Source organism: Pezoporus flaviventris, unplaced genomic scaffold (genome assembly GCF_033815535.1).
Source record: "Pezoporus flaviventris isolate CSIRO_AGI_PZ_B2104156 unplaced genomic scaffold, CSIRO_AGI_Pfla_v1 ptg000166l, whole genome shotgun sequence".
Lineage (NCBI taxonomy): Eukaryota > Metazoa > Chordata > Aves > Psittaciformes > Psittacidae > Pezoporus > Pezoporus flaviventris.
In genome coordinates this window covers 288,310-432,488 of record NW_026892714.1, presented here as the reverse complement: position 1 = coordinate 432,488, position 144,179 = coordinate 288,310, and the positions used below count along the sequence as shown (strand labels likewise).

At 43.6% G+C, this 144,179-nt stretch overlaps 1 protein-coding gene and 1 pseudogene across 1 annotated transcript; both read right to left on the bottom strand.

Moving 5' to 3' along the window:
• Nucleotides 1-32,331: 32,331 nt before the first annotated feature.
• LOC133283352 (unconventional prefoldin RPB5 interactor-like) lies at nt 32,332-97,269 on the bottom strand. The gene is made up of 12 exons (XM_061480043.1): nt 97,204-97,269; nt 95,606-95,791; nt 95,350-95,540; nt 57,233-57,311; nt 54,765-54,900; nt 43,822-43,910; nt 43,544-43,604; nt 40,819-40,994; nt 39,968-40,234; nt 39,259-39,401; nt 37,335-37,596; nt 32,332-33,014 (listed from the first exon to the last, which is right to left on the bottom strand). Exons 1-12 carry the CDS (start codon nt 97,267-97,269, stop codon nt 32,826-32,828), a joined length of 1,845 nt encoding a protein of 614 aa, XP_061336027.1. The 3' UTR covers nt 32,332-32,825.
• Nucleotides 97,270-102,376: 5,107 nt separating this feature from the next.
• LOC133283351 (G1/S-specific cyclin-E1-like) lies at nt 102,377-117,980 on the bottom strand (annotated as a pseudogene).
• Between the last annotated feature and the right edge of the window lie 26,199 nt (nt 117,981-144,179).

The window sequence follows — 144,179 nt, the reverse complement described above, 5'->3', positions numbered from 1 at the left end:
ATGAGCCATTATTGTTGCTAGCGATCAATAAGATTAAGTATGTGCTTAACTGAGATCACATAAATAAGCCCACTACTGAATCTGGGCAGCATTATTCATCACTAGGCAGAACTGAGTCCTGGGAATTTAATATTGCAGTGTCGAGGGGTTGTGTAGTGACTGTCTGGAGATTCCTGCAAAGCATTGATACAGTGGGATGAATTGTACCATCATTTATGCCTGTAAAATCCCTCATCATAATGGACAGGGCTCACTGGCATAACAATCAGGTATTCTTGGAGTGACAGTGAAATTGAAACTATGGTAAACCCCAGGAGTTGCTTAAATACTATTTTCCATGGAGCCAGAATGCCAGTGATGCCAGTAGGTCAGTACAAAATTTGTTTATTGGATCATTTAGATGTGAATCTTCAGAGCAATGTCTTGGAATTAGATAACCATTATATTTCAGTGAAAATTTTGGCCTAATTACTCCAGATTTGATTGAAAACTTTAGTCTGATGCTTTAGACATGTAAAGTTCAATGACTCCACTTCTGATACAGGTGATGATGAATAAGAATTAAAAAAAAAAAAGAAAAAAGTTGTGCAATGCTGAATCTGCCTAGAATTCTTGTTATAAGTTTATAAAATAAACCCTGATGGCTCTTTGGATTGATTATGTTGTAGTCTGTCTGCATATATTAAGATTGCTATGATAGCATATGGCCTTTATAATAAAAGCATGCAAATTAACATTAGAAATCTGCAGGACTTTGCATGTTTTCATAGAATCATAGAATAGTTAGGGTTGGAAAGGACCTTAAGATCATCTAGTTCCAACCCTCCTGACATGGGCAGGGACACCTCCCACTAGACCATGTCAACCACGACTCTGTCCAACCTGGCCTTGAACACCAAGAGGGATGGAGCATTTCTCATTTCTTTGGGCAACCCATTCCAGTGCCTCACCACCCTTACAGTAAAGAACTTCTTCCTTATATCTAATCTAAACTTCCCCTGTTTAAGCTTGAGCCCGTTACCCCTTGTCCTATCACAACAGTCCCTGATGAAGAGTCCCTCCCCAGCGTCCTTATAGGCCCCCTTCAGATGCTGGAAGGCTTCTATAAGGTCTCCATGCAGCCTTCTCTTCTCCAGGCTGAACAGCCTCAACTTTCGCAGCTTTATTGTCATATGGGAAGAGTTGTGGTCAATGGCTCAATGTTCTGCTGCAGACCAGTAATGAGTGGTGTCCCTCAGGGATTGGTGTTGGGACCGGTCTTGTTTGACATCTTTGTCGCTGAAATGGACAATGGGATTGAGTGCGCCCTCAGCAAGTCTGCCGATGACACCAAGCTGTGCAGTAAGCTCAGCACTCTAATAAACATTAATAGCTCTGCCAAATCCCTCCTGCCCTAAATAGCCAACTCTTCTTTTACAGCATCTGCTGTCTGAAAGGGCTTTCATTTGTTTTTACCAATATGAATAGTCAATAATTCAGTACCGCATGAATGGGAAGCTTCTATAAAACCTAAATGTCCTTCATTGCACCTTGATGCGTTGTTATAAAATATACAAATATGCTAGAAAAATCTAACTTTATTGTGATTAACCCCCATGAACAGGGTTGAACAGGAATATTCTCCATGCTGAAGAAAATGTCTATTGACATACTGGCTAAAAAAGCTGGAGTTTTCAAAAGGACCACTGACTCTCAATGTAAATTTAGCTGGTGAACATAAAGAAGGACTACAGAGCCCTGGGAGAGGTGGTTAGGGGCTTTGGAGCTCAGATAGTCTTTTCGTCAACTCTCCAGGATACAGGGGAGGACCTTAAAAAGCTAGGAGGATTGGCCAGGTTAATAAATGGTTAAAAGGGTGGTATCATTGTCAGGGGTTTGGGTGTCTTGAACATGGGACCCAAGTTTGTAGGCCAGGTCTTCTGGGGGCTGGTGGAGCTGGTCTGATAAAGGGAAAAGTGGTTTTGGTAGGAGGCTTGCCGGACTGGTCAAGAAAGATTTAAACTAGATGTGTTGGGGGACGGGGGGAATCTTTCTATCCCAACATACCCAGTCAGTTGCCAGCACCTTAAATAAATGCTCAAGCAATGCAGAGATATTCCAGTTGCTCCAGCCAATGAGCCGGCTTCATTTGGAGCTCAGCTCATATGCCTCTATACAAACACCCGTAGCATAGGGAAGAAACAAGAGGTATTAGAGATGTGTGCACGTCCATGGGGATATGATATAATAGGCATCGCAGAAACATGGTGGGATGACTCCTATGACTGGAAAGTTGGAATGGAAGGTTACAGCCTCTTTAGAAAAGGCAGGCCTGGCAGGTGGGGAGGGGAAGATGCTATTTATGTTAGGGATAGGCTGGAGAGTATGGAACTCTGTCTGGGGACAGGTGATCACTTAACAGAGAGTTTGTGAGCCAGAGTTAAAGGGAAAACAGCTATGGGGGACATTACTGTGGGGATCTGTTACAGACCGCCTTATCCAGAGGAACCTGCAGATGAAGCATTCTACACATAGGAAAAGCCTCATGCTCAAAGGCCGTTGTTCTCATGGGTAACTGCAACCACCCTGACACCTGTTGGAGTGACGGTATGGCCCAGCACAAGCAATCCAAGAGGTTCCTCATTGTGTGGAAGACAACTTCTTTTTGCAAGTAATAGAGGAGCCGACACGGAGAGGTGCCATGCTTGACCTCATGCTCACCAACAGGGAAGGGCTCGTTGGAAATGTGATGGTCCAGGGCAGCCTTGGATGCAGCATTCATGAGATGGTCGAAATCGAGATCCTCAGGACAGTGAGAAGAGCATGCAGCAAGCTCACTGCCCTGGACTTCAAGAGAGCAGACTAGCCTCTTCAGGAACCTGCTTAGTAAGGTTCCAAGGGATATAGCCCTAGAGGGCAGGGGGGGCCGAGGTTGATATTCAAGGATCACCTGCCACAAGCTCAGGAATGTTGCATCGCTACGAGAAGGAAGTGCAGCAGGAGGGCCAGGAGACCTCCTTGGATGGATAAGGATCTGCTGAGGAAAATTCGGTGGAAAAAAGAGGCTTATAAAAGGTGGAAGCAAGGACAGGCGGCCTGGGAAGAATACAGGGATGTTGTCTGGGAAGCTTGGGACCAGGTCAGGAAAGCTAAGGCCCAGTTAGAATTAAACTTGGCTAGGGACGTTAAGGATAACAGGAAGAGATTCTATAGGTACGTAACGAATAAAAAACAGGCTAGGGACAACATAGGTCCCCTCCGGAAGCTCTCGGGAGAACTGGCTACACAGGATTTGGAGAAGGCTGAGGTTCTGAATGTCTTCTTTGCCTCGGTCTTCCCTGGCAAAGGCTCTGACTGCTCAACCCGAGTCTTGGAAGGCAGCTGCAGGGACTGTGAGAATGAAGACCTTAGGTCCACTGTAGGAGAGGAACTGGTTCGAGACCGTCTTAAAAACCTGAATGTACACAAGTCCATGGGACCTGATGAAATCCTTCTGCAGGTCCTGAAGGAGCTGGCGAATGAAGTTGCTAAGCCACTGTTTGGGCAGTGACTAAATCACCCGGTAACATGCGCAATGACTACAGATGAAAAGTTCAGGGAAGACTCGTTTACGTCATCTGGAGACCCTCGCTAGGACCACCAGAAGACCCTACGCAAGCAAGGACCTTTTACCTCATTATGATATGAAGTGGGGATAGGTCATGAATATGTATAGGTGTGTTGTGTAACGTCATGAATGTGTAATAGTTTAGAGGATAAATATGAAGGAGAACAATGTTGAGATGCACATGCCTTTGGAGGAGCGAACCCCATGCACCTCAGCACTGAATAAATCATACCTACTTTACAACTTTAAAGAGTTGCGGAGTCTCCCTGTATATCAATTTCCCAAGCCAGCCGGGAGACGTCTGTTCGGCTGCAGGATCGGCTGAGGGGTGGACATCCTATGCATCCCAGGTCGTTTGCCTGGAGGACCTCCATTTCTCGTCTCCTCACTGCGGGGGCAGACAACAACCTGTGCCAGCTGAGGAAAAGGTATGCTTGCAATTTAGAGGGCCTATAAGCCGTACGCTTGGCCGGGGCTGCTGTTAAGCTGTGCAGAGATGTCTGGCGCACAGCGTAGTCTCCGTACTTGGACGTAGGTTGGGGACTTGTTGACCGATAAAGCGGCCTCTAGCGATCCTGAGGGTGAAGAGGGTGAGTCCAAGGACTCGTCAGCTGATAGAGCAGCCGTGGACCAGGCAAGTCTGGGGTTGGGGAGTCGTTGACCGATAGAACAGCCTCTAGCAATCCTGGGGGTGGATCAGGTGAGTGCAAGGACTCATCAGCCTATAGAGAGCAGCTGTGGACCAGGCGAGTCCGGGGTCTCTGCTGCTTCCCAGGTTTTGGGAGCCAGGACGGACCTGCTAATTACTGTGTAGGAAGCAGGAGAAGGGTAAGCAGAACCACTGTGTGGATTGTGTCTGTGGGATCCCGTGTGGGTGTGAAAGTGTTTGGTGTGACTGAGCCGTGGCATAGCTACGAAGCGAGTGTGGAGTCCTGATCCATGGATCTGTGTTCTCTGTGAGGAGAGTGGCCAGAGATGGACAAAGGGTATTTGTTTTGTGTTGCGTCTAAGTGTTTTGTGTGATTGAGGCATGGCATAGCTACGAAGGGTATCTGTCTTGTGTTGTGTCTATTTGTTCTTGTGTATATGCCTGCCGTTAGTGTTAAAGATCACAGTGTTTAAGTGGTGGGGGAGGAGTCGATGAAAGTAAACCGTAGCTAATTGGGGGGGGGGGGGGTAAGAAGAGCTCCCTCTCTGCACCCCAGTGTCTGTATAAGAGAAGTATAACCTCTAATATTTGTGGTCCTATTCTTGAGACCTGGACTTTACACTCAGAGAATTATTGCCTCACATATGGGTGCATAATAACTTTTGAACTGTGGAACCTGCTGTGGAAACTAGGACAGTGTAGATTTTGTTGGTACCGAAACTATTATCTAACAGCAGAGGAGTTGATCTGCAGAACCCAGAGATATTATTTTACTGAACCCCCTGAGAATATCATAAAACTTGTGTGTAGGTGCTCTCACGTTTTTATAAGTGCATTTGCAGAGCACTGGGAGAGAGAAGCTATAGAGATTTGTAAAAGATTGTTTGAAATGGGAGCCAGACAAAGCAAGGAAATTCTGAAGAAAAGCCCACTGGGTTGCATTTTGGCACATTGGAAGGAAATTGCAGGAACTGGGAGGACAGAAAATAAAAGTACCCTTGTTAAATATTGCAATCAATGGTGGCCACTATATAAGTTGGAGGAGCGGGCGAAATGGCAACTTAATGTTGTTCTTAAGGAAAGAAGGAAAATGGGATGAAGTAATGTATGCAGATATGTTTTTCACTTTAAGAAACCACCCGGAGTGACAGATGCAATGCAAAATTAATATAGCTCCACCAGATCCCTTAAATTTGGCTGTGGAAAAGGACAGGGAAAACCAGAAAGTTAAGATGCAGAGATGTTGTTCAGGTTGCGATATTGGGGGAATGATGTTTAAAGTTAAAAAACAGTAATCAGGAAGATAGGTTGGAAAATGATGTATCACAAGTACCTCCGAGAGGAGCACTCTCTGTGCTGCATCTGTCCTATCAGATATTGATAAGGAGGAGGAGATTGCTGTCACTGGCAATAAGTGGCAGATTCGCATTCAGAGTTAAGAAAGGGTTAAACCATAAGTGCTATTGCAGAGGCAGGCATCTGCAGCCCCTGCAGAGCTAACTGAGCAACTGTGAGGAAAAAAAAAAGGAAAACCGAGAGGGAAAGGAGGGGAGCTCATGCAGCTCCTGTGTTTGAGCGTGGGATGACTGCTGGGGCAGGCAAACAGGTGGGAACAGACATGTTGACAGACGGGACTGAGGGGTTGTTGAATAAATGTGGACATGAGTGAAGGAGGAAGCATGGAGAGCGTATAGGAATCGGGAACAGGGAGAAAAGAAAAAGCTGGGTCGTGCTATAGCCACGGCTGTGGTGGTTGCTTTGAAACTGGTGGAGGAGGAATGTCGGGCAGAGGTGGGGGAGTGGGCTCTTCTTCTGTGGAACAGGATCCGTGTGCATGCTATGGGGAGTTTGGATGCTGGAAGTGAGACTGCCCTTGGGGGGGGAGTGCCATGGGGTGGCTCCGGTGACTGAATTGGAACTAGACTGATGGGGACAGGGGGGATCTTCCCTAGCAGATCCACTGGTTATAATGAAGCTAGGGGACAAAGAAAAGGAAGTGGAATTTTTAGGTGATACGGGCGCAACGTATTCAGTTTTAAGCAAAGCTTTAATGCCTTTGGGGGATGATTATATTATGGTAAAAGGGGCAACTGGCCAAAGTCAATTGGGAAAACAGTGGGGCATCCATATGTTTTTGTATATGCCTAACTCCCCAAAAGCCCTTTTGGGAAGAGATTTGTTAGAACATTTGGGAGCAACTATTACTTTCAAAAGAGGCGAGATCACTTCAGAAGTAAACGACCAACAGTATATAGAGATGTTAAGTTTAGTTTTAATCACTAATCATGCTGAGGAAGAAGTCAGGGAAGATATACTGGATCAGGTATTCCCAGGAGTATGGGCCACGAATGTACCTGGAAAAGCAAAAATGCACCCCCGATAAAGATTAAGCTCAAGGAGGGAAAACAGCCAGTCGGGATTAAACAATACCCACTGAAAAAGGTAGATAGGGAAGGTATTTGCCCAATGATTGAAAATTCCCTACAGCTAGGACTGCTAAAAGATTGCCAATCTGATTTTAACACCCATATTTTACCTGTTCGTAAACCTGATGGGTCATACCAGGTGGTACAGGACTTATGGGCTGTTAACAAAATAACTGAGGATCATTACCCAATAGTAGCAAATCCATACACTTTGCTAACATGCGTAACACCAGAGCTAACTTGATTTACCATTCTAGATTTGAAGGATGCTTTCTTTTGCCTCCCTCTCCATGAAGCCAGCCAGAAAATCTTTGCATTTGAATGGGAAAGCCCTAAAGAGTGGGCGCAAAACCCAGCTCACGTGGATGGTGTTGCCTCAGGGATTTAAGAACAGTCCCACACTCTTTGGAGAACAACTTTCAAAAGACTTAGAGTCCTGGGAAGCCCCACTGGAAGAAGGGAAGTTATTGCAGTATGTAGATGACATCCTAATAGCTACCCAGACAGAAGAGGCCTGTGTGGCCTGTATGGTATGACAGGATGGTGTAGATTGTGGATCTGCAATCATGGACTAATTGTTAAGCCTCTATATGCACTAATCGTAAAAGACAACAAGAATCTTCAGTGGACAAAGGAAGCCACTCCAGCCTTCCACCAAAAATGCCTTGATGTCGGCACCAGCCTTAGGACTCCCAGATGTGAGTAAACCATTCTTTCTGTTCTCCCATGAGAAAGAGGGGATTGCCCTGGGAATACTAGCACAGGACTTGGGTCCATACCGACAAGCAGTTGCTTATTTTTGTAAGCAGTTAGACACAGCAGCCAAAGGATGGCCTGGAAGCTTCAAGGCCGTCACAGCAGTCATGCTAAATATCCAAGAAGCATGCAAATTCACCTTGGGCCAGAAAATGACTGTACTAGTGTCACACACAGCGTCCACAGTACTGGAGGTGAAAGGCAGGGACTGACTTTCCTCGCGGAAGTTCCTGAAATATTAAGCCATCATGATGGAACAAGATGATATAGTGGTAACTAACACTGTCAACCCAGCCTCTTTCCTCAGTGAGAATAAAGGAGAAACTATACACCACGATTGCCTGGAAACCATTGAGGCCATGTACTGCAGTCATCCAGATCTGAAAGATACCCCTTTAGGCGACGCGGAAACCTGGTTTACTGATGGGAGCAGCTATGTCATCAGTGGAAAAGGGCATGCTGGATATGCAGTTATCACCTGCAGAGAGGTAATAGAATCTGGACCTTTGCCAATAAACCCCTCTGCACAAAAGGCGGAGCTGATTGATCTGACTAGAGCCTTAGAAATAGCAAAAGGGAAGAATATAAACATCTATACAGCTCAAGATATGCATTTGTGGTCGTACATGCACATGGAGCCATTTGGAAAGAAAGAGGACTGTTGAACTTGCAAGGGAAAAACATCAAACATGCACAAGAAATAGTGAGGTTGTTGGAAGCGGTCCAACTTCCTGAGAAGGTAGCAATTATGCACATCAAGGCACACCAGAAGGGGAGCTCAGAATTAGAAGAAGGAAATGAACTGGAGGATAGAGAGGCAAAAGAAGCAGCAAAAGTTGAGATAACAATTGAAGGAGCTTTAATTCCTGATGGGAAAATTTCCCTGGAAGGTAAGCCAAATTACAACAAAGATGACCAAAAATTAATCACAGACCAAGAAGGAATATTCAATGAGGAGGGGTGGGCCAGCACAGCACAGGGAAGAATAATTGTCCCCTCCTCTCTGTTATGGTCACTAATAAGGAATGAGCATCAAAAAACGCACTGGGGGGTCGATGCCTTATATAAATATTTGACAAGCAAAATTATGTTACTATCCAACAGGTAACCCAGCAATGTGATCTCTGACTCCAAACAAACCCAAAAAATAATCCTAAACCCAAAATGGGTCAAACTGGGAGGGGCAATGGAGCAGGACAACAGTGGCAGATCGACTTTACAGAACTCCCAAGAAAAGGGGGGTATAGATATTTGTTGGTATTAACAGATACCTTTTCAGGTTGGCCAGAAGCCTTTCCGACTAGAACTGTGAAAGCTCGAGAAGAAACACAATCAATGCTAAGGACATATGCCTCGATACAGAACAAGGCATTTGTCATTTTGAAATCCATCCAGACATTACTCAAAGGACTGTACTTGTATGTATTGGCCAAGGCTGTGTGTGCTTAAGAACTGCTTATGCTTTTGTGAAGATAGATAATGATAATGAAATCGTGACTGTTAAGAACCATTCTAATTTTTTGTATTTGTATTTTTACTAAAATCACTAGGTGTGACTTTACATATTTAGCACCAGTTGTATCCCACCAATTGATAAAGTCAAATTACACAATGTACCACAAATTATAACCTACACCCATTGGTGTATGGACTCGGTCAGAGATCAATATGATCAGACCAAAGCCGTTTATTGCAAAGTCTTAACTCCTTATATACTATTGCTTACATGCACTTACAGTGATTTGGCATATTATGATTGGATACATGTCTTGAAGACCCTTAGTGACTAACATATAATTGGTTAAGCACAGGTGTGAGAACTTGACCTCGAAAGCTTGCCAACAGTCCACAGTTCTCATAACTCAGTGAATTCCAGCTTCTTATCTTGCTTGCTTAAGCTTCCTCGGGCCTCTCATGGCCTTGCTGTATCTTTTGGGATTGTTCGGAGTTCATGTACCAATTATCCATTCTCCCATGAGAACACTGTCTCCACAGTTTGGATACCGAATAACCAGTCCCAGAAAGCTTAATAATTCTGGACACATTCTTCCTTTGTTTCTGTAGCTATTAATAGGTCATCCACATATTGTAACAGAGTCCTCATCTGAGTGGGTGGCTTCCATGATTCTAGTTCTCTTGCTAACTGATTTCTAAAAATCTTTGGACTGTTTTTAAACCCTTGAGGGCATACCATCCAAATTAGTTGAGTTTTCCTTCCTGTGTCAGGATTTTCCCATTTGAAAGCAAATAATTTTGGCTTTCTCAGGCCACTGGTAAGCAAAAGAAAGCGTCCTTTAAATCCAGGATGGCAAACCATTTCTGATTTAATTTTAGTTTCGTCAATAAAGCATATGGATAAGCCACTACAGGGTGAATGTCCTTTACTATTTTATTTATTGCTCTTACGTCTTGAGCTAGCCTATAGCTTTTCCCATCTGCTTTCTTTACTGGTAAAATGTGGGTATTATATTCCTATTCGCATTCCACTTATAAACCGTATTTTAGAAACCTATACATTATTTCTTTAATTCCCCTTCTATCTTCTATCCTTAAAGGATGCTGTTTTATTCGGACCGGGAAGGCCCCCCTTTTTATTCCGATTATAATAGGCAAAGCATTCTTCGTCTTACCTAGAATTTCTGATGCCCAAACTCCTGGATATACTTGATTGAGGATTTCTTCTTCTTCGGGTGAATTGGACTTCCTGATTTCCTGTTGAATTAATGACACACTCAAAGCTTCAGTTAGTTGATCCTCTTTTAGTTCTATTTCACCTCCTTTTAAAGTTATGGTTGCCTCTAAATGTTCTAATAAATCTCTTCCCAATAATGATTTGGGTGAATTTGGCATATATAGAAATTTACGTACCCCAATTTGTTTTCCTATCTTATATTTTAAAGGTTTTAGAAAGGATGCTTTTTTCCTGACGGCCAGTAGCTCCCACAACCATTACAGACTCTTTTCCTTTTAATGTTAGATCTTGGTTTAGGACCAAATAAGTTGCCCCAATATTTATGAGAAATTCCACTTCTTTTTCTGTGGCCCCTAGCTTAATTTTAACCAGTGGACCCAGGTACCCGTCAATCTAATTCTAGTTCAGTAGTCAGTTGAGTTTGTTGTTTTCCTTGTGGACATTTCTTTCTCCAGTGTCCAAACCCTTTACAGTTTGCACATTGATATGGACCAAGGGAAGTCCTTCTATAACCCCCCCTCTACCTCTCATCACCATTCCACAGCCATGACCTCTACCTCTCATTCCACTATATCCCTCATTCACTTGCTCCAATGCTGTAACTGTGGCCGTTGTCAAAACCTTTCCTAATTTCCTTTCTTTTACTTGTTCTCTATTCCTGTATACTTTCCAAGCCACTTCCAATAACTTTTCTATATCTCTTATTTCAGTTACGGATAATTACAATGACTGCCCCCCAAAGGAATTTACAAGCTGTAATTTGCCTTCCTCTGAGGAAGGATCCATTGTGGCACATTTCTGCATAGTTTCTCTGAGCTTGTCCAGAAACACCTTTGACCCCCATCTTATTTCAAACAGCACCGACCAATTTACTGATTTAGGTATAGCATTTTCAAGCCCATATTTAATCCAATTTTGATATGTCTTTAGAGATGCATAATCTCCAGCATCATTCTAATCCCAATTTGGAGCTGTAAGGGGAATATGATCTTCAACCCTCCCCTCTATTGCCCCTGCAGTAATCTGAGCATTTACCTGAGTACAAGCAGTTTTTATAACCAATTGTTTTTCTGTTTCTTTTAATGCATCCAGGATTACATCTACATCTTTCCAATCAGGATCCTGACTTTTTACCAGTATCTCAAATCTCTTAGCTACCCCTATAGGATCTTTTCGATAACTTTTTGCAATCTCCTTCCAATTACCCAAATCTCCTAAAGGGAAATTCACTTTTATCCCGGTACGTCCCTCTGGTTCCATTGCTTCCCTCAGAGGGGCTTGCAGGACAGTCTTAGTTTTACTGTGGACATGGATGGCAACAGGAGTGGAGGGAATTTTCTTCACACTTTGTTCTTGCTCTTCATCTGAATCAGAGGATTCCTCCCAAATTGGAGGTGGTCTCTGATCTGATACCTTTGGGGAAACATAATCCTGCATTCTATCCTCAACCATGTTATCCTCAGCTCTTTTCCTAAGTTTCAATCACATTTCCCCAATATCACAACCAGAACAACATCTTTCCAATCTATTTCCAGCCTGCTTCCTTTCTTTTTCTAAAGCTAAAATTAAAGGATCCGAAGGTGCAGCTGGTGCAGTGCTGTGTTTTCAACTTTAGCCTGAGAACAACACTGATAACACACCAATGGTTTTAGTTGTTGCTAAGCAATGTTTACTCTGATCATGGATTTTTCAGTCTCATGCTCTGCCAGTGAGGAGGGGCATGAGAAGCTAGGAGGAAGCCGAGTCAGGACACCTGACCCAAACTAGCCAAAGGGGCATTCCATACCTCAGCACGTAATGCCCAGTATATAAATTGGGGGGAGTCACCCGGAAGGCCCAGATTGCTGCTTGAGGCAGTCTGGGTATTATGGCGGGTGGTGAGCAATTGTATTCTCTCCCCTTGTTATTTCCTTTATCATTATTATTGGTGGTAGCAGTAGTAGCAGTTTTGTATTGTACCTTAGTTACTGGACTGTTCTTATATCAACCCACTGGGTTTACATTCTTTTGATTCTCCTCCCCATCCCTCTGGGAAAGAAGGGGGAGAGAGTGAGAGAGTGGCTGAGTGGTTCTGAGTTACCAGCTGGGCTTAAACTACGACAGGGAGTTTGTGGCAAATTCAATTATTTTAAATGTTGTTTGAAAATTTATGATTATGGCAAAATATATAAAACAGATCACATCCAAAATTCAAAAATTGGCTCATGTTCCTGTCCAAACCTGGAAAGGATAGGAGTTTGACCCTTTTTCCTGGTTGCCTGGAAGCCCATGGGCTAACAAATTTTATGTGGGCAGAGATCCTTTGTGGTAAGATGTTGAACTATAAAGAGACAGACAGAATTTCCTGCTCTATACATCATCAGACTAAGGAAAGCTGATAATTTCATAGAATCATAGAACAGTTTGGGTTGGAAAGGAACTTCAAAGATCATCTAGACCACCCTCCTGCAATGAGCAGGGACATCTTCAACAAGATCAGGTTGCCCAGAACCACATCCAGCCTTGCCTTGAATGTCGCCAAGGTTGGCACATCTACCACCTCTCTGGGCAACCTGTGGCAGTATTTTACCATCCTCACTGTAAAACATTTCTTCCTGATGTCTAGTCTGAATCTCCCATTTTAGTTTAAAACCATCACTCCTCATCCTATCACAACAGGCTCTGCTAAATAGTCTCTATCCACTATATAGAATCCACAGGTGTGCACAAATATATCTGTAGGCCCATGCTCATGAAGGTCACGTAGGTATTTGCATCACATATTTATACAACTATTTCCTCCTAAAAATAGGCATTACAAGGCCTATGACATGCTTAAAACAAGACAGATTCAAGAAACACGAAGTTAAACACTTAACAAACTTGGAAGCCATTAATTGCCTGTCATCAACCATACCTCAGAAACACTTATGAAGGGCAGCCTTTCATCGAGCATATATCCCCTTAAGGTCACCAAGAGGGTTGCTCATTGAAGAGTTGCAGAACTTCACATGAAGTTATCAATTCACATGTTTGTGGGGTCTGTTTCCACAGCAGAGGCTTGCCCACAGGGGTCCCACTCCCCAGCCTCAAGACCACAAAATCATCTTTCTCTGCCTTCCTATCAGCACACAAATGAAACAGCAGAACTTTTACTTGCCCATGCAGAATAGTTGGAGTTAAGGTACGAAACATGCAAAAATAAGCCACTTGGAATATTTATTAAAATCTGTTTGATTAAATATGATTTGCTGAGGTGAGTAGCTCCAGAGAGGACACTTCAGCACCAGAGTATGGGGAAAACACAGCATCCAGGAGTCTCAATCCTGATCAGCCAGAGCCACCAAAAGAGCCTCAAGTCCATGTCAGGACTTGCCCAGGAGCCAGCAGCTCTGCTGACATGAGCAGCTGACTCATAGTGGCCGATGCCAGGAGGGATGGCACCACCCCTGAGAGGATAAAACACCACACTGGGGATCAGGCAAACAGGGTGTGGTGCAGCAGTCAGGGCGTCTGACAAAGAAGGGGAAGAGCTTCTTCGGTAGGAGACTTGCCAGGCTGGACAAGGCAGCTTTAAACTAGATGTGTTGAGGGAAGGGGGCACTGATGAATCCCAAAACTACCAGTCAGATGCCAGCACCTGTAATGAATGCTCAGAGTGATGCAGAGCCACTTCAACTGCTCCAGCCAATGAGTTGGCTTTATACAGAGCTTGGCTCAGATGCCTCTATACAAATGCCCGTAGTATGGGAAATAAACGAGAGGAATTAGAGATGTGTACATGTCTACTGGAGTGTTGAAATGGAAGGTTATAGGCTCTTTAGAAAAGACAGCCCGGGCAGACAGGGAGGGGATGTAGCTATCCATCCAAGAGGAGGATACTCTAATCAAACCTACGACCTGAGGACTTCGCTGTCACCGTCCAAGCTCGCTAGGCCTTGGCAGATAAACCTCAGGTGTAAAGGGTGGGGCCAGCTCTGCGCACACTGTGCCTTGCCTAAAAAAATCCACAGCGCAGGCCCAAAGTGTTTACCCACACTTGCAAAGCCCTGTAGCGACAGGCAAGGGACGAAAAGGCAGGTGATAAGGTGCACTGGAAGTTGCAGACCCAACCCTGCATGCAGGCGGTTCAGGACATTGGTCGCTCGAGACTGACCCAGGAGATGACAGTCTTGTTCGGCAACATCCTGAATGACCAAGCAGCCTTTTTTCAAGGAGAGTACTGCTTGCTCCATATGGAGAGAGGCCTAGGAAAGGTGGCCTAACCAAAGCTCATCTCCCCCTCCACGGGGTTGGGTAGCCGTGGCCAAGGGGCATCTTCTGTTGTGGTCGATTAAAGACAAAGAGCCAAAGGCATAGACCTGCCTCCAAAGGTGTGTCCAGATTGACACTCGCATGTTGGAACATCAGAACCATGCTTAATACAGCGAACAGCGAGCATTCTGAGCGCCATTCTGCGCTAATTGCCCATGAATTGTCACAAATTAACACTGATATTGCTGCTCTCAGTGAAGTTCGCCTTCATGAGTGTCCTGGGTTCAGCAGTAGCAGTCGTGTTTTTCCTTTGTGGTAGCTGGTGCAGTGCTGTGTTTTGACTTCCAGCCTGGGAACAGTGTTGGTGAAACCGATGTTTTCGGTTCTTGCTAAGTGATGTTTACCCTGACCAAGGACTTTGTGAGGCTCATCCGGTATGATGATTAGGCTGTCTCCCAAGTTCCTCAAAATGATTATTCTGTTACATGAGGATCAGCAAGGACAAGTCAGATATGGCGATGCACTCTCTGAGCCCTTCCCAATAACCAGTGGTGTGAAACAAGGTTGCATTCTTGCACCAACTTTATTCACAATCTTCTTCAGCATGACGCTCCAAAGGGCTACAGTAGACCTTGACGAACAAAATGGCATTTATATTCGATATCGTACTGATGGTAGCCTATACAGTCTAAGGCGACTGAAGGCCCACACTAAGACCCTAAATCATCTTGTCTGTGACCTGCTTTTTGCTGACGATGGCGCCCTTGTTGCCCACACAGAAGCAGCTCTGCATTGTTTAACATCTTGCTTTCTGGAGGCGTCTGAGCATTTTGGGCTGGAAGTCAGCTTGAAGAAGATAGCAGTTCTCTACCAATCTGTACCTCAAGAAGATTATCTTCATCCCCACAGTACACAGTGAGTCAGAGCTTAAGTCAGGTCAGCAGTTCAGCTATCTGGGAAGCATTATTTCCTCAGATGACACGATAGGCAAAGAGATAGAGAACAGAATAGCAAAGGCATATAGAGCCTTTGGAAAACTCCAGAAAAGAGTCTGGTGCAATAAACACCTGAAGAAAAGTACAAAGATTAGTGTCTATAGAGCCATTGTACTGTCTACTCTTTTATATGGGTCTGAATCATGGGTTATCTACCACCATCACCTGCAACTCCTCCAACGCTTTCATTAGCGCTGCCTCCATACAATTCTAAACATTCATTGGACTGACTATGTGTCAAATGTTACTGTCCTTGAACAGGCAGGTGTCACCAGTATCGAGGCCTTATTGCGGAAATCCCAGCTGCACTGGGCAGGGCACATCTCTGGGATGAAGGATCACTGCCTCCCTAAGATTGTGTTTTACGGCGAACTCGCCACTGCTTGCCGCAAGAAAAGTGCCCCAAAAAAGAAGAGATATAAGGACTCCCTGAAACAATATCTCAGCCTTGGCCGTATTGACTGCCATCAGTGGTCCACCTTGGCCTCCAATTGGGAGTCATCTACCTGGACTTGTGCAAAGTGTTCAACACTGTCCCACATGACATCCTTGTCTCTAAATTGGAGAGACATAAATTTGATGGATGGACCACTCTGCGGATAAAGAATTGGCTAGATGGCCACATGCAGAGATTTTATGGTCAACGGCTCAATGTACAACTAGAGACAGGTAACAAGTGGTGATCCCCAGGGGTTGGTGTTGGGATTGATCCTGTTCAACATCTTTGTTGGTGACTTGGACAGTGGGATTGAGTGAGCCCTCATCAAGTTTGACAACAACACTAAGCTATGTGGTTTGGTTGATACGATGGAGGGAAGGGCTGCCATCCAGAGGGACCTTGACATGCTTTGTGAGATGGGTCAATGCCAACCTCATGAAGTTCAAACAAGTGAAGTGCAAGTTCCTACACCTAGGTCAGGGCAATTCCAATCACAGCTACAGGTTGGGGGGAGAAATGATTCATAACAGCCCTGCAGAGAAGGACTTGGGAGTGTTGGTCAATGAAAACCTGAACAGGAGCTGGCTTCAGTGTGCGCTCGCAGCCCAGAAAGCCAACTGGGCTGCATCAAAAGGAGTGTGACCAGCAGGTCGAAGGAGGTGATCCTGCCCATCTACTCTCTTCTCTGTGAGACCTCCTCACTTGGAGTATTGTGTGCAGTTCTGGTGTCCTCAACATAAAAAGGACATGGAACTGTTGGAACAAGTCCAGAGAAGGGTCACGAGGATGATCAGGGGACTGGAGCACCTCATGTGTGAAGACAGGCTGAGAAAGTTGGGGTTGTTCAGCCTGGAGAAGAGAAGGCTACGTAGAGACCTCATATCAGCCTTCCAGTATCTGAAGAGGGCCTACAAGGATGCTGGAAAGTCACTCTTCATCAGGATTGTAGTGATAGGATATGAGGTGATGGGTTTAAACTTCAACGGGGAAGTTCAGGTTAGCTACAAGGAAGAATTTCTTTACTGTGAGCGTGTTGAGGCACTGGAACATATTACCCAAAGAAGTGGTAAATGCTCCATCCCTGGCAGTGTTCAAGGCCAGGTTGAACAGAACCCTGGGCAACATGGTCTAGTGTGAGGTGTCCCTGCCCATGGAACTGGATGATCTTAAGGTCCTTTCCAACCCTAACCATTTTATGATTCTAAATTTACCAAAATGTACCACAAGCTTCAAAGGAAAAAAATTCTCAACTTTTGAATGTAAAAAAGATGTAAAACTGGTAAAACTGACCTTTGTGTGATATACAAAATGACTGTAGTCTTCTGTTTCAATGATATTCTTCCTTGAAAAATATCTGTTGTTATGGTATTTTATTGACTAATTAGAAATATCAGACGTTATGCTTCAGCTATACAAAACAATGTTATTTCTTTTAATATATGAATGTGCCAAAATGTTCATATATAAAGAACAGTGATAGAGTTCCTGGAGCTGTTCTCTGCTTCTTATTGCTGCAAACAATAATTTGAGGAAAGGAGAAAAAAAATCCTGCAAAGAAGGATTTCAGCTAAACATAAGCAATACACCTCCTGCACATTTTTCCTTTTATTCAGCTTTGTTTCAGTGATTTGAGCATGTGCTGTGGTTTAAGCCCTGCTGGGAACTCAGAACCATGCAGATGCTTGCTCACTCGCCCCGTTCTTCCAACCCCCACTCCCGGAGAAGAACTGAAAGAATGTAACTTTCATGGGTTGGGATAAGAACAATCCAGTAACTAAAGTATAATACAAAACTACTACTACTGCTACCACCAATAATAATAATGACAAGGAAAATAGAAGGGAAGAGAATACAACCGCTCAAACCTGCCAACTGATACCCAGCCTGACCCAAGCACCTATCTAGCCCTTCCAGGTAACTGCCCCCAGTTTATATAGTGGGCATGATATGCTGTGGTATGGAATACCCCTTTGGCTAGTTTGGGTCAGGTGTCCTGTCTCTGCTTTCTCCCAGATTCCCCTCCTCCCTGGCAGAGCATGAGACACAAAAAGTCCTTGGTCAGAGTAAACTTTACTTAGCAACAACTAAAAACGTCTGTTATCAGCGTTGTTCCCAGGCTGAAAGTCAAAAACACAGCACTGCACCAGGTACTAAGAAGGAGAAAAATGACTGCTACTGCTGAACCCAGTCATTCAAGCCATCTGACTTTCACTGCTCTATACAAACAAAGCCTAATTTAGTCTGAGATGTTTTAAGTCATAACAATGACAGATGGCCAAGGTTCAGGTGTGCCAGAATATTTAAATACCTAGTCTATATTTTCCTAATGTAAAGACAGGCAGGTTTTTGTACTATGATTAATTATGATTTTGTGTCTGAAAAAAATAGGTCTTCCTATTCTACATTATTAATTGGTTATTTTATTAGGGATTCTGCTAGCATCAGATGTTGAGAAGCTAAAATTGTGCTGTGGTTGGGTTAGACTATCTCCATACTGTTGCCTTTTTGTATGGAATCATAGAATAGTTAGGATTGGAAAGTACCTTAAGATCATCTAGTTCCAACCCCCCTGCCATGGGCAGGGACACCTCATACTAAACCATATCACCCAAGGCTTCGTACAACCTGGTCTTGAACACTCCTGTTCTCCCTAGTCTGTTTTTTATTTGCTATGTACCTGTAGAATCCCTTCCTGTTATCCTTAATATCCCTAGCCAGATTTAATTCTAAATGGGCCTTAGCTTTTTTTTTTTTTCATTTGCCAGCCCAGGGAGTGGGGGGTGACGGATCAGGCCCTGGCAACTTTGTTGCCTCCGCCAAAGAAGGGCTGAGGGAATACTGGCTCTCTCCATGTAGCTCGAGGGGAAAGGGGATGAATGTGTAAAGGGCTATTGTGAATATAGGCTTAAATATGATCCTCTTGCATCAGCCAATTTCTCTGACAAGATATTGCAAGGGTTGTTCTTTCTTAGTCAATAATGATTTTATTGCATCTCTTTAATGAATTGATAAAGTAAATTATCTGCATCTATAAAATTACTGAGGATAAGCAGAGTGGTTTTAGTAATTTATACCAGAGACATGCATTATAAAAATAGGAAAATTATTTCCTTTGTTAAATTGTGCAGAAGTCCTTTCCTGAGGAACACCAGACACATTAATCTGCAGAGATCCACTCACTTGTATTTAAGCTGCTTAACTGTTCACTGTTTTTGTTTTCTTTGGAACGGTTGAAAAAAACATTTTGTGAGCCAGAATTGACACTGTGGGTATTGTTCCTGCTCACACAAGTTATTAAAATAATTACTAAGCTATTTCAAGGTAATTTGAAGCTGTCTTTAAAACTTAAAGCCAGATATGAAGGAATTAGTGTAAATTATTTTCATTGATGCAAACTGAAGTGTTGCAGGTGGCTCATATGGGCACCTCCTGGCAGTGCAGCCCCATCGCTCACCGCACCCAAAGGGCTCCGAGATGGCCATTGCTGGGTGTGGAGGCAGTGTTCTCTCAGGAGAATGGATAATTGGTACATAAACTCTGAAAATCCTGAAAGATACAGCAAGGCCATGAGAGGCTGGAGGAAGCCTAAACAAACAAGATAAGAAGAAGCTGGATTTCACTGAGGTAATGAGAACTGTGGACTGTTGGCAAGCTTTCGAGGTCAAGTTCCCACACCTGTGCTTAACCAATTATATGCTAGTTGCAAAGGGTCTTCAGGACATGTATCCAATCATAATATGCCAAATCACTGTAAGTGCATGTAAGAAATAGTATTTAAGGGGTTAAGGCTTTGTAATAAACGGCTTTTGTCTGATCATATTGATCTCTGACTGAGTCCATATATTTTCTGCGGCAATTGGTGCCCGAACAGGGACCCCCCTTATTTTTCATATTGAAGCTGAAAGAATTAAAAAGCACGTGGCACCAAAGAAAGTGGAAAACGCGGAGCCGCAGGGCCGTCGGCTGGGTTCGATCCGGCAGGACCAGGATCGGGAGGTAGTCGTCTCGGAATGGAGCCTTGTGAGCCCGGAAGACACTGCGCAGTGCAAATAAGGTAACAGCCGACGGGGTCTGGAAGAGGGTTAGGATGGGGAATCAATTAAGTAAAGAAGAAACGACCATCCTTAATCCCTTCCAGCATGTCCTCTCAGTGAGAGGGATAGAATATGATGATAATTTGTTAAAAAGGCAATTGCTCTGGAGTAAAGAAAAAGAGCTGATCAAGGGGATTAATGAAGCTCTTGATCTCGGGACCTGGGAAAAAATCGGGACATGTCTCTGGGATGAAGTTACTTGTGGGTCTAAGGAGGCAAAATCTCTTGCTGCCACCTGGCGACTAATGAAAGAGACTCTAGCCGCAATAAAGGCTGAGAGAGAGGCTGAAAAATCTGCTCTTAAAGCGCTCTTTGACTCGCCTTTGCAACAGCAGGGTGCGGCACCTGTATTAGATTCAGCACCCGGCGCTACAGCCATGGTGGTGTCGTCTGTTTCAGGCACAAAATATTCTGGTCAAAAACTGGCGCGCAGTAAGGTATGAATGTTTGAGGAAACCTGTGCCTTTCCCCTGCCCTATGTCGACAACGCCTTTATCGGCGGTAGCTCCAGCTGATACTCAGAAGCCGGTAGGGGTTACTGAGCAAACGAAACAAACTGATGTTAACCCTTTTCGTGCCGCTACTGCCCCTGAACTTAGTCACCAGGGATTTTTGCCGGGGTGGGAATCTCCTGAGGAGGAGAGTGTAACTCTGAATAAATACCCACCTCCGCCACATACGCCACCGCTTGCATCACTCCCACTGGAGCTGCAAAATGAGTGGAACTGGGGGCAGTGGACAAAATCCTTAGATAGGCAATTGCAGGACTTGCGGGACCGTCTGGATAAGTTGGGGGAGGAGAGGGAGCAAGCCTCAGAAAAACCGGAAAAAACAGAAAAACCGGAGAGCCCAGCTAAGATCAGTCCGTGTGATGTGCCGTTACCACCGACTCCTACATCTAATAAAGCTAATCCGAGTGCCATGAGATGGCGAGGCTGCATTCAGGATGCAATTATAGACGGTACTATTTTACCGATAGATGTTCCCGCTGCATTCCCTGTTATTATAAATCCTCAGGGACAGTCTGTCTGGACTCCTATGGACTGGAAAGCTATGAAAGAAATTAAGGGAGCAATTACTCAGTATGGGTTGTCTTCCTCATATACACAGCAAATGTTATCTGCTTTCTTTTCTAGTAATGTTTTAACTCCAAATGATTGTCTCAGAGTGGCTGCAATTTTATTAACTCCTTCCCAGCTCCTGCCTTTTAAAAGTGGGTTTGAGGAGCTTGCTGCAAGGGTCAGGGTGATCATGGGGGTACTGGAGGTACGAGATGTTATAATTGTGGACGGATGGGACATTTGAAAAGGCAATGTACTGTAAAGAAAATCAGTTCAGCAACCCGCCCCCCTCAGGGTGGTGTTACTGGTCTTGCAGACAAATGTATAAAATGTGAAAAATTTGGCCACAAGACAATTGAATGTCGTTCAAAGTTTAAAAAAGATGGGACACCGCTGGGAAACTCGAATGTGAGCGTGATGCCACCCCGCGCGACGACACAAAATCAGGGTGTCTGGACTGCATCCCCTCCGCCACCGCAGGGAGTGCCAGAGTGGACGTGGCAACAGCAATAGATTTTACCATAACTGATACTTCTGTTCACTGCATTCCATCTAAATTAAACGGGCTCCTTGGTCATGGGTTATGTGCTTTGCTACTGGGGCGATCATGAACATCAAGGAAAGGAATCTTTGTATTACCCGGTGTAATTGATGCTAACTATACTGGAAATATTGGGATCATGGTGCAAACATATGCTCCTCCGGTCAACATCCCTGAAAATTCGAAAATAGCTCAATTAATTCCATTTGAGGCAAAAGTCCCTCAGGTGGGGCCAAAAATTAGAGAAAATCAGGCCTGGGGTTCCACAGGAATACCACAAATTTTATTTGCTTTAGACATAGCAAGGCACAAACCTGAGGACCAAGTTTCTATAAGAGGTTGTAATAATCAGACAATTAAGTTGTTTATGTTAATCAATACAGGAGCTGATGTCACTATTATCCCATATTACCAATGGTCAAAGACCTGGCCTTTGGAACTTACCACAGCGGGAGTTGTGGGAATGGGGGAACGCAATCAACTCAAATCAGCAAAGAATTGGTGGATGTGTTTATGTCTGATGGAAGTCATGCCCAAATTAGACCATATGTTATGCCTTCTCCTATTGCATTGCTTGGACGAGATGCTCTCAGTCAAATGGGAATGAAACTGACCACAGAAAATTTTTAGTAGCGGCCATTGAGGGACGGCCGACCTATAAGTTGCAATGGCTTACTGAAGCGCCTGTCTGGGTTGATCAATGGCCACTGACAAAAGAAAAGCTGTCCCATATTCACCAATTGATTGACAAACAGTTGGAAGCAGGCCATATTGTGCCATCCACGAGTCTGTGGAATACTCCAATATTTACTATTCCTAAGAAAAATGGGAAATGGAGATTGTTACATGACCTCAGACCTATCAATGCAGTTATGAAGGACACGGGAGCTTTGCAACCCGGCTTGCCTAGCCCTTCAATGATACCTCAGGGCTGGGACTTAATAATAATTGATCTAAAAGACTGTTTTTTTACAATTCCTCTCCATCACAGTGATTCTGAGAAATTTGCCTTCTCTGTCCCAGCAATTAACAAAGGAGAGCCTGCTAAGAGATATGAATGGGTTGTTTTGCCTCAAGGTATGAAAAATTCTCCTGTTATTTGCCAACTGTATGTTGCCTGGGCATTGCAAGCGATCCGACAAAAACTGCAAATATGTGTTATCTATCACTATATGGATGATATCCTAATTGCAGGCAAGGACCTAAATAAGGACCGTCTGCTCTGCCTGCTGCAATCAGAATTAGCGAAAGCAGGACTGGTAATTGCACCAGACAAGGTGCAATGTGAAGCCCCTTGGCAATATTTGGGGTGGATCATTTCCGGGACTGAAATTAGGCCTCAAAAAATTAAAATTACCACACAGATAAAAACCTTGTCTGACGCTCAGAAATTGATGGGTGATATCCAATGGATCTGCCCTTTGTGTGGAATCACGAATGATGATCTGGCTGATCTCATGCCCCTTTTAAAGGGTGAACCAAAGGCCAAACAACAAAGAGTTTTATCAAAAGCTCAGTATGAGGCCTTGGATCGTATCATGACAAAAATTATTACCTCTTATGCTTCTCAATGGAATCCAGATTTACAGGTTATTCTGTTTATTGTTAACAGTGAGTATCATCCATTTAGTCTATTAGCACAGTGGGATCTTCAAAAAACTGATCCCTTATGCATTTTAGAGTAGATTTTCCTGCCTTATCGATTATGTAAAACAGTAACTACTCGGTTAGAAGCATTTGCTCTTCTGATTGTATGAGGTCATTCACGATGTCAGGAAATTATGGGCTGTGATCCATCACAAATTTGTTTGCCACTTACCAGGGTATGGTTAAACTGGGCACAACAATCTAGCTCTGCTTTTCAGTCTGCTCTGATAGGTTTTGTTGGTCCTCTTAATATACATTTTCCACCTCATAAGATGTTTACAATGCTAAACAATAATCAGTTTGAAGATGTTACCTTTTACTCCAGTAAACCTGTTGTAGGATTAACTGTCTTTACAGATGCAAGCAAAATCAATCACACAGCCGGATATGTTTGGCAAACAGGTGATGGCTGGAAAGAGCAGAAGATACCTGGTCATTTTTCCGATTCACTACAAACACCAGAGCTAAGTGCTGTTATTGCAGTGTTTCAGTGATGGCCTGACACCCCTCTTAATATCGTCTGTGATTCTTTATATGTTGTAGGCATTGTTCAACGTATAGAAAGGGCAATTTTACAAGAAGTCACTAATCACAGGCTGTGGATCTTGTTAAAAACCTTATTACATCTTGTGAATACTCGTAAATGTACCTATTTTATTATGCATATTCGCAGTCATTCAGGCCTTCCAGGAAGTCTTAGTGAAGGCAATAACAAAGTGGATAAATTAGTTGCCCCAGCATGGGCAGGACCCTCTGTAAATATTTTTCAACAAGCTCGAGCATCTCATGCCTTTTTTCATCAGTCAGCAAAAATGTTAGTTCGGCAATTTGGACTGTCCCTAACAGATGCCCGAGGCATTGTGCAGTCTTGCCCAGATTGTCAAGGCCAAGCAGTAGGTATAGGCCTTGGAGTCAGCCCTCGAGGCATTCAGCCTCTTCAGCTTTGGCAAATGGATGTGACTCATGTACCCTCTTTCGGGAAACTGAAATATGTCCATGTTACTATTGACACTTTTTCTCACTTTGTCTGGGCCACTCCCCTGACTGGTGAGACTGCATGCCATGTAATCATGCACCTACGTGGTTGTTTTGCAGCTATGGGAGTACCTTTACAACTAAAAACAGACAATGCATCTAGCTATACCTCTTCAATGCTTTCGAGATTTTTGAATACTTGGGGTATTTCTCATGTCACTGGTATTCCTCATTCTCCTACAGGACAAGCTATTATTGAACGAACACATCAAACTTTGAAACAACTGTTAGAAAAACAAGAAACGGGGGAAGAAGGACTTACACCGGTAGCAAGGATACAGAAAGCTGTATATGTTATGAATGTTAAACTGATGTTAACCCTTTTCGTGCCGCTACTGCCCCTGAACTTAGTCACCAGGGATTTTTGCCGGGGTGGGAATCTCCTGAGGAGGAGAGTGTAACTCTGAATAAATACCCATGACCTCAGACCTATCAATGCAGTTATGAAGGACACGGGAGCTTTGCAACCCGGCTTGCCTAGCCCTTCAATGATACCTCAGGGCTGGGACTTAATAATAATTGATCTAAAAGACTGTTTTTTTACAATTCCTCTCCATCACAGTGATTCTGAGAAATTTGCCTTCTCTGTCCCAGCAATTAACAAAGGCATCCAGTCTCTGAGGGAATCGGCCATCGTAGAGATGATCTATCACATCAAGCCGAATAACGGGGATACACCTATAGATCCAGATGAAGTTGAATGTACACGACCCATGTGGCGAAAACTTACACGGAATGCACCGTCATCATATGCCCATTCATTGGCAACAGTGACCTGGAATGACATAGTACCACTAACAGTGGATGAAATGGTTCATAAACTCCGAGAGTTCGAAGACAATCTCACTCCTTCCATCATCTCAGCTGTGAAAAAACTGTCCCAGGACCTCGACAAATTGAGGGACGATGTATCTGATTTATCCAGCTCCTCACGTGTACCAACACACGTCTCAGCTATTAACAAAAGGCGTCCTATTGTTCAAGAGAGGAGATACAGAAGGTATACGCCACGGGCTACCCTATGGTTTTACCTGCTGGATCACGGAGAAGACATGACGAAGTGGGATGGAAAACCTACTTCAGCTTTGGAGGAACGGGTGAGTGAACTGAAGAGGGGAGCAAGGGCCAAGACTGATCGTCCCATGAGAGCTACGGCTTCAGTCTCTGGTGAGCAGTTTCCCAGATGGAGTGGAAGAGCTGATTTTACTCCAGCTCCTGTGATAACGAAGAATAATCCCTTTCAACACGACTTAAGTGTCCAATGCTGTGACGACCATTAGAGGGGCCCTGCCTCCAGCCAGGTGGAGGTAGGGGACAATCGGATTTACTGGACTGTGTGGATCAGATGGCCTGACACATCAGTCCCACAGAAGTATAAGGCTCTAGTAGATACTGGTGCACAGTGTACCCTGATGCCATCAAGCTGTCAAGGGGTGGAACCCATCTATATTTCTGGAGTAACAGGAGGATCCCAAGAGTTGACTGTGCTGGAGGCTGAAATCAGCCTGACTGGGAGGGAGTGGCAAAAGCACCCTATTGTGACTGGTCCAGAGGCTCCATGCATCCTCGGCATAGACTACCTCAAGAGAGGGTACTTCAAAGACCCAAAAGGGTACCGGTGGGCTTTTGGTATTGCTGCTTTGGAGACTGAGGAAATTGAGCAGCTGTCCACCTTGCCTGGTCTCTCAGAAGATCCCTCTGCTGTGGGGTTGCTGAAAGTTGAAGAACAACAAGTGCCAATTGCGACCACAACAGTGCACCGGCGGCAATATCGCACCAACCGAGACTCCCTGATTCCCATCCATCAGCTGATCCGTAGACTGGAGAGTCAGGGGGTGATCAGCAGGACCCGCTCACCCTTCAATAGCCCCATATGGCCAGTGCGAAAGTCTAATGGAGAATGGAGACTAACAGTAGACTGTCGTGGCCTGAATGAAGTCACACCACCATTGAGTGCTGCCGTACCGGACATGCTAGAACTTCAGTATGAACTAGAGTCAAAGGCCGCCAAGTGGTATGCCACGATTGATATTGCCAATGCATTTTTCTCCATTCCTTTGGCAGCAGAGTGCAGGCCACAGTTTGCTTTTACTTGGAGGGGTGTCCAGTTCACTTGGAACCGACTGCCCCAGGGGTGGAAACACAGCCCTACCATTTGCCATGGACTGATCCAGACTGCACTGGAACAGGGGCAAGCTCCAGAACACCTGCAATACATTGATGACATTATTGTGTGGGGCGATACAGCGGAAGAAGTCTTTGAGAAAGGGAGGAAAATAATCCAAATCCTGCTGAAAGCCGGTTTTGCCATAAAACGGAGTAAGGTCAAGGGACCTGCACAGGAGATTCAATTTTTGGGAATAAAATGGCAAGATGGACGTAGACAGATCCCCACAGATGTGATCAACAAGATAACAGCAATGTCTCCACCAACTAATAAGAAAGAAACGCAAGCTTTCTTGGGTGCAGTGGGGTTCTGGAGAATGCACATCCCAAATTACAGTTCGATTGTAAGCCCTCTCTATCATGTGACCCAGAAGAAGAATGATTTTAAATGGGGCCCTGAGCAGCAACAAGCCTTTGAGCAAATTAAACGTGAGATAGTTCATGCAGTAGCCCTTGGACCAGTCTGGACCGGGCCAGATGTAAAAAATGTGCTGTACACTGCAGCTGGGGAGAACGGTCCTACCTGGAGCCTCTGGCAGAAAGCTCCAGGGGAGACTCGAGGTCGACCCCTCGGCTTTTGGAGTCGGGGATACAAAGGATCTGAGGCCAGCTATACCCCAACTGAGAAAGAGATACTGGCAGCCTATGAAGGGGTTCGAGCTGCTTCGGAAGTGATTGGCACTGAAGCACAGCTCCTCCTGGCACCCCGGCTGCCCGTGCTGGGCTGGATGTTCAAAGGCAGGGTCTCCTCTACACATCATGCAACTGATGCTACATGGAGTAAATGGGCTGCACTAATTACACAACGAACTCGAATAGGAAATCCCAGTTGTCCAGGCATTCTAGAAGTCATCATGGACTGGCCAGAGGGCAAAGATTTCGGAATGTCACCAGAGGAGGAGGTGGTGCGTGCTGAAGAGGCTCCACCATATAATAAACTGTCAGAAAGTGAAAAGCAGTATGCCTTGTTTACTGATGGCTCTTGCCGTATTGTGGGAAAGCATCGGAGATGGAAGGCAGCTGTATGGAGTCCTGGACGACAAGTTGCAGAAACTGCTGAAGGAGAAGGTGAATCGAGTCAATTTGCCGAGGTGAAAGCCATCCAGCTGGCCCTGGACATTGCTGAACGAGAAAAGTGGCCAGTACTTTATCTCTATACTGACTCATGGATGGTGGCAAATGCCCTGTGGGGGTGGTTGAAACAATGGAAGCAGAGCAACTGGCAACGCAGAGGTAAACCCATCTGGGCTGCTGCACTGTGGAAAGATATTGCTGCCAGGGTGCAGAACCTGGTGGTGAAGGTACGTCATGTAGATGCCCATGTACCCAAGAGTCGGGCCACTGAGGAACACCAGAACAACCAACAAGTGGATAAAGCGGCTAAGATTGAAGTGGCTCAGATGGACTTAGATTGGCAACATAAAGGTGAATTATTTTTGGCCCGGTGGGCCCATGACACTTCAGGCCATCAGGGAAACATACGCTGTACCCCATGCCACTGCCTGGAACACCATCCTGGGCCTTGAGAAACAGATTTTGTGGCGACACGGCACCCCAGAGAGAATTGAGTCAGACAATGGGACTCATTTCCGGAATAACCTTATAGATATTTGGGCCAAAGAGCATGGCATTGAGTGGGTATATCACATCCCCTACCATGCACCAGCCTCTGGGAAAATCGAACGGTACAATGGACTGTTAAAAACTACACTGAGAGCAATGGGTGGGGGAACTTTCAAGCATTGGGATACACATTTACCAAAGGCCACCTGGTTGGTCAACACCAGAGGATCTGCCAACAGGGCTGGCCCAGCCCAGTCAGAACTTTTACATATTGTAGAGGGGGACAAAGTTCCCGTGGTGCATATGAAGAATTTGCTGGGGAAGACAGTCTGGGTTATTCCTGCTTCAGGTAAAGGCAAACCCACTCGTGGGATTGCTTTTGCTCAGGGACCCGGATATACTTGGTGGGTAATGCGGGAAGATGGGGAAGTCCGATGTATACCTCAAGGGGATTTGATTTTAGGGGAAAACAGCCAGTGAACTCAATTGTATGCCGTTGCCTGCTGTGTAATGCTTTTATAGCCCATCAACTAGATGTCTCCAGGTCACCAGCGACTGGCCCTGACTTCCCTCCAGCCATCATCCCAACAGAGAATGAACTTGGAACATCATGGACCGAATGGACTCGGCAGCATTATAGGGATTGGTCCATGCACTAAGAAAATGATTTTTTCCTCTTGGTCTGTATGTATATGGATGTATATATGTGGGAGAGTGACGGTGTATTGAAAATGTGGGATCTGAGCACGACGTGAATGGTATGGAATAAGGGGTGGATAATGTCCTGGGTTCAGCAGTAGCAGTCATGTTTTTTCCTTTGTGTTAACTGGTGCAGTGCTGTGTTTTGACTTCTAGTTTGAGAACAGCGTTGGTGAAGCCGATGTTTTCGGTTGTTGCTAAGTGATGTTTACCCTGACCAAGGACTCTGTGAGGGTCATGCTCTGCCAGGGAGGAGGGGAAGCTGTGAGGAAGCAGAGACGGGGCGCCTGACCCGGGCTAGCCGGGGAGGTATTCCATACCACAGCACGTCATGCCCGGGGTGGGGGGTAACTGGGAGTTACCCGGAAGGACAGGGGCTTCCGGGTGGAACTCGCTTTCTTGGCCGGTGGTATCGTATTCTCTTCTCTTGTTATTTTCCCTTATCATTGTTTTAGCTGATAGTAGCGGTGGTGATTTGTTGCTGGACTGGACTGTTCTTGTCTCAACCCGTAGGAGTTGCACTCTCTTGATCCTCCTCCCCGTTCCTCCGGGAGCGGGGAAGGGGAGAGCCCCGGTGCGGGGGGGGGGGGGGGGGAGACGGACACGGACCTCGATTGTTGTCAGCTCGGCACCACTCACTGGGAGTGAGTGAACAAGTTACCTGACTGGGTTTAAACCACGACATGTGCTTAACCAGTTATATGCTAGTTGCAAAGGGTCTTCAGGACATGTATCCAATCATAATATGCCAAATCACTGTAAGTGCGTGTAAGAAATAGTATTTAAGGGGTTAAGGCTTTGTAATAAACGGCTTTTGTCTGATCATATTGATCTCTGACTGAGTCCATATATTTTCTGCGGCAGCTGGGTGAGTCAGAGTTTGGGGTGAAACTGCGAGATGACATGGGTTGGAGAAACCATTGCTCATGGGGGGCTGCAGAGGGGCTCATGCCAAACCCCAGAGCAGCACCCACAGCATCACCCTGAGCTGCAATGCTCAGCCCTGCTCATGATCCGGGGGGGAAGCAATTTCTGCTGCTCACCCTCATGAAAGTGAGCCCAAAACTATTTGGGATTTGTTGGCTGGGTGCAGACACCTGCTTCACTCGCTGCCATGGGGCTACTCTGGCAGGATCCTTACCTCCCATCCAGCCCAACAGAGCTGAACACCGGCTTTCCTCACCAGCTACCAACAGCCCATCATGGCCTGAAACTGGGGTTGGTCACCCAAGTTGGGGCAGGGCGAGTGATCAGTTTCCATGGATGCAACGCCAGAGGGGTGGACCATGTGCTGGTTAATTTTTCTGTATGCACAGAACAGGCAAGAACAGAGTTATGATGTATCAGGAGGTGCTTTTGGGGGTGGTGGTGATTTTTTGTTTGAGTATCACCACTAGCCTTCCAAAGAGACCAAACTGCACTGACCAGCTGGGACCCCCATGCACTGGGTCACCCCATTAACTCACAGCCCATCCTTCTGAGATGAGTGCATTGCCAGCAGATGTTCCTGATATAATCATGCTTATCATCTTACTTCAAAATTTCAATGGGTAAAAATTCCCCATCTTGGTATGAGATTGCAACATGAATTCCCTCTGCCACGTATGGAAGGGATGGAATAATACCACTTTTCAGCTTTGCACAATGCTTGATGTAAGTTTCCAAAAATAAGCACTCTAGTAAACCCAGAAGTGTAGAATAATGCAAATCGTTTATAGATCCCTGATAATAGATGTGGCTTCTGTTACTCCATTACCTGTTGACACGGGAGTCACGGACAACGCAGAGACGATCAATGTGATCAAGCAATTGCCAAATTTATTACAAAGCCTTAACTCCTTATATACTATTTCTTACATGCACTTACAGTGATTTGGCATATTATGATTGGATACATGTCTTGAAGACCCTTAGTGACTAACATATAATTGGTTAAGCACAGGTGTGAGAACTTGACCTCGAAAGCTTGCCAACAGTCCACAGTTCTCATTAATTCAGTGAATTCCAGCTGCTTCTTGCTTGCTTCAGCTTCTTCAGGCCTCTCATGGCCTTGCTGTATCTTTCAGGATTATTCAGAGTTTATGTGCTAATTATGCATTCTCCCATGAGAACACTGTCTCCACAATTACCATATCAAGGATTACTCCTGCTCCTTCAGGAAGGACACAGCACCCTCCTCCTCACAAACCATTACCATAAAGCAGGGTAAACAACAAATAACACCTTATCATTAGCTGCATGGAGCAGTTCCCATTGATTTATGATACTAAATACACTGCAAGGCTGGAGCAGGTTGCGAGCCCCTTTTCTGCAAATGGAATTTCCACAAGAGCATTGTAAAAAACAAGGAGCTACTTTACCTGGGCTGGGTTTTGGGTGGAATCACGTCATGCAACACTAGGGACACACACAGTGTCACGGCAGCGGTACGTCATGCACCTCGCATCATTGCATCATCATGTCATTAAATGGTTTGGGTTGGAAGGAACCTTAAAGTTCATCTAGTTCCACCCCCTGCCGTGGGCAGGGACACCTTCCACTAGACCAAGTTGCTCCAAACCCTGTCCAACCTGGCCTTGAACACTGCCAAGGATGGGGCAGCCACAGCTTCTCTGGGCAACCTGTGCCAGTGCCTCACCACTCTCACAGAGAAGAACCACAGCAAAGAATTACAGTTCGCCTCATTTGTTGCGCAGCATTGAAGGACTTCTGCTGACAGACTAGTTTGTTTAGAAATTAGAACACTCAGAGTGATTTACAGGATTTGATTTAAAAGACATAGCGGGAGTTGGCAAAATTCACATATCATGGGGTTAATGTGGGTTAGAATGGAGCTATTTGTAATATGGAGGGGATGGCAAGAAGACAGAGAAGGAGCTGCTGCACAGGGACTCCTGTCTCAGTCGTGGAAGGATACACAAGGATCCACGAAAATGTACCCAAGTGCTGCAGTGCTGACGCATTTTGAAATAAAGTTGAAGCATTAAGACATTTTTCCTTAGTGCTGACTCCTTCTGGAAATTCCCAAGACAATTACAATGTTTTCTGAGTATACAAAAGAACTAGGAGATTTGTAATCAGTTTATTCTTCTCTCCTTAAGAGCATTCAATTTCTAAGCACATTATTTAGCAGCAGGCTAAAACACAATGGCAGAAGAGAATGGACTGCTTTTATGCCCATGTGGTAGTAAACACTTCAAGCTAAAAAAGCAAGTTCAAAATGAAAACCTCTCTGTGTTCTTTCTAAATTAGTAGTAAAGCAACAAAAACCACACAACTTTCACAGCATTTTCACTGAAAATTTAATTTTACAAAATACCCTTTTCCATCAAAGAAACTTCCCTGCAATGTACATGAACCCAGCATTTTATAGATAGAATCATAGAATAGTTAGGGTTGGAAAGGACCTTAAGATCATCTAGTTCCAAACCCCCTGCCATGGGCAGGGACACCTTACGCTAAATCATATCACCCAAGGCCTCGTCCAACCTGGCCTTGAACACTGCCAGGGATGGAGCATTCACAACCTCCCTGGGCAACCTATTCCAGTGCCTCACCACCCTAACAGGAAAGAATTTCCTTCTTATATCCAACCTAAACTTCCCCTGTTTAAGTTTTAACCCATTACCCCTTGTCCTGTCACTACAGTCTCTAATGAAGAGTCCCTCCCCAGCATCCCTATAGGCCCCCTTCAGATACTGGAAGGCTGCTATGAGGTCTCCACGCAGCCTTCTCTTCTCCAGGAGATATCAGAGAGGTTTGAAAGAAGAAAAAAACTTTCATCAGACACCTAGTTGCAAAACCTACGGCAATGTGAATACAATGCTAAAGAAAGTAATGCAATATAACCGATGAATCTATTTGAAATGTGAAAATTTTCCTTAAAATGGTCCATATGGTATGTAGAACATCACATCTGGCACTAAACTGCCGGTATTTATGTTTAAATATGAAAACAGTGTATGCAAGGAACAGTTTTTTGAAAAAGAAACCAAGTGCTGCTCTTGTAAGGCGAACATACACAAAGGTGGTGACAGCACACAGGGAAACCCACCGAGATGAAAACTCAAGTGTTCAAACACTGAACCTTTTTTTTTTTTTTTAAACTTACCAATAAATGTTTCAAGGATAACCGATGCCAAATTAACAAGAGGACACTCTTTTAGGGAGCAAGGTGTCACACATACAGGTCTACATAGTTTCAACAAATACGCCCAGATATCTCTGGTTGGCTGGGCAGGACCTATCTGGGCTGCTGCATCCTGGCAGCTTTGAATTTTGAAATCCTCTTTGGAGTTTCTTCTGATGCTTTGGAGAAGACTTCCTCTGATTTCTGCTCCAGAATGGTAGGCAGGACAGGGTGAGTAATGACTGGGTGGGGAATTAAGGAGGGAGACAAAGGTTCTTTTTCTATAACAGTTCCAGAAAATGCCTACAACAGAGGAGAACATTCAAAATGAGCTAATAAAATGCAAATGTGAAGCTATGCCCATAAAGGTCATTACCCGATATTAGCCTGATTAGGATTGTTATTTCTCTTAACCAAAAGTTAAGAAATATCTTTAAATCAATGACTGTTCCTTGCATAAGTAACCAAACTGTAATTAACCTCAAAATATAGCTTGTTCAAAGATGACTGAATGAAAGACAGCATCTTAAAAGTACTACTTCATCTCATTCCTACCACATAAATGATCTAAAAATTTGCTTCCTCACTGACACATGCTCAAGAAATAAAACAGCTGATGTAATATACAGTTTCATTTTGGATAAAGAATGCAGACTTTGCAAAGTTGAAGCATGTAATCATTTCCATCATACATCATATTTTATGACTTAATATCTTCTAATTGCATCAAGCTGACACATTGCATACAAATTGGCAAGCACGTGTTTTGTTTGTTCTTTCCTACTTACCAAATATGATCAAAAAATGGTGAAAGAAATTTATACTTAAGAGAAAGGCAAACTTGCTTCCAACTATTTCTCTCTATAAAAGGTCTAATAAAAACATTTAATGATTAAAAATTATAATTTATATGCAGTTGATTATAGGACTTAATCCTTTTTAACTTAGCTAAGAAATTATTCTTGTAAAATATTGGGAAAAAAACAGCTCAGAAATATTTTTCATAAACATATTTAAGAAGAAATCACCCTGCTATGTATTAAAAACAGGCAATTCAAAATGCCTAAGGGCAAGGGGAAGCAGTTTACATCCAAGGTTTGATCCTCAGACTGGGCACAAAGGAACATGCACCAGATTTATTAACTATGTTTAGTTCTGCTTTTTCATAACTCAGTTACCAAGAAAAACAAAGCAAAACAAGCCAGCCATTCTTTCCTTGCAGGACCTGCAAAAAAGCAGTGGGGTTTTGTTTTCTGCTCCAGTAGCCAAAGTTCGCCTAAAGCTGTGCCTGCACACAACAGCCTTGTTCTAACAACATGCTGATTTTCAAAAACAGGTAAGCAGAATCGTGTTCAAATCAGAAGCAAAAAGAAAAAAGTTAGTGTTTTGCAAACATTTCAAACACCCAGAAAACCAACCAAAAACACAGCAACGGCATTTAAGAAGGCATATCTAACTGGAGTGTCTTGCTCTCTCTCCTTCAGTTACTTAAAAACACATTATACTGTAGAGAATAATCATGCCATATTCAGAAAATGGACTGAGTGTACTTAGATATTTTATAAAAATATAGCAAATATATTCCAGAAAATCTACAACATGAAGTGATAACTCTACAGATGGACCTTTCACCACCAATCACATCCTGCCTGGATTCATCTGTAGCTGTTTGTATGAAAAGTGATAATAAACAATAGCTTTTATGAGGAATTAATTTACTGTAGAAAGTATTTTTTCTAAAAATAGGGTTTTCATTGAACTTGCCCATTTCATTGGAAAATACTGAAAACTGTTTCATCTAGTTTGAAAAAAAAATAGTGTAAGTTCTTACATAATAAAAATTAAGAATACTTAAGAATGCTCTGAATTTCAGAGCAGCAGCTATATTTAATTTTTGTACTCACCTGGCTCCTAAGCAACTGTACATTTTCCCTTATGTTGTACAGTCTCCTTCCTTTATGATGAAGCCCTGAACTTTCCAAACATGTGAAAATAGATTTGTTTGGCATCACTAATGGCCCTAGACTGGAATTGGATGAGCAAAGGTGCAGTGATTTCTTCCATAGGTCAATTCCTCTGCCTTTGGCAAGTCCAAATGATAACTCAGTTGACATTTGTGTCTATTAAAACTTAAAAACACCACCCGGAAAGATGCCAGGCAGCTGTGCAACACAGGTTGCAGACAATCAACTCTTCCCTGTCATCAACCATGAAGCACAGATTTCTCTTTTTTTCTTTTTTTTTTAAAAATCCTGCTATATATCCTGCAGGGGCACTTTCAGGATGACACAGTAGACATGACGCTGGTTTCAGTCACACCAGCAAGCGACTAATTTGTCAAATCTCAGGTCCTGGGGAAGCCCCTGCCTTGTCTCCTCCCCTCTGCCCCCAGGATGCCTATGACAGAACTTGTCATAATGTCATAGAATCATAGAATAGAATAGTTAGGGTTGGAAAGGACCTTAAGATCATTAAGTTCCAAACCCCCTGCATGGGCAGGGACACCTCACACTAAACCATATCACCCAAAGCCTCGTCCAACCAGGTCTTGAACACTGCCAGGGATGGAGCATTCACAACTTCCCTGGGCAACATATTCCAGTGCCCAACCACCCTAACATGAAAGAATTTCTTCCTTACATCCAATCTAAACTTCCCCGTTTAAGTTTTAAACCATTAACCCTTGTCCTATCACTACAGTCCGTAATGAAGAGTCCCTCTCCAGCATCCCTATAGGCCCCCTTCAGATACAGAAAGGCTGCTATGAGGTCTCCACACAGCCTTCTCTTCTCCAGGCTGAACAGCCCCAACTTTCTCAGCCTATCTTCATATGGGAGGTGCTCCAGTCCCCTGATCATCCTCGTGGCCCTCCTCTGGACTTGTTCCAACAGTTCCATGTCCTTTTTATGTTGAGGACACAAAGAACTGCACACAATACACCAGGTGAGGACTCACAAGAGCAGAGTAGAGGGGTAGGATCACCTCCTGCGACCTGCTGGTCACACTCTTTTTGATGCAGCCCAGGATATGGTTGGCTTTCTGGGCTGCAAGCGCACACTGCCTGCTCATGTTCATTTTCTCATCGACCAGCACTCCCAAGTCCTTCTCCGCAGGGCTGCTCTGAATCTCTTCTTTGCCCAACCTGTAGCTGTGCCTGGGATTGCCCTGACCCAGGTGTAGGACCTTGCACTTGGCATGGTTAAACTTCATGAGGTTGGCATCAGCCCACCTCACAAGCATGTCCAAGTTCCTCTGGATGGCATTCCTTCCCTCCAGCATATCAACCGAACCACACAGCTTGGTGTCATCAGCAAACTTGCTGAGGGCATGCTCAATCCCACTGTCCATGTCAGCGATGAAGATGTTAAACAAGACCGGTCCCAACACCAATCCCTGAGGGACACCACTCGTTACTGGTCTCCAGCCAGACATTGAGCCATTCACCAAAACTCTGCGTGTGGCCATCCAGCCAGTTCTTTATCCACCAAGTGGTCCATCCATCAAATTGATGCCTCTCCAATTTAGAGACAAGGATGTCCTGCAGGACAGTGTCAAACGCTCTGCACAAGTTCAGGTACATGATGTCAACTGCTCTACCCCTGTCCATCAGTTCTGTAGCCACATCATAGAAGGCCACCAAATTGGTCAGGCAGGATTTCCCCTTAGTGAAGCCATGCTGGCTGTCACCAAGCACCCTGCTGATTTTCATGTTCCTTAGCATGCCTTCCAGGAGAATCTGCTCCAAGATTTTGCCAGGCACAGAGGTGAGACTGACTGGTCTGTAATTCCCTGGGTCATCCATTTTCCCCTTCTTGAAAATGGGGGTTATATTTCCCTTTTTCCAGTCGTCAGGAACTTTACCTGACTGCCATGATTTTTCAAATATGATGGCCAGCAGCTTAGCAACTTCATTTGCCAGCTCCTTCAGGACCCGCGGATGGATTTCATCAGGACCCATGGACTTGTGCACGTTCAGATTTTTAAGATGGTCTCGAACCAGTTCCTCTCCTACAGTGGGCCTAAGGTCTTCATTCTCACAGTCCCTGTGTCTGCCTTCCAAGACTTGGGTGGTGTGGTCAGAGCCTTTGCCAGAGATGACCGAGGCAAAGAAGTCATTCAGAACCTCAGCGTTCTCCAAATCCTGTGTAGCCAGTTCTCCTGAGAGCTTCCTGAGGGGGCCTACGTTCTCCCTAGTCTGTTTTTTATTTGCTATGTACCTGTAGAATCCCTTCTTGTTATCCTTAACATCCCTAGCCAAGTTTAACTCTAACTGGCCCTTAGCTTTCCTAACCTGGTCCCAAGCTTCCTGGAAAACATCCCTGTACTCTTCCCAGGCCGTCTGTCCTTGCTTCCACTTTTTATAAGCCTCTTTTTTCATTTCAATTTTCCTCAGGAGCTCCTTATCCATCCATGGAGATCTCCTGGCCCTCCTGCTGCACTTCCTTCTGGTTGGGATGCAACACTCCTGAGCTTGTAGCAGGTGATCCTTGTCCTCCTGAAGCAAACTAGGTAGGAGTTAGAAAATTATTTTAAAGAAAACAAACTGATGGTATAGGCAACTAAAGTCATTAGTTTTCTTGTTTTAATCCCTGCCAACAATCAATAATTGATTAAAAACTGTACCTTAGTTGTCCCTGAAAAGTGTGGAAGCTTTTTCGGTTGCTGCTGCTGCCCCTCCGGCTCCTCCTCCTCCTCCAGTATGCTTTCACTCTTGTCACTCTGAGTGGCTTCATCACGGCTAATACTCCTCTGAACTCCTCGTCTATCATCAAACTCAGCAGCACTGTTATCACCGGTATTGCTACAAACACTGTTCTCTCTGCTTCGAGACTTCAAAATTGATTTACGAGGGACATATTCTCCATTCACAACATCAACAAAGATTCTATAAATGAAATTGTTAATTTTAATAAATTATTTCAGAATCAGATGACAAATTTACAGTGATCTTGCTTTGTCTTTTGTACAAATTAATTATTATGTGCTTTTCTAACTTTTTTTGCTGCAGAATTACAATACTGTATCTTCAGAGGCATTTTATTTACCAATGTACAAGAATCAGTTCTGTAGAGCAAACACTGTTATGCCCTTTTTATTCAAGCATTAAGTTGATATACTCTTCTAGCAGAAAAAGTATATCTTTTTGAAAAGTGTTAGAAAACAGAATAGTGTAAGTTTCCAAAGTTAGAAAGAAGGTAAACTAGACAATTGTCAGAGTTGTTTCAGTGAAGCGAAACAGAAGATCACAATGATGGAAGGCTCTCTAGAATTAAGTCTTTGTCAAGTGTAGAATATAAAAACAAATACTTGAAACATTCACTGCACATGGAAAGGATGAATCTTGTTCCTGACAAGTGCCATAATCTCCTGCTTTCAGTCAAAAAAAAAAAAAAAAAGAGGGGGAAAAAATCAGCTTTTAAGATCAGATCATCATGGAGACTCTTTTCAAGTATTATCAATCAGATTGTAAACTGGTAAAGAACCCTCTTCCTACAGTTTGTACTCCATCTCCATGAGTTAAAGAAGTCAAGGGTGGGTGGAGGAGAAAAAGTCATGTTAGAGGACAGCGCCAACTTTATCAAACTCATGAAGGAGGAGCCCAATGACTGGATGAGTTTTAAGGGTATTACTTGTTTCTTAACAGCTTTATTCATCAGGCACTCCTGGGAACACCTGCATCTCTCTACAGAAGATGGGGTTCCTTTACAGAGCTCTGTGAGAACACCATGGAAGAATCCTTTACCTCATCTTCAGTCCCAGAGGATGTAATTACAGGATGGGTTTTAACTTTTCCCGCTTTGTGACACATTTTTTAAGATATTTAGGTGCCTGAATATACCGACATAAAAATGCAGTGTGATTTTCAGAAGCACTTAATTAACCAATATAATAGGTGTCTGTGTTCATCTTTACAAACCTAAATACTTAGTTTAACTCTCCCATCACCTTAGTTTTGTGTTTATAGAGTCCTCTATGCCCAAAAGCATTTTTCAAGCTCTCTGACTGTGAGTGTTCTACAGGTGAGCACTTATTTTTACAAAGAATAGAGAGAGTGACTAAAGTCAGGGAGAACAAATGCAAGACAAACTATGCCAACAGAGACCTGAGGATATTCTGAAGATACTGGAAGGAAGAGACAAAACCCAGCAATTAGTAAATCTTGGTAAAGAAGGAGTATTACAAAGGATAGATCTGGTCAGTTATGTTTGAAAACAAACACAGAAGCAAAAGACATGGAATTAACCAGAACATATAACATCACTGCTGTATCCCTTTATCCAGATGACATGTACTGGCAAATTTACCTCAATTTCAGAAGGTCTGAAAAAGTAGATGAATGATGAATTGCTAGTTGGAAAAGGAAATTTTAAGCTTAGAAATGTTTTGTGGATATGAAAGCGTGGCACCATGCAGAAGCCACAAACTTTCATTTTTAAGTAGTAAACTCATTTCCAGATATTTCTTTCAGGAAATAGTAGGCTCTGGTTCGTACTATAGGTGAACAGAAATGAAAATAGAAGGGCTGCTGAGGGGAAATCTCACACACCGGTAAATGTCTGCTGGGGTTTTGATGTTAGGCAGCTCTGGAGTTGCATGGCCATTGCCGCTGCTGTTCTTCCTTTTACGCTTGGCCTCTTCTTTCTTTTCACTGAATTTCAAAGTAGTATTTTTTCCTGTGTTTATTCTTACCTGAAAATTGAACACAAATGATGGTCTTGACCATCACAAATGATCAACAACCAGGCTGCAAACTGACTTTTGACATTCTCCTATCCAAGCAGTTGAGAATTACGAAGCATAGACAAGTTAAACGTATGAATGGTAACATTCACAGTGCGAGTTTTTTATTCTTTATCACTTGCATTAGGCTGAGGCATTTCTTTGCACTAATATGCACAGACTTTGCATATAATATATGAAAATCTGCTTATTCTAACTCTGCTCAACAGCTGAGCTGTTCAACAGTTAATTTCGAGTCCAGTAAAAAGTAATTTTAAAAACTCCTAGACAGGATACTACCTTTTGAAACAGCCAGAAGCCAGGACAACAAAGTATACATTTGAAGACCATTTTTTTAATACCGTATTTGAAACTGCAGATTTAAACAGTGGGTTTCAAACCCTTGAAAAAAAACCCAACATGTCACCTATAATTATTATTCTACATTATCTACATTATCTAAAATTTTCTATCTTAGATATGGTATATATGTTTTATCCAATCTCTTAAGAAGATAAAAATAATAAAGTACAAACCCTTTTAGGTTCAACAGTGTGAGAGAAAAAAATAGTTGGAACAGAGTTATCTCCAACATCTATGTCATCTTTATCATCACTGTGATAATAAGTAGAGCCATTAAATTGGCCACCAAACAAGTCTGAATTTGTTACTTCTTTATGGAAGTCGTCCTGAGTAATACAGTCTTCTGCTCTATACATCCCATTCAGATCTGTCCTCTTATCTTCTTTCTCTTCAGAGGAGCTTGTATCTTCTCCATTTGTCTCAACTGTATTAGGCATCCTATGAAATGAAAAATATCCAAGTGAACTGAGGCAATTCATACTCGAGAGACACAGATATAAAATAATGAACAAGCCTGTACGTAACTTTCTTTAGCCAGTTACTGTATTTTTAGCCAGATGGTGAAACCTTTTCTATACTCTATAAGAACGACTATGTCCTTCCCATGTCAACTGGAAATACCAAAACTGTGACATTCTGGCTAATGATATATGTATTGCTTTAGGATCAGAACAGATCTCAGGATACCATTAAATACTAAACGTGCTAACTCCTACATTGCAAACAATGGATTTTTCTAGCCTGTGGGAAATGGATTTTACTTCCCCCTTTTTTATAATCCTAAAGGAAAAATACTATACTGCTGGACTGCCATGGTTGTACAACAGAGGCAGGTTTTAGCACCTTTGGCCTTGCAGTGCATGTTTTATTCATGTTCCACCTTTCTTCCACCTATTATAATTTTAACTGCATCAGCCTAGTCAGCTATTTGCACTCACGGCAAGATCCTTTGTGTACAAACAGAATCACATGCATGTAGTCTTCTGAGCTCCAAACATGACACTGCTACTGCAGCACTGTATCTGTCGGGTTCACCAAGAAGCTCTTGTCTCTCAAGCTCTTCCAAGTGGGCCCACAGTTCCTCCTCTGACTGAAAATGGCCCATGGATTTTGTATCACTTCCATTCATTGGAATATCCACCTCAAAAACATTTGATAATTTTGGCTTTGAGTGAGGTTTGTGAGCAGTTCCATATTTTCCTGTGTAACAACAACAACAACAACAAAAAAAATGCAATTACTAAAGCAATTGACAAAAAAATACAAACCAAAACCAAAAAAGAAACAAACAAAAAAACCTAACAAAAACTATTGGGGTGTGGGGAAAACCCACAAGGGATTTAAAGGATATGGGCAGAACATTTTCCATTTCAAATTATTGTTTAACTGTTTAAGTGAAACTGTCAATGAACCAGAACACCAGCACAGGATAATACTCTAATAGTCTCTGGATAATATTTTCTCTGCATGCATATTACTTTCTAAGTGCTGTCTTTTATTTAGCTTTTGCTGAATTAATGTCTGACTGATTCGGTGATCTTTACAGTTAACCCATCAAACCAGTTAAGAAGATTAAATCAAAAGTTACCAGCCTACTTAGATTTACTGGTTTACTTGGCACATCAGCGAGCTAAAAATTACGTATTGCGCACACTGTATTAGCTTCTAATTTAGGAAGGTCATTTGAACACCAAAGAAATACTGAATTGTTTATTGATTTCTTGATTATTCAGTGTTGTGGTTACTTCCTTATGTTCCTGTATCTTGCTGTGTTTTGATTTTTTTTCCACTTGAAAGTTTAATAAATCAAAATTTGGTTTTGGTTTTAATCCAAAACAGAGCAATCTTAAGCCACACAAAGGTCAAGGCTGTGATCTAGAAATCTTGCTTGTCAAATACTTAATCTGTTAAATTCTAATTGCAGGAATGTTTCCTTATTCAAATAATTAACTTTAATTTTGAATATTTGTATAATGTGTGTGTGTGTGTGTAAATACATACACATATGTATGCATGCATATGTACCAGGACTCATCTCTATGACACAGGAATCAAAAGCAGTTGTGAGGCAAAACTTACAGTTTCACTCATGTATGAATCTGAAGGATTTGATCCTGATCAATGCTTTTTATGGAACATGCCTATGTAGTGATAGGTATTAAATAAGACAGGATGCTTTTCCCAAAGCATTTTCCTGCCCAAGTTTGACTTTATATTGCTGTGCGGTCTTACATTTCTTACACTACTAATGAACTAACTTTTCTGAAGAATCTTTTTGTGACATTGTTGAACAACTAGTCTATTATGAGACCTCACCTGGAGTACTGTGTGCAGTTCTGGTGTCCTCAACATAAAAGGACATGGAACTGTTGGAACAAGTCCAGAGGAGGGCCACAAGGATGATCAGGGGACTGGAGCACCTCCCATATGAAGACAGGCTGAGAAAGTTGGGGCTGTTCATCCTGGAGAAGAGAAGGCTGCGTGGAGAACTCATAGCAGCCTTACAGTATCTGAAGGGGGCCTACAAGGATTCTGGAAAGGGACTCTTCATTAGGGACTGTAGTGATAGGACAAGGGGTAATGGGTTAAAACTTAAACCGGGGAAGTTTAGATTGGATGTAAGGAAGAAATTCTTTACTGTAAGGGTGGTGAGGCACTGTAATGGGTTGCCCAAGGAAGTTGTGAGTGCTCCATCCCTGGCAGTGTTCAAGGCCAGGTTGGATAGAGCCTTGTGTGGCATGGTTTAGTGTGAGGTGCCCCTGCCCATGGCAGGGGGGTTGGAACTTAATGATCTTAAGGTCCTTTCCAACCCTAACTATTCTATGATTAAAAAGAAAACAGGTGACTGAAAGTAATGTTGGAATGCGTCCCCCCCTACTCTTCCACCGGATAGCATTTTTCATCATCTCACTAAGAAAAGGTTGAATATTTTTCATATAAATATATATATATATATAAAAATATTTAATATAAATTGAGGTAAGCCAAGCAATCAGAGCAGCTTGTGAGGATTTCATTTGGTATAATTACAAAATTAATAAATAAAATTTGGAAGGATTAGTTGACAATCTGTTTCAATTTGATTTTCAGATTACGTCCTCCCAATTTCTTTCTGCTACACTTCAGTGTTAACCATTGACTTGACTACCAAGGTATGCACGTGGCTTCCTGAACATCAGCAAGTGCTTTAACAAACCAGTTGTTTTCTCTCCTCATTCTAACAAAACTTCTGTCCGTTATGAAACCACATCAGATCTCGAAGACAACAGAGGATAACCACTTGCTGCTCCAATATCCACTGTGCTCACTCACTGCCACTACAAAGCACCGCCATTAACTTCATACACTAACAAAAAAAAAGGGAAATATTAAAATCCAGAAAAATGAAGTCAGCAATAAACTAATGAGATGCTCAGGATACTTGTCCCTGTCTTCCACAGAGATACAGACCATTTCCATGTGAACAAAACCAATTCCTATGCTGATGAAGCCCAGGGTGCCTCAAAATATTCGCTAAATTGTTGTTTTAGTTACTTCTCTTTCAATCTCAGTACAGATTGGTGCTGATAGAGAGTGCACATAATTCCCACTTCAGATGAATAATTTTTAAATTGAATAAAGCAATTTTTTAAATGTAAAGGATACAGTGAAATGATTTGGTCAATCCCACATAAGGAGTGTTAATCCTAGAAAAGAAATATTTTGCTTACAATTAAATTAAGACATGTGTTTATTAATAAATCATTTACCTTTTGTTTCAATACTATTATCTTCAATTTCTTCTCTTATGTCAACAAAATCACCTGCAGACTAATTATAAAGATGGAAAGTTAGGATTATTAAATGAACTGGTTTATGCTTATTAACAGCCTAGATATTTTTAAAATAATACATAGCAGCAAATGCAGTGATATGCAAGACAGGAATTACTACATTATTTATACCCTTTTATCAATCTGAATATACATAATTTTCCAGATTTTTACAAATATTACAGAATTGGGATGAAACAAAACAATTCACTTACATCACTCATTTTCTGCAGATCCGTGAATTCAGCTCGTGATTCAAAATTCTTCATGACTTTTTGCAAATCATCCAACACTTTTCTTACATCTGAAAAAGAAAATCACAATTGCTCTGCAAAACATGACATATGTACCCACAGCATTAACATTTTAACTGAAGTAATTTCATGCTGAAAATATGATTTATAATCCAGCTTTAAGGAAAATAAAAAGCTAAAAGTTCTCCTCATTCTATTTTGTTTTTTCCTTTTAAATGTACTGCTTTAAAACATGTTCTCTCACAATTTATCAGTGATGTACATATAGTGCATGTTACTTTGCAACTATTAAAATTTAGGACTACTGCTGTTTTTCTCAACACAGGGCATGTAACTAGGTTCCAGATGTTGCACGGTATTATCAAATTCCTATACAGCAATAGCTTAGTTTGTGTTATCATACATAAAGCAATATTTCACAGCAGTTTGCATAGATAATTTTAGTCCAGCTGGACAACAAGTGAATGGATAATGCATATAAAAAAAATTTGTCTGTTTCTTTCTTGGATATATTTCTGAGTTAGACTGAGATGTATTGAAAAATGCAGTTAGCTCCTAAGAGATATTGTTTCCTACGTTCTAATGAATCAAAAGCAGAGGTTCACCATGAAAAATAGAGGTATATCTCACACACAAATTCTCTCTTCTAGGAAACTATGTTGTATTTAGTTAAATCTCTAAAATTTCAATATTAAGTTTAAAATAGCTCATTATCTTTTTTTTTTAAATTAGACACAAGTGCAACAAGTTCAGGTTATTGATACAGAGTGGTAAAAAGTATCTCAGATACCTTCTGACCACGCTGGTTTTGAACACATATTTCTTACCAGTAGCAGTAAGTAAAGTAAGCTTTATTTCACTCTATTAAACAGAATATTGCTTGGGTCACATGCCAATAAAAGGAGAAAAATAGTGACACAACAGCCCCCACCCCCAAGACCTTCTCAGATTTCCTACTGTTTTATAGCAGGCACTCAGTAAGCAGATCAGAAGAGGTTTGAGGAGAGAAAGAGTAAAATCCCTTTTGCGATGACAGAAATGCCAAGTCTGTCAAAGGTCTAAGCAGCCAAAATATTTTTAAAAGAATGAAAAGTATGTAAGGGTGGCTGAAATTATGTATGACTGTGTTAATACGTTCCAAAATAGTGGCATATTTCCACTGAGCCATCTTTTAGAACATGCACTGCTATTTTAAATAAAAACAGCCACTTATGCTCTAGCCATGAATGGGTTACAAAAAAAGACTGCATTAACAAAATGGAAATTACAGTGTAAACAGTTCATAAAATCTCACAGCCCTGATGTTGCTCTAGATCATTAAATTTCTGCAACAATTAGACCTTTTCTCACAGCATCAAATTGGACTGGTTGCCATGGCAAATCTGAACCCTTAAGTCACATATCTTTGATTGCACAAAGGTCAGACTCAGACAGCCTAATAACTCAAGGATCTGTTTGACAGATTTCATCCGAGCATGGTCACGTAACAGCATAAAACTATGTCAACAGTTGTTAAAAGCATGGGGTCAGGGAAAAGGTTAAGGTTATGGAATGTTTTTGCTTCAGAAAACTCAGTCAGATAATGTGTCTAACCATCTTTAGATCTGAAGAACATTATTTTAGGTAGGAGGTCAAATCAATAACTTTTTTCAAGAAAACTGGAAAATATTAAAAATGGAAGCTAGGTAAGCTAAGTACATTTTTAAAACTGCCGACATATAAATACCATGAAACTAAAGTTGAAGCCTTGGCTTGTCAATGTGCTCACAATTGATTGTTCACTGATGTTTCCATCAGGAAGAGCTGTTACTTCTAAGGAAATTCATCACTGTCGTGGTTTAAACCCTAGCCAGACAGCTTGCTCACTCACTCCCAGTGAGTGTTGCCAGGCTGATAGCAATCGAGGCCCCCCCCCCCCGGGCCTCTCCCCTTCCCCGCTCCCGGAGGAACAGGGAGGAGGATCGAAAGAGTGCAACTCCCACAGGTTGAGACAAGAATAGGCCAGCAACCAATGGATAACACAAATCACCACCGCTACCATCAACGACAACAATGATAAAAGAAAATAACAAGGGAAGAGAATACAATACCACTGGCCAAGAAACGAGTCCAACCCAGAAGCCCCTGTCCTTCCAGGTAACTCCCAGTTACCCCCCCCCCCCCCCCAGGCATGACGTGCTGTGGTACGGAATACCTCTTTGGCTAGTCTGGGTCAGGTGTTCCCCTCCTCCCTGGCAGAGCATGAGCCTCACAAAGTCCTTGGTCAGGGTAAACATCACTTAGCAACAACCGAAAACATCGGTATCACCAGCACTGTTCCCAGGCTGGAAGTCAAAACACAGCACTGCACCAGCTACCAAGAAGGAGAAAAATGACTGCTACTGCTGAACCCAGGACAGTCACAAAGCAAGTATTACTTTAAACACAAAATTGTTCAATTTTCAGCCAGGTATGTGAGTGTTCAAGTATGAAAAAGCCATTCCAAACAGCTAAGCTCCCTCATCCATTTCTCTAAGTTGAATACCCAAGACTGTGTCATGAAATGGGTTCTGCATATGTTATCCTCATAGGGCTCATTTCAGTAGTTCAGTTCTCTAGAGCAGCTCGCAAAACAGTTGAATTCAGAGAGCTGCTGGTCACCCCAAGAACAGGGACCAGCAGGAAAAGAATGGGCTCTACACAAACATGTCCCACGAGAAAAAGCAGGACTGCCTGAAAAGCCAATGTTTTCTATTCAGTATGCATCATCTCACAAGACCAGGCCCTAAATCACTAGAACAAAGCCTTCTACTTATTTCATGAGATATTTGCACAATCAAAATGTTAACTTCTGAAACAAATCCCTAGATTTGGAAGGAAAACATCAAATCTCCTCACTCGTCCTTAGCTCACTAGTAACAAACTTTGAGTGGCATGCCATTACAAACCAGCATTAAAAACACTTGGGAGAAAAATTTCAAATGCCAGTAACCAAAATAAAACTGTTTCTCATGCCCTAGTATTTTTATTTTGCCATCAGATCTGACAGTAATACATCAGTAAAAAATATAGTATCATTTACCCATTCCTAATCCTTTAATAAAGGGATTATTTTAGGGCTATTATATTTATATGTCTTTTCTTTCAGTTTTTACTAAATCTGTCTGATCTCTACAATAGCACAAAAGACTCTACATCTCTATATTAACAATATTCCAAATGGTTTTAAATCTTAAAAACTATGCTGACAGCAAATAAATACTGCCAAGTGCAAATGGACAGTGAGAAATAAAAGGATATTTTTTCAAGATTGGGAAAACAAAATCACGTTTTCTTATCCCTCAACTGTTTATAGCATTTCACAGAAATTTATGGAAAAAATATCGAAAATTGTATAGGAGGCAGTATAAACAAGAAGACTAGTTATGCATGTATCAAAATGTACAATCAAGGGCTATTCTGTAGTGTTGTGGATTAAGCCCAGCCGGTAACTCAGAACCATGCACCTGCTTGCTCACTCCTCCTCCCCCCCCCCCCCCCCCCTTCCTCTTCCCTCTCCCAGAGGGACGGGGAGGAGAATTGAAAGAATGCAACTCCCACGGATTGAGATAAGAACAGTCCAGGAAGATATAACACAAAACCACTACTGCCACCACCAATAATAATAATGACAAGAATACAGACAAAGAGAATACAACTGCTCACCACCTGCCAACTGATACCCAGCCCAATCCGAACAGTGATCTAGCCCTTCCAGGTAACTGCCCTCAGTTTATATACTGGGCATGACGTGCTGTGGTATGGAATACCCCTTTGGCTAGTTTGGGTCAGGTGTCCTGTCTCTGTTTCCTCATGGCTTCCCCTCCTCCCTGGCAGAGCATGAAACTCAAAAAGTCCTTGGTCAGAGTAAACATTACTTAGCAACAACTAAAAACGTTGGTGTTATCAGCGTTGTTCCCAGGCTGAAAGTCAAAAATACAGCACTGCACCAGCTACTAAGAAGGAGAAAAATGACTGCTACTGCTGAACCCAGGATATGTAGCTAACAAACAGCATGAAGAAAAAGTAATCTTAAAAGCCAGTAGAGACAGGGATTACAATTTAAGGATACTGCGTGAATATAGATTACGGATTCAGCTTCACTTAAGCCCAAGAAAGACAGTTGTTAAAATTGGCAGGTTATGGTATGAAGAGACTCCTATGCTTGCAGATAACAACTGGACAGGTTGGTAATTACTTAAAACCAGAACGGAAAAAAAGACAAATTAACCATTTGATTCATTAAGAAGAAGTTGCAGATCTTTTGTCTGTAAATTTGAACACAAACGGTGAAACTACTCGCAGAAGAAACATGGGGTGAACCAGACACAGTGTCGTAGGAGTTAAGGAAACATATACATTGCAACTTAGTTTGGGTAACAATTCCTTTTAGCAGTGCTTATACATGGGAAGGAAGGTACATATGCTATCTTCTATTGGAACAGGCTGAACAAAGCAACATACAGTTACCTGTAATTTTCCCCAAAAGTTAATCAAGGAGATAAGTAAACCATTTAGCTCATGTTGCAAGCCAAAAAGCTGAATTTTCAGGTCAATACAAAAGTGAGCAAGAACTGCCTTTTTGAACAAAAGTCTTCTAAATACAAAAAAAAAAAACAACATCCCGGTGGAGTGTCTGTATGACAAAATTAAGACTGGAATTTGAAACATACTGCTAAAAATCCTTTGAAATTTCATTCCTGTTACTGTGTTCAAACATTTTGTTACAATGGACAAGTGAAATACACTGATGCCATAATAACTGTACTTTTAGCACACGGTAGAAAGCTCTTCTGGATGGGCAACTACCCTTTATTGCAATTTTGCAAACCTACTTTAAGAACTACCCAGCTCACAGACATAAGTACATTGGAGATATTGCTTTCTATATCCCCTCATCCAAATTAAATAATGAATCCTTTCAATAGCAATTTATAAATATAAATATAAATATAAAAGTTTCACTTTTACCTTAAAGTTGTCATAAAAACCAAATTAATTTGCAAAAGAAGAAGGTCATAAACGCCTGAAAAGGAAACACAGCTTTGCTAAGACTTAAGAATTGCGGGAAAGAGGGCACAATTAAAGTCTTATACTAATAATATTAATAGACTTACAATCTTTGTTCAACTCAAAACTAATACAAATGCAAATTTTCAGGAGGGAAGACTTACTACATAAATTAGTTTCAACAGAGGATCTGTAAGACCTTGCACCTACTGGTCCTATATATTCTGAAGGAACTAAAAGATTTTGTGAAGAAGTAAGCTGATTTTCTATTTTAAAATTCTTTTTTTGAATCATTAAAGCAATACAAGAAGAAGATGTCCCACACAATACTCTGAAGGAGGCAAAGAGATTCTCTCTACCATGGGATCAGCAAAGTCACACTCCAAGAAACTTTTTAAAGTATTAACTAACTTAATGGATCTAGCTAGCTCCTTCCTCAGCATTGCTTCTCTCTATTTATGATACTTAAAAGATCACCAGTACTGCAGCATATAAAAAGCCTCATACACCTTCAGTTACTGATTTTCACAACATACAAGTATGGTGGAGCATCCTGCTATTCCTATTTTACAGACAGGAACATAGAATGAGGGAAAACTTAACTGCAAAATATTTTAGTTGAATAACTATTTTCAAAAGTATTTTCTCAGCATTCTTACTTTTTTCTTTAACTCTCCTTTTGCCTGTGAACTTTAGTATTTGATTATGAAGACAGGCTGAGGAAGTTGGGGCTGTTCAGCCTGGAGAAGAGAAGGCTGCGTGGAGACCTCATAGCAGCCTTCCAGTATCTGAAGGGGGCCTATAGGGATGCTGGAGAGGGACTCTTCATTAGAGACTGTAGTGACATGACAAGGGGTAATGGGTTAAAACTTAAACAGGGGAAGTTTAGGTTGGATATAAGAAGGAAATTCTTTCCTGTTAGGGTGGTGAGGCACTGGAATAGGTTGCCCAGGGAGGTTGTGAATGCTCCAAGCCAGGTTGGACGAGGCCTTGGGTGATATGATTTAGCGTAAGGTGTCCCTGCCCACGGCAGGGAGGTTGGAACTAGATGATCTTAAGGTCCTTACCAACCCTAACGATTCTATGATTCTATGATTCTATAAGTACTTCTCTGGTCTAGAGGCTGATGCTAAAATGTCTTAAGTACATCCATAGCTACTCCCCATACAGTTTTCTGGATAGGGTATGCAGTTGTAAACGTTTCAGATTGCATTTATGATAACGATAGGCCTTTCAGATAAGGATGTGTGAAAACATATTAATAAACACAAAATGACTACAAAATGCACTAAGTAGACAAAATTAATTTGTAGGTGTACTGAGAAAATAAAACCTCCTTAGTGATTCAGACTTCTACAAACAAGTTCAGATCCTTCCTTCCCCTCAGCACATGCAGAAGAGGGAATTATGTATGAAGCAGTCAAAGCAAAACACAACTACCACCACGCATATGAGATTACTCTCATCCTAATTTGAACAGATTCAGTATTGTATGCTTTGTTCCCCTGCTGGTATTTCACAGTGCATCAACTACAATTACTTAAAAATATATTACTTGCAGTAAATAGTTCAGAAAGAAAATTATGCATTTTGGAAAAGACTACTCCAGCAAATGCCCGTTCTTTCCAAAAAGAAGCACAGAGAAACAGCTCAGACACTTGGGGTATTTCAAAAGCAGTAGACTTTAAATCAAACAACAACCTACGTTTCAAAAGTGCAGTCATGTCTATTAGTTAAGGTGCTTCTAAGAAATACTTTAAGATTCTCCCCTGAAAAATGCTCTGCATTTGCATTTCCTACTGGATAAAATACCATTCCCCAAAAATATTCGATGGCTTGAGAAGTGCCCACCCCAACTTCAGAAGACACAGCTCCTACCACGTGCAATCAGGGTACTCCTCCCCTGACACAAATCCTCCGTAAGTGTCATGGTTTAAGCACAGTCAGTAACTCAGAACCATGCAGCCGCTGGCTCACTATCCCCCTTCTTGCCCCCTGCTCCTGGAGGGATGGGGAGGAGAATCAAAAGAATGTAAACCCCACAGGCTGAGATAAGAACAGTCCAGTAATTAAGGTATGATACAAAAACCCTACTACTACCAACAGTAATAATAATGAGAAGGTAAATAAGAAGGGTAGAGAATATAAATATAAAACTAAAAGGGGAAAAGGAAGATAAAATATAAACACAAGTGATGCACAATACAATTGCTCACCAGCCGCCAACTGATACCCAGCTCGGCCCCAGCAACAATCTGGGCCTTTGGGGTAACCCCCCAGTTTCTATACTGGGCATGATGTGCTGTGGTATGGAATACCCCTTTGGCTAGTTTGGGTCAGGTCTCCAGTCCCGGCTTCCTCCCGGATTCCCATGACCCTCCTCACTGGCAGAACATGAGACTGAAAAGTCCTCGATCAGGGTAAGCATTATTTAGCAAAACCTAAAAACATTGGTGTGCTATCAGTGCTGTTCTCAGGCTAAAGTCAAAAACACAGCACTGCATTAGGTACTAAGAAGGAGAAAAATAACTGTTACAGCTGAACCCAGGACAATGAGCCATGTCATCCACCACTGGACATAGCAGTGACCACCTCTCACATGCACCTTTTATTCTTCACTTAATTCCCATCAATACAGAATCACAAAATCATAGAATAGTTAGGGTTGGAAAGGACCTTAAGATCATCTAGTTCCAACCCCCCAGCCATGGGAAGGAACACCTCACACTAAAACATGTCACCCAAGACTCTATCCAACCTGGCTTTGAACACTGCCAGGGATGGAGCACTCACAACTCCTTTGGGCAACCTATTCCAGTGCCTCACCACCCTAACAGTAAACTTCTTCCTTATGTCTGACCTAAACTTCCCCTGTTTAAATTTTAACCTGTTACCCCTTGTCCAATCACTACAGTCCCTAATGAAGAGTCCATCCCCAGCATCCTTATAGGCCCCCTTCAGATACTGGAAGGATGCTATGAGGTCTCCATGCAGCCTTCTCTTCTCCAGGATGAACAGCCCCAACTTTCTCAGCCTGTCTTCATACGGGAAGTGCTCCAGTCCCCTGATCATCCTCGTGGCCCTCCTCTGGACTTGTTCCAACAGTTCCATGTCCTTTTATGTTGAGGACACCAGAACTGCACACAATACTCCAGCTGAGGTCTCACAAGAGCAGAGTAGAGGGGCAGGATCACCTCCTTCGACCTGCTGGTCACACTTCTTTTGATGCAGCCCAGGATACAGTTGGCTTTCTGGGCTGTCAGAGCACACTGCCGGCTCATGTCAATTTTCTCATCAACTGACACCCCCAAGTCCTTCTCCACAGGGTTGCTCTGAATCTCTTCTCTGCCCAACCTGTAGCTGTGCCTGGGATTGTCCCAGCATCATCCACAGCTTTTTTTAGTGTTTGAGGCACCCTCCAAAGTTCAAATCAAAGAGTGGTGGTGATAGTTTTCATACAAAATGCTCTCATCTGTGCTTTCAGCTCTTCAAAGTAATCTCAATATATGTAAAAGTCTAGTGTGAGACCAATTTTTCTCAGGTTTTTATTTTACATTCATAGTAAATGTGATGCTCAGCTGTTTCTTAAACACCACAAATGTTTCATTAATTACCTGTACATCTAAATATTATTCCAGAGCCATCCACGTTACACCGCTTCTGAAACACCAGCTCACAGTGCTGCTCTCCAGACAGAAACGCACTGGTTTGCTCCATTAGTGTAAGGATACTCAGCAGTTATACACTGCGCTTTAATTTAAACTACTGTACAAGCATTAACTAATCTGCCCAGAGCCCTGCAGCGAGGCAAGTATTACTCTCTTGTTTTACAGATGAAGGAACAAATAGTTTAAGTTATTTGCCCTGGGTCACCCAGCACTGTCATTGGACAGCCGGGACTATGATGATGCTCTGTCTGCAGCCAGCCTGCCAGGTCACTCACGCCTGCCCTGCCCGCGGAAAGCAAAAGGAGAGAGACCTTCCTCCCATCGGCAGCAGGGGAGACCTTCCTCCCCATTGGCCAAAGGGGAGACCTTCCTCCTAGTCGGCTGTGTCGTGGTTTAAACCCAGCCAGACAGCTCATTCACTCACTCACCCTTTCCACCCTCTTTTTTTCCTTCCCCAAGGGGAAGGGATGGGGAGGAGAATCGAAAGAATGTAACTCCCACGGGTTGAGATAAGAACAGTCCAGTAACTAATGTATAACACTAATCACTACTGCTACCACCAATGATAATAATGATAAGAGAAAATAACAAGGGAAGAGAATACGATACCACCCGCCAAAACAAGCCCAACCCAGAAGAACCTGTGCCCTTCCGGGTAACTCCCAGTTACCTCCCTGGGCATGACGTGCTGTGGTATGGAATACCCCTTTGGCTAGCCTGGGTCAGGTGTCCTGTCTCTTCTTCCTCCCGGCTTCCCCTCCTCCTTGGCAGATCATGAGACTCACAAAGTCCTTAGTCAGAGTAAACGTTACCGAGCAGCAACTAAAAACATCGGTGTTATCAAGCACTGTTCCCAGGCTGAAAGTCAAAACACAATGCTGCACCAGCTACCAAGAAGGAGAAAAACTGACTGCTACTGCTATATCAGGGCAGGCTGAAGGACAGACCTTCCTGTGGCCAGGACCCCATGAGGAAAGGGTCACCTGGAAAAGGGCTCATTCACCTAACTGCAGGGGAAGCTCAGGGTTTTGTGTTTTCAACTTGCCACTGTGCATCATGAACACCTCCAGCGTCATTCACTGAATTTTAAAATGCACCATACAGAGCGAGAAACAATTCACTTTACAAACTAAAAAGTTTTTTTAATTCATTGAGACCCCCATAAAAAGGCTCCATAGTCTCCTTCTCTTACTACCCTGTGGTTTAAGCTTCTTAGAGACTTTTAAGACAGATTGAACCAGAGGCTGTTGTCCAACTTTGTCACATCCAATAATCTGAGAAAAGTCTGTGCTTTTCCTTCCTTAACGTTTACATCAAATATTTTAGGCCCTCATTCTTTCTAACATAAAGAGGTTTCAAAGTGCACCATGCACACTACTTACTGGTGTCCCTGGCTCTTCAAAGCCAAGATCTCATCAACAACTAAAAAGAGCTGAAAACAAAACCAGGAATTGTCTTGTCTGACTCTGTGATGTGCTGCTATGGAAGATAAATTTGGTGGTCACCAACAGCACGACATCTGGGGAGAAGCAGTGGATCGATAGGAACGCTGAGGGCAGGAGGCAGAAATGCAGCTGAGCAGCAAGTAAGAAAAAAAACCAAACCAACAAGCAGGAGTAAAGCATGTGCAGAGAAAGAAGAAAGCTGGAAAATTATATGGACAAAAACAAACAAACTAACAAAAAAAACTAAAACAGAGGAGAAGGCAGCAAAGAAAGACAAGAGAACAGAATACAGGTTTATAATAGATATGCAGAATATATAAACAGAATATAAGGTAACTAAGAGCAAAAGTACAATGTGATGTCTACTTTCTGGAAGAAAATACAGCATTTCTCACATTAAAGAAAAGTGAAAGGGGGTTTTAGTTTGGTTTGTTTTTTCTTTTCTTTTTTTACTTTTTCATATATCAAACATGAACAAATATTGACTGTTCTTGTATTCTAACATCTAACATCAAAACCTGAATTTTGGTAACTTAAGCTGATGCATCACTGAAAAAGAAAAAAGAAGCTCTGGCTAGATCCTTAAAAAAATTAGACATATCCAATAAAATATAAAGATGGAAAATAAGGTGCTAAACTGGTATTACATCTGAATAAGACTTCTGTTAGCAAGCTCATAAAATCACAGTGTATATGCTACTAATTTTATATATTAATACAAAAACAATTTTGACTATTAATTTATGTTCAGAAGCATACATACGTTTTTTTCTGTGCTCAACCAGCTCAACAGCCTGTTTTGCTGAGCATTTTGAAAACCAGTTCTCCCCAAGCAGAACAGTAACCTCATTACTGTGGACAAGTTTTCCTGGCATGAAGGCAAGAGGACCAAAAGGTACCTGTGAAAGGCAGAGAAGAAACTGCTGAAAATTACAAATGAAAATAAAGCCTAGACAGTCATTCATGCCTTAGTTTTTAGCAAAAAATAAAATACAGAGTTAAAGAAATAAAAATTCTACAGCAGTTATTTAATGACTAACCCCTCGTATCTATTCAAATGACCAGATCAATTTAAATTTAGTATTGTACTTACAAAATCTGAAAAGTATTTAACTAGACAAGTTGGTTTGTGACATAAAATTATAGAATAGTGGAATGCTCGCATGGAAAACAATCCACTTAATCTAAACATGTAAGCCTTGATGACAAAAATATTATCATTTGGGTGAGTTACATATTTGTTATACACAGACTACATTCATCTCCTAATAACAGCAAGTTTACCTTTACTAAAATGTTAAAAATACTCAAACTTAACTCAAACTTAAGTTGCTTTTCTCAATATCTGTCTTGCTAATAGTAAGTAACTAGAAACCTCAGTGTGAGTTTGCGGAGCTACTAGCAGGATCAGACTGTGCTTAAGCTCACTTTGTTTTATCATTCACCAGTCCTCAACCTTCAAGCAATGCTCCACCAAGCAATACCTATCCTCTAATGACTCTCCAAATACTGACTCAGAATACTTCAGACAGGAGTACACTGGGGATAAGCACATTTTACAACTTTAAGAGGTGCTTCTTAAGATGTGTAAGCCCTGTTCTAACACATATTACAATGCCTGGAACATTGTTTTCATGAATTAAGAAACCTTCTACAGCCCACACTTTACAGACAGTGCTTGGGCAAGTCCTGTTCCTAAGAAGCCTTGGCCACCCTCACGCCTGCCTCCTGCACCAGCCCCCTCAGACCTACTGCCACCTGTCTGGCTGACTTTGGGCTTCAACTGCAAAGGAGACCAAAATCAAATTGAAGTTAAAATGAAGGTGGCAAAACACTAAAAACCACATCCACTTCATGTTTTCTCTTTCTTAGGGTAAAAAGAGTTCTGTCTCAGCCAGTTTGTATCAGTTCCTTCTACTTTATTCCTCTGCCACCTCCTTCATTTCCTCAGGATAGCCACTTGCTTTCTCAACACATTTATACTGAAGCAGAGCACTTGGCCTAGTGGATCAGTTCCCTTGGAAAGTGTTCTTCCCTAGTTCCAGTATCCAGAAGGGTACCATGACTTTAAACAGTTCTCCAGCAGGCAGCATCCTGACATTAAGTCTATGCCAAATGCACTTTTCCTACACATGTACCCTTCCCAACTTGGTTTTCAAGTAGCAGACTGCACTATTTGCCTGTACACTCTTCCCCCAAGATGATGAAAGCAAAACTGAAAACATATGAAAATATTTGGCTAACAGGATAGGAACCACTTACATACATTTAAAATAACAGATGTGAGTTGACACTGCTGCTTTAACTAAGAATAAGCCCTAGCTAGCTTTTTTTATTTAAAAAAGGGGGTTTGCTATGCTTCAAAACAACACAATCTTTTTGCTTTACAACATATGGCCACACATATACACATAGTAAATGGACTACACACATAAAATCTAGTGCTGAATCATTAGCACAGGAAAGGGAAACACTCTCTTTTTCCACATGGTAAGAATACTTCAACGCCGTCTTACTAACAACTCAACTCTATATGCTGAGCCAAGCTGTCAAAGGAAGAAAGCAGCCAGGCACTCTGGGATGAAATCAGCCATTCAGTTATTTACAGTACAACTTCCCTCCCTTCAAAGATATAACTTGAATTGGACCTGAGAAGGGAGGAGGGACAAAAGAAAGAGAGAAAAGCCAATTTGGTCAAAATTCTGGTGAGCCAACAGGGTAAAGTTTACACAGGGAGCTGTGCAGCTGTTAGGGAAGATTCAAAGCACCAGAAAAGATCGCTATGTCAATATGAAGATCTGTGAAACAAAAATTAGCAGCACCTTTTTACGTAAAAATCAATGTTCTAGGGTTTATTTCCATGAATCAGGAAATACTATGGCCACGCTCTTCTCAGGAAATGAGTAAGTAACATAAGTCATGTTATGACTGCACTGCTGAACTCAGGACATTCAGTCATAATTACAGTTTTCTATACAATAGAATTACATATCAAATATGTCAGGTTTACTATTAGCATTTATGTCATTGGTTCTCAGTTGTCAGAAACACTGTAATTTACAACGGTTTTCAAAGAGAAAGAAACAAAAGCAAAGGTTTAACTATTACCATAATAACCATAACATTACGAAGTACTACACGGCCACCTGAATAACACCTCACTACCAGTGCAGATATCAGTTACTAAAAATTTTAGCCCATTTCCTTGTGTGAACTCTACAGCGTACATACCATGATATCATAAGACAGTTTATTAGGCGATGTATGGAGTCGATCCTGAAGAGCCTCATAATCACTCTCCACCTTCTTCCTGTTGACAAATTCGAGATGATTCAATTTCATGTCTAAGGTAAAGAGTTAACATTTTTCTGCTAGTAATTTAACAATACACAAAAAATACAGAAAAATAAACTATTTTACTCGTAAACACATACATAGATTAATAACTTATTTATAAAAGACTTGGAATAACAAACATAATATATTATTTTAGAATAACATGTATTAAAATAGGGTCATGATTATTTTAGATTGTGCATGTCTCTTTCTGAATTTGAATTTTCTATGGTGCAAATCAGTTCTTTCACAAGGATCTGGCATTTCTCACTGCATGTTCAAGTTGAATAGTTATGCCACCATCAATATTTAGAAAAATAACTGAAAATCCAGTTTATACTTTATAAGAGACAAATTCTTCCAAGTAGCACTTGTAATAATGAATTCATGACCTTGGTTTGAGCTGACATAAATGGGCAGCATTTTAATTCATTCTGATTTTCATGTGAACTTTGTGTTCCTACAAGGAGTCAAGATGTGTGAAAAATGGCTTGACCACCAGGATTCTGTCCCATCTTCAATCCTTAACAAGGAACATTGCAGGTGAGGAACATCCCTTCTGCTGCCTCTCCATACAAAATGTAAACAAGGCTCATGCTGCATGTTGCCACCCAAGAGAGAAATGGCTTAGAAGACTTAGACAAATTATACCCACAGCAGATACCTGGATCTCCAGAGGACTTTGCAAGATGAAGCATTTCATTTGCTGCAGGGATTTTTATTTGTGTGCAAAACAAGCAAGTAGAAACCCTCTAAAAAACGCCTTCTTTTGACAAGACATTATTAAATACTTAAATTCAGCTGGAAAACTCTTTAAACGGACTACTGCCGTTCTGAAGGTGGTCAGAAATCAGCTCCTGCTTGAAGTAGCTGGCATATAAATGTCAGGGTTGATGATATTAGAATCATAGAAGAGTTAGGGTTGGAAAGGACCTTAAGATCATCTAGTTCCAACACCCCTGCCAAGGGCAGGGACACCTCACACTAAATCATGTCACACAAGTCTCTGGCCCTGAACACCACCAGGGATGGAGCATTTACAACTTCCCTGGGCAACCCATTCCAGTGCCGCACCACTCTTTGTCATGGTTTAAACACAGTCAGCCAGTCAGCCGCTCAGCCTCTCTCTCAGCCCCTCCCATTCTTGCCCTACCCCTGCTCCCGGAGGGATGGGGAGGAGAATCAAAAGAATGCAACTCCGACGAGTTGAGACAAGAACAGTTTAGTAACTAAGGTATAAAAGAAATCACTACTGCCACCAAAAATAATGATAATGCTAAAGGAAATAACAAGGGAAGAGAATACAACACCTCACCACCCACCAACCAATAACTTGCCCCCCCAGCCCGAGCGAGCACCGACCGATACCTCCTCCAACCCCGCACTTCACTAGCCCTTCCGGGTAACTCCCCTAGTTCTACATCCTCGGCATGACATGCTGTGGTATGGAATACCTCTTTGGCTAGTTTGGATCAGGTGTCCTGTCTCTGCTTCCTCCCGACTTCCCCTCCTCCCTGGCAGAGCATGAGGCTCAGAAAGTCCTTGGCCAGACTAAACATCTGAGCAGCAACTAAAAACATCCTTGTTATCAGCACTACTCCCAGTCCGAAAGTCAAAAACACAGCGCTGCACCAGCTACTAAGAAGGAGAAAAATGACTGCTACTGCTGAACACAGGACAGTATGCACCCCTTAGTCCATACCATTCACGTCATGCTCAGATCCCACATTTTCCATCTACCATCACCCTTATCTCAGTGCACTCTTATCTTAGTGCATGGACCAGTCCCTAAAATGCTGCTGAGTCTATTCGGTCCATGATGTCAGGTTCCATCTCTTGTAACAGTCTTTCGGGACAGGAGAGGCTGTGTACAGTGTTCACACTCATGATTAAACTGGGCAATAGTGTCCATTGCTAAGTCCACCCCTCGATCATGAGTCCATCTCTATGTTGCATCTCTGCCCTGATGGCCTGAAGTGCCATGGGCCCACTAGGCCCAAAATTATTCACCCTTCCCTTCAACAGTTTATGCATCTTGTCGCTGGAGACTCCATACAGTTGCCTTTTATCTACAATGCTTCCAAAGCACTGGAGGGGCCCAGTGGACTAGATACTTGCCCATACTGTCCCACACACCCTGACACTCATGACTGTCCAGCCTTGGGGAAAATCTCTTGTTGGTCCTCCTATATTGTCATCTAATCCTAGACAAGACCCAAACACAACTCCTCTTAACTTTCAAGATCAGACGAAATGGTCATGGATAAAACACACTGTATTTGTGCCAACATGGTGATCCCAATCACAATCAGCAGGCAGGTCCCAAGGGTACCCAAAGGACATTCAAAACCTTCAGAACTCTCAAATGATGCTGCTGTACTTGTCACTGGGGCTGGTGTAGCTGCCGTGCTTGCCAGCTCTCTCACAAGCAGCTTCTCTTTTTCTGAGTCCAGATCTTCCTCTGACTTGCTGGGAAATGCTGGGTGGTCTCCTGCATCCTCCACTTGTCCCGGGTGCCCAAGGCTGGACCCAGCTGAGGCTCCCAAAGGCCTAGATACCTAGCCCAACCCCACAGTTCACTAGCCCTTCCGGGTAACTCCCCTAGTTCTACATCCTCAGCATGACATGCTGTGGTATGGAATACCTCTTTGGTTAGTTTGGATCAGGTGTCCTGTCTCTGCTTCCTCCCAACTTCCCCTCCTCCCTGGCAGAGCATGAGGCTCAGAAAGTCCTTGGCCAGACTAAACATTTGAGCAGTAACTAAAAACACTGGTGTTATCAGCACTGTTCCCAGGCCGTAAGTCAAAAACACAGCGCTGCACCAGCTACTAAGAAGGAGAAAAATGACTGCTACTGCTGAACCCAGGACACCCTTACAGTAAAGAACTTCTTCCTTATATCTAACCTAAACTTCCCCGGTTTAAGTTTGAACGTGCTACCCCTTGACCTATCACTACAGTCCCTAATGAAGAGTCCCTCCCCAGCATCCCCATAGGCCCCCTTCAGATACTGGAAGGATACTATGAGGTCTCCACGCAGCCTTCTCTTCTCCAGGCTGATCAGCCTCAACTTTCTCAGCCTATCTTCATACGGGAGGTGCTCCAGTCCCCTGATCGTCCTCATGGCACTCCTCTGGACTTGTTCCAACAGTTCCATGTCCTTTTTATGTTGAGGACACCAGAACTGCGCACAATACTCCAGGTGAGGTCTCAGAAGAGCAGAGTAGAGGGGGATTATCACCTCCTTTGACCTGCTGGTCACACTTCTTTTGATGCAGCCCAGGATACGGTTGGCTTTCTGGGCTTCGAGCGCACACTGCTGGGTCATGTTCATTTTCTCATCAACCAACACCCCCAAGTCCTTCTCCACAGGGCTGCTCTGAATCTCTTCTCTGCCCAACCTGTAGCTGTGCCTGGGATTGTTCCGATCCAGGTGTAGGACCTTGCACTTGGCATGGTTAAACTTAATTAGGTTGGCATCAGCCCACCTCACAAGCCTGTCAAGGTCTCTCTGGATGGCATTCCTTCCCTCCAGTGTATCAACCAAACCACACAGCTTGGTGTCATTGGCAAACTTGCTGTGGGCACACTCAATCCCACTGTCCACGCCACCAACAAAGATGTTGAACAAGACTGGTCCCAACACTGATCCCTGAGGGACAACACTTGTTACCTGTCTCCAGCTGGACATCAAGCCATTGACTACATCTCTTTGTGTGCGGCCATCCAGCCAATTCTTTATCCGCTGAGTGGTCCATCCATCAAATTTATGTTTCTCCTATTTAGAGACAAGGATGTTGTGTGGGACAGTGTTGAATGCTTTACACAAGTTCAGGTAGATGACATCAACTGCCTTGCCCCTATCCATCAGTTCCATAGCCCCATCATAGAAGGTCACCAAATTGGTCAGGCAGGATTTCCCCTTAGTGAAGACATGCTGGCTGTCACCAAGCACCTCTTTGTTTTTCATGTGCCTTAGCATGCCTTCCAGGAGAATCTGCTCCAAGATTTGGCCAGGCACAGAGGTGAGACTGACTGCTCTGCAATTCCCTGGGTCATCCATTTTCCCTTCCTTGAAAATGGGGGTTATATTTCCCTTTTTCCAGTCATTGGGAACTTCACTTGACTGCCGTGATTTTTCAAATATGATGGACAGGGTCTTAGAAACTTCATTCGCCAGCTCCTTCAGGACCCGCGGATGGATTTCATCAGGTCCCATGGACTTGTGTACATTCAGGTTCTTAAGATAGTCTCGAACCAGATCCTTTCCTACAGTCTGCCTAAGGTCTTCTATACTGTTTAATTGTACTTCAAAACAGTAAATGTGTATATGGTAGTAAATTCTGCAATAAAAGGCAACTTGAAGGCATGGAGCAGCACACTTAACAACACTAACCTGAGATGCAAATTACAGGTTTTCTGAGAATTCAGGAAATCAATCTATAAATGTGCTGAAAAAAATGAATGTCATAGTTGATAGCACAACTCTCAAAATATTATAATTGATTTTCCTAGATTCATAAGCAGAGTGAAATCCTTTTCAGTATTCATTATGAAAAATTATCTGATACTCCTGTGTTTGACTCATTTGCTTCCATAGTTGAACTTTGCAGTAATCACCCTACTTTATATCTGGAGTGCTTCATGCTTTAAGCTGCTGAACAGTCTTGAAAAAAAGAATTTAGGCTTTTATGCCATTTGGACATCAAAGCGTATTTCATATAACTGATTTACCAAAGATGCTTGCTGCTGCTTTGGTTTGACAGCAGATTTTTCCCCAACATTTTAGGCAAGTTTCTCTGTCCACATCGAAGTGAAAATACAATTCACTTCCTTCAAGGAGGAAGGAAAAAGTCATGAATCTTAACAAAATTCACTGAGATGATGGGGTGGGGGAGCAATATAATGACAACTTGGTATCAGTTATAACAATCAATTACTTAATATTTACAGAATCTAGCCTTTGCCTCACAGAGATCTCTATTTGAGAAATGGACACTGATGCACTCCAACCATCTGCTGAAAAACAAACACAACCTCCAAGACAAAGGCCTGGCCCAGTCCTCAAATTCAAAATTCTTCTGTGTCACTGAATACTTAAAAGGTCTTATATGAATAAATTACTTAGATGAAACAAGAGCTCTCGGATCTTGCACAGATCAAGATCAAGGGTACTAAATTTTAATTTTTTTTTACAGAAAATCAGATGCTGTATAAACTATTTTTCTACATAAAAGGTAACAGTAAGTTAGAATTTCCTTTTGACATGCTATGCCCAAATCACCCAAGCTCATGGTGCCATGGCCAGAGTTTGCATAAAAGCAAACACATAAACAACTCCTTCCAGAGCCCTCCCAACCCCACTCCACAAGCCTCAGCCATTTTTGTAAGAGGAAATAACTGTCACAACTTCACAAACTTTTAAAAATCTGTTTGAATTTTAAGGCTTTCTGACAATTTGTTTCTTTCTGAAAAATACTGTCTCTTAGTAAAAGAATGTAGATGCAGAATTTCACACAGGACCGAATTGGTAGGGACACTGCAAAGCTCCTGATACAGTATGCGTGCTGGAGATATTCTGACTGCCTTCACCACAGCAGCACCAGGAGGAACTTCAGTAATATTTCCCTTATTGAAAATCAGTGCAGTCTCTGAATTTTAAACATAAATGAAACACTAGTTTTAGATTTTTTTTTGTGAGCCAATAGTTAGAATGCAATATGATGATGTGTATAGATTGCTTTGATTTTTTTTCCTCTTATCCAGTGCTTGCAGCCTATGTGCATTTAAAGTAAAAACATTTGAGACACACTAAATATAAATTATTTGCTTGGAGACCTTTCAGGCATGAAGAAAAAGCCTCTTAAAATATTTTTAAATATTATATGCTTGATGGTGTATAACCAAAGGTTTAATCTCACCACTAAAGGGGCAGTTTCTGTGATTCTGCAATAACCCTTCAGACAACAATCAAGACAGCTCCTGTTGTTCTCTCAGTAAAATCATGGTAAACACAGCATGGATATATTGTAATTTGATATCTGCAAGATCAACTGTTATATCTCACAGTAACATATAAGGTTTCATTCACCATTAAATGTACATTTGCCTCACATGCCATAGAAAACTAGTATTTACTAAGCATGTTTTCTATTAACCATAGATTGCCAACAGAGAAAAAAAGTGCCCAGAGATATTTTTTATGTAACAAACCATTTCTTTCTAAGCATCACAAACTAAGCTTTATCACATACTTTACTGGGGGGAAAAAACAGGGAAACATGACTTTCAGAGTGGTTTAGAACATGGAGGGGAGGGAAGCAGAATTTCCTACTTGCTCCATAGTTAGAAAGGTACCAAGAATCATTAATTCTACCCTGGCAGTACTTTTGCACCAACCAGGCAAATTCAGCATTTACCCACAAGGTTACTTGGGGTAATGGCAAATGAGATGGGCATCTAAAACAGAAGTATAAACAGTGTATTTGTGATTTAAAGTAATGATATCGATGCAAAATATATACATTTTTAAGAGAGTGCACTGCAACAATGCTGACCTATCACTAACTTTAATCCACAAACATGCAAATAGTATTTGGCTATCATCAGAATCAATAGCAATACTTTATTAAAATATAATTAGGCTACTCATCAGTACTTTAGGCATGTAATCAAACATTTTTCACTTACCAGTGCTGGATTTTTTCTTGGCAGCATCAGAAACTAGAACAGCAAAATTACAGATTTGGTGGTGTCTCTATATACATTTCTATTTGTCAGTGTGAAGGCATATGAATGGTAGTTCTTAAGCAGCACACTTTATCACACACTAATGCAGACTGATAACCACAGAAAAAAATTACAGCTTTTCAGTTCATATTTTGGTACAATACTTCCTCCATAACTATTACATGATATAAGTAGTAGGCTGTGTGATCTGCAAATCTATTTTCAGTGTTACATGTTTGCAGAATAAGAAAACAACATACATTATAACAAGACATCAATGTAACCTCCCTACTCAGTCATTAAAAAAAAAAATCAAATGAACCCTACAGCACCAAAAACATGTTTTCCGTCCTCAGTACATCAACAAATGTCTCCACTGCCAGTTTGGATTTGAAAAAGCACAAATTAATTTTGTGGTGTTTAAATAGAAGCATACCTGACACCATTATGGGCTGCTGGCTTCCCTCCTGTTCTTTCCAGGTATCACAGAAAGAGGAAGTTTTAATCTGAATATTTCACTTTATGCCACAGGCTTTTTCCAGAGATCCAAAATAATTTACAAAATAAAGGGCATTGCTAAAATGAAATACTTTTCTTCTTTTTTAACTGTATTTTTTTAAACTATGTAGGTATAGCAAACAGACCTGTGACCCTCTCTGCCATAATAACATGAAGATTTTGTCTTTCAAAACATATTCTGAGCTCTGAAAAATGGTTACCAAAAATATAACACAATTTCATTCAATTATATGAAATGCAATGAAGTCATGAGGCATATGTCTAGACATCTTCTCACTATAAGTATTTTCTAGATTTTTATTTTTTACAAATTTTGCTTTTCCTATAGCCAAAATAATGCTAAAATTTGAAAGCAATTAATGAGAAAATTTGCAGAGAAAACAGTAACATACATTCACGTACCACTGAAATCACTGGAGCAGATAATTTAGTTTTTTTTCCCACACAATGGGATGAAAGGCTTTTTTTTTTCTTTCAGTTAGCATATCTGCAGCTATTGCAGAACAGAGCTCAGACCCCCCACTCCCTACCCAGGGACTACTTTGTGAGCTAATAATTCTTTAAACAAAGTACTTACATGAAAAGGATCAGCCTTACATTTGTGGTTATACTATTTCATAATCCATCAGGAAATTCAGCAGGTAGCTTGCCCTGCATAAGCCAAGTTTAAATTTATCATTTGCTTTAAACGCCTATAAATCAAATGCCCAGCAAATACTTTCCTTAATGTGCAAGCTAAGGTTAAGAGTAAATATACAGACTTCTACATGATATCAACTCAGAAATCTAATTCATACTATTAATATTAAGCCCATTTTAAGAGTAAAGTTCCCATCAAAGGTATAAATCACTTAGAGCAGGGTAACAATGCTAACCCACAATGGAGCCCACCATGCACAAGTACGAGAGTTAGAGCCTATTCTATCAACATCCCTCATCCTTTCAGTTGGTAGAGACTGTGAAGCACACAACATAATTTAGCACACAAAAATGTTTATGAAATCCTTTAAGAAAGTTCCAGTTTAATTGCCCCATTGCAGATGAAGATGGAAAAAGACAAGAAGCTTCCCATTCCCAATACGTGACTTCCCATGCATAGAGAGCTAAAAGCACAAGAAAGGCCCTGCAAACCAGAAGAGCATGTTCATTAACATGATAATCCTTTAGTAGCTGCATATTAAAAAGTTAAATATTCATAATCATTTACATTATTTAAAGTGTTACCATAGAAGTCGGTATGAGAAACTCTCTAAGACTCAATCTGGAGTTTTAGAGGCAGCATTATTTATTGCAGCTCTGGGCACACATGCAAATTGTTTCGCAAAGGTGAGCGCACCCAATACTTGCCAACAGCAGCTATATATTTAGTAGACTCATGCATATTCATAGATTTTCTATGAACTAATTATAATATTTGCATCCTAATTATGCATGCACTTTCTTGCTGAGGGGCAGTCTTTGGTGGTCATTGATAGTCTTCCTCACTGTGTTTACTGAATGACCTCAGTGCTAGCACACGCTTGCAAGATCCTAATGCTGAGTTAGCAGTTAGTGTGTCCTTGCTTCTGTTCTGTTCCAGTCTTGCTCCACGCTGGACGCCACTATGCTATCTTGAAGGCTGACATCCTTGGTCTTATTTATTGTCTCCTTAGTTGTTATCAGTCCCATAACATTCCTTCCCCCATCAGCTGAACATTCCTTTCTCTCTACGTGTTAGTAAGTTAGAAAAGTTTGGCCTATTCTACTACGTTAAAGGCACACACGCTATTGTTAGTTTAAGATTTAAGGTTAATAGAGGACCTCCTATGAAAATTTCCAGGCTGTATCCATTAGCTACAGTGTTAAAGGTTACAGAAGATAGTCTACTGAATGCTTCCAGGAAGATTTTTTAATTAGCAAATATGTAAATTTGGCACATATGCCTTTTATGTTTTTCAAATAAGTCCATCAGTAAAACAGCACAAAGGCATATGCTGTTATCCATCACCCTTTACACCCTTTTTAAAAAAAAAGAAAAAAAAGGAAAATCAGTAAGACAAATCAATTTTAATTTAATTGTTCTTTTTTGATACAATCTCTCTTGAAGGGATACTAAAGGATGGAACAAACAACAAACCTTTTTGTTTCAGAAGCCAGCATAAAAGAAGACCTTGTACAGAAATACTAAAATATACCACCTTAAAAATGTTTCAGGCTGCACTTTGGGTACTGAATTCTATTGAAAAGTCTCATGGTTTAATGCCACCCGGTAACTCAGAACCATGCAAGCGTGAGCTCACTCCCCACCTACCCCACCACCACCTCTGGGAGGGATGGGGAAGAGAATCAAAAGAATGTAAACCCCACAGGTTGAGATAAGAACAGTCCAATAACTAAAGTATAAAATAATAAAAACAACAACAAGGGGAGAGAATATAAAACTAAAAAGGGAAGGGGAAAAAAATAAAAAAACTAAAAAAACCTCAAGAAACACAAGAGATGCACAATATAAGTGCTCACCACCCATGCTGACTAATATCCAGCCTGACATGAGAAGCTATCTGGGCCTTCTGGGTAACTCCCCCCAGTTTATATACTGAGCATGATGTGCTGTGGTATGGAATACCCCTCGGCGAGTTTGGGTCAGGTGTCCTGTCTCAGCTTCCTCCCAGATTCCTGTGCCCCTCCTCACTGGCAGAGCATGAGACTGTACAGTCCTTGATCCGAATAAGTAATACCCAGCAAAAACTAAACCAGTGGAGTGTTATCAGCAACGTTCTCAGGCTAAAGCCAACACGCAGCACTGCACCAACTATTAGGAAAAAGAAAAATAACTGCTATAGCTGAATCCAGGACAGTATCCACCCCTTATTCCATACCTATTAATGTCATGCTCAGGTCCCAAATTTTTCAATATACTGGTGCTTTTTCATATATATATATATATATATATATATATATATATATAAAAACCAAAGAGACAGATATTATTCCCTAGTCCATGGAACAACCCTATGAAGTTCACCGAGTTCATTCAGTCCATGATGTTAAGCTTCATCTGTTGTAACAGTCCTTCAGGGCAGGAGAGACTGTATACTGTTCAACTATTGCCTGCTGACAACAGCACTGAACTTGTCTGGTTTTCTCAAAGTTTTGTCAAAGTACATCCGGGTCGCTGAGCAAAAGCAATCCCACAAGTGGGTTTGCCTTTACCTGAAGCAGGAAAAACCCAGACTGTCTTCCCCAACAAATTCTTTATGTGCACCATAGGAACTTTATCCCCTTCTACATTATGTAAAAGTTCTGATTGGGCTGGGCAAGCCCTGTTGGCAGATCCTCTGGTGTTGGCTTTGGGTAAATGTGCATCCCAATGTTTGAAAGTCCCACCAGCCATTGCTCTCAGTGTAGTTTATAACAGCCCATTGTACCGTTCTATTTTCCCAGGGGCTTGTGCATGGTAGGGGATGTGATATACCCACTCAATGCCATGCTCTTTGGCCCAAGTGTCTATAAGGTTGTCCTGGAAATGAGTCCCACTGTCTGACTCAATTCTCTCTGGGGTGCCGTGTCACCACAAGACTTGTTTATCAAGATCTAGGATAGCATTCCAGGCAGTGGCATGGGGCACAGTGTATGTTTCCAGCCACCCGGTGGTTGCTCCCACCATGGTAAGCACATTGCACTTGCCTTGGCAGGTCAGAGGGAGTGTGATATAGTCAATCTGCCAGGCCTCCCCATATTTGTACTTCAGCCATTGTCCTCCATACCAAAGAGGCTTTAACCGCTTGGCTTGCTTAATTGCAAAAAGTTTCACATTTCTGAATAACCTGGGCAACAGCGTCCATTGTTAAGTCCTCCCCTCAATCATAAACACATTTATATGTTTCATCTCTGCCTTCATGGCCTAGGGTGTCATGGGCCCACTGAGGGAAAAAATAATTCACCCTTATGTTGCCAATCTAAGACCATCTGAGGCACTTCAATCTTAGCTGCTTTATCCACTTGTTGGTTGTTCTGGTGTTCCTCAGTGGCCAGACTATTGGGTACATGAGCATCTACGTGTTGTACCTTCACCACCAGATTCTGCACCTGGGCAGGAATATCTTGCCACAGTGCAGCAGCACAGATGGGTTTACTTCTGTGCTGCTGGGTGCTCTGCTTAAATTGCTGCAACCACCCCCACAGGGCATTTGCCACTATCTATGAGTCAGTATAAAATACTGGGCATTTTTACCAATCAGCAATATCCAAGGCCAGCTGGATGGCTTTCACCTCAGCAAATTGACTCTATTCACCTCTCCTTCAGCAGTTTCTGCAACTTGTCATCAAGGACTCTATACAGCTGCCTTCCATCTCCAATGCTTTCCCACAATATGGAAGGACCCATCAGCAAACAAGGCATATGTCTTTTCACTTTCTGACAGTTTATTATATGGTGGGGCCTCTTCAGCACACATCACCTCCTCCTCTGGTGACATTCCGAAATCTTTTCCCTCTGGTCAGTCCTTGATGACTTCTAGAATTCCTGGACGACTGGGATTTCCTATTTGAGCTTGTTGTGTAAGTAGCGCAGCCCACTTACTCCATGCAGCACTGGTTGCATGATGTGTAGAGGTGACCCTGCCTTTGAACATCCAGCCCAGCACTGGCAGCTGGGGTCCCAGGAGGAGCTGTGCCTCAATTCCAATCACTTCTGAAGTAGCTTGATCCCATTTGTATGCTGCCAGTATCTCTTTTTCAGTTGGGGTATAGCTGGCCTAGGATCCCCTGTATCCCCGACTCCAACAGCCAAGGGGCTGAACTCGAGTCTCCCCAAAACCATTCTCCCCAGCTGTGGTGTAGAGCACATTTTTTACATCTGGCCCGGTCCGGACTGGTCCAAGGGCTACTGCATGAACTATCATTTAATCTACTCAAAGGCTTGTTGTTGCTCAGGGCCCCATTTGAAATCATTTTTCTTAGAAGTCACATGATAGAGAGGGCTTACAATCAGACTGTAATTTGGGATGTGCATTCTCCAGAACCACACAACACCTAAGAAAGCTTCTGTTTCGTTCTTACTAGTTGGTGGAGACATTGCTGTTATGTTGTTGATCACATCTGTGGGGATCTGGAGACATTCATCTTCCCACTTTATTCCCAAAAAGTGAACTTCCTCTGCAGGTCCCTTGACATTATCCTGTTTTATGACAAAACTGGCCTTCAGAAGGATTTGGTTTTCTTACTCTTCTTACAAACATCTTCTGCTGTATCGCCCCACAAGATAAAGTCCTCAATGTACTGCAGGTGCTCTGAAGCTTGCCCCTCTTCCAGTTCAGTCTGGATCAATCCATTGCAGATGGGAGAGCTGTGTTTCCACCCCCGGGGCAGTCAATTCCAAGTGTAGTGGATGCCCCTCCAAGTAAAAGCAAACTGCAGCCTGCACTCCACTGCCAAAGTGTCCTGGGTTCAGCAGCAGCAGTCATTTTTCTCCTTCTTACTAGTTGGTGCAGTGCTGTGGTTTTGACTTTCTGCCTGGGAACAACACCGATAACATACATGCTTTTAGTTGTTGCCAACTAATTTTTACTCTGACCACGGAATTTTTGAGTCTCATCCTCTTCCAGGGAGGAGGGGAAGCCAGGAGGAAGCAGAGACAGGACACCTAACCCAGACTAGCCAAAGTGGTATTCCATATCACAGCACATCATGCCCAGAATATAAACTGAGAGGAATTAACCAAAAGGCCCTGATCACTGCTCAGGTCAGGCTGGGTATTGGTCGGCGGGTGGTGAGAGGTTGTATTTTCTTCCCTTGCTATTTCCCTTATCATTATTATTATTGGTGGTAGCAGAAGTAGTTTTGTGTTATACCTTAGTTACTGGACTGTTCTTATCACAACCTGTGGGAGTTAAATTATTTTCATTCTCCTCCCCATCCCTCTGGGAGTGGGGGGAGGAAGAAGGGGGGGAGTGAGTGAGTGGCTGTGTGGTACTGAATTACCAGCTGGGCTGAAACCATGACAGTTCTTTGTGGCATCCAACGTGGGGCTCGAAGGGTTGAGATAACGACAGATCTGACCAGAGTGCATCTAATCATATTTGTGATAAGCATTCATTGCTTTGGACTAATAGTCACTCATCACAATGCTGATTTATTGGCACTCGAAGTTGTTACTCTTGATCTCAGAGTTTCATCATGTCATACCTTACTTCCAGCCAGTATTTGCTGTCTTAGTGTTTATTACCTGGTGGCTTCGGCTAAGGTTCTTGTTTCATTGTACTTTATGGTAATGACTTGTAATACAGTAGAATCATTGATCATGCAACTGACCTGGCCTGCGTTCCCAGTGTGGTCATCACCTCTATTGGGAGGTATATAATGGAAGTGTTTAGCAATTACACATCTTTTTTTCCCTCCTCGGGTGGTCAACCTATGAAGGAGACATTCACGTGTTTCCCAGATCCCCCACCAGACTATTTACAGCGCCATTTGAGAGTTCTGAAGGTTCTGAATGGCCTTTGGGTAGCCTTGAGACCTGCCTGCTGATTGTGATGGGGATCAGAATGTTGGCACACACACAGAATGTGTTTTACCCACGACCATTTTTTCTGATCTCAAAAGTTAAGCAGAGTCAGGTTTGGGTCTTGTCTTGGGTTAGACAACGACTAAGAGATTTTCCCCGAGGCTGGACAGTCATGATTGGCAGGGTGTGTGGGGGATAGTATGGGCAAGTATCTAGGCCAGTAGGCCCCTCCAGTGCTTTGGAACTTTAACACTGAACGAGTGCAAACAAGTAAAACACTTAAGCAAGGTGTTCAGCCATCACGGTCATAACAGATGGGGACAAATCATGGCAACGTGCTGGGGCTTGGCCTACACTTACAGAGCCCTGTTCAACACTATCCAGCACTTTCAAAGGGAAAAAGATGACTCTGGATCTGATGGCAAAGCAACAGACAACACAGCTACTCCAACTACAAGTACAGCAGCTACTCAAACCCTGACAGCAAAAGACAAGGCAGCTGCTGGTGCTACTCAACCCCCAAGCATAGCGGCTACACCAACCCTGTCAGCAGATACTGCAGCCACTTCAACCACAGTGATAGTCACTGCAGCTAAACCAAAGGACCAATTCATGCCAATACTGGTTGCCCCTGTACGCAAGGGGAAACGGAAACAAGAGGCACAAAAATCAACCTGTACAGTGAAGAAAGATGAAGAACCAGTGCACTTTACTACACAGAACAGCATCTGAACAAGAGTTATTATAACATGGATCAGAGAAAAAGAACAAGAGGTGACTTCTTGACCCTGGACCTCGACAGCCCTAGAGAATATGCAAAAAGATTTCACCTGTCATCCAGGGGAGCACATCATCCATCACCTGGTTGCTCTGATGCTAGGACAATGGGGGAACAGTCACAAACAAGAAGGTAGAGAAGATAAGCAGCTGGGATCACTTGCTAGAGAAGGGGGAATTGACAAAGCAATTGGAAAAGAGAAACAGTCCGTCAGCCTTAGGAGGAGGCTCTTAGAAGCTCTGGAAGAAAGGTTCTGTACAATGACAATGTTATGAGTCGTTCGGCCAAGTGGACTACTCTAGAGAAAGGCATCCAGTCTTTGACGGAATCAGCCATTGCAGTGATGAACTATCATAGGTCAGATGCCAACAATGCATCCGTAGATCCAGATGAAGTCGAATGTACACGACCCATGTGGCAGAAATTTATACGGAGTGCACCGTCATCATATGCCTACTCATTGGCATCAATAACCTAGCATGACGCAACACCACCAACAAGTGAAGTGATTTGCCAATTCCAAGAGTTTGAACAATCTCACCCCTTCTATCATTTCAGCTGCAAAAAAACTGTCCCACAAGTTCAAACAACTTGTTCTATCCAATCTATCCAGCTCCTAAAGTATACCGACATAGGTCTCAGCTATTAACAAAAGGCATCCTACTGCTCAAGAGAGAAGACATAGAAGGTATACGCCACAGGCCACCCTATGGTTTTACCTGCGGGATCACGGAGAAGACATGATGAAGCGGGATGGAAAACCTACTTCAACTTTTGAGGAACGGGTGCATGAATTGAAGAGGAGAACAAAGGTCAAGGCTGATCATCCCATGAAAGCTGTGGCTTCAGTCCCTGGTGAGCAGGTTCCCAGATGGAGTGGAAGAGATGATTTTACTCCAGCTCCTTCTACTTACCGTCTTCTACAAGATGTAAGTGTCCAGTGTTCTGATGACAATTAGAGGGGCCCTGCCTCCAGCCAGGTGGAGGTAGGGGACAATCGGATTTACTGGACTGTGTGGATCAGATGGACTGGCACATAAGTCCCAGAGCTGGAGGGAAGGAATGCCATATACAGGGACCTTGACATGCTTGTGAGGTGGGCTGATTCCAACCTCATGAAGTTTAACTATGCCAAGTGCAAGGTCCTACACCTGGGTCGGGGCAATCCCAGGCACAGCTACAGGTTGGGTGGAGAAGAGATTCAGAGCAGCCCTGTGGAGAAGGACTTGGGGGTGTTGGTTGATGAGAAAATGAACATGAGCCAGCAGTGTGCACTTGCAGCCTAGAAAGCCAACCGTATCCTGGGCTGCATCAAAAGGAGGTCGAAGGAAGTGATCCTGCCCCTTTACTCTGCTCTTGTGAGACCTCACCTGGAGTATTGTGTGCAGTTCTGGTGTCCTCAACATAAAAAGGACATGGAACTGTTGGAACAAGTCCAGAGAAGGGCCACGAGGATGATCAGGGGACTGGAGCACCTCCCATATGAAGACAGGCTGAGGAAGTTGGGGCTGTTCAGCCTGGAGAAGAGAAGGCTGCGTGGAGACCTCATAGCAGCCTTCCAGTATCTGAAGGGGGCCTATAGGGATGCTGGGGAGGGACTCTTCATTAGAGACTGTAGTGACAGGACAAGGCGTAATGGGTTAAAACTTAAACAGGGGAAGTTTAGGTTGGATATAAGGAGGAAATTCTTTCCTGTTAGGGTGGTGAGGCACTGGAATAGGTTACCCAGGGAGGTTGTGAATGCTCCATCCCTGGCGGTGTTCAAGACCAGGTTGGACGAGGCCTTGGGTGATATGATTTAGCGTGAGGTGTCCCTGCCCATGGCAGGGGGGGTGGAACTAGATGATCTTAAGGTCCTTTCCAACCCTAACTATTCTATGATTATATGATTCTATAAATATAAGGCTCTAGTAGATACCGGTGCACAGTGTACCCTGATGCCATCAAGCTGTCAAGGGGTAGAAGCCATTTGCATTTCTAGAGTGACAGGAAGATTCCAAGAGTTGACTGTACTGGAGGCTGAAATCAGCCTGACTGGGAGGAAGTGGCAAAAGTACCCCACTGTGACTGGTCCAGAGGCTTCATGCATCCTTGGCATAGACTACCTCAGGAGAGGGTACTTCAAAGACCCAAAAGAGTACCGATGGGCTTTTGATATTGCTGCTTTGGAGACAAAGGAAATTGAGCACCTGTCCACCTTGCCTAGTGTGGCAGAGAAAATCAATAATGGTTGGTGGTGAAACACACAAAGACAGAAAAGTACTGTTTGTCTGCTTTGGCTCCTCCCCAGAAAAGTCCTGCTTTTCTGCTCTCTGGAAAATCCAGCTTTGGTTCCTACCTGGAAAGCTCCACTTTAGAACTCCCCGGGAAAGTCTCAACCCTTGTAGACCTTTTGAGATATTGCTAGCCACTTCTTCCAACACAGGCTAGCCCCCTGCATCGAAATGACTGTGCATTTTTGTCAGTATTAAAGCCTGAGCCTCATGCGATCCGGGAAAGGCAGAACCTCATAACACCCAAGTCAACGTTGGCTCCGTGGGGATGCTCACTAAGGTTGAGCCTGTGTCGTGGTTTAAACCCAGTCAGGTAACTTGTTCACTCACTCCCAGTGAGTGGTGCCGAGCTGACAACAATCAAGGTCCGTGTCCGTCTCCCCCCCCCCCGCACCGGGGCTCTCCCCTTCCCCGCTCCCGGAGGAACAGGGAGGAGGATCGAGAGAGTGCAACTCCTACGGATTGAGACAAGAACAGTCCAGCAACAAATCACCACTGCTACTATCGGCTAAAACAATGATAAGGGAAAATAACAAGAGAAGAGAATACGATACCACCGGCCAAGAAAGCGAGTTCCACCCGGAAGCCCCTGTCCTTCCGGGTAACTCCCAGTTACCCCCCACCCCAGGCATGACGTGCTGTGGTATGGAATACCTCCCCGGCTAGCCCGGGTCAGGCGCCCCGTCTCTGCTTCCTCACAGCTTCCCCTCCTCCCTGGCAGAGCATGAGCCTCACAGAGTCCTTGGTCAGGGTAAACATCACTTAGCAACAACCGAAAACATCGGCTTCACCAACACTGTTCTCAAACTAAAAGTCAAAACACAGCACTGCACCAGTTAACACAAAAGAAAAAACATGACTGCTACTGCTGAACCCAGGACAGCCTGCCACCTCGCACTGCAATGATGACCCTCAGAGCTGGTTTCCTGATCATCTTCACAGGGTCCTTGGGGTCAATAAGATAAACAAACATCAGAAGTATCCTTGACTGTATCCTTTACTATCTCTCTATTTTCCTGTATTAATAAACTAGTTAAGAGTTTTCTATTTGTCTCTTGTTTTCTCTCACCTGGAAACCTCAAACTCTGGAAGACCTAGTCTCCCAGAGGATCCTTCTGTTGTGGGGTTGCTGAAGGTCGAAGAACAGCAAGTGCCAATAGCGACCACAACAGTACATTGGTGGCAATATCACACGAATCAAGACTCCCTGATTCCCATCCATAGGCTGATCTGTAGACTGGAGAGCCAAGGAGTGAACAGCAGGACCTACTCACCCTTTAACAGTCCCATTTAGCCAGTGTGAAAGTCTAACAGAGAGTGGAGACTAACAGCAGAATATCGTGGCCTGAATGAAGTCACACCACCCTTGAGTGCTGCCGTACCAGACATGCTAGAACTTCAGTGTGAACTGGAGTCAAAGGCAGCCAAGAGGTATGCCACAACTGATATTGCCAATGCATTTTTCTCAATTCCTTTGGCAACAGAGTGCAGGATGCAGTTCGCTTTTCTTGGAGGGGTGTCCAGTACACTTGGAACTGACTGCTCCAGGGGTGGAACCACAGCTCTACCATCTGCCATGGACTGATCCAGACTACGCTGGAAGAGGGGCAAGATAGAGAACACCTGCAATACATTGATGACATTATTGTGTGGGGCGATACAGTGGAAGAAGTTTTTGAGAAAGGGAGGAAAATAGTCCAAATCCTGCTGATAGCTGGTTTTGCCATGAGTAAGGTCAAGGGACATGCACAGGAGATTCAATTTCTGGGAATTAAATGGCAAGATGGACGTCCTCAGATTCCCACAGAAGTGATCAACAAGATAACAGCAATGTCTCCACCAACTAATAAGAAAGAAACACACATCACACACACGTTCCATATCACAGCACATCATGCCCAGTATATAACCTGAGGGGATTTACCTGAAAGGCCAAGACCACTGCTCGGGTCGGGCTGGGTATCGGTCGGCAGATGGTGAGTGGTTTTATTCTCTTCCCTTGTTATTTCCCTTATCATTATTATTATTCGTGGTAGCAGTAGTAGTTCTGTGTTATGCCTTAGTTACTGGACTGTTCTTATAACAACCTGTGGGAGTTACATTCTATTCCTTCTCCTCCCTATCCCTCCGGGAGCAGGGGGAGGAAGAACAGGGGAAGTGAGCAAGTGGCTGTGTGGTTCTGAGTTACCAGCTGAGCTTAAACCACAACACAAAGGAATTGAGAAAAATGCATTGGCAATATTAGTCATGGCATACTATTTGGCCGCCTTTGACTCCAGTTCATATTGAAGTTCTAGCATGTCCAGTACAGCAGAACTCAGTGGTGGTGTAACTTCATTCAGTCCATGACAGTCTCTTATCCATTAGACTCTCAGAGTGGCTATATGGGGCTATTAAAGGGTTAACAATTCCTGATGATCACTCCTTGGCTCTCCAGTCTGCAGATGAACTTATGGATGGGAATCAGGGAGTCTTAGTTAGTGTGATATTGCCGCCACTGCACTGTTGTGGTCATGATAGGCACTTGTTCTTTGACCTTCAGCAACCCCACAACAGAAGGATCCTCTGAGAGACCAGGCAAGGTGAACAGCTGCTTAATTTCCTCTCTCTCCAAGGCAGCAATACCAAAAGCCCATTGGTACCCTTTTGGGTCTTTGAAGTACCCTCTCCTGAGGTAGTCTATTCCAAGGATGCATGGAGCCTCTGGACCAGTCACAATAGGGTGCTTTTGCCATTCCTTCCCTGTCAGGCTGATTTCAGCCTCCAGTACACTCAGCTCTTGGGATCCTCCTGTCACTCCAGAAATCCAAATGGGTTCTACCCCTTGACAGTTTGATGGCATCAGGGTACACTGTGCACCAGTATCTACTAGAGCCTTATACTCCTGTGGGACTGATGTGCCAAGCCATCTGATCCACACAGTCCAGTAAACCTGAATGTCCCTCTCCTCCACCTGGCTGGAGGCAAGGCCCCTCTAATAGTGATCATAAGATTCTCCACTTCTTGTACAAAGGGATTAGCATTCCTATTCATAGGAGTCAGAGTAAAATCGGCTCTTCCACTCCATCTGGGGAACTGACCACAAAGGACTGGATCAGCAACTTTCTTAGGAAGATCATCCCTGACCATTGTTTTCCTCTTCAATTCACACACCCATTCCTCCAGAACTGAGGCAGGTTTTCCATCCCACTTTCTCATCTTCTCTGTGATCCCACAGATAAAACCATAGGGTGGCCCATGGCATGTACCTCCTATTTCTTCTCTCTCGGGCAGTAGGACGCCTTCTGTTAATAGCTGAGATGTGGGCTGGTATATGTGGGGAGCTGGATAGATCGCCTCTCAATTGTTTGAACTCCTGGGACAGGAGATTTTCCACAGCTGAAATGACAGAACCTCTTGGGGTTGATGACTCACTTCATCCAGTGCTGGTGTTGCTGGGTCACTCCAGGTCATTGATGCCAATGAGTAGGCATATGATGATGGTGCACTCCGTGTATATTTCTGACACATGGGTCGTGTGCATTTGACTTCATTTGGATCTACAGGTGCATTCCCGGCATCCAAGTTACAGCAGATGATCTCTACAATGGCTCATTTTCTTCAGGTACAAGAGGACTCTCTATATCATAGTCCACATGGCTGAGCGACATACAACATCGTCCTTGTAATGATACATTTCCTTCACAGCTCCCCCTTCTCTAGCAAGTGATCCCAACTGCTTGGCTTCCCTACCTTTTAGTTTGTGACTGTCAGCCCCATTGTCCCAGCATGGGAGCAACTAGGACAAGGGGTAACGGGTTGAAACTCAAACAGGGTGTCGTGGTTTAAACTCAGTTGGTCAACTCAGCCATGCAATCTCTCTCTCACTCCCCCACTTCCTCCCCCCGCTCCTGGAGGGATGGGGAGGAGAATCTAAAGAATGTAACTCCCACGGGTTGAGATAAGAACAGTCCAGTAACTAAGGTATAACACAAACAACTACTGCTACCACCAGTAATAAAAATGACAAGGGAAATAACAAGGGAAGAGAATACAACCCCTCACCACCTGCCAACCAATACTCAGCCTGACCACAGAAGTGATCTAGCCCTTCCGGGTAACTGCCCCCAGTTTTACATCCTGGGCATGACATGGTGTGGTACGGAATACCTCTTTGGTCAGTTTGAGTCAGGTGTCCTGTCTCTGCTTCCTCCCGACTTCCCCTCCTCCCTGGCATGAGACTCACAAATTCCTTGGTCAGAGTTAACATGACTTAGCAACAACTAAAAACATCAGTGTTATCAGCGCTGTTCCCAGGCCGAAAGTCAAAACCACAGCACTACACCAGCTACTAAGAAGGAGAAAAATGACTGCTACTGCTGAACCCAGGACAGTATCCACCCCTTATTCCATACCATTTGCGTCATGCTCAGATCCCACATTTTCAATATACTATCACTCTTATCTGATATATATACACATATATATACACCTACAGAGAGAGAGAGAGACCATTCCTTAATGCATGGATCAATGCCTATAAAGCTGCTGAGTCCATCCATTCCATGATGTCTGCCTCCATCTCTTCTAACAGTCTTTCAGAGCAGGAGGGAGAGTATGATGTAGTCAATCTGCCAGACATCCCCATATTTATACTTCAGCCATTGTCCTCCATACCAGAGAGGCTTTAACCGCTTGGCTTGCTTAATTGCAGCATGTTTCACACTCGTGAATAACCTGGGCAATAGTGTACATTGCTAAGTCCACACCTTGATCATGAGTCCATCTCTATGTTGCATCTCTGCCCTGTGATGGCCTGAAGTGTCATGGGCCCACTAGGCTCAAAATAATTCACCCTTCCCTTCAGCAGTTTATGCATCTTATCGGCGGGGACTCCATACAGCTGCCTTCTATCTACAATGCTTCCAAAGCACTGGAGGGGCCCAGTGGACTAGATACTTGCCCATACTGTCCCACACACCCTGACACTCATGACTGTCCAGCCTTGGGGAAAATCTCTTGTTGGTCCTCCTATATTGTTGTCTAATCCTAGACAAGACCCAAACACAACTCCTCTTAACTTTCAAGATCAGACAAAATGGTCATAGATAAAACACACTGTATTTGTGCCAACATGGTGATCCCTATCACAATCAGCAGGCAGGTCTCAAGGGTAGCCAAAGGCCATTCAAAACCTTCAGAACTCTCAGTTGATGCTGCTGTACTTGTCACTGGGGCTGGTGTAGCTGCTGTGCTTGGAGTTGGAGTAGCTGCGTTATCTGTTGTAGGGGTGTGTGGGAATGTCTCCCTCACGGGTTGACCACACGAGGAGAGGAAAAAAGATGTGTAATTGCGATACACTTCTATTATATACCTCGCAAAGTATAGAGGTGAAGACCACAATGGGAACACAAGCCAGATTGGTTTCATGATCAAAGCATCTATTGTATTACAAGTCATTACCATAAAGTACAAAGAAACAAGAACCTTAGCCCAAGGCCCCCAGCCGATAAACACTAACACAGCAAATACCAGCTGTAAGTAAGTTATGACATGCTGAAACTGTGAGAGCAAGAGCAACAACTTTGTGAGCCAATAAATCAGCATTGTGTCGACTGACTATTAATCCAAAACAATAAATGCTTATCACATGATAGACACAATCCAGTCAGATCTGTCACTATCTCAACTCTTCAGGCCCCACACTGGGCACCAAAAAGAACTGTTGTGGTTTAAACTTAGTCAGCCAATTCAGCCACGCAGTCTCTCTCTCACTCCCCTCCCTTCCTCCCCCCAGCTCCCAGAGGGATGGGGAGGAGAACTGAAAGAATGTAACTCCCACATATTGAAATAAGAGCAGTCCAGTAATTAAGGTATAACACAAACCACTACTGCTACCACCAATAATAAAAATGACAAGGGAAATAACAAGGGAAGATTATACAACCCCTCACCACCCGCCAACCGATACTCAGCCCGACCAGAGCAGTGATCTAGCCCTTCCAGGTAACTGCCCCCAGTTTATATACTGGGCATGATGTGCTGTGGTATGGAATACCTCTGGCTAGTTTGGGTCAGGTTTCCCGTCTCTGCTTCCTCCCGACTTCCCCTCCTCCTGGCAGAGCATGAGACTCACAAAGTCCTTGGTCAGAGTAAACATGACTTAGCAACAACTAAAAACATCAGTGTTATCAGCGCTGCTCCCAGGCTGAAAGTCAAAAACACAGCACTGCACCAGCTACTAAGGAGAAAAATGACTGCTACTGCTGAACCCAGGACACAGGGGAAGTTTAGACTGGATATAAGGAAGAAGTTCTTTACTGTAAGGGTGGTGAGGCACTGCAATAGGTTGCCCAGGGAAGCTGTGAATGCTCCATCCTGGCGGTGTTCAAGGCCAGGTTGGACAGAACCTTGGGTAACATGGTTTTGTGTGAGGTGTCCCTGCCCATGGCAGGGGGGCTGGAACTAGATGATCTTAAGGACCTTTCCAACCCTAACTATTCTATAATGTGCTCCCCTTGAAGAGAGCTAAAATCTTTTTGTACATTCTGCAGCTCAGTGAAGGTCTTAGAAATCACCTCTTCCTCTTCTCATTCCTGTACTAATTTGTCTCATTCAGATGTCACCTCTTCTAGTTCATGCATTAGAACTTTATCTTTGTTCACTACACAAGTTGGTTTTGTGCCTTTTGTTTGCTTTTCCTTTGCTTATAGGGGCAACTGATTTGATTCAGGTGCAGTGTGTTCTACTGGGGTTGGAGTGGCTGCAGTGTCTGCTGTCAGGGTTTGAGTAGATGATGTGCTTGTTGCTGGGGTTGGGGTAGCTCCTGTGCTTGGAGTCTGAGGAGTTGCATTGTCTTGTTGTTGTCATTGTTTGAGTAGCAGCTGTGCTTGTTGCTGGGGTTGGGGTATCTGCTGTGCTTGGGGTTTGAGTAGCTGCTTTGTCTGTTGCTTTGCCATCAGATCCAGAGACATTTTTCTCCTGCTCCTTACAGAGCAGGGCTCTGTAGGCGTAGGCCAAGCCCCAGCACATTGCCATGATTTGTCCCTCTCTGGTATTGCCAGGATGACAGCACACCTTGTCTAAGTGTTCTGCTATTTTTTCCAGATTTCGCACTTGTTCAGGAGTGAAGTTCCAAAGCACTGAAGGGGTCCACTGGCCCAGGTGCTTGCCTATACAATCCCACACACTCTGCCACTCATGACTGTCCAGCCTCGGGGAAGATCTCTTGGTGGTATTCTTAAATAGTTGTTTAACCTTAGACAAGACGTGAACCCATCCCTGCTTAGCTTTGAGATCAGACAAGATCGGGCATTCTCAAGGTGGTATGGCTGTGGGTAAAGCACATATGGTATTTGTGGCAACATGTAGATTCCCAGCAAAAGCAGCAGGCAGGTTTCAAGGGTATTCAAAGAATATTCAAAAACCTTTAGAATTCTCAAATGCAGATGCAAATAGCCTGGTGGGGAAGCAGAGGGTGTGAGGGAATGTCTCCTTCATAGGTTGACCCTCTGAGGGAAGTGAGGGAAGGGGAAAAAAAAAAAGTATAACTGTTCAAAATTCCCATTATATGCCTCCCACAGTCTAGAGGTAATGGCCACACTGAGAATGCTTACCAGCCCAGTTTCATGACCAATGATTCTATCGTATCACAAGTCATTACCATGAAGTACAGAAAAACAAGAACCTTAGCCCAGGCCCTGAAGACGATAAACACTAAAACAGCAAATACCAGCTGCAAGTAAGGTGTGTGCCGTGGTTTAAGCCCAGCCGGTAACTCAGAACCATGCAGCTGTTCGCTCACTCCTCCTCCCCCTGCTCCCAGAGGGATGGGGAAGAGAATCGAAAGAATGTAAATCCCATGGGCTGAGATAAGAACAGTCCAGTAACTAAAGTATAATACAAAACTATAACTACTGCCACCAATAATAATAATGAGAAGGGAAATAACAAGGGAAGAGAATACAATTGCTTACCACCCGCCAACCAATACCCAGCCCAACCTGAGGAGCGATCTGGGCCTTCCAGGTAACTCTCCCCAGTTTCTATACTGGGCATGATGTACTGTGGTATGAAATACCCCTTTGGCTAGTTTGGGTCAGGTCTCCTGTCTTGCCTTTATCCCAGCTTCCCATGCCCCTCCTTACTGGCAGAGTATGAGAGACTGGAAAGTCCTTGATCGGGGCAAGCATTACCCAGCAACAACTAAAACTTTAGTGTGCTATCAGCACTGTTCTCAGACTAAAGTAAAAAACTCAGCAACTGCACCAGGTACTGGTGAGACCGCATCTGGAATATTGTGTCCAGTTCTGGGCCCCTCAGTTCAAGAAGGACAGGGACCTGCTGGAGAGAGTCCAGCGCAGGGCAACGAAGATGATTAAGGGAGTGGAGCATCTCCCTTATGAGGCAAGACTGAGGGAGCTGGGTCTCTATAGTTTAGAGAAGAGGAGACTGAGGGGTGACCTTATTAGTGTATATAAATATATAAAGGGGGAGTGTCACGAGGATGGAGCCAGGCTCTACTCAGTGGCAAACAATGACAGGACAAGGGGTAATGGATACAAACTGGAACACAAGAGGTTCCACTTAAACTTGAGAAGAAACTTCTTCTCAGTGAGGGTGACGGAACACTGGAACAGGCTGCCCAGGGAGGTTGTGGAGTCTCCTTCCCTGGAGACATTCAAAACTCGCCTGGACACATTCCTGTGTAACATTATCTAGGTGTTCCTGCTCCGGCAGGGGGATTGGACTAGATGATCTTTTGAGGTCCCTTCCAATCTCTAGCATACTGTGATACTAGGAAGGAGAAAATAACTATTACAGCTGAACCCAGGTCACCTTCCTTCCTTCAAAAAGCAACTTGATAAAATTTAGTGCATCATAAGCCCCTAACCAGACAGAGGCATACTGTAGGACGGCCCTGTGAGAGCACACCTCTGTGCACCTATAACCCAAAGCATAATTCCTTCTGGATTAAAAAAGTGATAAAGCAGGCAAGTACACATTGGTTAGCTCTCATTACTACTAGGCTGAGCTATTTAAAGGGAAGCACACGTTGCTGCTTTCAGGGAATTTCTTGTTTCCAGGTTTCACAAACAGAGTCACAGCAGAGCAGAAGATTCAGCCTTAGACCTACAATCATCTCCCAGGTGTCCCCAGGTTCCACCATGCCAATTTGAACCCAGTGCAGCTTGCAGGGTAGTCACTAGAAATCATTCCCAAACAACTTGTACCATTGTAATGGATGGGAATATAGCTGAGAGTTAATTCCCTCTCATGACTGAGAGACATATAAAAGTACAGATTTTGTCAAAGTGTATTCAGGAGAATATATATGTTTATGTTCATTGTGATTATTTGTCAGAAAGAGACAGGAAAACATAGGTGTGCAGCTGTTCTATGGCCTTCATACTTGGCCACACTAGGGCACCTGGCCAACGCTCTCAGAGTGGACAACGGTGAGAGAGATCATGAGAAACTACATGGTCCCATGAGTAAACAGAGATCTGGCATAAAGCTGGTTGTTTTGATAAACGTATAAAAGCGGGACCCTCTTGTGGCCATGAGAGAAGCCTCACCTATGGGTGGATGAACTGCATAGGAATTTTTCCAGTTACCTGAGACTCCTGGCACTGGCTGCAATGGGGCTTCGGCCTGGATGATGATTCAGTGGTATCTGGTGATGTACTTCTTCTTAATCTCTGTTCTCTCTATGCAGTTATGATCTGATGCAGTGCTAATTTTCCTCTATACTTTACTTATATATATATCTAATTTGCTTTATTATACTTATTTACTATATATATGAGATATATACCTGATTCAAATTAGTGTACTTGTTTGCTTTAGTGTGCCTGATCGCTTTAGTGTGCCTGATCACTTTAGTGTGCTTGTTTAATAAACTGTACAGGTAGCATGTGGTCGTTTTGTGGCGTACCCTGCCTGTTAGCAGAACAACTGTTCAACCAAAGACTTCATTAGCTGTCTGAAGGCAGGAAATTCCTTTTGTGTCCAACACTTTTCTCTCTTCCCAATCTATCTATTTATAGCCCACCTTCTCCAGAATCTTCCATCTGAAGAGCTCAAAAACTTACCCATGAATTAAAGTTTAGAGCACTTTGGTAAATTGCTACACTGATTTTGCAGGCTGAGTAACTTAACCACTAACACTGGAACTGGGCTAGGATGAGAAGCCTGTTGTTTCTGCATATGCTCCCATTCCTAACAGCTGAATAGAATTCTCCTTAGTGCTTCTAATTACCAAGGCGGTGCACAAATAGTTCTGCTCTCCTCTCCAGTCCAAGACTATTTGGATTTAATTAGGTAGTTCTTCAAGGTGGAATGCGTGAATTGCTAATGTGTCTACTCCTCAGCTAGGCACTGCCTACAAGTTTGGGTTTAGCACAGAGAGGGTAATTTTCTCTCTCACCTGTTCTTAACAGCAATAAGGCAAGCTGCCAAGCCAGAATTGTATTTGTTTCAGTTTGTGAAAAACTGTAAGCAACAGAGCTGGTAGTGGTATCATCTGTAGACAGTTTTAGGTCCCAATGCTAAACCTTCTGCATCCAAGTCACAGTAATGTTCAAGTCTAAAGAATTAGAAACTGTTATTTAAGATGAAAGTAAATTTCAACAAGAATGATGGAAATAAAAATGCCCTATCAGTTTAGGAAGAGTTCCTGAACGAACAAAAGGCTATTTCCACACTTGGGGTTATCAATGTGGAAATATGCAGCATGGCACAAAAGCAAAGTTTCCATTTAAACTATCTGCAACTCAGGCATCTGAGAGGCCAAGTAGATGTGTGCTGTTTCTACATGCGTACTTGAGTATTTTGCTTCAAAACTGTGGCTCACAATCTGGCTAGTCCTCTGAAATCAGAAGCTAGGGACACAGATTTAATCCCAGCTGTGATTCTATTTCTTCTAGATGGCCTTGAGCAAATCACCACCTCTCAGCCTACATTTCTTCATCTGCAAAATGGGGATAATATTATTAACCTACCCACTTCAGAGTGTTTAATGATGATTAATTCATGTGAGAAAATCACTCTAAAGACATAAGAGCCCTATATAAGTGATAAATCATTATTTACCACTTGAAAAGTAATCTGAATAAAATCAGATATGCAAATAATTTGTTTACATGTAGCAATAATATAATTTGTGACTATTTAATCTTGAATTAGTCTCACGTTAAATATCCCTTTCAATCATATTTCCAGTTACTTAGGGAAAATGACAGTATGGAATACTTTTTGTGGAAGCAGAGCAAGTAATGAGGTGGTAATTAGGTAAGGGCCTAATAACATCTAAACCCAATGACTTGCCTTCAGGAGACTGTCCCTGACATTTGGGCTGTATAAATATCTCAGTATCAACCTTGGTTCTGTTGTTCAGAACCTCCAACAAACTACAGTGGAAGTGGATGCTGCTTTTCTGAAATGCAGATCCATGCTTTCAAGGCTCATGATAAATCCAAGATCATTTCCACTACTGACCCCATTCAGATGACTATGACTCTGCACAGTTTTAACTGCTTAACCTTCTACATCCAAGTATTTACCGCAGTTGATACACGCACATAAGCTGCCTCCATCTGTAAATGTTTGTAGCATCAAAACCTGCTCTGCCACACAACTCATGCATGAGATTTCTCTATCATACCCCCAAACCCTAAAAGTTTACCGACAAAATAATTAGTTCACAATACGACTTTACATTACAGAAGAACACTAATAGGTGATCAAACATTTAATCATTTCTTGGTAACAAGGATGTAACAAGCCACATGCAAAATAAACATTTAAAATGAATTTTCATTTTTTCCTCTAGGAAGCAACACAGTACTTGCCTAAAAAATAGCAATCGCTGATGGAGAAAGAATTAACATTTGCACAACTGCTTTTCCTAGACCCTCATTTTCAAACAAAAAATTAAATAAAACTATTAAAAGTTCTTCAGTCTCTTGGCACACTGTATGATCTAATGGAAAAGGAAGAAAGCATTTATTAGATCATATTACTCAAAAACACTACATTTCAATAAACTATTAACATAAATCCCCCTTTGGGTGGAAACTTGCCTTTTGAAGAAAGGGAAGAATACTGAAGGAAAAGAGAGAATGAAAGAAATTTGAATCATGGCAAACATTTCTTTCTAAAGGAAAAAATCTAATTTAAATATATAATCACAATTTTTACCTTTCTCTACAAGAAAACAAGTGAAGATCTATTTTTATATTAATTGTGTACACAAAAGTGGGTCTCAGTTTTGCAGAAAATGTAGTACATTATTATTATTTATCAGTAAATAAAATCTAAGTTCTGAAAAAATTATTTTTGGGAGCTTAAAAATTCTACTTGAAATATCAAAACATTATAAAGCGGACAGTAAACATCTCTTCTTTGCCACTGGGAACTCTGCCGTCTGGACTATTTTACATTGTGACCACTGTTATAGGTGACATAACACATGAATTGGAATTACCCTGTAGTAAGCATGGCACAGGTAAGCATGGGACAGCCAGGCAGGCAGGGTCACCTCACACGAGCCAGCACCCTTCCTCCTCACATCCAACCATGAGCTCCCAACACCTTTGGGGTATTTTGCTGTTTGTCAGTCCCATTTGGGAGTCATTTCAACTCATGAACTCAGCAAAAACCTCAAAGGCAGCAGGATGTTTTCCACTATGAGGGCAAGTTTAATTACCTCTGAACCAAGAGAACTGGTGCAAGAGAGCAACAAACTAGAGCAAAGTCTCATCTTTCACTGGTAGCAAGTCAGTATCCATGTCATGTAACTCTATCTTGAGACAGAGCTAAGGAACTTGTACCTTAGTATTTTAACTTACTTCAGGCAAATGCCTTCATATGGCTGTACCATATCCGAGCTAGCTCAGGTACCAAGACAACAGCAGACCAATATAAGCATAGAACTCCCATGATCTAACTCACCAAACATCTCCAGCAGGTTTTGCAAACTTTTATGTAGCCTACAGTGCAATGACTATGCTGCTAGCAATACCTGAGTTAACTAGCTTAAAATTGCCATGAGCTGTAGCACCTGCCTCGCAGGCATACCTTTGGGCTGTGGTTCAACATTCAGCCTCAATCCTGAGTAAACTCATCCCTCCCTGTCTCCAACTACTCAGCTCCACCATCTTACCCTTCCAACCCTGACATAATCTGTTGACAAACATCTGTGATGCTGCACAGTCAACCAGATCAGGGAACCACGGTGGCTGAAAAATAATCTAGGAAGAAAAAAAAGCAAAAAAGTCAACAACAAAGTTTGGGTTTAAGCTAGATCCCAACCCAGGTCACTGATAGCATCACAGATGTGCCACCCTAAAATTGCTAAAAGACAAAAACAAGCAGTCATGAAAAAAAAAAAGAAGATATCCTTCCCACATAACTCACATGATCATAAAGGAAATTTTTGAACAAGGGACTGAGGCTGCTGCTCACAACTGCTCTAACTTGGGACGAGCATGGCCGTAGTTCAAAGGGCCAGCACAATTTCACCTATCATTGGCTCTGCATCTCCCCCACCACATTTGTGCTGGCATCTGACACGACCATTTTGTATGTGTTACTGGATTCCTCTTACCCCCAGCAGGCTGATCACAAGCTTTAGTACAAAAGTGGTAGAGGGGTTCACCCTTTTTATAACAGTGAAGTGGCAGCCTATGCAAACAAACAAGAGGAACCCCAAAACCAGCAAATGCACAGTGCAGCCCTGTGTCCTAACACCCCACTACAAAACCATTAAGTCTCAGTGTAATTGCTGCTCTGAGGGCCTCAAGACAGCAAGCTCTGAGCTAGCACATCCATCTGCAAGACTGGAGCTCCAGATTAAAACCAAATACAATTTCACAAGATCAAAGGAGGAAAGGAATACACGGGGTATCCAAATCAACCTGAAAAGAAAGATTATGAACAGGATTTCCAGAGTGGAGACTTGCAAAGATATTGGAGACACTGAAGACAATTCCCAAACAGTACCCTAGTCACTGCATCTACTCACAGAATCTGTAGTAGGAACAGGACACTTCAATAATATTTAAATTTTGTTGATATAATCTCATCTACACAGTTTAGTTACCAGTGAGGCAGGACACATACAGGCTTGCCCACTCCAGAATAAAGGCAACAGTCTTTAAACTCTTTTGTGAATAGTTTTTACTTTAATTGCCATTTTAAAAAATTAAGATCTGATAATTCATTTCACAATTTTTGACACTATATAATACCAGTGGGTACTTAATTCACAGTAATAAGAACATAGACAAATATTGACTATAAAAAATAAAAGTGATGATCAATTAACACCAGAGGAACAGTAAGTATTACACTGAAAGGTTCTAAAAAATGACTGAATTATCCCTTTTACTTGAAAGCGGCACATGAGAAAACATTACTGGAACCCACTATTACAAACGAAGCACTGGATGGGGTGGAGTGGATGTCACCACAAGTTTCTGAAGAAGTAACTGTCCAGGTACAGAAGGATTCCACTGGAATAGGTTGCCCAGGGAGGTTGTGAATGCTCCATCCCTGGCAGTGTTCAAGGCCAGGTTGGATGAGGCCTTGGGTGATATGATTTAGCGTAGGGTGTCCCTGCCCACGGCAGGGGGGTGGAACTAGATGATCTTAAGGTCCTTTCCAACCCTAACGATTCTATTCTATGAAAAAGGAATATGGCAAATGAAGCTTCAGGCGGGTCCTTTTAAAAAGGAACATGTCAAACCAAGCTTCAGACACTTTTCTCAAGCGGTACTGTGCAAACTGAAGTCCTACCCTGCTGCTGTCTCATACCCAGGGTCTCTCTAGAGCCTGTTACCTTGGATGTAGGCTGGAAAAAGTGCAACAGCCTGGGAGACACTGCACTGGAAAGCACACTGAATCTGAGCAATTCATGGTGAGCAATTGTATTCTCTCCCCTTGTTTTTTCCCTTATCATTATTGGTGGTAGTAGGAGTAGTTTTGCATTATACCTTAGTTACTGGACTGTTCTTACCTCAACCCACACGAGTTACATTCTTTGATTCTCCTCCCCATCCCTCCAGGAGTGGGGGGGAAGAGGGGGGGTGAGTTACAGGCTGGACTTAATCCACAACAAATGCATACAGAGAAAGTATACTATACCTTCATCATGACACTCCATTTTAATGAAGATATGTAGGTCTTTAGTATAATTTCACATTGAAACTGAAGTGTTCAATTTTTATTAACCAATTTGCAGAAATTATGAAAAGTTTCCCTATGATAAAATATAATTGTGGCACATCAGCCTAACAAAGGCTTAATTAATGGTCTCCTGGGCCTCTTTTCCACTGGAGCAGGTCTGTTGAAGAAGAGTCTTAAATTTCCTTACAGAGGGGTGTTACCATGAACTGGGAATAATTCTATGTGGTTATGACCAACACATTAGGCCTGTCTGACACTAATGTACTGTTCTGGGCTCGGCTGTAAAAGTTTGTTTTTTTTCCTTCTTAGTAAGTGGTGCAGTGCTGTATTTTCGATTTCAGTCTGATAACGGTGCTGATAACACACTGACATTTTTAGTTGCTGCTAAGTAATGCTTACTCTGAATGCGAACTTTTCAATCTCACGCTTTGCCAGTGCAGAGGGGCACAGGAAGCCGGGAGGAAGGCAAGACAGGACACCTCACCCAAAGTAACCAAAGTGGTATTCCATACCACAGCATGTCATGCCCAGTATAGAAAGGGGGGAGAGTTACCTGGAAGGCCCAAATCACTCCTCAGGTGGGGCTGGGTATGGGTCAGCAGGTGGTGAGCAATTGTATTGTGCATCACTTGTGTTTATTGTTTTCTTTTCTTCTTTTAGTTTCAGATTCTCTCCCTTGTTATTTCCCTTATCATCAGCTGCATGGTTCTGAGTTACTGGCTGGGCTTAAACCATGACATGCACCAGGGAAAATATTCTTCACCAGATTCTACCACCTTGAACATTAACTGAAGGAACTCAAGCAGATGACTAATTATTCTATGATCACCAATTACTGGTATAACAGGTTACTACCTGTGCAGAACAGGTGACACAGAGCAGATCCTCTTACTGGTCATCCATATCAAGGGTCAGTGGTTATGTAGATCACAGCAATGACAAGAATGAGCTGTTCAAAAGATGACACATTCCTGCACACTGTATTCCAGGCAAGGCACATTTTTTACATCATGTATGTGTTACTCTGTTTTCTTACTCTTAGCTAAACCAGCATGTGACAAAGCAATACACACTGAAGTCCTCAGTTATAGCTGAGGAGCTCTAGCATGCATCTTAGAAGCAGCTTTAAGAAATTTCAATCATATGAGAAAAATGAGCAGAAAAATTAAAAGGTGTGATGACTGGGCAAATGTACTTGTGCCAGTGATGCACTAAATATGCCCATGAGTTCCTCCTGCACCCACAGAGAGTTCACTGCGAGGCTGGGACATAAAAGCCCAAAATCCTGCTTGCTAAATTAGCAGGACCCACTTGCCTCAGATCATGAGCACAATCTGAAAGAAAAGGTATCTTGAGTTTTGAACTACAGCCACACATGGAACCAACCTCCAAACTTCCAGGAATCATTTCTGCTTGGCTCTTTCAAACCTGCTTCAAATGTAATCAATGATTTTAAGACAAGACATAAATTTTTGATTCATCTACTCTTCAAGATAGCCCAGGAGATAAACAGTTTGGCAGCACCAGCCAGGCCTTGCACAGGGCCTACCTGCAGGCCCATGTTTTACAAAGAATGACCGGCCCTGTGCCTGACAAAAACATGGAGAAGGGGAATGAGGATGAAAAATGTGTGTGGGAGAATGCCAGCACACACGCTGCACATGTATGGACTGTAACAATCTCTACACTATGTCAGGGGGAGCATCCAGAGAGCAGGCACAGGGCAATCCCTGATTCCACCACCTTCCGGCCACCTACCTAGCATAAAATAATAGAATAATTAGGGATGGAAAGGACCTCAAGATCATCTAGTTCCAACTCCCCTACCATGGGAAGGAAGACCTCACACTAAACTATGTCATTCAAGACTCCATCCAACCTGGCCTTGAACACTACCAGGGAATGGAGCATTCACAACTTCCTTGAGCAACCTGTTCCAGTGCCTCACCACCCTCACAGTAAAGAACTTCCTCCTAACATCCAATCTAAACTTCCCCTTGTCCTATCACTACAGTCCCTAATGAAGAGTCCCTCCCCAGAATCCTTGTAGGCCCCCTTCAGATACTGAAAGGATGCTACAAGGTCTCTATGCAGCCTTATCTTCTCTGGCTTTCTCAGCCTGCCTTCATACGGGAGGTGCTCCAGTCCCCTGATCATCCTCATGGCACTCCTCTGGACTTGTTCCAATAGTTCCATGTCCTTTTTGTGTTGAGGACACCAGAACTGCACACAGCACTCCAAGTGGGGTCTTGCAAGAGAAGAGTAGATGAGCAGGATCACCTCCTTCGACCTGCTGGTCACGCTCCTTTTGATGCAGCCCAGGATACAGTTGGTTTTCCAGGCTGAGAGTGCACATTGCAGGCTCATGTTCAGTTTCTCATCAACCAACACCCCCAAGTCCTCCTCCACAGGGCTGCTCCGAATCTCTTCTCCACCCAACCTGCAGCTGTGCCTGGGATTGCCTGACCCAGGTGGAGGACCTTGCACTTCGCTTGTTTGAAATTCATGAGGCTGGCATCAGCCCACCTTACAAGCATGTTAAGGTCCCTCTGGATGACATCGCTTCCCTCCAGCTTATCAACTGAACCACATAACATATCTCAGTGTTGTCAGCAAATTTGCTGAAGGCACACTCAATCCCAATGTCCATGTCACCAACAAATATGTTGAACATGATCAATCCCAACACAGACTCCTGAGGGACAACACTTGTTATGGGTCTCCAGCTGGACATCAAGCCATTGACCACAACTCTGCGTGTGACCATCCAGCCAGTTCTTTATCCACTGAGTGGTCCATCAAATTTATGTCTCTCCAGTTTAGAGACAAGAAGGTCCTGCAGGACAGTGTCAAACGCTTTGCACAAGTCCAGGTAGATGATGTCAACTGCTTTGCCCGTATCCATCAGTTCTGTAGCCCCATCATAGAAGGCCACCAAATTGGTCAGGAAGGATTTCCCCTTAGTGAAGCCATGCTGGCTGTCACCAAGCACCTTTTGGTTTTTCATGTGCCTTAGCATGCCTTCTAGGAGAATCTGCTCCATGATCCTGCCAGGCACAGAGGTGAGACTGACTGGTCTGTAGTGCTCTGGGTCTTCCATTTTTGCCCTTTTTGAAACTGGGGACTATATTTCCCTTTTTCCAGTCGTCGGGAACTTTACCTGACTTCCATGATTTTTCAAATATGATGGACAGTGGTTTAACAACTTCATTCACCAGCTCCTTCAGGACCCATGGATGGATTTCATTAAGTTCCATGTTCTTGTGCACATTCAGGTTCTTAAGATGATCTCAAATCTGATCCTCTCCTACAGTGGGCCTAAGGTCTTCAATCTCACAGTCCCTGCAACTGCCTTCCAAAACTTGGGTGGTGGGGTCAAAGCATTTGCCAGTGAAGACCAAGGCAAAGAAGTCATTGAGAACCTCAGCCTTCTCCAGATCCAGGGTAGCCAGTTCTCCTGACAGCTTCAGGAGGGGGCCCATGTTGTCCCTAGTATGTCTTTTGTTTGCTACATACCTATACAAGCCTTTCCTGTTATCTTTCACATCCCTTGCCAGATTTAATTCTAACTGGGCCTTAGCTTTCCTAACCTGGTCCCTAGCTTCCTGGACAACACCCCTGTATTTTTCCCAGACTGCCTCTATCCTCGCTTCCACCTTTTATAAGCTTCCTTTTTTTCCAAGTTTCCTCAGCAGCTGCTTATCCATCTGTCGTGGTTTAAACCCAGTGAGCCACACAGTTTCTACTCCCCTCCGTCTTTCTTTCCTTCCCCCCCCCCCCCCCCCCCCCGAGGGATGGGGAGGAGAATCGAAAGAATGTAACTCCCATGGGTTAAGATAAGAACAGTCCAGTAGCTAAGGTATAACACAAATCACTACTGCTACCACCAATAATAATAATAAGAGAAATAACAAGGGAAGAGAATATCACCCCCTGAAACAAGCCCAACCGAGAAGAGAGAGTGCCCTTGCAGGTAACTCCCAGTTACCTCCCCGGGCATGATGTGCTGTGGTATGGAATACTTCTTTGGCTAGTTTGGGTCAGGTGTCCTGTCTCTGCTTCCACCAGGCCTCCCTTCCTCCCTAGCAGAGTATGAGACTCACAAAGTCCTTGGTCACTGTAAACATCAGTGTTATCAGCTCTGTTCCCAGGCCGAAAGTCAAAACACAGCACTGCACCAGCTATTAAGAAGGAGAAAAACTGACTGCTACTGCTAAACCCAGGACAGTATGTAAGGAGGTCTCCTGGCCCTCCTGCTGCACTTCCTTCTGGTTGGGAAGCAACACTCCTGAGCTTGTAGCAAGTGATCCTTGAATATCAACCAGCAGTCTTGGGCCCCCTGTCCTCTAGGGCTTTACCAAATCGAACCTTACTGAGCAGGTTCCTGAAGAGGCCAAAGTCTGCTCTTTTGAAGTCCAGGACAGTGAGCTTGCTGCATGCTCTTCTCACTGTCCTGAGGATCTCGAACTCTACCATCTCATGATCACTGCAACCAAGGCTTCCTTGGAACGTCATATTCCCCACCAGCCTCTCCCTGTTGACGAGCACAAGGTCAAGCATGGCACCTCTCCTTGTCAGCTCCTCTATTACTTGCAAGAGGAAGTTGTCTTCTACACAATCAAGGAGCCTCCTGGATTGCTTGTGCTGGGCCATACTGTCCCTCCAACAGATATCAGTATGGTTGAAGTCCCCCATGAGGACAAAGGCCTACAAGCGTGAGGCTGCTCCTACCTGTCTATAGAGTGCTTTGTCCACAGAGTCCTCCTTATCAGGCAGTCTGTAACAGATCCCCACAGTTATGTCCCCCATCGCTGTTCTGCCTTTGACCCTGACCCACAAATTCTGTTGACTGTTCACCTGTCCCCAGACAGAGTTCCATACTCTCCAGCCTATCACTGACATAAATAGCTACTCCCCTTCTCCATCTGCCTGGCCTGTCTTTTCTAAAGAGCCCTTAACCTTCCATCCCACCACATTTCTGTGATGCTAATGATACCATATCCCTGTAGCTGTACACACATCTCTAATTCCTCTTGTTTATTCCCCATACTATGGGTGGTTGTATAGAGGCATCTGAGTTGAGCTCTAAATAAAGCTGACTCATTGGCTGGAGTAGCTGAAATACCTCTGTGTTGCTCCAAGCATTTATTGCAGGTGCTGGCAATTAACTGGGAGTGTTGAGATGGATCCATACCCCCCTCCTCCAACGCATCTAATTTAAAGCTGCCTTGACCAGCCTGGCAAGTTTCTTCCCAAAGCAGCTCTTCCCCTTTGTTAGACTAGCTCCACCATCCTTCCAGTAGACCTGGCCTCCCAAATTGAGTCCCATGTTCTAAATAACCAAACCTTTGACTATGGCACCACTGCTCTATTTATTAACCTGGCAAATCCGCCTAGCCTTTTCAAGGTCCTCCCCTTTAAGCTGGAGAATTGATGAAAAAACTATCTGAGCTCCAGAGCCGCTAACCATCTCTCCGAGGGCTCTGTAGTCCTTCTTAATGTTCTCTAGGATACTGCTACCTATATCACTAGCACCCACATGGACCACCAGAAACGGGTGTCAGCGGAACTTACTAGACCAGGCAGCCTCTCAGCAGCATCCCTGATCTGAGCCCCTAGTAGGCAACACACCTCCCTCGAGACTGAGTCAGGCCGACATACGGGTGTCTCTTTACATTTCAAAGCAGAGGCATGCGTCGTTGCAAAAGGGTATTTCGGCACCGCCGCCAACAGCTAAAGGGCCGGGCGTCTCTCGCTGCCCCTTCTCCACGTGGAGGCGGTCATGGGGCGGGCTGGCAGGGGGACGCCAGCCGGGCCCATTCCATTCCAGGGGTTCGCTCCGGGTTCCCCTGACCTTGGCCCGACTACGGCCACGACCCGCCTCATCCGCCAGCCGTGACGCCAGCGCCATCACATACCCGCCCACGGCCCCAATGCCGCCTACCTCCCTCCTCCCAGCCCGGGGAAGCCGCTTCATCCCTTCCCTCCCCCACTTCCCGCACGTCCCGGGCCCTGGCCGCGTCCCTCCTCCCGCGGCCCGGCCCGGCCTCCTTGGCCTTTACCTTTTCGTACTCCTGGCGGAGGCGACCCACCAGCGCGGGGCTGAACGGCGAGGCGCCGCCGAAGGCCTCCATGCCCCCCGGGCAGGGTCCGCAGTCTCTGGGAGAGCCGCTCCGCGGCGCGGGGAGGGTGGCGAGGGGTAGCAGGCGGCCGGGCAGGGCCGGGCCGATCTCCTCAACAGAGCGAGTAAGTCCTATAGAAATGTTTGTGGAAGACGAAGCGCCTGCTCCAAAGTCGCATCCACGCGAGGATCGTCACCGCCTGGGCCCAGAGAAGCATCTCACACTCGCATTCTGGGCCGCACAGCAGTCTGGGCCCGGCTCCCGCTGCGCCGGCGGGCCGGGAAAGTGCCGGCAGCTCGGTGCCGACCGCCGCCTGTCCGCTGCACTCTGGGTAGCCAGTCAACCCACCCGGCAGCTCGCCGCGGCAGCGGGAAACGCACGGCTACGAGGCGCGAGAGGCGGCCCTGACGGCTCCCTCCACCACTGCGGCGGGCTGGGGGCGAGTAGCTGCCTCAGCATCCCACGTCCTGTCACCGGACACGGGTGCCCTCACCCTGCATTTATTCAGAGCACAGTCCCAGGCCTTGAGTGCATAACATCGAGCCACCCTAATGCAAAGGGGTTTGATAGCCCTACAGTCACAGAATCACAGACTGGTTGGGGCTGGAAGGGACCTTAAAGCTTATCTAATTCCAACACTCTGCCACATGGAGAGACACGTTCCATTAAACCAGGTTGCTCCAAGCCCCATCCAACCTGGCCTTGAACACTTACAGGGATGGGGCAGGCACAACTTCTCTAGGCAACCAGTGCCACTGCCTCACCAACCCCTCACAAGGAAAAAATTCTTCCTAATACCTAAATACATAGAACAATGCGTCTTTTATAACAGGGAGGTGACATTACAATAACTGATGCCAAGCCTCATAAAATGGGTTGGTAGGGACATTAAAGCTCATCCAGTTCCAGACCCCTGCCACAGGGAAACACTTTCCACTAGACAAGGTTGCACAAAGCCCCATCCAAATACTTGCTCTGTAGTGCTGGTGGTGTCAGGATATCCAAAAGTGAATAGAGAGTAGGCTGCAGTGATCACTTGGGTCAGGGCAATCCCAAGTACAGCTACAGGTTGGGCAGAGAAGCGATTCAGAGCAGCCCTGCAGAAGACTTGGGGGTGTTGGTCAATGAGAAACTGAGCCCTGTTGTCAGATCCTCTTCTCTTGACCAACCAGGCAACTTAGGGTAAATGTGTATCCCAGTGTTTGAAAGTCCCACCACCCATTGCTCTCAGTGTAGTTTTTAACAGCCCATTGTACCGTTCCATTTTCCCAGAGGCTGGTGCATGGTAGGGGATGTGATATACCCACTCAATGCCATGCTCTTTGGCCCAAGTGTCTATAAGGTTGTCCTGGAAATGAGTCCCACTGACTCAATTTCCTCTTGGGGTGCCGTGTCACCACAAAATCCATTTCTCAAGGCCCAGGATAGTGTTCTAGGCAGTGGCGTGGGGCACAGCGTATGTTTCCAGCCATCCGGTGGTTGCTTCCACCACGGTAAGCACATTGCGCTTGCCTTGGCGGGTCAGAGGGAGTGTGATATAGTCAATCTGCCAGGCCTCCCCATATTTGTACTTCAGCCATTGTCCTCCATACCAAAGAGGCTTTAACTGCTTAGCTTGCTTAATTGCAGCACATGTTTCACAGTCGTGAATAACCTGGGCAATAGTGTCCATTGTTAAGTCCACCACTCAATCATAAGCCCATTTATATGTTGCATCTCTGCCCTGATGGCTTGAAGTGTCATGGGCCCACCAGGCCAAAAATAATTCATCCTTATGTTGCCAATCTAAGGCACTTCAATCTTAGCAGCTTTATCCAATTGTTGGTTATTCTGGTGTTCCTCGATGGCCTGAAGTGTCATGGGCCCACCAGGCCAAAAATAATTCATCCTTATGTTGCCAATCTAAGGCACTTCAATCTTAGCAGCTTTATCCAATTGTTGGTTATTCTGGTGTTCCTCAGTGGCCTGACTCTTAGGTACATGTGCATCTATATGGCGTACCTTCACCACCAGATTCTGTACCTGGGCAGCGATATCTTGCCACAGGGCAACAGCCCAGGTGGGTTTACTTCTGTGTTGCCAGTTGCTCTGCTTCCATTGCTTCAACCACCCCCACAGGGCATTTGCCACCATCCATGAGTCAGTATAAATTACTGGCCACTTTTCTCATTCAGCAGTGTCCAAGGCCAGTCAAGGACTCTATACAGCTGCCTTCCATTTCCGATGCTTTCCCACAATACGGCAGGACCCATCGGTAAACAAGGCATAATGCTTTTCACTTTCTGACAGTTTATTATATGGTGAGGCCTCTTCAGCACGCATCACCTCCTCCTCTGGTGACATTCCAAAATCTTTGCCCTCTGGCCAGTCCATGATGACTTCTAGAATGCCTGGACAACTGGGATTTCCTATTCGAGTTCGTTGTGCAATTTGTGCATCCCACTTGCTCCATGTAGAATTGGTTGTATGATGTGTAGAGGAGACGGTGCCTTTGAACATCCAGCCCAGCCCAGGCAGACAGGGTGCCAGGAGGAGCTGTGCTTCAGTACCAATCACTTCCGAAGCAGCTCAAATCCCTTCATAGGCTGCCAGTATCTCTTTTTCAGTTGGGGTATAGCCAGACTCAGATCCTCTGTATCCCTGACTCCAAAAGCCGAGGGGTCGACCTCGAGTCTCCCCCTGGAGCTTTCTGACAGAGGCTCCAGATAGGACCATTCTCCCCAGCTGTGGTGTAGAGCACATTTTTTACCTCTGGCCTGGTCCAGACTGGTCCAAGAGCTACTGCATGAACTATCGTTTAATTTGCTCAAAGGCTTGTTGTTGCTCAGGGCCCCATTTGAAATAATACTTCCAGGTTACATGATAGAGAGGGCTTACAATCAGACTGTAATTTGGGATGTGCATTCTCCAGAACCCCACAAAGCCCAAGAAAGCTTGTGTTTCTTTCTTATTAATTGGTGGAGACATTGCTGTTATCTTCTTGATCACATCTGTGGGGATCTGGCGACATCTATCTTGTCATTTAATTCCCAGAAATTGAATCTCCTGTGCAGGTCCCTTGACCTTACTCCATTTTATGGCAAAACCGGCTTTCAGCAGGATTTGGATTATTTTCCTCCCTTTCTCAAAGACTTCTTCCACTGTATCACCCTTCACAATAATGTCATCAATGTATTGCAGGTATTCTCTGCAGGTTGCCCCTGTTCCAGTGCAGTCTGGATCAGTCCATGGCAGATGGTAAGGCTGTGTTTCCACCCCCGGGGCAGTCAGTTCCAAGTGTACTGGACACCCCTCCAAGAAAAGCGAACTGCATCCTGCACTCTGCTGACAGAGGAATTGAGAAAAATGCATTGGCAATATCAAGTGTGGCATGCCACTTGGCTGCCTTTGACTCCAGTTCATATTGAAGTTCTAGCATGTCTGGTATGGCAGCACTCAATGGTGGTGTGACTTCATTCAGGCCACGATAGTCTACTGTTATTCTCCACTCTCTGTTAGACTTTCTCACTGGCCATACAGGGCTATTAAAGGGTGAGCGGGTCCTACTGCTCACTCCTTGGTTCTCCAGTCTACGGATCAGCTTATGGATGGGAATCAGGCAGTCTCAGTTGGTGTGATATTGCCGCCACTGCACTGTTGTGGTCATGATAGGCACTTGTTCTTCGACCTTCAGCAACCCCACAACAGAAGGATCCTCTGAGAGACCAGGCAAGGTGAACAGCTGCTTAATTTCCTCTCTCTCCAAGGCAGCAATACCAAAAGCCCATTGTTACCCTTTTGGGTCTTTGAAGTACCCTCTCTTGAGGTAGTCTATGCCAAGGATGCATGGAGCCTCTGGACCAGTCACAATAGGGTGCTTTTGCCATTCCTTCCCTGTCAGGCTGATTTCAGTCTCCAGTACACTCAGCTCTTGGGATCCTCCTGTCACTCCAGAAATCCAAATGGGTTCTACCCCTTGACAGTTTGATGGCATCAGGGTACACTGTGCACCAGTATCTACTAGAGCCTTATACTCCTGTGGGACTGGCGTGCCAAGCCATCTGATCCACACAGTCCAGTAAATCAGATTGTCCCCTGCCTTCACCTGACTGGAGGCAGGGCCCCTCTAATAGTCATCACATTGGTCACTTATGTCTTGTTCGCAGGGATTAGTCTTTATCACAGGAGCTGGAGTAAAATCATCTCTTCCACTCCATCTAGGAACCTGCTCACCAGAGACTGAAGCCACAGCTTTCATGGGATGATCAGCCTTGACCTTTGTTCTCCTCTTCAATTCACGCACCTGTTCCTCCAGAGCTGAGGTAGGTTTTCCATCCCACTGTCTCGTGTTTTCTCTGTGATCCCACAGGTAAAACCATAGGGTGGCCCATGGCGTATACATTCTATATCTTCTCTCTTGATAAGTAGGATGCCTTTTGTTAATAGCTGAGACCTGTGTCGGTATACGTGAGGAGCTGGACAGATTGGATAGGTCGTCTCCCAATTGTTTGAGGTCCTGGGACAGTTTTTCCACAGCTGAAACAATGGAAGGGGTGAGATTGCCTTCGAACTCTCAGAGTTTGTGAACCATTTCACCCACTGTTGGTGGTGCTATGTCATTCCAGGTTACTGTTGCCAATGAATGGGAATATGATGACAGTGCATTCCGTGTAAGTTTTTGCCACATGGGTTGTGTACATTCTACTTCATCTGGATCTATGGGTATATCCCCCTTATTCGTCTTGATGTGATAGATCATCTCTACAATGGATGATTCCCTCAGAGACTGGATGCCTTTCTCTAGAGTAATCCACTTGGCTGAATGACTCATAACATCGTCCTTTTATGGAAACCTTTCTTTCACAGCTTCCAAGAGATGCTTCCAAAGGCTGAGGGACTTTTTCTCTCTTGCAATTGCTCTGTCAATTCCCCCTTCTCTAGCAAGTGATCCAAGCTGCTTGGCTTCCCTCCCTTCTAGTTCTTGACCATTGTCCCCATTGTCCCAGCATGGAAGCAACCAGGTGATGATGCGCTCCCCTGGTTGACAGGTAAAATCTTTTTGCATATTCCGTAGCTCGGTTGAGGTTCGGGGTAGAGACATCACCTCTTCTTCCTCTGATTCACACAATAATATCTCCTGGTCAGATACTGTCCCGAGTGGTGAGTACATTGTTTCTTCATCTTGCTTCATCTTTCTTGACTCTTTTTTTGCTTTTCCCCTTGTGTACAGGAGCAACCGATATTGGCACAAATTGGTCCTCTGGTGTAGCTGCTGTGCTTGGAGTTGGATTAGTTGTGCTGTCTGTTGCAGTCGAAGTTTGGGTAGCTGCTGTACTTGTCACTGGGGCTGGTGTAGCTGCTGTGCTTGGAGATGGAGTAGCTGCACTGTCTGTTGCTTTGCCATCAGATCCAGGGAAATTTTTTTCCTTTTGAAGGTGCTGGATAGTGTTGAACAGGGCTCTGTAAGCGTAGGCCAAGCCCCAGCATGTTGCCATTATTTGTCCCTCTCTGGTATGGCCAGGATGACAACACACCTCATTTAAGTGTTTTAATAATTTTTCTGGGTTTTGTTCTTGTTCAGTGGTGAAATTCCAAAGCACTGGAGGGGCCCGCTGCCCTAGATACTTGCCCATACTATCCCACACACCCTGCCACTCATGACTGTCCAGCCTTGGCGAAAATCTCCTGGTCCTCCTATATCATCTAACCCTAGACAAGGCCCAAACCCGACTCTGCTTAACTCTTGAGATCAGACAATATGGTTGTGGGTAAAACACACTCTGTATGTGTGCCAACATGGTGATCCCCATCACAATCAGCAGGCAGGTCTCAAGGGTACCTAAAGGCCATTCAAAACCTTCAGAACTCTCAAATGATGCTGTAAGTAAGTGGTCTGGGGGGGGGGGGGGGGGCTGGGAGCATCAGGGAATGTCTCCCTCATGGGTTGACCCCCCGAGGAGGGAAATAAAGATCTGTAATTGTTAAAAACTTCTATTATATACTTCCCAAGGTATAGAGGTCATGACCACACTGGGAACACAAGGCAGATCAGTTTCATGATCAATGATTCTGTTGTATTACAAGTCATTACCATAAAGTACAATGAGACAAGAACCTTAGCCCAAGGCCCCCAGCTGATAAACACTAACACTACTATTAAGCATAACAAACTTGACAATCTGATTCAAGAATTTCCTAGTACACTAATTATTAGTAAGTGTGCTATGGAAGAATGCCCCAGATATTTGTCGCATTTATTATCCCCTCCCTAGCCACCTGCATCTGGCTAAGGGAAATGCAAGTAGCTCAACATGACCATTTTATCCTAGTATCCAAAAATGAAGTTTTAATTGATAAGCAGTACTGGTAAATTAAGAGAAAGTTATTACATTATTCATACCCCAACTTCCACACTACTAGCAGTCACAACCTGAGAAACCTTAACTGACCATAATTAAAAGTAAAATAGGAATATACATAAAACCAGTTGTTTCAGCATTTTTATTGAAAATGGACACACAGACATAGCAGCATTTACAATGAAGAGTTTAAAAAAAGGCATCAATTTATAAGCCAACCATTTGAAAAAGAGGCTTTGAAATGTTGTATTCCACAGCACTTTTTGCCTGCTTGTCAACAGGGGACAGTGACTACAGATTATCCAAAGGACAAACAGGCACAGTAACTAATCTAAACTTCAAGTCCTTTTCCTAAACAGTTGGTCACATCAAGCATCATGTTCTGCAGCAGCATTTGGAGCACTCTTCAGTGTTCTTTTAAGTGGCTGGTGTACTTGATCCATTTCTTTAAAATACTTTAATATTCAATAAAAGTATTTCAAATAGAAATTTTCTTCTGTCATGAAAAAAGGTTTCCTTTCCAGATTCCGTAAAAGCTTATGAACTTCATTGGCAGCATTTCTGTAATGGATAAGGAGTTAGAACCAGCAGAACAGGCACTTCAGCAACATTGTCAACAGTTTCTAAAGTCATATTGGTTTCAGTCCAGAAGACTGTTTCTTACTACTTAGTGGTGATGTAAGGACACTAGTGGGGAAAGGTGAAGTCTTATTTTGCTCAGCCAATAGGGCTTTTTTTTTGCTTGAGCTTTGTCCTGAACGCACAGGAAAAGGAAAAAAAAAAAAAAATCTTTCCTTTGGTATATCTGTGCAACAGAGCAATTTAATTCAGTTTCATAAATTTGATAGATTGCCATTATGGATATTCACCTCTGTATCTAACCCCCCTATTAGCAACCAATAACTCATGTAGTACACAATAGTTAGTGAATACAAACTCCAAGTTTGTATTCAGCATTAACTTTTGGAATCTGATGGTCAGCAGTACTGCTGGTATCTACAAGAAAGCAAAATTCAGAAGAAACTGTACAGTAAGAACTTTTAGATTATTTAGAAGTTATTAAATAAAAGTTAAGGATAACTTAGATTAACTACAATTTGCTGGACAAGATTTTGATCCTCTGCAAGTTTCTCATGCTAAAACCCACTCTTGCTCAGCTTCTTCTTAACCACCACTGCCACATAAGTGTCCCACGAGATCAGTCTCAAGTGATCAGTCTTTATTTTCTTTTTTTCAGACAAGGTTGCATAACCTGTATTTTCTATAAAGAAAGGTATAACATACAGTATTTGAAGTATTCCAGAGGGTAGAAATAAGCTTCTGATTTCCAGGGTAATTATATGCTGTTTAAGATGAGAGAGTTAAGTCATAATCACCTTTTTACACTAAATACTAAACAAGTCAGTCCCAAGACAAGTCTCTGTCCCAAGGATTTTGTAACTGGAGTACAACTGTGTGCCTTTTATCATCTGAATACACTCAGTCTTCATCTGGTAATGCTTCACTTCAGTTTACTGTATGTTCTAACCAAACAAGAAACAAGACAAAGTTTTCACAGACAGATTTTGTCATTATGCACATGCATACCAGCAAATCCAAGCTGTTTATGTGCATCTGTATAGTGTCCAAGTCTTCAGGAGCTATACACCTGAAGTGTTTGAGTTTGGAGCTTCCTACTTCCCTTATAGCCATCGCAAATGGAACCATCCATTTCACACATTCCTCTATCTCACACCATTCATAACCTGGAAGACAAATGCATATGCTTATCTGCCCAACTGAAGACTTAACATTTGTAAACACATTAGACTTAACTTATAGATGTCAATACCTGAAACTTTCTGCATCAACTCAGATGAGGAGAATAGAAACAAAACAGAATCTGCAAGTACTCCATATGTATATTCCAAGCAGCCAACATCCAGCAAACAGAGATCCAAGAACTACAAGACAACATATGGTTAATAAGTCTATCACAAGAACACTTTCTTTCCAGGTGAAATAGCATTTGAAGGAAGAAGTCAATCTTACCTCTGCTATTTGTACAAATATTTGCTGTGGATATTGTGGTAGCAATACCTCATAAAGCTCATTTAAATATGCAACTTGCATGTAAATGTTCAGCCGTGATACAACTGTCACTGGATTTAAGTTCCAATTAAGAGCCTGAAAGAGTGAACATGCACAAGACTTCATTATTAATAAAGGTCTTAACTTAAACCATGCAATTTTGTTTACTCCAAATCAGAAGCTCTAATTCCAGTTGGTCAAGGCATCTTTGAAACACACAAATCTAATCCTCTCCTGTACCTCTTCCTGCTGATAGGGTGGGGAACAGCTAGTTTTGTTAATACGCACATACTGGTGGATGCTTTAAATCACTTGTTACCTAGAGAACAATTTTCTAATTAGAAAGAGAAATTGTGCCTCTTAGCAGCACATAAGATGAACTGAGGCTCTCTGCTTTTAGTCTGATTACGCTATATATTTTTAAAAATTAAAGCAGAAATAATTCCACTTTGAAATATTACCTTCATAATGATCAATTCCATACCGAGGATTTCATCTTCTGTACAAGCCCCATCTGTAACATAGCCAAACTGGTGCAACTTCGGTAGATAAATTTCCTGAAAGATATACACACACTCATGGTGTTCTCTGCCTTTAATAACCATGAATTTCTTGTTCAACCTTCCTGCTCATAGCTTTCACCTTTCACTTTCAATGGATCAGTACAACATGCATTATGTTTGACTACAGTATCACTGAGATGGCATCATAATTGACATAAAGATTTTATATCCTGAAGAAAAGTCCACTTACCCCTTGCCTGAGAAGAACAGATTGAAGAGTAATAGCTCTCTTAAAAGACAAACAGTAAGTACTTAAAAAGTGCTGTGTTTTAACAGTTCAATTTGTTCTAGTAAATAAGAATAGCTCAGACTCTCATCCAGTAGGCACTCCATTGACAACAGAATTCCAGCAGCTGGTCTCCGTATATACAGCCAGCCAAAAAACTCATTTAGCAATTGCAACTAAAAAAATTCAGATTTGTTTTAACATTGAAAAGACTATCCTTTTAAAATTAAAGATATACCGTGATGATAGCTAGTCTTAATTTTAGACACTTAATAGAAGAATTACAACCAAAAAAAAAAGTCTCCCAGTGGAAACATCATAGCAACAAGCTCCATAAAGCCTGCCAAAACCCATCTAGCATACAAGTGTGCTGTCTGTCCATTCACATTTTTATGCTTAGGTAAAGCTGGAGATGCTTACCTCGAGCTTTGGTGTTATAAATAAAGAGGAGATACCAATAAGCTGCAATAGTGTTTTTAAAATATTCTGTTGTGTTACCATAAACCGATCAAATAAATCTTGTGCTAAATAAAAAGTTTCTCTATGAAGCTTGTAGACTTCACAAACCTGGAGAGACAGGGATTACAAAGGCCAAAAACAGTGTTAAGAGTCAAAACCAGATGCTACAGATGCATTAAAAATACTAACAAAACCAAGAGCTAGACATAAAATTCATATTGGCTTTCTGATTCACTGCTATTGTGGAGGAATATGTTAACTAGGAGCATGGCCTAAACAGTTTTCTTTGACACAGGATGACTGACACTGCAGTAACTCCCCCCCAAGACAAAAACAAACAAACACATACAAACACACACACAAAAATCACAAAAGGAGTGAAAATCCCTTTAGGAAATGCAAGCACATATTCTAGCAATGTCAAAACATCAGTTCCTCATTTTTGCAAAGCTGCATCATTCCAACACATCAAAAGAGAAAATTCTCACAAATACTTCAGAATTAAGAACAGAGACTATGCTTCCAATTCATCTGAACAGCAAAAGACACTCACATACAGACAGAAGACTTGTAGTACATTCTACATGGCCAATAACAGACAGAGAGGTTGTATGATGCACCTGATCTCCAAACCACCACATACCTTCCATCTTACAAGGACTATCATAATCACTTCTGCAGCTTTTATCTGCAGTGTGACCTTAAAAAGCTTACATCACTTTAGGGACAAATTTATTGTTATTCACTATCAATGAGTAACAGCAAATATTGTCAGTTTGTACACTAACAACTCAATCTGTTATACATTCTTTTTTTAAAGTTTGGTGCCATTCACTGACAAACTTTAAGATGAAGATGAGTGTCTAGTGTTAAATGGGTTATGCAAAGATCTTTAAGTGTACTCATGACAGCTATTAGTACACTTCAACAAAAGCACTCTTGAAATACTTACAAGCATGGAAAAGCTTACCTCCATTAGCCAGTCTAGAAGAGTTGTTTTCATTTTAGGTTGCAGGATAAGGTGCCTTTGCATATAAAGTGTATCCCTCACATGTCTCCTCTTTGTTTATCATGTTTTTTCATATGTCATCTCTGTTTGCCCAGCTAAGACAGATCAATATGTTTAGTCTCAAATAATAAAAAAAGAAAAATAGACAAGCAGCAGCAAAACAGCACTTACCCTAGAACTGGTAATAGTGAAGCTCTAGTTGGAACAACACTTAGATATATAAAGTGAGAGTAATCAACACCAACTGGATCATCATCTTTATCCAGAGCAGGAATCAATATATGGGCATTTCTGAGAACACTGTTCCAGGATGGCTGTTAAATGAAACACAAGATTTTACACTATGCCACAGTTTTATGCGGCATATTGTCATGCACTGATACATCAAACATTCATTTTAACAGATCTTTTGGACATCCTTTGATCATATAAGCAAGACACAAAATGGAGCAGGTAGTGACAATTGAGGTTATTGGTTACAGACCAGGCAGAGGCTTCAGTGAAGCAGCCACACTTAAGAATACAAGCTGCTGAGACACCCATGCATCTCAGCATGAGCTGGGAGCCCCCAGAACAAGCTTCCAGAGTCAGGGCAAGGAGGGCAGCAGGAAAGCAGAGGAAAAGGTTGCCTTCAACTCCATTGAAACAGCGAGGTCAGAGGATTTCCAGCATGGAAATTGAAGGGAAAGGAACAGGAGGGGGACAGGCCTGTTTGTCTCACCCTAAAAAGCAGCAGCTTGTAACAAAGACATCAATATCAGGCTACTAGACTTCAGCCTTAGTTTGCCCATCAGAAAGACCTATAACTCTTAGCCATTTTTCACTCACAGGATGCATCAGTTTGAAGTATAGGGTTTGGTGTGGGGTTTTTGGGGGGTCACCCCCCCTCCCCCTTCCATCAGAAGGGGATTCCAGTATTAATAGGAAAGAGAAGAGCAACACGCATTAAGTTGCTCCCATTCTTTCTGGATAGCATTGGAGCTTCTACTACTTTTAATTTCCTAAAGTGTCTGAATATTGTCCTACTCCAGATTAGGTCCAAGTCAACCTGGATAGTTTACATTCTTCATCTGCTTGTCTGAAGACTTGTAAGCTGTTTTCTGAGGGAAATTTTTTTTATTTTTAAATTGGATCTTCCAAAGATAACCTAGACTAGTTAAAGAAACCTTTTGGAGGATATTTTCAAACCTGTTAGGTGGAACATTCTGACAACAGTAAGACCAGATTCTGGAAAAGTGTCTCATGAGAAGTCAAACCTATTCCCTGAGAGTTTAATCCATCTTCTTTTCACCTGAAAGTATTAGTTAGCTTCATATACAGAAACTAACTCCTGTATTTAATTCTCCACTCTAGATGAAGTTGGCCATATAATTTGTATCATAATTGCATGGATGACTCCACTCTAGTTAAGATGAATTTTGTTTTACATGGAGCCTTGGAAATGTATCCATCCACAGAAAGCAGCCAGAATTAGTATGAGAATTGCTAGCAGAATTACAGCAGTGCAGTGCATTACATCAGTGGTTTTAGTGTCCTCTAAAACCAAACACAGAATTTATGCAATATTCTGCTGTCACAAACCTGATGATACAGCCACCCTTGCATCATATAAAGGGTAACTGCATCCTAATTAAGAACTCAGACCTTATGTTCAACAGAAACAAACTAATGAATTGACTATGAAGATGCCATAAAGTGAGATGTGACTATGATATTTTGCCTTGCGTATAAACTAGTGTCAGTAAACAACTTATTTAATATAGAAGTCATGTGGCATAGGCTGCAGTGGATTTATAGCTACTTGAATTTTAGAATTGCTGTGCCTCAACAGAATAACTGTCTCACTGGCTATCATACAAGCCTGCTATACCGCTGCTGGAACCATAAACTTGTTCTTATTAGAGGCCCATGGCAAGAGCTGCTGCACATCTGTAACAATCTGCCTACTTTATCACCACAAAAACACCTTCTCTGTGTAGGGATGGATACACAGGTACCCATTTTATTTATTGTTTACAGAATCAAAGGGACAAATCCCACCAGCATTCTAAGCTTAACTTGAAAAACTTCTAAGTAAATATTTTGGATGCCTACTGCCCATATTATCTAAATTTTAATTTATATATCATTCCCAAAGTCATACTGAATGGCTACCAGGCCAGGAACACAAACAGGTACACAAAAATTAAAGCCTATCTACTTTCAAAGTTGAAGGTCAATGAACAGAAAACATTTCAAGTTTCCTTCCACTGTCTTTATGAAAGAAGTTAAAACTGAGTTCCTGTTGAAGATTTTTTAAACAACACATTATTATTAGGCAATAAACATGCACAGGAAACCCTTGCTCAGATCAAACAGAATGAATTTTTTGGTGAAGGAGAAAGCAGTGGTGAAGGACAGGCAGCTCTTCCTTGTCAGAAGTGAGAAATTAGTTTCATATAGCACACAAGAGAAAGACAGAAGGGAAAAAGAGATCCCCTCAAATGCTCTCCATTTGAGCCCTGATTAATATGTTGACTGATAACTAGTATATGCACTTGCAACAAGTGGAAGACATTCCAAACAATGATGCCCATCTGTTATGGTAGCACTTTAGCATTAGAACTTCCATCTGCCACTTCTGGTTAGATGTGCCACATTATGAATAACTGTGTACCAAATGAGCATGGTCTGTGCTCCCTGAACATGACTTTTGCAGCTTAAGTATCACCCTGCATGTGCATTAACAGGTATAAGTCCTAGTGCCAGTGACTGAATGAACAGGTGTGTACATGCAGGAGGAAAAAAAAAAAAAAAAAGGAGTGGGATAAACTTATTTCAGAAGCCAGGCTATTCTGGTTTACTTAGACTGGGCATCTAGATGGAGAAAAGCAACATGCTTTCAACCAACACAGCATCCAATATAGATACCAATACCACCTCAGTTATGAGGAACATAAAAAGGGCACCAAGGGAACTAGAGGACACTACTAAAGCTAGTTTTTACTAACTCAGATCATTCTAGATGTCTTATGGAGAAAACTGGTGACAGTCACTACCAACCTCTACTGCAGGCCTGATTTCTACAGGTGACTTGACAGAAATTATCCCTTTGCTCTACGGGGAAATGAAGCCCATTTTACTACCCCATTAAGCATCTACTAAAACCTCTAAAGTTATAATCAGGAAACTCTTACTTTCTGTCAGTCTGATAATAACCCTTGTCAATGTGAATGGAGCTGACAGTGGAAGGTATCCTGGGTATCCTTTCTTTCCCAGGTGGTACATAAAACTTGTCTGTGAAGAGAACCACCTCAAGATATGATTCTGTTCATCTGCTTAAAGGTCTCATGCTTTGGCCTGCAAGGTACAGCACATAAGCACTGACTATACTCCCACAACTCTCCAGAGGTCAGCACAGAATCCCTCCATGTCAGCCTAAAGGCACATGAAGACTTTTGCAAGGTGCACCCTTGCAATCCCAGGACAGCTGATTATACTGAAGTATTAACATAATGCTTTAAACCAACAGTCCTCATCTCTTGCAAAGACTCCAAAGCAAATGGTATGGACTGAAGTGGTTTGCACACTTCATCAGCCAGGGTTAATAGTGTGTCCCCCCCCCCCGCCCATTGCTATACAGCATGAGTAACTGTCCTACCATATTAGCAATAAGAATGAAGCACTGCAAAATAACAATAGGGTTGTGATAAACACATAAATGTATTGGCTTTCACATATCATAGGTGTTGCTATGTGGATATAACTGTATGAGTTTGCAAAGCTCGCTAAAGACACAAGATTAGACAACAAGTTGAAAATGGCCATAACTCTTGAGCGAAATGGAGTCACATAGCAAAAGAATTTGTAAAGGTAAAAGAAAAGGGGGGGGGGGGGGGCTTGATATGAGGAAAGCTAGTGCCTGGAAAACATAGGGTTAAAGTACTTTTAGCTTAACTTAGGTTGAAGATAAAGAATGTTTGTGTTGTAAGTCCTGGTGAGATAACAGGATTTAGTGACCCCACTAAACATGAGTGAATTACTTTACACCATCCTTCTACTTATCAGTTAGTTTAGAGACAGAGCCTCCCAAACATCTGCTAGCTTGGGATACTCCTTGTCTGCCCGTTCTGTTTTGCTTGCAATAAATTTTGTGCGAAGGTCACACTGTTCTAAATCTTTGCCAGCTATCAGAAAAATTACAGATATGGCTGGTTTCAGCTAGTTTTGTGATTACTGGGGCATCCAACTGTGCCAAAGGTGAAAAGTACAACATGAAGAAGACTGCTTACTTCATCTTGAAGACCCCTGCCCACATGAGGAAGACTGCTTACTTCATCCTCAAGAACCCTGCCCACAATCACCACAGAGCAGTGTGCAGACGCCAAGAGGAGGAGATTTATAAGTTCCTGGAGCTAGTTATAATATTCCCCGCCTATACACAGGAATTATGAATATGTATATGGCTAATGCAATAGTGAAAGCATATAAACGTGTAACAAATGCTAATCATTGCGCCTCTGGCTACGGTCACACGCCCAGCGCTGTTGCTTTTGCTTTATTGACTTTGTCCCTCAATAAAACACTGTTATCTCGATTAGAGGAGTAAGCTCCTTTTCACAGGGTTAAGCAAGATTATAGATGATCTAATGCCAAATTAGTTACCTGTTTTTCACACTGCTTTTCTTTCTAGTCAGCTCCATATTGGCAACTTCATCAGGATCCTGCAAGAACCACAAAAAGCAATATATAGTTCCAGGAACACAAGCCACAGGACAAGTGGCCATTAGTCACTGCACCATGTGCCCAGTCTCTCAGAGTTACAGCCCTACATCAGACCCTGAACCACCTCACACCCGGACCACCACATGGCCCCCAGACACCCAACAAAAGGAGATGAGGGCCTGGAGGCCAAGCCCGGTGGCAGGGCAGGCGCCAGCATGCGGGCACCAAGATGGGTGGCTGGGCCACACCAGGCCTGCACTCATCATGGCCACATCAGGTTTCGTCTTGCAGGCTTGCACGGCACACTCCGTACCCCCGTCCTCCTTGTCTGGCGCTTTCTCCTCCACGCAGTTGCTGCCAAGAGAGAAGAAGCTGAAGGAACCACGGCCACGGGGAACCTCCTCGGGGTACCTGCAGAGACCTTGGCCTACAGGGCCCTGCGCACAGTGGGGCTGGCAGACTTATCTCTCCCGGCACATGATGCCTGTAATGTGTGGGGTTTGTTCATCAAGAAGTTTGGGGGGAGGGAGGCTCTCTGTGGCTGTCGTTATGTGAAACAATACTCCTTTCTGACTCTGTAACTGTTGTACTCTGTAAGTAATGGGGGGGAGGTCAGTTGTCAATACAACTTGCACAGGATTGTGAGAGAGAAAAGGGGGGCTGGGTGGCTCAAAGTGGTGTCTTGTTGCAACTTGAGGGGAGGGGGCTGCAACGGTGAGGAGGCTGGCAGTGGACGCTTCTCGAAGCCTCTGGGAGCTTCTCGAAACTTCCCGAAACTTCTCGGTAATGAGACCCCTGCAACAAAGGGAACCAATGGGGAAGAGTCATGTCAACATCCGAGTGAGGAGGGGCGACAGGATTGGCTGGGGCCTTGAACCGAAAAAGATAAAGGACCACCTCCCAGGGACCACGTGTGTGCGTCTTGGGCGGAGCGGAGGACTCCCCGGCACACCCAGCGCTGTTTTATCTGCTATCGCTTACTCAGTTTAATAAAATTTATACTTTAAACCAAAATTGGCTACAATATTGATAACAAATTGGTGCCGTGACTTGGATGGAGAAATTCTGACGGGACTCACATTCTAGGGGGGGCGCCCCACTCTCAGGAGTGGCCCCCTGTTTGTGGTTCATTCTGCCAGCTTCTCCACTAACAAACCCAAAATTCGATAGCAGATAAAAGATGAAGCCGGCAACCCCTTAATTTTGTGCACAAAGCCCGAACGAAGAGAACAGAAACTAGGACGTGAGTATATTGCGAAACTGAGATCCGTTCGGTTGGGGGTGGGATCCCGGTGTGTGCATGAGTGAGACGTCCAAGTGCGGACGAAGCAAGTGTGGACCTCTTAGTAGTGCGGTTCCCATCTCCCGCGAGGGACTGGGCCACGAGGAGAGGGCATACGAAAGACTGAGTGAAACAAGGCACACCGGAAGATGGGACAGAAAGAGAGTAAGGGTTCTGATCCCATGGGAGGTTCTAAGGAGAGTTTAAAGTTACCTCAGATACCTCCAGATAGTCCTTCAGGATTAATGATTAAGTATTGGAATGATTATCCCTCTAGAAAAGGGAAAGACAGGGCAAAATTGATACATTATTGTATGGAAGTATGGGGGGGTAAACAGATTAGGACTGATCACCTATATTGGCCAGTATATGGGTCTTTTGAAAATTGGATATGTCAGGCCCTGAATATCTATGTCAATTCGAAAGAGACTTTTGATTTGGAAGAAAGTTAATATGCCCAATTGTGGATAGGATCACTAGATAGGATATGCCCAATTGTGGATAGGATCACTAGATAGGATCACTAGAGCCAATCTATACCCCTTAAAAGAAAAAGGGGGACGAAAAAAGACTAGGCCAGAGGAGGAGGTTCCCATGTTGTCCCCACCATATATACCTCCTCCTCCTCTACCTCAGCCTTCGCCCCCACCCGAGACTCCCTCTAACATTCCAAGTCCTCCGTGTGAGGACCCAGAGGCACCCCCCGATACTTTTGAGACCGAGGGACCGGTCACACGAAGTAAAAGCAAGAAACAAACTGAAGCCCCCCTATACCCTTTAAGGGAAATATCAATGGGAGGGGCACACCCAGAAATGGGATATGTTTCTGTACCCTTGAATGCAGCAGATGCTAGGGAATTTAAGAAAGAAATGGGGACTTTGCTGGAAGATCCCTTGGGGGTTGCAGAGAGAGTGGATCAATTCCTAGGGCCTAATATATATACTTGGGAGGAGTTGCAGGCGATACTGGGGATTTTGTTTACAGCCGAGGAGAGGGATATGATCAGGAGAGCCAGTATGAGAATATGGGACCAACAACACCAACAGGGTCCCGCAGCTGATATAAAATGGCCTCTACAGAGACTTAATTGGAATAACCAAAATGAAATACACAGGGGTCATATGCAAGATCTGAGGACTATAATAATCCAAGGTATAAGAGACTCGGTCCCCAGAGGCCAGAATATCAATAAGGCTTTTAGCGAACATCAGAAAAAGGATGAAACTCCCACAGAATGGCTGGAGCGTTTGCGAAACAATTTCCAGCTATATTCAGGAGTAGACCCCGACATGCCGGTTGGGCAAGCATTAATTAAGGCCCAATTTGTAGCTAGTTCATGGATCGACATTAGGAAAAAATTGGAAAAGTTAGATGATTGGCAGTTTGATTAGAAAAGATCTTAAGAACATTGAAGCAACTGGGTGAGCAGTGACACTTGCAAAGGATATTGCTAATGATTTACTGTGAACAAAATTTATGGCTGTAAATGGACTGTAAAGTTCCTTACCTCTGTTTTCATTGGCACACAGCTGCCAGCATTTCTGTTTTGGTGTATTCAGTACCTGCTTGTATGCTCTTCTGTCCAAGCAGACTCTTTCAGGATTAAACTATACACACAGACGCAAATGCTCACAGCAGTGTTGTATCTTATGCTGATCGCTACCCTTCTGCATGATCTTGTTATTCAAAGGTTTCTGTTGATCTCCTGTAGCATTAGGAAGACTTTTTCCTCCCAGTCCAAAGATAACTCTAAACTGAACAGGAATGTTAAATAAAAGGGGCTGTTGTCTTCTACTGATCAGAAAGTCTTAGTTCCTGTCTGATCACATGTTTAAAATTTGATTGTGCATGGTTTTGGAGTAAGCAGCCTTTCAGATAAATTTAGCAGAAAGCAGTAGATCAGATTTTCCTACTGGGATCACCTGAAGATAATCCTCACAGGCTCTGTGATCCATGTTGTATCATTGAAGAAGCTTGGGACAGTTTGATGTGTCTTATTCTAGTGACAGTAATGCTTAATTCAATTTAAATTTGCAAGGTGGCTGTTGCAGCAGACAATCTGATGACCCCTTCTGATCTGAAATGTAATGAAAACTGCAGCAAATTTTTTAAATGTCCTTGTGGGAAAGATGATGGAGAGGAAAGCAAACAACATGGGTAGGTGAATGTTCATGGGAATAGCTTGTCATCTTTTAATCCACTCAGTTGTTTGAGAGCTACATGTTTGGTATATTATAAGGGCATGCTCTAATCCACAAGAAGATATGTATCGTTGGTTTTGTTTGTAGGAGGAAAAGAAACAGAGCAGAAAAATAATGTAACAGTGAGAAAGGGGCAAGTTTGTCAGGCAAAGGAAAAAAGCAAGAAAAACAGGAGGAATAGAAGCAGAAGTTGGATAATAAGGGCAAGAGGTATGGGAGCCCACAACAGTCTGTTGGAGCCTTTCGACTTAGACCAGGCTTATTTAAAACAGAAAATAAAAAATACCTCCTTTTTGTCAAGAATCACATTTACCCCCACTGCAAACTTTCCTAATTACTTCTTGAGACTGCAGCTATGCTAAATTTGAATTATATTGCATATCATAAATAACTGTATTAGAAGAATGCCATCAATTAATGAGCCCTAGTTGGAAAATAAATGCATGGTTTTACTGTGTCTTTTTTTTGCTTCCATAAATACCTTAATGTGACCATTAATGCAGTCACAGCTGTTTTGCTGGCCTGATTCATTACAGTATCACAGTGACTCTGCTATTTGACAGAAAAAAAACCAACCCCATGTCCAAGGTGATAAGCAAAAGCAGCAATGAAACAGGAATGAATCTCATGAAGAGGATTCAGTCTCTAGTCTTCTAATTTCTAAAAGAACTGCAAATATATGACCTGTCTGTAGCAGGGAGAAGAGATGCTGAGTAAAAGAGGCATTATTAATAGGAAAGAATCAGTGACATCTACTTAAAGCAACTATTAATTTAACCCTTTATTTTTCACTTCCTATATCATAGCAGAATAAGCCATTTAAAATTCCCCTTCACCTGTGCCAAATTCAGTATTATGGTTTCCTGAGTTCAAGCTGTGTGTTCTATTGACAGATTTATTTCCTTTCACAGTTTTTATCTGAAATGGCCATAAAGTCATCTGTTATACTGCTAATAGGCCATGAAATTCCTTGTATGAAAAAAGTATAAAGAATAATTGAAGGCTTAGAGGACTCAGACTTATTCTGATGGTGTTCCTGAGCTAAGTTGTTCATATGTTTATTATTCTAATGTAATTACAGCTGTCCATTAGGTTATGTACATTTCCCACAAGTGAGTTTCAGTTTCGTCATTAAGGGAAAGCCCATACTCCAACTAGAGGAGAAAAGTATTTTTATGATTTAACACATTGCAATGAAAAGATGCAGGGAATTTGCAGGATGTGATAAACATGTTAAAAACTCTAAGATAGTTGACTCATCAAAAATGTGCCTTGGGTGAACTCAGGGCAAAGAGGGTGATGAACAGGCTTTGCTGTTTTCTGGATTATCAAGTTGACACTTGATGATCAGCTTTCTGGTTTCTAATGGGGTTACAGGCAGTACAAAGAACCAACATCCAGCCAATTGCATTTTTCAGCTAAAATTCAGCACTTAGGGAAAAGCAGAGAAATTTGGGGAAGAGAGGAAAAAAAAATGAAGGTAAAGAGCGTCTCAGTTATTGAAACCTAAACAATGGCATTGTCTGTGGTGGTGTTCCACTTATAGCTAGATGAATTTGCAGCAAAGAAAGGTGTATTTGAGTTGGTTATTCTTAAGGAAGAATTCCCTCTATTTATTTTAATTATACTTTTATGGCAGTAGACATCTCTTATTAGATTTGTGCATTCTTACATAAACTTAGAACATATCACTGATGGTAGTAACAAATGGAAGGCAGCCATTTGTTGGGGAGACATTCAGAAGCATGAAATTACCCCGAATATAAGGAACTGAAAGAGGATTTAGTTAATGCACCTGTCCTAAGTTTACCTGATCTAAAAAGACCTTTTTATTTGTTTGTAAACATAGATGAGGGTACCGGGTATGGGGTTTTGGTGCAGGATTGGGCCGGACAGAAAAAACCTATAGGATATCTATCAAAATTGTTAGATCCAGTCAGTAGAGGGTGGCCGACCTGCTTACAAGCCGTGGTGGCCACTGCGCTTCTGGTAGAAGAAGCCAGAAAAATCACATTCGGGGGGGAATTACAGGTATTATCACCCCACAACATTCGGGGAGTACTACAGCAGAAGGCTGACAAATGGATTACTGATACTAGGTTGCTCAAATACCAAGGAATTCTAGTTTCTTCTCCTAAATTGGAATTAGAAAGTACGAGCCTCCAAAACCCCGCTCAATTTTTATATGGGGAGCCGGCTCAAGAATTATCACATGATTGTATACGTAATATAGAGGAACAAGTAAAAATACGCCCAGATTTGGAGGAAGAAGAATTAATAGGAGGCGAAAAATTCTTTGTAGATGGTTCTTCAAGAGTGATAGAAGGGAAAAGGAAGTCAGGATATGCCATTATAGACAGGAAAAACTTTAGTGTTGTGCAATCAGGACCCCTGAACCCCAGTTGGTCTGCGCAGGCATGTGAGCTATATGCAGTATTACAGGCCTTAAAACTATTGAAGAATAGACGGGGCACGATATATACAGACTCTAGATATGCATATGGTGTATTACATACTTTTGGAAAAATTTGGGAGGAAAGAGGATTGATAAATTCTCAAGGAAAAGGCTTAATTCATGAAGAGCTAATAATTCAAATCCTCCAGGCCCTGAGAGAACCTGAAAGCATTGCGGTAGTCCGTATAAAAGGACACCAAAAAGGAACAACCTTTGAGATAAGAGGAAACAATTTAGCGGACATGGAGGCAAAACGGGCAGCTCTGGGGGTTGTAAAAATAATGCCAAACTCCTCAATGGAGTCTAAAAAATTAAACGATATGGGAGACAAGTTGTCCCAAAGACTTTAGCTCGCCAAATTATGGTGAGAATACATGAAAAAACACATTGGGGAACCCAAGCCCTTGTCGACCAATTTGCCCTGCAGTATATGTGTATAGGAATATATGATATAGCAAAGGAAATAGTAAGATCCTGTTTAACTTGTCAAAGGATAAACAAACAACATCAACAAAAAACAATTCCAGGAGGTCGTGAATTAGCTGTAAGACCCTTTTCACGAATACAGATTGATTTTACTGAAATGCCTAAGAGTGGTAACTACAAATACCTCTTAGTGATGGTAGATCATCTAACCCATTTTGTAGAGGCATTTCCCACCTCCTAGGCAACGACACGAACTGTGGTAAAAATTCTTTTAGAACTTATAATTCCAAGATATGGAATTGTTGAAGCCATAGACTCAGGCAAAGGCCCACATTTTACTTCAAAGGTAATTAGGGAAACAATGAATCAACTGGGCATAAAATGGGAGTATCACACCCCTTGGCATCCCCAAAGCTCAGGACGGGTGGAAAGAATGAACGGAGAAATCAAGAAACAATTAACTAAAATCATGATAGAAACAAAACTCTCCTGGGCTAAATGTCTACCACTAGCTTTGTTAAACATCAGAACACAACCCAGGTCCGATTTGGGAGTTTCTCCCTTTGAAATGTTATATGGTATGCCTTATAATATGGAAATGCCAGTTGAACATCCAATAATTGAAGACATAATGTTGAGACCATACCTAATTCATCTAACCAAACGAAGAGAGGGGTTACGTAAACGAGGTATGATATCTCAACGACCTCCGTTAAATATGCACATTCATTCTATAAAACCAGGGGATAAGGTACTAATTAAAACTTGGAAGGAATCCCCACTAATCCCTCATTGGGAAGGACCCTATCTTGTTTTACTCACCACAGAAACCGCCATCTGGACGGCAGAGAAGGGTTGGACTCATGCGAGCCATGTAAAAGGACCTATCAGAGACTTGGACCAGTCTTGGGAAGTTGTGAGCCCACCTGGAGATCTGAAAGTCACCCTCAAGAAGGTTTAAATGGACATAAAGGGGACTGGGATATGTAATAACAATAATAACATTTTGAGATTGGCATGAAATCGGTTGTCTGTAAGAGTGCCAAGAACGGTGGTAATCGAATACATTAAGTTATATATATAAATTGAATATATCAAAATATTACTCCAAAAGGAACCAGGTAAGGGAACTGTATAAACGGAGGCAAACACCAGAAATAGCACTCCCTCTCCTGAAGACTACCCCTGCTACCGAGAAGATGTTATCCCTCGTGGCTCGAAGCAACCGAGTCAACGAGCGAGGTAGAGAGGTAAAATACTGCGGAGAACTGACTCTTGTCATTAGAGCTATATGGGAGTACTGGAAGAACCGCCTCAATGCCCAAAGGGACTTGAAAGTCCCTTATAACAAGTATATCCAAGGTTCTAATTGGAGGGATAATATTGGTATAATTGATCCAAAACTATTAACAACAAAAAATTGGAGAAGATTTCACCCTTTTTGGCACATCCTAGACATACTGCTTATTCTATTTATAATATGTATACCACAAACATGGGCTAAGGGAATGAACTACCAACCCCACCAACCGTTTAAGTGGACCCTACTCCGATTTGAGGTCCAACAGGATATCACAACCCAAATAACACCGGGAGAACCAAGCTTTAATGCTACCCTATGTCAGCTTGTCCCGAGACCCCGATGCTGGGAATACCTGGGATTCTATATGTGCCCTAGTTCGAATCCTGGAAAGGGATATTGTAACTACCCTAATCAATATTACTATCAATATTACTGCAGTTATTGGGGTTGTGAGACTATAGCCCCTGGTTGGATACTGGGTAGTGGTATAGACAGGTACCTAAAGGTTCAGGGGGGTCCATATGGGTGCAGACCACCACAAGGGTGGGGAGGACGTGGAAACTGCAAATACCTCTTCTTAAATGTCACCAGCCCTGAAGACGTAGGATGGATAATTGGAAGAGTGTGGGGAGTGAGGTATACGGAACTAGGGACAGATAAGGGCGGTTTAATTCTCATAAAAAAGGAAGTGGTCCCAAATGATCCACTGCCAGTAGGCCCTAACCAGATATTAACTGATGATTTGGCTGAAGGAACAATGGATAGTACAACAAGAATTCCTAAAATAGACAATATAACGATAACTCCTGAAATGAAGATTACTTGAATCACCCAAACTCCTGATGAAACCCTTGGGAATAACCCAACCCCTAACGAAACCCCTGAAATTAATCCCCTTTGGAAGTTAATGCATGCTAGTTACTTGGTGTTGAACAAAACCAATCCAAATCTTACGGAACACTGTTGGTTGTGTTATGGGGTGAAACCACCCTTTTATGAGGCTGTTGGAGTAACTAAGAAACCTAAACGCCTAAATGGTACTAATCCGGCACAGTGTATGTGGGGCACAGAAAAACCAGGAATCACCTTAACCCAAGTGACAGGAAAAGGCCTGTGTATAGGAAAAATTCCAGAACACAAAAGAGGTTATGTGCCAATACTTCAGGAAGAGTGCTGTGTATACGCAGATCACACAGGGGTGGTACGGGATACTATGACCAAATTACGAGAAGGATTGGAAAAAAGACGAAAAGAACGAGAGGCACAACGCAGTTCGTATGAATCTTGGTTTAGTCAATCCTCCTGGCTTACAACCTGTCAACAATAGCAGGTCCCCTGATATTAATTATATTGGGATTAACATTTGGACCACGTATTTTTAATAAAATATTAGAAATTGCACGAGGTAGACTCGAAGCAGCTCACCTAATGCTGATAGGAACGAAATATGAACCTGTAGAACAAGAAAATTCATTGCTGTTAAGCCAAGATGTGTTACAACAATTTGATGAACAAAAATGATGAAAAGAAAAAGGGGGGAAATTGTAATTCTCCCAACTTTTGGTGACAACCGGAGGCTGGGCCGCTCTGTCCGTGAGCTGGAACAGGTCCGGCCTGTTCACGGTGGGAGGCGGGCTGCTGCTGGGGCCTGCCCACCCGCCCTGCTACCCGGCCCTGGTCTCCTTCCCTCCTTGCAGGGATGCAGCTGCTCAGGCTCTTTGGGACGGCTGAAGGCGATGGTCACTGCGATGGTGCCCGTGGAGCGCTGCCAGGTAAACGCAGGCTGGCCGGCAGGACCAGGGCGGCCGCCTTCGTCAGCAACACCCATCCACCCACCTGTGGCCCTGGAACAGGGACCACTCCCCCGGGCCCCTCATGAAGTGTCATGGGTTTGGGCATCTCCCCTTTCCGGCGGTAGAAGAGGCAGGAGACACTCCCGTGTGGGGACTTGGGCTGAGAGAACACAGGGGGAAGGGGGTGGGGGGGGGTGGGGGGGGTGGTTTGGTGAGCTCGCCAGTGCCGTGTTTGAAAGGTTAAGAAATTGCACAAAGGGACAGAGCAGATATTGGGTAGAGCTCTCGCAGGTCCTGAGAGGCATCAGGACTCTCGGACACAGGCAAGGTGTGTTCCACCCCGACCTCTTCATCCACCTTTCCAGGGGATCAGGCTGAGCAGAGCCTATTACAGCTGCTGCCTGGAACTCACCAAGCTCCATATTTTCTAGGAAGCAGGGTCCAGGAACGTCCATGAAACAAAACCTTATAGCCAAGTTGCCAGAGGGCTCTTCACAGTCCCCATTTCAGACTCTCAAGAACCCAACTTTAGGAGACCAGGTATCAGAAAAAGCTTTGGAGTTGATCTTAAGGAAAACTCACTGAACTCCAACAAAATCCATGTGTGTTCATTTCTGTGATGGAGCACTTGCTTGTACTGAAGAGTAGATATAATCAACTTGCAGATTAGAACTTAAGATAGCTTTTCCTAATTTCAAATTGACTGGCATTTAGCACAGGTATTCTGTTGCAGAATGGCTCCAAGAGCAAGGCCATGGATCCTTAGAGGCCTTGTGTGAGCAAAGCAAGGTGTAGGCCTCACAGGTAACCGGAAACCGGATGTGGGAGGAGAATGTGAAGGAAGCTGTGTAGAACTAACCAATACTGTTGTGACTAGTAGGCGTGGCTAAACACCATGCAGATATAAGCGAAGTGCGCCACAAATAAAGCAGAAGCTTGCTTATCACCCATATTGGGTTGGCGTGTCTTGCTTCTCCTCACCGCTGACAGTATTCCACAGACCTAAAGGTCAGTCGTGCCATAGGCTGTATTGCGTGGAGCATCACGAATGCAGGATAAACTATGATAAGTATAGTAACAACAAGCCAAGAGCAGACACGGTGCAATAAGAGATTGCACGACATAAGCAGGACATCCTTGTCTCTAAATTGGAGAGACATCAATTTGATAGGTCGACCACTCGGGGGATAAAGAACTGGCTGGATGGCCACACACAAAAAGATGCAGTCAACAGCTCAATGTCCAGTTGGAGGCCACTAACAAGTGCTGTCCCTCAGGGATCAGTGTTGGGACCGGTCTTGTTCAGCATCTTTGTCAGCAACATGGACAGGGGGATAGAGTGTGCCTTCAGCAAGTTTGCCAAAGACACCAAGCTGTGTGTTTTGGTTGATACGCTGGAGGGAAGGAATGCCATTCAGAGGGACCTCACGCTTGTGAGGTGGGCTGATGCCAACATTATGAAGTTTAACTAAGCCAAGTGCAAGGTCCTACAATTGGGTCAGGGCAATCCCAGGCACTGCTACAGGTTGGATGGAGAAAAAAATCGGAGCAGCCTTGCAGAGAAGGACTTTGGGGTGTTGGTTGATGAGAAAATGAACATGAGCCAGCAGTGTGCGCTGACAGCCCAGAAAGCCAACTGTATCCTGGGCTGCATCAAAAGAATCATGACCAGCAGGTCGAAGGAGGTGATCCTGCCCCTTTACTCTGCTCTTGTGAGACCTCACCTGGAGTATTGTGTGCAGTTCTGGTGTCCTCAACATAAAAAAGACATGGAACTGTTGGAACAAGTCCAGAGGAGGGCTACAAGTATGATCAGGGGGCTGGAGCACCTCCTGTATGAAGACAGGCTGAGAAAGTTGGAGCTGTTCATCCTGGAGAAGAGAAGGCTGTGTGGAGATGTCATAGCAGCCTTCTGGTATCTGAAGGGGGCCTATAGGGATGCTGAGGAGGGACTCTTCATTAGGGACTGTAGTGATAGGACAAGGGGTAACATGTTCAAACTTAAACCGGGGAAGTTTAGATTAGGTATAAGGAGGAAGTTCTTTACTATGAGGGTGGTGAGGCACTGGAATGGGTTGCCCAAGGAAGTTGTGAATGCTCCATCCCTGGCAGTGTTCAAGGCCAGGTTGGACAGAGCCTTGGATGACATGCTTTAGTGCGAGGTGTCCCTGTCCATGGCAGGGGGTTGGAACTTGATGATCTTAAGGTCCTTTCCAGCCCTATCTGTTCTATGATTCTACAGCAGGTATTTTCCAAGTTCGTGAATTGGATTTAGGACCTGAATGATTACAGGAAGGAGATGCCACTAAGGCACATTTCAGTGTGCTGATCCCTACAGTTAACCTGAAAGCTGTTACTGGATGTGGTTTTGGTTTGTGTGTGCCCTGAGGTAAGCAGAATTATTCTTGCAGGGGCACCAAGAAGTTGTCTTCTGTTGACCCAGATCAAGCTTGTCAAGAGACAGAAGTTTACAAGGATGCTGGATTTCTGAGTACCTTCTTCCTTTGGCAGCATTTACATAAAGCTGCTTCTGTATAGCCGATATTTTAAATTGAGTCTATAATTCATCAAGAGAGTATTAAACTACACAGTTTAGGAAGATGTTTAAATCCACATCTTTTGTTCCACAATGGGGGAGGGAGTGAGTGGTTGCATGGTTTTGAGTTACCAGCTTGGCTTAAACCACAACAATTACAAAACCTAAAATAAGTATCACAAGCACCTAAAACAATTGAAAAAGCTTAGATTCAAACCATGCAATTCAAATTGCTTCCGTTGGATTGTCATCAGTTTCTAAGAATCAAGTCAATTTAAGGAGAGAGGAAAAAAAAAAAAGGATAGACTGCAACATGATGGTTGCTGGCCTTCTAGGTACCTGGCCGTAGAATCCATCATCCAGTCTGACAAGCCACTGTATTTTTAGCTCTGAGCAGTACTCTGGTTTCATGAAGTCATGGAGGGATGCTGCATACACAGTCGAGGCACTGTACACATACCTCAGTCACTTGTATGGTGCAGGATTGCCCCACACTTGTTAACACCAAAACACCACAGATTATTCAGGGACTAAAAAAAAAAAAAAAAAGGGACAAGCTTAGGCCCTTTTCTGCCCAGTAACCCTTCTATCCAAGCCCCTTGACAGGAAGCATGCCAACTTTGCACATCTAGAAGAGAAGGCCTAAAAGGACAGTCTCAGCCAGAGGCAAGACAAGGCAGTTACTGAATGAATTGCCATTGGACCTAAAGTGGTGTAGTAACCTTCAGAGGTCAGTAGATTTTAACATGTCCTTTTAAAAGGTCAGATACGTTTTAAACATTTCATTGCACATTGTCTTTGGGTGTTGATATGCTTTTTCTTTGACCTGCCTACAGTATTATGTACATTTTCTGGCATGGTAAGGTGGGATACTAATGTCCAAGGTTTGAAAAAGTTTTAAATGAACAAGCAGTCACTTCTCTGAGCTGTTTTCTGCAAAACTTTAACAAACCAGTTGAAACATTTTTTAATGGCGTAAGTTAGAATGATACTTTAGAGACTGAACAAAATTTAATATAAGAGCTTGTCCTGGGTTCAGCAGTAGCAGTCATTTTTTCTCTTTCTTGGTAGCTGGTGCAGTGCAGTGTTTTGATTTTCGGCTTGGGAACAGAGCTGATAACAATGATGTTTTGGTTTGGTCAAGGACTTTGTGAGCCTCATCCTCTGCCAGGGAGGAGGGGAAGCCAGGAGGAAGCAGAGACAGGACACCTGACCCAAGCTAGCCTAAGGGGTATTCCATACCACAGCACGTCATGCCCAGGAGGTAACGGGGAGTTAGCCGGAAGTGCTGCGAGACTGCAGGGTTGGAGGAGGTATCGGTCGGGCTGGGGGGGGGCGAGTTATCAGTTGGTTGGTGGTGAGGTGCTGTATTCTCTTCCCTTGTTATTTCCTTTATCATTATTATCATTGGTGGTAGCAGTAGTGATTTGTGTTATACCTTAGTTACTAAACTGTTCTTATCTCAACCCGTGGGAGTTGCATTCTTTTCGATTCTCCTCTCCGTCCCTCCGGGAGTAGGGGGAGGGAAAGAAGGGGGGGGGGGGGGGGTGAGTGAACGAGTTACCTGACTGGGTTTAAACCACGACAGAGCTTAGTCTAAATTATAGACCAAAGTCACAATGCAAGACAAGTCACATGAAGTAGATTATTGGCAAAGCACTGGTAAAACTGAATTAGGAAGGATCCCAAGAACAGAATTGTTGAAAGGATAAATTGCAGTGTGAAAGACTGATATTTACATAGGTGGGCTTCAGTGCCTATGAATCAGATGAGCATGTACAAAATGTCCACTCAGAATAACCTTGAACTGCAAGAAATTGTACAGAATGTGCAAGTTTTCTTTCTTTTGTGCCTGTTGAAGGAACAGGTGTGCAATGTTCTGTACCATGCCTTTATATTTTGACTTTAAAGTTACAGTATCAGCATGAGGTATAACATGATTTGATCCACATCAGAATAGTGGCAAGTACTAGTCTTTGTCTTCCTGTGTTAGAAGAAGTGGTCATACAAGTGATCCATAACTCAAAGCTATTGCCCCTCATGCCAGTGCCTGTTTACCTGTTTCCCTTACACACTAATTGCACATAAAAACTTTTAGCAGCAGATAGAAAACACAAAGTATACCTAAAGATGAGGGAGGGTACAGAAACCGTTACTTTCACTGCTGACATGCACAAAGCTGGTGCAGTTTTAGGACAAGCTTTAAAATCAGTACTAACACATTTTAATTGGGGGTTTGTACTTTGTCTTTTCAAGTGCTGAAATAAATTTTGCTATTCCAGATCTAACTGGTTTACTTCTTCTCCTACTGCATTGCAGTCTCTGAACTTGAATCTATTTTTAAGCATACCTCTTGGGTAGGACAGGTGAGATGAATACAGTCATTTCTCTGCACATTTGGACAAATTCAGGGCTTGAAGTTATATTTAGTCTATTTCCTGCAGAAGTCACAAGAACATCAGTGTACGTTCCACACCGATCTTTGTTCTAAAGGTCCGTCCACAACAGTGTTGCAGCAATATGACAAACAACTCCTTATTAATATCATAAATGTTAGAAATAATCAGGAGAGCTTCCATAAATATCAGTATGGTTGCCTAACACTTTCTTCAATTTACTTGGTTAGGTTTTGCTGGCACTTTAAGAGAAAAGTAAGTTTTCATGATAGATACTTTCAGGAGCTGCCTGGCTTTTGCACAGAGATAGGCACTCTTACAGAAGCCAAATAGTTAGCTTGGAATGGGAATATGTTTGGGTTTTCCCCTCAGTATTTAAAGTAATATGCTAAACTGTCAGTTTTTATTGTTGAAGAAGAGCTACAAACTTAAAGTTGTTTTCAACAGATGTTTCTACTGACAGTGTTTCCAAATGCTGCCTACAGCAGCCTTTCAGAAGATAAGTAACCATCTTGCCGCAACTAGATGTTTACATATTGTCTCAAGTTGCTTGAATTGGCGCTTACATTTAAAGACAAAGTATGTGGTCATGCTCACTCAGTATGCATTGCACTTGGAGGTAAATCTATTATTTTCAGGAAAAGGTGACTTGTCTGACACATTAGCAGCTTAACATAATAAATATGAAAGATTTGTGATATTAGAGCACAGTAATGAAAACAAGTACTCAGGAAGCCATCTGTGTTCAAAATGTATATGCTTTGTACTTGCGTGCTGCTAAACAATGAAATTCCCTAGGCAAGATTTTGATAAGCAACAAGCTATGAGGCATTAAGATCCCTCAAACTTGTATCTGCCATTAAGACAAATGCAAAATCTACATTCAAGTAAATTTTTATTCATTCTGTTCAGCCTGTGCAATGTTTTGTAGCCAGAGCACAAGTTCCCTCTAATTTCACTGATATAGACCACTCTACTAGTTGCTGTTACCTAGCTGTAGCTACTTGAATAGCTGAAATTAAAGACAGTTAGAAATACATAAGTAGAGCTATTTCTTAAAAATAAAACCAAAAAACAACCAAATAAAACCCCCTCAAATTATAAAGTTTCATTGAGTTGCAATTATTATGCTGCTTCTTACCACAGAAAATTTTAGGTTTGCTTCTTTTACCACTAATGTCTCAAGATGCATTCATTGTTATTCTCATCCTCCTGATCCTTCTTTTGTCTCTGTATCTAGAATGGGATTTTTTAGTACATGTTTTATATTGAAGTTTTAAAAAAAATAAAAGTATCAAGCCTATTACTCTAAATTCCAATGACCATTATAGCTATAAGAGCTTAATAATAGTTGAAACAATAAAATGCTATTTCTGCATAGAATCATGTATGTAGATATAACTTGGATTACAGAGATTAAAATTTTAAATCTTAACTCTATTACAGTAGAATAAAACAGCAGATAAGTCTACCCAGAACTACTTCCTATGGCATATCATAGAATCATAGATTGGGTGGGTTAGAAGGGACAATAAAGCTTATCTCAACATGGACAGAGACACCATTCCTTAGAATAGTTTGTTCAAAGCCCTGTCCAACAAGGCCTTGAAAACTGCCAGGGATGGGGCAGCCACAGCTTCTCTGGGCAACCTGTGCCAGTGTCTCACCACCCTCACAGGGAAGAATGTCTTTGTAATATCTAATCTAAATCTCCCCTATGTCAGTTTAAAGCCATTCCCCATTGTCCTGTCACTACTTGCCCTTGTAAAAAGTTTCTCTCCAGATTTCTCATTGTTCCCTTTAGGTATTAGAAAAGCGTTATAGAGATCTCCCTGGAGCCTTCTCTTCTCCAGGCTGACCAAGACTAGATCTCTCACAGGAACTCTATCTTCATAGGACAGGTGCTGTCATGGTTTAAGCCGACCTGGTAACTCAGAACCAAGCAGCCACTCACTCACTCCCCCCCTTCTTCCTCCCCCCGCTCCCACAGGGATAGGGAGGAGAACTGAAAGAATGTAAACCCCACAGGTTGAGATAGGAACAGTCCAGTAACTAAGGTATAACACAAAACTACTACTGATACCACCAATAATAATAATGATAAGGAGACTAACAAGGGAAGAGAGTACAATTGCTCACCAACCACAGACTGATACCCAGCCTGACCTGAACAGTGACCTGGGCCTTCCGGGTAACTCCCCTCAGTTTATATACAGGGCATGATGTGATGTGGTATGGAATACCCCTTTGGCTAGTTTGGGTCAGGTATACTGTCTCTGCTTCCTCCCGGCTTCCCCTCCTCCCTGACTAAGAGGGAGAATGAGAAAGTCCTTGGTCAGAGTAAACATTACTTAGCAACAACTAATAACATTGGTGTTATCAGTGTTGTTCCCAGGCTGAAAGTCAAAACCACAGCACTTCACCAGCAATGAAGAAGGAGAAAAATGACTGCTACTGCTGAACCCAGGACAGTATCCATGCCTTACTCCATACCATTCACGTCATGCTCAGATCACACCTTTTTTCAATATACCATCGCTTTTGTATCATATAAATATATGCATACATATATAAAAACACACACACAAAGGAAGAGATCTCATTCCTTAGTCAATGGATCAATCCCTATAAAGCTGATGAATCCATTCAGTCCATGATGTCAGGCTCCATCTCTTGTAACAGTCTGTCAGAGCAGGAGAGGCGGTGTGTAGTGTGGGATTGTTACCTGCTGATGACACTGCCGAACTTGTCTGGTCACTGCTGAACTCATCTGGTTTCATCAAAGTTCATTCTTCACTGGGGTGATGATCGGAGGGAAGTAAGAGTCAGTCTCTGGTGATCTGAAGATATCTAGTTTGTGGTCTATGGAAGTGTTACATAGCAGGCAATAGCATACAATTGAGTACATTGGCTGTTTTCCCCCAAAATCAAATCTCCTTGATGTACACATTGGACTTCCCCATCTTCTCGCATTGCCCACCAAGTACATCCAGGTTTCTGAACAAAAGCAGTCCCACAAGTGGATTTGCTTTTACCTGAAGCAGAAATAACCCAGACTGTCCTGGGTTAAGAAGTAGCAGTCATATTTCTCCTGAGTAGCTTGTGCAGTGCTGTGGTTTTGACTTTCAGCCTGAGAACAGCACTGATAACACCGAGCAAATTCCCCAGCAAATTCTTTATGTGCACCACAGGAAATTATACCCGTATGTTGCAGAATGACTCTAAGAGCAGAACCACAGCTGAGAACCCTGGCTCAGCTTACCCAGCAATAGTAAATGAGCAATATCCTAAGAATAACTAGATGGTTGTCTTCATGGGGCATTACAGGTTGAGTCAAACACTGTTGTTTGAAGTATTGCACTTATGTATCATTGTTAGGTTAATCATCGTAGCTATTAGACTTGTTTATAGTTGTGTGATAAAACAGGTGAACAGAATAACCCATAATGCCTTGCTTGCACAAAGAAAAAGGGGGGAATTGTTGCAGAATGACTCTAAGAGCAGAACCATAGAGTTCTGGAGGACTGTGCAAGCAAGGCAGGGGGTGGCCCCCACAGGTGGCCGGAGACCGGACCTGGGAGGAGAATGTGGAGGAAGCTGTGGGGGCTAACCAATACTGTTATGCCAAGAAGGAGTGGCTGAATACCACTCCTATATATGTGTGAACTGCGTCACAAATAAAGTAGAAGTTGCTTATCACCCATATTGTGTTGGCCTGTCTGCTTCTCCTCGCCGCTTACAAATGGTGCCCGAACAGGGACGCGGACTACAGGGCCCTGGTCGCTGGGGACCTGGATTACAGGGCTCCGACTAGCGGGGACCCGGAATACAGGGCCCCGACAAGCGGGGACCTGGGATACAGGGCCCCGGCCGACGGGGACCCGGAATACAGGGCCCCGGTTTAACGGGGACCCAGATACAGGGCTCCGGTCGACAGGGACCCGGATACAGGGCCCCGACTAGCGGGGACCCGGGATACAGGGCCCCGGTCGACGGGGACCCAGGATACAGGGCCCCGACTAGCGGGGACCCGGGATACAGTGCCCCGGTTTAACGGGGACCCAGATACAGGGCCCCGGTCGACGGGGACCCGGGATACAGGGCCCTGACTAGCGGGGACCCGGGATACAGGGCCCCGGTCGACTGGGACCCGGAACGGCGAGTGAGCGGCGCCGGCGGCAGCGGCCGGGAAGCGCGGGCAATGCTTCTGCGGTGGCGTGACGGACCCGGGTGCTTGGACTAACCGAAAGAATCCGCTGCTGGGGCGAACCAGACACTGCTGCGTCGGGAGGCCGATCCGGAGACCGAGGTTACAGGACGACCTAGAAGAAGACGATCTGGAAAAGGCTGGCCATGAAAATGGACCGAGAGGTAGCCCTGGACTTATTACAGTGCTTCTTATAAAAGCGGGGAACTGAGCCCTGAACTTTTTAAAGTGCTTTTTATAAAAGCGGGGAATTGAGCCTGAGACTCTAAAGCACCTAGCAGGTCTACTGGCTGTAGGGAAGGCTAAGAGATTTTTTTTTTGCAGATCCTAATACAATATTTGAGAAGAGTGAGTGGCGAAAGTTTGGTGATGAACTATTTGACTCAGTGCTTAATGATTATAAAAAGGCAAAGAAACTCGGTAAACCACGGAGGGAAGTAATTAACTGCATAAAAAGATACAAGGCAGAAAAGAAAACTGTCGCGGTAGCAACGGAGAAACTAGGAACAGACGTCCCCGGTAGGTTGAAACCGGGGCAAGATTACAACTCGTTCCCCCCAACTCGCGGGAGCACAGGGTTTCCCACCCCCCCCCCTTCCTTTTCTCCCCCTCCATCAGAAGGTGCAGCGGAGGAGGTGTAACCCCCTGCTCCCCCACCACCCCAGTTCCGAAAGTAGGGACTTTGAAAAGGACAGAGAAAGTATATTAGAAGGTATACGCATGATAAATGTCGAGAAATCCGAAAGAAAGAGGGCGGTGCCTCGGCGCCGGATCGATTGCGGCGCCACTGTGAAGCACGCAGTAGAAAATAGGGATCATGCGCTAGCGGGAGATTTAAAGGAACCGCGAGCCTCTCCAGCCCACTACGCCTTAGAGTGAAAAAATTTTTAACTCAGTCACGGAGGAGCCAGGTCTGCAGATGGCTACATACTGAACGAGATACATCTGATAAGAAAGACACAGCTGCGAGCAACGGAGACCCCGAGTTCGGCGCAGGATCAGCCCCCGAATCCCCTGAATCCGAGCCAGAGGTATATCCTCTGCTTCCAGACCCTGACTCTTTGTCTCCCGGGTCGGTCTGCTCAGACTTACTGGCCCTGGAGACGCTCAGTTGTAACAATGGGTAACCAAATATGTGATCATTATTGGGGAATTTTCTGCAATGGGCATCTCTGCATATCCTGTGTTTACTACACAGCAGGGGGCTAAAGAGTGGGAAGCTCTTGATCTCAAAATAGTTAAGGAGGCCTGACAAACAGTGACCATGTATGCGTTAAAATCCTCTTATACTCAAGCTGTATATGTTATGATTTTTTCTTGCAATTGACAGGGGGAGCCCATACAGTTTCTCTGTGATACTCATGTATTAGAAGTTGGTAAAAATAAGTATGTCCAGGTTTCTATCAACCTTTGGAGACCTCTGTAGATACTGCTGGCCACTTCTTCCAGCACAGGCTGGCCACCTGTGTTGGAATGAGTGTGCATTTTTGTCAGTATAAAAGCCCAAGCCTCATGCGATGTGGGGGAGGCAGAGCCTCTGCGGGGACGCCTGCTAAGGTTGAGCCTGCCACCTCGCACTGCAATGATGCTTCTCGGAGCTGGTTTGCTGTTAAGTCTCCACAGGGTCCTTGTTCTGTACGTGGGACTGTAGTGGGAGTAATGATGGCTTTTTCATGGACTAAAAAAAAAAAAAAAAAAAAAAAAAGGGAGAGAGAGTAATGATGTTACATTTAACTTTAACCTGTCTACTTCTGAAGAACTGATAACCTGGGGGAGGGGGTATATTTGTGTCCTCCTGCCTACAGGTCCATGGTGACTGCCTGCAAAGTTTGTGAACCCTTGCCATGAGCTGGACAGATGAATGGATAAACCTGATGCCTCAGCTACAGGAGCTGACAGTGATTACCCCAAGCAGAATGAGATGGAGGAAGAGAAAGAACAAATAACTGCAAAACATCACTTGGGGGCAACTGAAAAGTAACATCCTGAATATGTGTGCTTGTAAAATAGCTATTATTAGAGGTTGTGATTTTGTGTATAAAACCACCTGTATTTACTAGCTAGTTGCTAATAAGAAACTGCACCTTGTATTGTATAGATTTGTCACTTGTAAAAGAGATGTTAGAGTATGGAAATTTGCAGTAGCTGCTAGAAAATGCTAAGGCAAAAGCTAGAAAGATTTTAATACAATGGTAGTGTTATAAAGCAGGTGATGGAACAAATTAAGGGGGGGAAGAAGTCCACTGGTAAGAAATTTCTTTGGCTAGTCCTTCACTGCCATCAGCATCTTCAACATGCTGCTGCACCCTGTAATAGTTACTCTGCTAATGTAAATGTGTGTGTGCCTTGCTGTAGTAGCGACTTGTTACTGGATAAAACAAAAGGGGGAAGATGTGGAGACAGTGTTCTCACAGGAGAATGCATAATTGGTACATAAACTTTGAATAGTCCTGAAAGATACAGCAAGGCCATGAGAGGCCTGAAGAAGCTTAAGCAAGCAAGCTAAGAGGCTGGAATTCACCAAGTTAATGAGAACTGTGGACTGTTGGCAAGCTTTCAAGGTTGAGTTCTCACACCTGTGTTTAACCAATTATATGTTAGTCATTAAGGGTCTTCAAAACATGTATCCAATCATAATATGCCAAATCACTGTAAGTGCTTCAGCCAGGGCCTTGGCTCAACTAAGCAGACTGGGTTGCTGAGTTGCTAAGCAGACAATTCGACATCATAGGCAATTCCTGATTTGTTTTAATGTTGACTCTGTAAGACATGCAACACTGCAGAACCTTTTCTTGTTGGAACAGGGACATGGATGTGAAGAGTTTGATGGAATGTGTTGTATGAGTCTCTCTGATTATGCTAATTCGATGCACGCACAGCTGAGAACCCTGGCTCAGCTTACCCAGCAATAGTAAATGAGCAATATCCTAAGAATAACTAGATGGTTGTCTTCACGGGGCATTACAGGTTGAGTCAAACACTGTTGTTTGAAGTATTGCACTTATGTATCATTGTTAGGTTAATCATCGTAGCTATTAGACTTGTTTATAGTTGTGTGATAAAACAGGTGAACAGAATAACCCATAATGCCTTGCTTGCACAAAGAAAAAGGGGGGAATTGTTGCAGAATGACTCTAAGCGCAGGACCATAGAGTTCTGGAGGACTGTGCCAGCAAGGCAGGGGGTGGCCCCCACAGGTGGCCGGAGACAGGACCTGGGAGGAGAATGTGGAGGAAGCTGTGGGGGCTTACCAATACTGTTATGCCAAGAAGGAGTGGCTGAATACCACTCCTATATATGTGTGAACTGCGTCACAAATAAAGTAGAAGTTGCTTATCACCCATATTGGGTTGGCCTGTCTGCTTCTCCTCGCCGCTTACACTTTGGTATGGAGGACAATGGCTGAAATACAAATATGGGGAGGCCTGGCAGATTGATTATATTACAATCCCACCAACCCACCAAGGCAAGTGCCATGTGCTTACCATGGTGGAAGCAACCACCGGATGGCTGGAAACATATGCTGTGCCCCACACCACTGCCCAGAATACTATCCTGAGCCTTGAGAAACAGATTTTGTGGTGACACGGCAGCCCAGAGAGAATTGAGTCAGACAGTGGGACTCATTTCCGGAGCAAACTTATAGACACTGTGGCCAAAGAGCATGGCACTGAGTGGGTATATCACATCCCCTACCATGCACAAGCCTGTGGAAAAATCAAACGGTACAATGAGCTCTTAAAAACTACGCTGAGAGCAATGGCTGGTGGGATGTTCAAACATTGGGATGCACATTTCCCCAAAGCCACCTGGTTGGTCAACACCAGAGGATCCGCCAACAGGGCTGGCCAAGCCCTGACAGAACTTTTACATACTGTAGAAGGGGATAAAGTTCCTGTGGTACACATGAAGAATTTTTTTGGGAAGACAGTCTGGTTTATTCCTTCTTTAGGTAAATGTGGGTGACGGGATAGAAATAATTAACGAAATGGATCCAGACATTATCGCCCTGGTCTGGCTTAAGCCTTGGTAAAGGTAAAGAAAATACCAGGTGCTATTGCCCTCAATGGGCTTAAGCCTTGGGACCCCTGAAGAAAACACCAGGTGTTAATGCCCTGGTCCCCTTGGGAACTGTAAAGAGAACTATGAAGGGTAAAGATCGTTTAGTAAAACAAAGCAGGCGATTTGCAAGATAAAGGGGGATGTGCATCTCAGAAACAGACCAAACTGATGTAGATATTTGTAACCCTTAGTTTTGCTAATTCGGGATGTTAAGGAGGTAAGAGAGTGGAAAGTTACTGCTTAGCACTTAGTAGACTATAAAAGGGATGCCAGACCGAAAATAAAGGTCTTCAGATTTCACCAGAACTGGAGGTAAAGGCAAACCCACTTGTGGGATTGCTTTTGTTCAGGGCCCTGGATATACTTGGTGGGTAATGTGGGAAGGTGGGGAAGTCCGATGTGTACATCAAGGGGATTTGATTTTAGGGAAAACAGCCAATGAACTCAATTGTATGCTCTTGCCTGCTATGTAGCACTTTTATAGCCCACCAAATAGATCTCTTCAGGTCACAAGCGACTGGCTCTGACTTTCCTCCTATCATCATGCCAACAAAGAATGAACTTTGATGAAACCAGACAAGTTCAGCGGTATCATCATCAGGTAACGATCCAAAACTGCACACGGTCTCTCATGACCTGAAAGACTGTTACAAGAAATGGAGTCTGACATAATGGACCGGGTGAACTCAGCAGCTTTATAGGGATTGGTCCATGCACTAAGGAATGATCCCTCTCTCTATTTCTCTGTGTTTAGATGTATATATAAGACAAGAGTGATCGTATATTGAAAATGTGGGATCTGAGTATGACGTGAATGGTATGGAGTAAGGCACGGATACTGTCCTGGGTTCAGCAGTAGCAGTCATTTTTCTCCTTCTTCATTGCTGGTGAAGTGCTGTGGTTTTGACTTTCAGCCTGGGAACAACACTGATAACTCCAATGCTTTTAGTTGTTGCTAAGTAATGTTTACTCCGACCAAGGACTTTCTCAGTCTCATTGTTTGTCAGGGAGGAGGGGAAGCCAGGAGGAAGCAGAGACAGGAAACCTGACCCAAACTAGCCAAAAGGGTATTCTATACCACAGCATTGTGGGTAGTTAGGGCTCGGCGGTCGGAAGATGGTATGGAAGGTTGGGACCCCTCTCCGGGTAGCCAATAGCACTTAGCCTATGATGTAAGCAGACAGAAGTGACGTTGAAGGCCTGAGCTATATAATACCGTGTTACTTACCAATAAACGCCATTTGCCATCCACCACATTGGTGTCTTTGAGCTGATGGCTCGAGAGGCCTGGGATTGGCCACCGTGCCGTTCCTGAACCAGGTCACCACGCCGCTGAAGGCAACAAGTGGTGCCGAAACCCGGGAATTCGTCGCCTGGAATCGGGTGAACGGCGGCCGGAGCGGCAGGACCAGCCCAGCGGGGAGGACGCTCCCGGACCAACAAGGAGGATGGAAGCCCTTGTGAAGGTCGTATCTCAAGTACATAAGCAGTGGGGTATTGATTGTAAACCCAAAGATTTTACTCTCGCAGTTGCGAGGCTTTTACAAATTGGGATCTTTGACCAGCCGGTGGATATTTTCCACCCTGAGGTGTGGGATAAATGCACTAAAGCGTTAGCCGAGGAGACGATGTCCTTGGGTTGTGGGAAAAACCTTAAGTCGTGGGGGAGAGTCGTACAGGCCCTGCAGAAGGCCATACAAGAGCAGGAGACCTGGAGGGCGGCAAAGAACTGTTTGTTGGACACCCCGAAATTAGGAGTCGGGGCAGCTACACAGACTCTGCACCCCCCAGAAGGTGACGATTCTGCTGAGCCTAAAGATATGTGGGAAGGCGATACACCCCCCCAATCCCCGAATCCCGACCCGCTTACAGAGGGACAGGAATGAGCAAAATCCTTCTGGGGTGGGTTAGTCGAGGAGGCCAGGGGCACTGCTGGGCATTTGGAGTCCGAGGAAGTCTGGACTAGACCACCGCCCTGTGCACCCCAAAATGGGGCCGAGCGGAAAGAAGAAGGGTGGGGCAAGAATACCCCCGCGGGAACAGGGAGGAAGTGCTAGAATTAATGAGCGCATGTAAACAGGAAGGGGAGGAGAACGAGAAGGAAAAGGGTGGTGGGGGCAACTGGAAAGGGGAGGGGAGCGTGAGCGAGGGGTGGAGAGCCAATCAGAGCGTCCATTTGAAAAAATGCCTTTATAGGGCAAATACCTGCAGAAGGCGGGGCGAGTTAAGAGGGAGGGAATGGCCCGCCCGCAAGGGAAGTGGGTGGGGCCGGAGCCCAACAAAAAGTACTGGAACCCGGAAGTAACAAGTCAGTCGAGTTCCGACTCCAGGTCAGACACCAGCTGGGGCGAGTGGCTCGCAATTGATTCAAACTCAGAGGAGGAGGAGATGGGGGTAGACAGAGTCAAAAACCAAAATATCCCCATCCAAAATAAAGAGGAGCCACCAAGGGGACAAATCCCTCTTACGAATTGGAGGAAAATAAAGGTGGCGTGTGCCGATTGGGCCCCATCAGCCAAGCTGGCGTTCCCTGTCCGGGTGACGGATGGGGGACAGAGGGTCCATTCGCCAATAAACCCCAAGGATGTACAAGCGATTGTTAAAGCAATCGCGGACAAAGGGCTTAATTCTGCTATGGTCTCCACCCTTATAGACGGTGTCTTTGGGGGAGACGACATGCTCCTGTTCAATATAAAACAAACTTGTAGATTGATCTTTGACGGGGCAGGGATGATTGTTTTTAAACAAGAATGGGAGGACAACTGTGCGAGACAACTGGCCCAAGTAACTGGGGCGGATCACTCACTGCATGGCTCTAGCCTGCAGCGGTTAATGGGTACGGATCCCATAATGATTACCCCCCAGGCGCAAGCCCAGGGCTTGCGGGCCTATGAAGTTATGGCAACTACCCATGCGGCCAAAGAAGCTATTCGCACAGCCTCTAGAGTTATTGCCAAACCGTCGCCATGGTCCACAATAAAGCAAAATGAAAGTGAGAGCTTTACACAGTTCGTAGATCGCCTCCAGGCAGCGGTCGACTCTTCAACCCTGCCTGTGGAAGCAAAGGGCCCGGTCATGGCAGAATGTTTACATCAGCAGTGTAATTCGACAACCAAAGAAATTCTGCTATCACTGCCGGTGGGGTCAAGTATCGCGGACATGATTAAGCATGTCGTGAATGAAGAGCATTTAGCCCCAATCCAGGCAGCTGTTCGCACCATAATGGCTAATGTGATGGAATGTTTTAAATGTGGCCAGGTGGGCCACGTTATAGCAAACTGCCCTCGGTTGGGGGACCTGCCAACAGCTCTCCCCCCACGCCAAAACCAACCCAGAGGACCGTGTTGGGCCTGCGGAAAGAAAGGGCATTTTGCTAAAGAATGCAGATCTAAAACACAGGGAAACGGGAGGGGGAGAGGGCACCTGGGCCACGCACGGCCCTCTCCCACTTGGGACATAAGGCGGCCCAACTATGTCGACCCTGGATGGGGCGAGGTGCTCCCGAACCCGCCGCCCCCCTCGAGAAGAGACCAACTTTATGGTTCAACCAATGGCCCAGCCGAATCTGTCCCTATCTCAGAGACAGCAAGGACCACCCCTTGGGGGAGAGACCCCAGGGTGGCCCTGGCAGTAAAGTGTGACAACCTGCCGGTGGTGTGGGGGATCTGTTCCCTCTATAATACCTTAGATGGCACTACCATTAGTATCCCTTTTTTGATCGATACCGGAGCAGATGTTACAGCTATCCCTGAGACGAATTGGCCCTCGCGTTGGAAATTGGAACCATGGTGGGTGGAGTCGGGGGATTAACCCAGGCTCGGAAGAGTGCTCAATTGGTAGCAATAACGCTTCACACTGAAAGGGGACCGGAGAAAACTATTACCCTCTTCCCATATGTCATGTCAGGAGTTCCACCCCTGCTGGGAAGGGACGCTCTAGCCCTATTAAAAGCGAGGGTGACAAATTTACCATAAGGGCCACTGCCACACACCCACTTCCACCAATTAGACTGACGTGGAAATCATCCGATCCAGTGCGGGTCGAGCAGTGGCCCCCGTCAAAGCCTCGAATGGATGCTCTTCTTGAGCTAGTTGACCGCGAACTACAACAAGGTCATATAGAGCCTTCCACTAGCCCATGGAACACCCCAGTTTTTGTAATACCCAAACGAAACGGCAAGGGATTTCGCCTCCTCCATGATTTACGTGAAGTAAACAAGAGAATCAAACCAATGGGTCCTGTTCAAACGTTGTTGCCCATGAACTCTATGATACCAGAAGGACAACCTTGTGCTGTCCTTGATATTAAGGACTGTTTCTTTTCGATACCTCTGCATGAGGAAGACAAGGAACGGTTTGCTTTTTCTGTCATATTCCCAAGCAGCCAACGCCCCAACCTACGTTTCCAATGGAAAGTGTTGCCTCAAGGAATGATCAACTCGCCCACTATCTGCCAGTTCACAGTGGACCGGGCGTTGGCACCGGTTCGACGCAGTGACCCGACCGCAACTATCATTCAATATATGGACGATATTCTGATCGCCGCGCCATCAGGAAACCAAGTGGACCAGCTAGTATCAACGGTCTTGGAAACTCTGAAAACAAACGGATTCGAAATCGCGAGCGCGAAAATTAAAAGAGGACCATGTGTGAGTTTTTGGGGAGTAGGGATCACAAGTTCTTACGTAACCCCTCCCCTAGTAAAAATCCGCCGGCACATCAAAACGCTCCATGATATGCAACAGTTAGTAGGGTCCTTCCAATGGCTCTGCAATATTGTCCTGATCCCTCCCGAAACCATGGCCCCCCTGCACGACCTTCTAAAAGGGAAGAACCCATGGGAGCCAAAAACCCTGACAACGGAAGTGATGAACTCTCTCGACTTTATCGAGCAACAAATATCGTCAAGCACACTTGCCAGGTGGAATCTGGATTTACCACTTGATCTGTATGTACGCTTCACGGAAGGAGGGGGGGTAGGAGCACTGGTTCAGGGCCCCCCTGAAAAAGCTCTACCAATACAATGGATTGTTCTGGGAAAACCGTCACGTGCATTCTCTCCAGGAGTCGAGTGCCTTGGTAATCTCGTCATGAAAGGCAGGAAACTCGCCCTAAGACACCTAGGCATTGAACCCGCCAGAATATACCTACCTTTCTGCAAACAGCTTCCAACGCAATCAGTGGCGATGTCAGAGTATCTAGCCATAGCCCTCGTGGGATTTGGTGGAGAAGTCCGGTATGCTACGAAGCCCCCCTGGACTCAAATGCTGGCAATTGTCAACATGGACCTCCCACAGAAGATCATGGACCGACCCCAACAGGGACCAATGGTCTTCACAGATGCATCTTCAGTGACCTCAACCGCAGCGGCGGTATGGCAATCGGAAGGAGAATGGCACTGCATTAAAATGACCGACTGCACGCTTTCAGTCCAGCAGCTGGAAGCGACGGCCGTAGTACTAGCGTGCCGACTGTTCCCAATGGAACACCTCAACATAGTGACTGATTCGATGTTCGTGGCTAGCTTTGCTTAGCCATGTCGGGGCCCGGTGTGTCAACATCTACAGCAGCTCTAATGCTAGAAGAAGCACTTTTTTCCTGAAAGGGCACCATATCAGTCATCCACATCAACAGCCACAACCCAATCAAAGTTTTTTTCCAAACCGGTAACGACAAAGCTGACACCGCTGCAAAAGGATTGTGGACGCTAAGAGACGCCCGTCAGCTACATGAGTCTCTCCACATCGGAGCTAAAGCGCTAGCAAAGAAATGCGGGATTTCAGTCACTGACGCGAAACACATAGTAGAGACGTGTCCCCACTGTCAGAGAGCACCACTGTGGTCCAGTGGAGTCAACCCCAGAGGTCTTAAGGCCTCTGAGGTGTGGCAGACGGATTTCACACTTTGTCAGCTGTTAAAACCTCGAGCGTGGCTAGCGGTAACTGTAGACACATATAGTGGAGTAATCATAGACACACAACACCTTAGAACCGACTCCAAAGAGACCATCCAACATTGGCTGACGGCCATGGCGTGGCTTGGTGTCCCCAGTCAGATCAAAACGGACAACGGTCCGAATTTTGTCTCTAAATCAGTTCAGGCATTTGCTTCAAAATGGGGTATCACCCTAACACACGGGATCCTGTATAATAGCACAGGACAGGCCATAGTTGAACGAGCGAATCAAACTCTGAAATCAAAATTAGAGGTATTGGCAAAAGCAGAAGGTTTTGCCAATGCCATTCCCTCGAGAGACCAAGCACGCCTGCTAGCGACTGCCCTGTTAGCACTAAATCAATTCCCCAGGGGGGAAGAGGTAAATAGCCCCACCCAAAAACATTGGGCCACTCGAGCGCTAGAAGACGGCCCGTCAGTCATAATTAGAAACGAGCTGGGAGAATGGGAACAAGGATGGCGGCTAGTCCTCACAGGGTGAGGGTATGCTGCTGTTAGAAAAGATGGCAGAGTTAAGTGGTGTCCGCTTAAGTCCATTAAACCGGAATAAAGCTAATGAAAACTGTGAGCTTTTGTTCACAGGAGCAGATCATCGGACGCCCCCGTAACCCGTACGGCCCGGTGACAAGAGAGAACAACAAGTTACCAAGCATCCCGTCCGTACCCAGGAGTTCCACACCGGCGGAACCTGAACAACAGCGAAATAGCCCCCAAGGGAGGGGGCTACGATGCCTTTGTGTGATTTCAATTTCGGGGCTTGTTACTATAGGGCAAGTAGAATCAAATTACCATCACCATCAGCCATTTAAGTGGATCCTACGGGACCCAGGAAGTGATCGAGCGATAAAGGAAAACATAACCGTAGGTGCTCCAACTTTCACAATCAAACTTTGTGATATCTTTTCTAACATTGGTTCTTGCCAGAAAGCCCCCGTTCCATGGGGGACGTATTGGTGTCCCAATTTAAACCCAGGTAAGGGTTATTGTCGTAACTACCCAAAATACTCGTTTTGTGAATATTGGGGGTGCGAGACCACTGTGACAAGTAATAGATGGAGACCAGAAAAAGAGGATGAATTTTTGCAGGTAAAATATGTACCAAATAAGTGTACCCATCCAACATATGGGTCTGATGGATTGGTAATTCGAAAAGGTACTTACAGCCATTTAAATTTGGAAATTCAAAATTCAAAAGATATGGGCTGGGATGTGGGAAAAATGTGGTCAGTATTCATTCACAATGGTTTCACTGATCCAGGAGTACTCATACAAATTATTAGAATCCCGCTACAAGCCTCTCAGGCCATTGGGCCTAACCCGATCCTTAACCCATAGACACCTAGGTCTTTAATACACGACACTGAAAATAATACCGCCAATGTGATTCCTAATAATACCGAGACTCCGAGTACTTTGGAAGTTGAAATGCCTCCCCTGTGGAAGCTTTTGAACTCAACATATCAGATACTGAATTTTACAAATCCAAATCTAACACCACATTGCTGGCTTTGTTATGACATAAGGCCCCCCTTTTATGAAGCAATAGGAATACCCTTTGAACCAGGACTAATGAATGGGTCTAATCCTAAACAGTGTCTATGGAACACTGGGAAAGAAAACAACCCAGGAATAACGATGTAATATGTGTCAGGACAAGGTAGATGTATCGGCAAGGTACCCTATGAGAAAAGGCACTTATGTGAGAATGAGACCTCACTGGAAAAGAGACCACAAACTGACTGGTTAATTCCTGCCAATAACACCAAATGGGTATGTTCAAAAACTGGAGTTACCCCATGCATATCTCTTAGAGTGTTCACTGAAAGCAATGAATATTGTATACAAGTAATGATTATTCCGAGAGTCATATATCATCCTGAGGAATTCATATATACCCATCAAACCCTATTAACTTCTCATCGCATATAGAAACGAGAGCCATTTACCGCCTTGACCATAGCTACCCTAATGGCTGTGGGAGCCGCAGGGGCAGGGACGGGAATAGCTTCATTAGTCGAACAGAACCGAAATTTTCATTCCCTCCGAGTGGCAGTGGATGAAGATTTAATTCGAATTGAACAATCGATCAGTGCCTTAGAAAAATCATTGAGGTCCCTGTCCGAAGTAGTTTTGCAAAATCGTAGAGGATTAGATCTCATGTTTTTACAACAAGGCGGAGTATGTGCTGCATTAGGAGAGTAATGCTGCGTATACGCAGACCACACTGGGGTTGTCAGAGACACCATGGCCAAACTTAGAGAAGGTCTAGAAAAAAGGAAAAGAGAAAGAGAAGCCCAACAAGGGTGGTTTGAATCATGGTTCAACCATTCACTGTGGCTAACCACCCTGATATCTACCTTGATAGGACCGATCGCAATGATCATGCTGGCACTGGTCTTCAGACCCTGTATATTAAATAGGCTCATGTCATTTGTTAAGAGCCAGCTAGAAAAGGTTAACATCATGTTGGTAGAACACCAACAACTGCTTTAAGAATGTACTTACTCAGTGTTATCCCCGGTTATCCCTAGTTGCCCCAAGTTACACCCTGTTACCCCCAATTACCCCCCAGCTGCCACTTGCCCAGCATGCCTTATGTTTGTTATTGCAAGATTATGATACATACTTTTATAATTTTTATAGATTTTAGCCTATTTAGTTAAGCATAGGGAGAGGGGAAATGTGGGTAGTTAGGGCTCGGCGGTTGGAAGACGGTATGGAAGGTTGGGACCCCTCTCCGGGTAGCCAATAGTGCTTAGCCTATGATGTAAGCAGATGGAAGTGATGTTGCAGGCCTGAGCTATATAATACCGTGTTACTTACCAATAAACGCCATTTGCCATCCACCACATTGGTGTCTGTGAGCTGATGGCCCGAGCGGCCTGGGATTGGCCGCCATGCCGTTCCTGAACCAGGTCACCATGCCGCTGAAGGCAACACAGCATGTCATGCCCAGTATGTAAACTGGGGGCAGTTACCTGGAAGGGCTGGATCACTGCTTGGGTCAGACTGGTTATTGGTCAGCTGGTGGTGAGAGGCTGTATTCTCTTCCCTTGTTATTTCCTTTATCGTTATTATTATCAGTGGTAGCAGTAGTGGTTTGTGTTATACCTTAGTTACTGGACTGTTCTTATCTCAACCCGTGGGAGTTGCATTCTTTCCATTCTCCTCCCCATCCCTCCAGGACTAGGGGGGAGGAAGGGGAGGGAGTGAGCGTGCTGCTGTGTGGTTCTGGGTTGCCAGCTGGGCTTAAACCACGACAGATGGAATGAAGAGAGAATATGGATGACACCTTTGAATGAAGAGAGAATATGGATGCAGAGAGAATATAGGTGAAAATGAAAAACGTAAAAAATATGGGGAAAAGCAAGGTTGGTTTGTCCTGGAGCTGATGGAAAAACTCATATTAAGTAAGAGGAGGAGTAAGGTTGGGGTTTGTTTGGTTTTAGTGTTTCTGTTTTTCAGTCTTTAGTTTTAGCTAGGTTATTGCTAATTTGGGGTTGTTTTTTTCAGGCCTTGATTTTATCCGTGCTGAAGAGTTTGTGTTGCTGATGAAGGGACTATAAATGCCTGTGCAGGTAACCTGCTATGATACAGAAAACAAATTGGAGCAGAGAACATTCAGATTTTTGCTGATATTAAAAAGAAGCATAGGTAAACACAAGCAGTATTTTACGTAAATATGAATGTAATAATGATTTTATTTTTCTCAGTTTTCTGATTTTTTTTAATGCCTATTTAGTGTCAGGAGGGCTAATGATATAGGGAGAACTTTATTGTTCAACCAAGGTCCTGCAGTGCTATTAGGGGATTTGTTTAAAAATTACTTTGCACCTATAAGTTCCAGGTTGCTGCATCTGTGAAGTTTGCAGTTTATAAATACAGACTGTAAAAAGTTCTGCATCTGGTATTAGGTGAGATTTTGTAAACTTATCTATTATGTTTAAACAAATTTTCTTTCTAGAGGCTAGGCATCCAAGGTTGGTTTTAGTTATGCAAGCAGTTGCCATATAAAAGCATCCAAATCATATTTTGGCATTTAAAAAAGTTATTCTTTTTTTCTTTTCCTACCAATAACAGTTTTCTTTTACTTAAATCAGTGATGTCTATGTATAGATTCTGTTCTATGATTATCAAACAGAAGGAATCCAGTTTCTTTTCTGCTGCTACTTTATAATAACCGTCACCTGGTACTTTCAGCAATTTAGATGTCACACTTCCTCCGCCACCCCCAAAGTGTTATGTATTATACATGCTAAATAGCCTAATTAAAATGTTTGTGTGTAGCATGTGGGTAATCATGAGAATAACCAAGTCTGAAAGATCTTAAATACCTAATAAACAGACAATAAATTTCAAAGTAGAAAGGAAACAATGCTTCTTTCTAGTGATTTCTTTATATATATGTATGTGCACATAAATAAAAATATATTGCATTAGACTTTTCTAAAAAAAAAACAACAAAACCTGATAGAATCATGTGACATTTTTTTTGTTGTCTTGACAATTCATTAATTGATTTTTGGATTATACTTCCTATTGTTCAAAGGGTTTGCTTTTGAAGGAAGGAAAAGAGGGTTTTGTTTCAGGCAGATTAATAAGCTGAGAAAAGAATGTTAAAGGACTGTCAGGGTCAAACTGGAGAAAACCCCAGTGTTGTACCTGTTTCCTTCATGATCCCAAGAGTGAAATTAAGACTTGATGATCAGTGGAGTCCCATTTCATCTCCTCACACCCATCTCTCAGTCAATGGACAGTGGAGGCTTATCTCAACTCCTGCCACGC

Bases quoted from the DNA above. Each gene is read 5' to 3' on its own strand.
- LOC133283352 (XM_061480043.1), bottom strand. From the start codon at position 97,269: ATGACACTTCAGGCCATCGAGGAACACCAGAATAACCAACAATTGGAT. The intron at 57,312-95,349 runs GTAAAGGCCAAG...ATTTGTCAACAG, and splicing joins TCCGCCAGGAGTACGAAAAG to GAAGAAGGTGGAGAGTGATT. The intron at 43,911-54,764 runs GTATGTATGCTT...TTTCTTTTTCAG, and splicing joins GGTTGAGCACAGAAAAAAAC to ATGTAAGAAAAGTGTTGGAT.